We start from the raw sequence: 144,179 nt of genomic DNA, 5'->3' as shown, positions 1-144,179 counted from the left end.
CTCAATGTTTATATCCCCCAAAATTCATATGTTAAGACCCTAGTTCCAATGTCATGGTATTAGAAGTGGGGCCTCTGGGAGGTGCTTAGGTCATGAGGGTGGAGCCCTCATGAATAGGATTACTGCCCTTTAAAAGATATCCCAGAGAGCTCTCTCACCCTCCCTGTGCCATGTGAGGACACAACAAGCAGTCTGCAACCTGAAAGAGGGCTCACACCAGAACCCAAACATGCTGGCACCTGATCTTAGACTTATAGCCTCCAGAACCGTGAGAAACAAATTTCTGTTGTGTATAAACCACTCAATCTGTGTAACTTTGTTATAGCAACTCAAACTATGACACGGTTAAAAAAAAAAGAACAACTCACATGTTGGGTTTATGGATAAAACAAAGTATTTATGGCACCAATCGCTCACCCATCACATTTCCCCACCTGGGCTGCAAATAGAAGACAGGTGAGTCCAATCATACTCCCCATTCAGTGGGTGCTACCATATGTTAACCACGGTACTCCTACTGACCCACGACTTCTTCCTGCACCCTCATATTTCTCTTCCTGGGTGTCAGAGTATTACCCCAATAAGAGGGAAGCATCTCTAGCTACAGAGGTCCCAGCTTTTGTAGTCTGGTCCCAGCTTCTACCCATCAAAGCAAAGCTGAGTTTTCAAGACCATTACGTAAGAAGTATTGTAAAGGGGAAGACTTATTTTTCATTGACCTACTTCCTGTTACATTTTAGACAGAAGAAAGATTCTAACTACTTTTTCTTACTAGATTATATTTTTCAAACTTTTATCATGAATAATTTTAAGAACTGCAAATTTCGAGAGAAGATTATACTGAACCCTTTGGACCTATCGCTCATCTTCAACAATTAGCAAATCAAAGCTAATTTTTGTTTCATCCTACTTCCCTTCTCTCAACCCTGTAGAATTTTGAATCCAATCCCAGGTATCATAAAATTTCATCTACAAACATTTTTGTGTGTATCCTAAAAGATAATTTTCCTTTTACTTTTCTCTAATCTTTCTGTGCTGCAAGTTCACTGACATTTTTTCTCCATTATCTGTGACTTTAATGCCCAACCACTGAATTTTTCATTTCAAATATTATATTTTTCAACCCTTTAAGTTCCACTTGGTTCTCTTTTACATCTTTCATTTCCTTCCTCGTGATGTCTGTATTTTCCTTTAAATCCTTGAACATAATGTACATATTTATAGTAAGAACTGTTATAAAGTCCTTAACTCCTAATTTCATCATCTCTATCATTTCTGGGTTACTGACTAAATTTTCTCGTGACATGGATCATATTTTCCTACATCTTGGTGTGTTAGTAATTTTTGATTGAATGATGGGCACATTACATGTTATACTGGTGAGCATCTAGATTTTGTTGTCTTCCTTTAAAGATTTTTGCTTTATTCTGACAGGCTGTTAAATTCTTACAGATGAGTTTGGTCCTTTTCAAACTTTCTTAGAGTGGACCTGGAAAAACTTTACCATAAGGATTGATTATCCTTGTACTATAGAGACACACATCTGGGTCTCTACTAAATGCTCAGGGTAATCAACAAGGATTCTCAGCTGTGGATGGTCAGAGCTCAAACATCTTTCCACTCTGGGTGAGCTCTAGAAACTGTTCAGCTTGCAGCTCTCTTGCCGTTGTTTGTGGCGTTTTACTCTATGCATTCGTGACTTAGCATTCAGGGAACATTCAAAAGGACACCTGTGTACATTTCTGGACTATTTTTGTTTGTGTTTGGTTTTGGGTTTTGGTTCTATAGTACCTTTCTCTCTGGAACTCTGCCATATAACATCTAATCACTTCAGCCTTCCTGAACTCTAATCTCTGTGTCTTCAACTCATTGGGATCGCCTTCTGTGCTTCTGGAATCCTTCTCCATACCCTGCAGACTGAAATGTGCTTCCAGAAAAAAATAAAAGACAGGGCTATCATGTGGCTTACCTTGCTTGTTTCTCTTAAGGATCACAGTGCTCTGCTATTTCCAACGTCTGAAAATAGTTTCTTTTTTTTTTTTCCAGTTTACTGCTCCATCATGACTGGTAATAGAAATCAGGATTCTTTTCCTAAAACAGAACTACAAACATAAAAGAAAACTAATCATTTCTTTTCAAATACCCAGTCAGTATTCAAGTTTCTTTGACTGAGAAGACAAGTTGAATAAATATCCTAGCTTGCTTTCTCTCTTCCTTAAGGTCTCTGTTCACATTTTACCTTACCAGAGTAGTTGAGCAGGTAAGAGCAAGCTCTCTTACCTCCCTCCTCTGATAAGGTGAAATGTAAACAGAGACCTAAAGGAAAAGAGAAAGAGAGCTTTGCAGACATCTGGGTGAAAAGCATTCCAGAAAGACAGATCAGTGTGTGTTAAAGGCCTGCACTCAGGAGCAAGCTGGACAAGTTCGAGGAACAGCAAAGAAATTAGTGTGGCTGCAGCAGAATAAATAAGGGGGAGATGGCAGAGATGAGGTCACAGGATAGGCAGAGTCAATCATGCAAGGCATTGGAGGCCATGGTACCGAGTTTAGATTTTGCTCTGAGTATGACTGGAAACAACTGGACAGTTCTGAGCACGGAAGTGACATCCTACAACCTCATTTTCTAATGGATCACCGGCTGCTGTGTAGAGAACAGATGATTCTAGGACAAGAGCAGAAGCAGGGAGACCAGTTAGGAGGCCACTGCAGTAATTCAGACAGGAAATAGCTGGGTTTGAGGAGGTAGTTGACGGTTATTATATTTTGGAGGTAAAATCAATAATATTTACTACTGGATTGCCTGTGGGGTGTGAAAGAAAGAGAGCAGTCGAGGAAAATTCCAAGTTTTTTAGCTCAAGTAATGGTATAATAGAGAGTTCCTCTAAGGCAGGAAAGACCAGGGGAGGAGCAGTTTGGAGAGACAGTAGATATGGAAATCAAGAGTTCGGTTTGAGATTATCTATTAGATCTCCAAGTGGAAACATCAAGTAGCAACTGGATACAGATGCTGAAGGTCAGAGAGGATGGGGCTGGAAACATAAATTGGGGCGTGTCAGTCTACTTAAAGTAAACTGTATGCAATGCCTCAACTGTGAATGTGGACAGATGACCCGAGGACCAAGCCCTCGGGCACAGCAATATTTCAAGGATGGGAAAATGAGAAGTATCTTACCCAGCAAAGGAGACTGAGATAAGAGAGTGGTGTCCCAGAAGCCAACCAAAGTCACTGTGTCAAGACCCAGGCAGTGATCACTTATGTCGAGTGTTGCTGACAGATCAAGTAACATGCGGCCTGAGACTTGACCACTGACTTTGGATGCAAAGTTCCTGAGTAGCAAGAGGGGGTGGGATCCACCAGGCAAGCAGAGGACTTGCCCTTAGCAGGAGTGTGGACACTTCATCTACTCTAACAGGAGGAAGGTGGAGTTGAGGGCACAGAGCAGGTAGCTTGGTAAATGCAGTGCTGACTACAACGTGCAAGTTTTCTGATAGTCTTGTTTCTATTTTCTCAATTTTTTTCTCCATATTTTTTAGTTATTAAGCATTGTATTATGTACCAGGCACTGTGCCAGATACTGGGGAAGCAGCTATAAAATAAGACTAATACTATCTTGTCTCTATTTTCTGGAGCTCTTTAATTATAAAATACTGCTAATAATAATAACAACTTTTAAGAGGAAGACATTGAGCACTGTGTTCACTGTGTTCTTTGTGCTGGCACACCCTAAGGTCCACAACCTGATATATTCTGCTCAGACACGGAGAGGCTTGAAATGGTAAGAGGCCCTTACTGAACGAGTCCTCACATGCTACTCCCGGGCACTGCCAGGAAGGCCTTGGAGCAGCTAGAAACACAACACACAGTTCTCTTCCCCCATGACTCACGAATGCAGTCCTTTGGACAGACTGGCTATACAAACCATGACTGCCTTGCCACCAGGAGCAGCCCTAGAGCTGAACAGGACTTTAGGACCCTAACAAGTTCAAACTGGTCCCCCAGTGATGGACAGAGAGGTTGACCACTAAGAGATGAAGGGCCTTGTCCAGGTGTCCTTGCTTCTGCCCTTCCCACCCTGTGCCTCAGTAGATGCTCAGCATAGGAGCTAGAGATCCATTTAAAATGTAATCAGGTTTTGTCACTCTTTGCCTCAAAACTCTTCAGTGATATCACATTCTCCCTCAGCATGACAGTCAATGTCACTATAAAGGCCTACAAAGCCCTCCACCTCTCTACCCCACCTCTATGCCCTCATCTCCCATCACCTCCCACCTCATTCACTCTCTTTCAGCCCCACTGGCTTCCTTGCTTCAAACAGTTTCTGCCTCAGAAACTGAGCTTAGGCTGTCCCCTCTGCCTAAGATTTCTTCCCACAGGCAGCACCATGGCTCACTCCCTCACTTACTCAGGTCTATGTTCAAAAGTCTCCTTCTACCAATCACAAGCACTGGAACTGAAACTGTGATTAAAAATCTTTCAACAAACAAAAGACCAGGACCAGATGGCTTCACAGGCGAATTCTATCCAACATTTAGAGAAGAGCTAACACCTAACTTTCTCAAACTCTTCCAAAACATAGCAGAGGGAGGAACACTCCCAAACTCATTCTATAAGGCCACCGTCACCCTGATACCAAAACCAGGCAAAGATGTCACAAAGAAAGAAAACTACAAGGCAATATCACTGATGAACACAGATGCAAAAATCCTCAACAAAATACTAGCAAACAGAATCCAACAGCACATTAAAAGGATCACACACCACGATCAAGTGGGGTTTATCCCAGGAATGCAAGGATTCTTCAACATATGCAAACCAATCAATGTGATACACCATATTAACAAACTGAAGGATAAAAACATATGATCATCTCAATAGATGCAGAAAAAGCTTTTGACAAAATTCAACACAAATTTATGATAAAAACCCTCCAGAAAGTAGGCATAGAGGGAACTTACCTCAACATAATAAAGGCCATATATGACAAACCCACAGTTAACATCATTCTCAACGGTGAAAAACTGAAACCATTTCCTCTAAGATCAGGAACAAGACAAGGTTGCCCACACTCACCACTATTATTCAACATAGTTCTGGAAGTTTTAGCCACAGCAATCAGAGAAGAAAAAGAAATAAAAGGAATCCAATTCAGAAAAGAAGTAAAACTGTCACTGTTTGTAGATGACATGATACTATACATAGAAAATCCTAAAGATGCTACCAGAAAACTACAAGAGCTAATAAATGAATCTGGTAAAGTAGCAGGATACAAAATTAATGCACAGAAATCTCTTGCATTCCTATACACTAATGACAATAAATCTGAAAGAGAAATTAAGGAAACACTCCCATTTACCATTGCAACAAAAAGAATAAAATATCTAGGAATAAACCTACCTAAGGAGACAAAAGATGTGTATGCAGAAAACTATAAGACACTGATAAAAGAAATCAAAGATGATACAGACAGATGGAGAGATATACCATGTTCTTGGATTGGAAGAATTAACATTGTGAAAATGACTCTATCACCCAAAGCACTCTACAGATTCAATGCAATCCCTATCAAAATACCAATGGCATTTTTCACAGAACTGGAACAGAAAATTTCACAATTTGTATGGAAACACAAAAGACCCCAAATAGCCAAAGCCATCTTGAGAAAGAAAAATGGAGCTGGAGGTATCAGGCTCCCTGACTTCAGACTATACTACAAAGCTGCAGTAATCAAGACAGCATGACACAGGCACAAAAACAGAAATATAGATCAATGGAATAGGAGAGAAAGCCCAGAAATAAAACCACGCACATATGGTCACCTTATTTCTGATAAAGGATGCAAGAATATACAATGGAGAAAAGACAGTCTCTTCAATAAGTGGTGCTGGGAAAACTGGACAGGTACATGTAAAAGAATGAAATTAGAACACTCCTTAACACCATACACAAAAATAATCACAAAATGGATTAAAGACCTAAATGTAAGGCCAGACATTATAAAACATTTAGAGGAAAACATAGGCAGAACACTCTATGAAATAAATCACAGCAAGATCCTTTTTGATCCACCTCCTAGAGAAATGGAAATAAAAACAAAAATAAACAAATGGGACCTAATGAAACTTAAAAGCTTCTGCACAGCAAAGGAAACCATAAACAAGATGAAAAGACGACTCTCAGGATGGGAGAAAATATTTGCAAATGAAGCAACTGACAAAGGATTAATTTCCAAATTCTATAAGCAGCTCATACAGCTCAATATCCAAAAAACAAACAACCCAATCCAAAAATGGGCAGAAGACCTAAAGAGACATTTCTCCAAAGAAGATATACAGATTGCCAACAAACACATGAAAGGATGGTCAACATCACTAATCATTAGGGAAATGCAAATCAAAACTACAATGAGGTATCACCTCATTGGCAGAATGGCCATTATCAAAAAATCTACAAATAATAAATGCTGGTGAGGGTGTGGAGAAAAGGGAACACTCTTGCACTGTTGGTGGGAAAGTAAATTGATACAGCCACTATGCAGAACAGTATGGAAGTTCCTTAAAAAACTAAAAATAGAACTACCATACGACCCATCAATCCCACTACTGGGCATATACCCTGAGAAAACCATAATTCAAAAACAGTCATGTACCACAGGCTTCCCTGGTGGCGCAGTGGTTAAGAATCCACCTGCCAATGCAGGGGACACAAGTTTGAGCCCTGGTCCGGGAAGATCACACATGCCACAGAGCAACTAAGCCCGTGCGCCACAACTACTGAGCCCACGTGCCACAACTACTGACGCCCGAGCACCTAGAGCCCATGCTCCTCAACAAGAGAAGCCACCATAATGAGAATCCCACATACTGCAATGAAGAAAGGCCCCTGTTCACCACAACTAGAGAAAGCCCATGAGCAGCAACAAAGACACAACACAGCCAATAATAAATAAATATATATTTTTTTAATTCAAAAAAAAAGGAGTCATGTACCACAATGTTCACTGCAGCACTATTTACAATAGCCAGGACATGGAAGCAACCTAAGTGTCCATCAACAGATGAATGGATAAAGAAGATGTGGCACATATATACAATGGAATATTACTCAGCCATAAAAAGAAACAAAGTTATTTGTAGTGAGGTGGATGGACCTAGAGTCTGTCATACAGAGTGAAGTAAGTCAAAAAGAGAAAAACAAATACCATATGCTAACACATATATATGAAATCTAAAAAAAATTGGTTCTAAAGAACCTAGGGGCAGGACAAGAATAAAGATGCAGTCATAGAGAATGGACCTGAGGACACGGGGAGGGGGAAGGGTAAGCTGGGACGAAGTGAGAGAGTGGCATGGACATATATACACTACCAAATGTAAAACAGATAGCTAGTGGGAAGCAGCCGCATGGCACAGGGAGATCACCTCCATGCTTTGTGACCACCTAGAGGGGTGGGATAGGGAGGGTGGGAGGGAGGGGGACGCAAGAGAGAGTGGATATGGGGATATATGTATATGTATAGCTGATTCACTTTGTTATACAGCAGAAACTAACACAACATTATAAAGCAATTATACTCCAGTAAAGATGTTAAAAAATAAATTTAAAAAAAAGAAGAAACTGAGAATGAAAAAAAGAAAAAAGAAAAAAGTCTCCTCAAAGTGAAGACTTTTTTAAACAACCTGTTTAAAATTGCAAGTTTGTCCACCCTCACTGTCCTCCCATTCTCCCTTCTCTTTTTCTTCCTAACAGTTAATATCTCTGACAATAAATACTACACACTTTCCTTTGTTTCCAGCCTGTCTCAATTAATATTAATGTTTCTCTAATCATACAAATTGTAGTTGATTCTTTTCATCTTCTGGTAGCTCTTGCTCCATGTAGGTATCTGGTTTTCCCAAGGCCCTCTCTCAATGGCCACATAGTGTGACAATACTCTATTACTTCCCCAAACCCCTACTGGATATGTAGGTTGTTCCTCTTCTGCTGTACAATTCTGTGGAAGGGTCAAACCCAATCAGAAATATATTCTTCCTGAACTCCCGATGCTTTACTTGATTACTAGCAGAATTTTGAGAAGCTTCTAGATTGTAAATGCAGGAGATTTAAAGCAGGGGCAGAGGAGGTGGAAGCCACAAAGAGCCTAAGACCACATGCAAAGGTAGAAGCAAAACCAGGACACAGTATGAAGGAAGCCAAGAGGCACTTCCCCAGTGGCACAGTGGTTAAGACTCCATGCTCCCAATGCAGGGGGCCCGGGTTGGATCCCTGGTCAGGGAACTGGATCCCACATGCATGCCACAACTAAGAGTTCACGTGCCAGAACCAAGAAGCCAATGAGCCACAACTAAGGAGCCTGCCTGCCATAACTAAAGAGTCCACGAGCCACAACTAAGGAGAAGATGAGCCACAACTAAGACCTGGTGCAAACAAATAAATTTTTTAAAATTAATTAATTAATTTTTAAAAAACTTAAAAAAAAGGAAGCCAAGAGAAGAGCGTGACTGAGGAAGGAGGGGTGAATTTGCTAGCAGGCGTGTGTGTTCTCCAGAGCTGTAAGACAACTTGCTTTGGGGAGTACCAAATGAACCAGAGATCACAGATTCTTCTGCCTGGAGAATCTCCAACATCAGTTCATACCATAGGAATATATCTTTCTTGCCTGTATCATGAGCAGCCACTCTGGGGTAGAGGAAAGAGCTTATAATACAGCTTGTGACTTGGAGAGTGTGTCTATACAGACACTCACCAGAGGACTGTGACAACATTAGTGGTTCACACAAAGCCATGGAGCTTGGAGGGCAGGAAGCCTCTTCACCACGCATGTCATTTCTCCATCTAGGAAGAGAATTATGTCATGAAGACTCTCTCAACCCAACTCTTACAGAGAACCTGGCAGTGTTTTCTTAAACAGATGCCCCAGTTGAAAGCTCAATTGATGGAGTGAGATGCAAAGGCCTAGCACAGTAGGAAAATACACTTAAAGAGAGGGAGAGAAGGAAAGAGATTGGGACTGATTATCAAGAAGCCCAGTCCTGACTGTGTCCCTTCTGCCTTGGTGGCTCTGCCTCTCTGAATTTCAGCTTTCACATGTGTAACATGTGAGGATCAAGCTGCTCGTTCACGTCACCCACCAAGGATTACAGACTCTTCGATGGCAGTGCTAAGTCTTAGCTCCAGAATCACACATCTAGGTTTGACCAAGAATAAAACTGCAAAATCAAATGGGCTGTGTTCCTCACCTAAATCATTCTTTTGATGGTTTCCTCACTTATCTAGGTAAGATTTCCAAGTAGACTACTGCAGCCGACCTGCCAAAATTTCTCCCCGCAAGTCAGACCACGTTGCTCCTCCACTTATCACCTCTAGGAGCTAACTAGCTTAGGGTGACACATGGCCTGAAGGAGGGCCTTTCAGGATCTACTGGGCCTTCACTAAGCCTCCTGCTGCCGACCTCCAGCCCCAACCCGAACCCCCACCAACCCGAAACCATACTAAGCCTCTTGCAGTCCCCTACAACAGCCTGTTCTCCCTCACATCCACAGCCACTATGTGGAACACCTTTCAGCCTCTGCTACCTCCTGGTTCCTCACGCCAGGTGTCTCCTCCTTCATTCAGTCAACAGATATATGTTATGCCAGGCACTCTGCTGGGTCTCATGATTGTAATACTGACTGCTCTTATCACTGTGTATCCACAAACAGTCCCCTGGACGTTTTTATTACAGCATCTGTCACCCTATAGCACTACTGTTTGTGGACACATGTCTCTAGCACTAGACCGAGCTTGCTGGGGAAGGGATAGCATCTTCTTGGTTGTGGTATCCCCAGAATGGTGCCTGGCACAAAGTCAGAGCTCAACACTGTCCGTTAAGTGGTAAATGAGTTCCTGACCAGTGAGAGTAAGTCTGTGCCTAGTAGACGCCATGGTGAGCGACAGCGCAGTGGAAAGAAGGTCCTGAACCGCCTGTGTGACTTTGGATAATTTACTTGCCATCTTCATACACGAGCCTGTTCATCTGTGAAGTGGAGATAATGACAGTCGGTACCGATCAAGCTGGAAGGAAGCTTTAGTGTTGGAGAAGTGTTTAGCACAGGGCCTAGCACCTAGCAGGTCCTCAACGATGGTCAGCTACTAAAATTAGAGATGGGGATGAGCTTTCTTAGAAAATGTTTGCATCTATTAATATCCTCTCCTTGCCTGGAAAACAAATGAACCCTGAATGTGTGTGAGGCCCAGATTTGTTGCAAAGGACCTGCCACTGAGATGGTGTTTGGATGTTAGGGCCTGAGGATTGAGGGCTTCTAGGGAGATTCTCCCACCTGTGAGTTAACAGAACACCTATATCCTGACCCAGTGATCAGAAGTTGACCCAAAACAACAGACAAGCCTCCCAAGATGTGGTTAGGGGGCGTTGGGACAGTGTAGAGAAGCCCTATGTAGAGGAAGGGGCTATGACCATTTAAGGAATGCACACAGTTAAGTCTCACAGGACTTTGAAGGGGGATCCCTTCTGAATAGCATCTGAGGCAGGAATGGGAGTGAACCACCTTTGGAACTGTCAAGCCCCATCTCAGCAGCCTGCATGCCGTTACTTAGAACCTGCCTAAATAAAGCTACTCATTTCCCTCAAGGCCTCCCAGCATTTCCCAACCTGTTCCTCTGCTAGTCATCCTCATTAATTATCAGTGACCATGCTCTCTGCGCTCCAAGCATCCCTCAGTGAAGCGGAGTTTGCCTGAAGGAGGCTCCACTGCCCAACATCCTTACTCTCTAAGCCCCTGGGCTCTATATACTCGTCTGATTGACATGCTAGAGGCAAAAGTCCAGGGGGCTCAGGTTGGATATAAAATGCTGAACTACCCTCAGCACCCTGGAAGCAGGGGACCTAATTTCACTCACTGAAGTACTTAATTTCACACATTTCTTTTTTAATTAAGCATTCCTGCTGCTCAAACCCTTGGGCCCATGCTACTTTTACTCATGGACTTGGAATAATTTAAATTAGTCTGGGTAAGTTAATATGTAAATCTAGGAAGACTGATGTGGGCATTGGACCAGCGAGGAAGTGATTTGCAATGCCCAATGAGGAGCCTCTGTATTGGTCAGAAAAGTCAGTTTACTGTAAATAATTTGCATTTCAGATTCATAGAGCTTTTAGTGCTGGAAATTAGCCCAAAGCCTCAAGAAAATCAAGGGACTTATCCAAGGTCACATACCCAGTAAGAGTGACCAAGGTAGAACTGAACCCAGGGCTTCCTGAATTAAAATAATTGATAACCTGTAATTCTCCTAGTGCTCAGCAAAAAGCAGTTCCGCTAAGACATCAGGAATTTTAATGGGGGGGCAGGGGCATAGAGGAAAGTAACAACATTTTTTCCAGCCTGTAATGGTTTTTCCAATAACATATTTTAAATATCTATTTGAACAGGCACAGATGAAAGTACATTTCATTGTTAAGGAAATTTTACTTCACTGAATTACCACAAAAATTTTCAAAGTGTAAGCTTGGGAAGTATGGCTTTGTTAAAGAAAAAAAGGGGGGAGCAAGGTGTGTGTGGTGGGGGTAGTCTTGTAAACAGACCTGCGATGTTTGGGGACACTTCCTGCTGTCCCCCTCCAATGTGATACAGACATGCAGCTCTTAGAATCTGTTTCGTCAAACAAAGCCACAACTTCTCTAAACAGCTGTGGAAGAGGCAGGAGGAACCTGGGAAGCCAGGCCATGATGTCTGATGCACGTGAGCCAGGGGAGTGCCGAGGGGCTGGCAGTGTTAACCTTTAGGGGATATGTGGTCAAAGAGCTGGAATTGTTTCACTAACCAATCAGTTACTGATTCTTTTACCATATTAACCTTCTAAGTATGCAGGTGAAGTGTAGCACGGCGTAACACAGAATGGGCTAGTTCTGAATCAAATCTTTCCTATGTCTGAGTAGCTGTGAACTCTCTGATGTTAATTAGAAAACATTCAAGAGTCTTTTTTCTTCATTATCTGCTTTCAACTCAATTCTATTTCCTGGAGAAGCAAAGAGCATAGTGGTCAAGAGCATGGGACTCTAGGAGGAGACCTTCTGGACTCAAATTTCAGATCTCCTGCCTCCTAACTGGGCACATTACAATTCACTATGTCTAAGGAAATATTAGCTGTAAAACTGGGATAATAAGAGAATGTACTTCATAGGGTTACTGCAAAGATTTGAAGGAGTTAATATGTACACATACATGTACATAATGTGTATATATTATAACAGATATAATATGTACACATAGTAGGTGCTCAAAATGTTACCAACTAATTTTTAATAATCTAAACTAATTTAATAATCAATGAAGATAAAGGGAGAGAATAGCAATATTCAATAGAAATATAAGGCAAGCCACACCATAAGCCACATATTTAATTTAAAATTTTCTAATAGCCATATTATAAAAAGAAAGATGTGAAATTAGTAATAAGAGATTTTATTTGACTCAGTATATCTAAAATATCATTTCAGATTTTAAAATGCTGAGATATTTTACATTTTTTGTAAAAAGTCTTTGAAATCTGGTGTGTATTCTACTTATACGGCATCCCTCAATTTAACTGGCCACATTTCAATTGCTCAGTATCCACATGTGACTGGTGGCTACGATACTGGATAGTACAGGTATATAAGGATACACACCCAGTTGTTAGTCTCAGCTACCTCAGGAGGCTGGCTTAGAGGTGGGATGGGGGAAACAGCAACATCTCGTTGACTTCTACATCAACATGTAACAGTGAAGACATATGTCTTTAAAATCCAATAAGTTATAAAAGAGTAAGGAAAAGAAAAACTAATAACCCAAAACTAATGTTCACTGAAAAATTCGTAGAAATATAAAGGAAAGCATTCTAATCAGGGAGTTAGGAGAACTGGGTTCTAGGACATATGTGGGACCTTCAGAAAACCCTTTCCCATTCCTGGACCTCAGTTTCGTTATACCTAGTTTAGAACTGGATGATTCCTTATAACCTCCCAGTTCCTAAAATATATAAATGTCAGCCATTACATTTCTCCTATATTTCCTCTAAGAATCTATCAATGGATGAGAACTCTCTCCTCTCACCTGGAGATGGTTTAGCTGCAAGCAGAGAGACAGGTGACACGAATTCTTGCCGTCTGTGGGTTTCCTGACTATAAATCTGCCTTTGAAGGCATGTTTTTGTTTGCTGCTGGCTCTCAACGTTCCCAGCTCCAAAGAACCTACATTTACATCTGTACCCTGGTTCCCTTCGTGCCCCCTATGGTCACACACGCCCGGAAATGCAAAATGAGCCTCACCTTCTCACTCTCCCGCAGGAATGATTTGGTCCGAATGCAAGGAAATCTGGGAGGAGGGGCCGCGGGAGTACGTGCTGCACCTGTGGAACCTGCTGGATTTCGGAATGCTGTCCATCTTCGTGGCCTCCTTCACCGCAAGGTTCATGGCCTTCCTGAAGGCCAGCGAGGCCCAGGTGTACGTGGACCAGCACGTGCAGGACGACACGCTCCACAACGTCTCACTTCCACCAGAAGTGGCCTACTTCACCTACGGTGAGTCCAGTCGGCGGCTGTTCGGCTACGCCTTCCGCTCCGCGCGCTTCCGGGGCGTGGCCAGGGGCCGTCAGCGTGGCTTGTCCCGCAGCTGGCGGTTTGTAACATGGGTGTGGCCAACTTTGGTGGTTTCTACTGTCAAAGCAGACACCGCCCCGCCACCCTCCAAGAAAGCCCTAGTCCCTGCAATACAACCAGCTGAATAGAACGTGTAATTAGTGACTACGAGAAATGAATCGTTTTGTGTTGGAAAGGATGGATTTGTTTTGAGAAGGTTCTTGGAGCGTTTCGGGGGCGATCCTTTTATTTCTTTTCTTTTTTAAAGAAATCTCATTTCTGATGTGGATCCAGGAGCTTTTCCTTACATATTGGATCCCTGTATTTTCTGAAAAAATAAGTCTTGCTTTCCCAGTTCAAAAGTTATTTTCTCATGGCAAGATAGGTTCTTAGAAGATGCCTTAATTCTTTCAAACCACAAGGCCATACAGTGTGAGATGCTAGATTGAATTTTTAGTAATAAGAGTTAAAGCATCCATTTATCAAGGATCCTCTAGGTGTCAGGAACTGTATAGACATTTTACACCATAAACTCCAATCATTGCAACAGCCCCACAGAAAGGATTTTGTTGTTGTTGTTCCTATTTTATAGAGGAAGAAACAGGTTTTCGTGGCATGGCTTACAATGTTCCCAGAAATACATTACTGCCTTGGATAGCAAGGGATCCTGGTCCAACATGAAATGAAAACGATGCAGAATGGCATAGTGTTTATGTTCGCAGGCTTTGGAGTTAGAGAGACCTGGATTCAAATCCTATTTCTGTAGCTTACTGTAAGGACTTGTTTACTAAATTTTTCTGACCCTCTATTTTCCCATATGTAAAACTGGGATAATACATGTCAGAAAGTTTGTTTCGAGGGTTAAATAAGATAGTGCACATGAAGAATTTTGCACTGTGTTCTGAAATATTAAATGCTCACTAATAGTAACAAGTTATTATCACTACTACCTCTGGGGTCATTTTCTGGCTCAATCACTGTAGCTTCTGTACTAAAAGAAAGATGAGTGGGGAGAAGAAACAATAGATATTTGTTGTTACTGGTAAATTTGCTGGACATTTAATAGGCACTCACTAGTCGCAGGAAAGGTTTGAGTGTCAAATGTCCCTGTTAGATGGAAGATACGTGGTGTGTGTGACCACAGAATCTTCATGATCAGGTACAGCAATGATCTCCAGAAGCTTGGCCACTTAACACAAAACTTGAGTTGCTGCCCATATTCAATGTAGATTGTGTTACACAGATTATGTTACATGTAAATGTGGTAGGGAACCCCACACACACACTAAGAAATGGAGAGCCCTGTAGTATTACAAATCATCCACTCTTCATTTGTTGGTTTAGCAAATCCAGACATTTTAGAAGCATGCGTTTGCATAGTTTCCCCTCTATGCTGCTCAGGGTTCGTTAAGGAAAGATGAGAGAATCTTGATACTGCATTGAATACTTTTCTTAGGGCTGTGATTCAAACCACAGTATTGCTTCTATTCCTTTTCTGGAATAGAATAGGAATTTTCCTATTCCTATTGCTTCTAAAAGGACTTCTATTCCTTTTCTGGATTGTATTAAAGTCTCACCCATTAAAGTCTCACCCAACCCAAAGCTTTGCAGTTTATTGCCCTTGCACTGTGGTTCACCCGGTACCCTTGAAATCTTTTGCATCTCAAAGGGTTGGCTTGTGCCCCAGTTATGGAGGCAGAGCGCCCTCTAGTGGTCAGCCAGGCAATGGTTCCCTTCCAACCTCTACAGCACCAAGTAGGCAGGTGTTTTCCAGGTTATAATAGGGCAATTTTTCTCCTAGAAACAGCTCCAAGGGGAAGAAAATCCCTTTGTCTGAATCATCAAAGTGCTGTTTGCTTTTACACCCATCAAAATTCTTACAAGCCAATCAAAGTAGAGTACTTTTCACTAAAAGTCCTGACCGGGTCACCAGGGTTTGACAACAGCTAAATCTATCTTAATATATTGATTATAGGAATGGCTTTTATTATTACGACTGAGGTTTAAGATGATAAATTATAGGGAAGAGAAAAAAGGAATTCCTTTTGGCCTCTGTTTGAAGAATCTGAGTCCTATTTCATGTTATCCAAATGTGTTATTTATCCATGGAGGGCAACAGATATATTGGAAAAATACATTTGTTCCCCTTACTTGTCTTTCTGAGTTTTATGACCTTGATGAGAACATAAAGTCTATAACTTTATATATTTCTGCATATAATTTAGAATGCACTACATGAGAGTCTGTGTCAAATGGAGGCCTGGCTCCCCTTACTAAAGATCTCTCACTGCTCTTTATGATTATAATTGTTTAACAGAGTCTAGCTTTGAAAATAAAGAAGAAAATTATTCTCTTCCATCTCCCTTGGGGTGCCAAGAATCCCTATGTAATATCCTTGCTATCTGCATTTACCTGGCTCTGAAAAGGACCACATACCCCAAATCCAGTCTTTAGAATGGCAGCAATAATACCTCCTCTACAGGGCTGTTGTGAAAACTGCAGCTAATATAAGTGTAGGGGCTAATTTAGGTTTCTCTATGTTTCTCAGTTTAAGTTTCACTTAGTATTTCTCAACAGGGGCACAATTGACTTGTTCAGCTGGGCAGTTCTTATGGAGCAGGTCTGTCTGGAGCATTGCAGGATATTAGCATCCCAATAAGACTCCTACCCACTCATTGTGACAACCACAGATGCCCACACACACACTCTGCCCCAGGAGGAAGGTTCTACCCGCACTTGAAAATCACTGTATGTCTTGACACATAGAAGGCAGCTTATTAAAGAAAGCTGCTGCTCCTTGCACCATTAGAACTACAATAGAAACACTTTACAGGTTTGCTCTGCTGAAGGAATATACCCAGGGCAGCTCAGGCCCTCACCAGTGACCACAAGCAGAATCTCCCCAGCAAGAGACAGGTCCCAGGACTCTTGCCACCTGGAACAGGGATGTCATAGCAAACCTGGACGACTGGTCACCAGTTCTGGGGCCTTAGCTCAGTCAGGGAGCAACTCGCAGACACACACTGCCTGAGGAACCAAACCCAAGAGCATTTTCTCAGGCAAGAACCTTCAGATTCCTGGCCCCCGTGTGAGCTCATTTGTTCTGATTTATGGCTAAACTTGTGGTTAGGATTTCATTCAGCCATTTAACAAACATTTATCAGCACCTGCTGTGTGCCAGACCCTTGTCCCCAGGAACCCCTGAGTGGCCTGCAATTTGTTTTCCAGCTAAGCACTTTACATAAATGATTTCATTTCATCCTCACCACATTGATATTATCCCCAATTTGCAGATGGGGAAAATGAGGCTTAAAAAGTTAATTGGACAGTGGTGCTGGGAAAACTGGACAGCTACATGTAAAAGGATGAAATTAGAACATTCTCTAACACCACACACAAAAATAAACTCAAAATGGATTAAAGACTGAAATGTAAGGCCAGACACTATAAAACTCTTAGAGGAAAACATAGGCAGAACACTCTTTGACATAAATCGCAGCAGTATCTTTTGATACACCTCCTAGAGTAATGAAAATAAAAACAAAAATAAACACATTGGACCTAATTAAACTTAAAAGCTTCTGCACAGCAAAGGAAACCATCAACAAAACAAAAAGACAACCCACAGAATGGGAGAAAATATTTGCAAATGATGCAACCAACAAGGGATTAATCTCCAAAATATATAATACCAACAGCTCATGCAGCTCAATATCAAAAAAACAAACCACCCAATCAAAAAAATGGGCAGAAGATCTAAATAGACAGTTCTCCAAAAAAGACACACAGATGGCCAAAAAGCACATGAAAAGATGCTCAACATCACTAATTATAAGAGAAATGCAAATCAAAACTACGATGAGGTATCACCTCACATAGGTCGGAATGGCCATCATCAAAAAGTCTACAAATAATAAATGCTGGAGAGAGTATGGAGAAAAAGGAACCCTCCTGTTGGTGGGAATGTAAACTGATACAGCCACTATGGAGAACAGTATGGAGTTTCCTTAAAAAACTTAAAATAGAACTACTATATGATCCAGCAATCCCAATCCAAAATATATCCAGAGAAAACCATAATTTGAAATGATATATGCACCCAAATGTTCATTGCAGCACTATTTACAATAGCCAAGACATGGAAGCCACCTAAAAGTCCATGAACAGAGGAATGGATAAAGAAGTGTGGTATATATATATATATATATATATATATATATATATATATATATATATATATGTATATATATATATATATACATATATATATATAGAGAGAGAGAGAGAGAGAGAGACAATAGAATATTACTCAGCAATAAAAAAGAATGAAATAATGCCACTTGTAGCAACATGGATGGACCTAGAGATTATCATATTAAGTGAAGTAAGTCAGACAGAGAAAGACAAATATCATATAACACTTATATGTGGAATCTAATTTTTAAAAAAGATACAAATGAACTTATCTATGAAACAGAAGCAGACTTATAGATATCAAAAACAAACTTATGGTTTCCAAAGGGGAAATGTGGAGGGGAGGTATAAATCAGGAGCTTGGGATGAACATACACATACTACTATTTATAAGATAGATGACTGACGGGGACCTACAGTATAGCACAGGGAACTCTACCCTGTGATAACCTATATGAGAAAAGAACCTAAAACAGAATGAATATCTGTATATGTATAACTACATGAATCACTTGGCTATATACCTGAAACTAACACAACACTGTAAATCAACTATAGTCCAATAAAATTAAAATATTAAAAATTTTCTAAATGACAATAAAAGATTTTAAAAGCAAAACAAAAAGGTTAATTGACTTGCCGAGAGTCATATTTTACATACAGCCACTGCGTAGAAAGGCCACTTTCGACCTCAGGTCTGTCTGACTCTAAGTCTGTGTGCCTCCCCACCACCTCCTTGTGAATGGGACAGCCCCTGCTTGTGGAGCTCAGACACTGGGAAGGAAGATAGGATAGCAAGCAGCATGGCGAGTGCATGACAGGAGGGCACACGGGATACTGTGGGAGCAGCAACGGGTACAGGGAGGCTGCCCCAGCCTGTGGGGGGCACAGAAGGCTTCCTGAAAGAGATGACACCTGAGCAGAGTCTTGAAGGGTGACTGGGATTGAAGTGAGAGGAGAGTGTTCCAGGCAGATGGGCCAGCATGTTCCAAGAGGGAGGGTGGCACCTTCAATGTATTAGGATTAATGTAAAGACAAGGGCAGGAATGGCAAGGGATGAGGTTAGAGGCCTCTGAAGATGCCTAACTGGTTTCTCTTCCAGAGCAGATCCTGTTTCCCAGTGAGTAACCCGGATCATTTTCTTTTAGCCAGGGACAAGTGGTGGCCTTCAGACCCTCAGATCATATCGGAAGGGCTGTATGCGATAGCTGTCGTGCTGAGCTTCTCTCGAATCGCGTACATCCTGCCAGCCAACGAGAGCTTTGGGCCCCTGCAGATCTCCCTGGGGAGAACTGTGAAAGATATCTTCAAGTTCATGGTCATTTTCATCATGGTATTTGTGGCCTTCATGATTGGGATGTTCAATCTGTACTCCTACTACCGAGGTGCAAAGTACAACCCAGCGTTTACAACGTGAGTACCCCTTTGCTCTCTCCTGGGGGGCTCTGCGGGCTTCCCAGGGATCCTTGGCAGCCTCTTGCAAGTGTCTCCTCACAGAGGCTCGGGTTTCCTTGGCATTTCTAAAGCTTAAAGGCAACTTTATTCAAGGGTGGTTTCGAGTTCAGGTTCTGGAGTTGGAAAACCAGAAGAGCTGGGTTTAATCCTCACTTTGCCACTTACAATGCTGTGTGGCCATGAGCATGTTCCTTAACTTCTCTGAGTCTTAGTTTCCTCATCTTTAAAATGAGGCAACTAATAATACGTGCTTAATAGGGGCAGTGTGAGGATTCAATGAGCTGATTTAGCTGCCACACAGTAAATTAAATAAATGGAAGGAATTATTACTATTATGATTGTCTTAGCTATGTTACCTAGAAAACAAAGCCCTGGGCAGGTGTTGCATGCCAATATTTCACTGGAGAGAGGGAGTTGTAATCCAAATGAAATAAGATCAAAGGAAAAAAGGAAATGGCGTGTGTGGGGGGAGGGAAAGCACATAGAGGTTGCTGACCTGGCCACCGTCTACCAAGGCATACAACTTGGTCACCACAGACTTCTACGGTGAGACATATAGTACTACGTCTCAGAATAGCCCATCAGGATAGAATTAGATAATTTATCAGCCAGACCTTCTCCATCTGCTGTCTTTTGTCTTTCATTACTCAGATTCACTCCACAGAACGTTAGTGTACCTACACTTCTAGGTCCGCCCCCGGGGAAGCCATATCTGCACAGCATGGGAGGTAGGTCTGCCTGTGGGCACAGGTCAGCAGCTCTCCATGCCTGGCTGGGCAAACCAGTGCTGTGCACGGGCACCGAGCAAGTCCTGCAGGACCACGTGCCTCAGAAGCAGCAGGGAAGGCCCAGGCGAGGGAGGCTAGAGGCACGCGGTGTGACCGAGTGACAAGGCACTGTCAGGCCGACTGACTCCGGGGTCCCGAAGGAGCTGCCGCCTCCCTCACGGGGTGGCGTCGGAGCTCGCTGAGCCTACGTCCACAAAGACCCAGAGCTCCCCCCCTCTGGGGGATGCCAGGGGGTCTCCTGGAGGGCCATCGGGAGCCGTGAGCAGCGGTCCAGTAGAAGGATCTGGCAAATCTGAGTTTACTGGCACAGGCATTTCATAGCTAATGACCCTAAGCCAACAAGTCGCCTTGGCAACTCCTAAAATGGGAGGTGAAGCTGTGAATAGGATTTGATTGATCTGAGCCTCCGTGGCCTCACCGGCAAGATGGAAACAAGACTTCCCACCCTTGTGCATAAATACCTTCACACACAAACGAAGGGATTCTGGAAAGTGCCTGAAGCTCAGAAGCGTTTCCAGTCCAGGTCCTGCCCCAGGCTCACCTGGTCCCAGAACTGCTCCCTGCCTTCATCAGGCTCCGGCCCAGAGTCTCGAGGGAAGGACAGTCAGGTCTCCAGCCACAAGCATGGCAGCTGGAACCCACAGGGCTAAGCACTTGCGGACACTGGTCCCCAAGAACCCCTGAGCGGCCTGGAATTTATTTTCCAGCCAGTGACAGTGGCGGAGCCGTACCGTGCAGGCTCCTTGAGCAGGTCTCACCTTGCAAGGGGCCTCCACTTGACCCTTCTTCCAGAGAAATCACCCTTCAAGGGACGGTCCATGACTCGAAAAACCCAGACCAGGTGCGATGGACCCTGTGCCCCTCAGCTCAGAATCGTGGACAGCGCTGCCCTGCCCAAGGAGAACTGCCCAGAAGGGTGGGCCTCTGATGCTGCTGAAGCACAAAAGCTGTTACTCGCGGAGGCAAAGAAGTAGTTTGTGTTCACAGAGAACAGGTGCCTGGCCAGCGCTGAGAAACGCACGCGAGGGGTGCCTGGCTCTGTGTCTCAGCACACCACACACCCCTGGCTCAGACAGACTAGGTTTCAGTCTGAGCTCTCCTCTAACTGGCTGTGTGACCTTGGGCAAGTGTTTAAGCCCCCTGGGCATTCATGTCCCCAGCTCTGAAGTGAGAATACCAAGATGGCCAGCTTCACAGGATTGTCGTAAGGATGCAAAAGGAAGAAATCAGATTGAATATAGTGCTTGGCATATAATAAACCTTCAATGAATAATAGTGATCATAATGGAAATGATGAGTAATAAGGAGGAGGGGGCAGGATGAGCTGTAAGAAAGGACACCTGGGGACCGACTGGCTCTATAGGACCTTTCTGGACAGGGACCTAGCCTACCAACTGCCCACCAGATCAGGCCAAGTGCGTGAGTGGATCAGTTGGACTACTTTATAGCACTCCAACACTCAGTGATTAACTGTTGAAGGAATGAAATAAGCTTGACCCCAAAGCAAATTTGCTCTGGATCTGCTAGAGGCAAAGCTAACTGTACACACTCAGTGTGGGATGCATCGTTTATTGATGTCAAGATGTCAGTCAATACACAAAGACTCTCACCCTCCGTGGTAAGCCCTGATGTCCCTCCTGTGTTTCCAGTCTAGCACGATGTCTTGTACGTAGCATTGCTCACTAAATGCTTCGTAAACAAGAATGAGGGAATCAACAGGAGAAAGGAAGCCAGATTCGAGGCAGTAGGATAAGCAGTTGACTAGGAATCTGACCATGAGGACCTCTGTCCCCTTTCTCCTGCCCTGGGTGTTCTGTGCAATTCCCCTTTGCTCCCCCTACAAGGAGGCTGCACTGTCAGCCCACAGTCCCTCTGAAAGTTGGTAGCGCGACACATGAAAAATGAAAAAGGTCATGACTTAAGAGCAGGGCTCTCCAGGCCACAGATCTCAGCTGGACACAGCACAGCCAATCTATAAAGGGAGTCTCTGGGATCAGGAAAAGTCATGGGGAAAGGTAACAGCAGGAGGAAGGGCCAAAGCAATTGGCTTGTCCCATTGCTGGGAACTGAATGGAGCTTTCTAGATGTGAGAAACCCAACCAAAGAGGATTCAGGCTCTCCAGGATGGGCAAGGGAGAGAAAAAGGCGAAAGCAAGCACAGTAAAGAAAGGACAGGATATTTATCGCCTTGGCAACTCCTAAAATGGGATGTGAAGCTGTGAATAGGATTTGATTGAACAGGAAAACAGTCAACAGAGTGGTGAAGTGGAGAGGAAAGAATGGATTTTTGTAAATGTCATCTCTTACCTTTTGACTGCTCTCTGGAGCGTATCGCGCCCCACCCCCAGCCCCCAGAGATCTTCTCTGATAAGCAAAAAGCCACAGGAGGATAAAGGATGCTCGTGCTTGAGGGGGACGCAGAGCTATTCTGAGCGCCAGCAATGTTGATGATGAAGTCCAGTGACTCCCTTGGTGAATGCTTCATAACAGCCCACACCCGGGCCACCCTGCCCAGCTCCAGATCATCCCTTTGGCCCACCCCCAGGGCGCCCTCTGTCTGTGTGTGGAATTTAGAGCTCTAGGGTAAGATGGTCCTCTCAGCTGCTTCTATCGAGTCAGAAGACTCAACGCTGCAGAAAGGAAATTTGGGCTGGAGCACACTGTGGGTACTCTTCCCCTATCTTGGCCCCCCTCAACCCCACCCCAGCCATGTTCAAGGACAGCTTGGGTCCCTAAGGGAGTCCACTTTGAAAGTCAGCTGTTAGGAACCAACAGACAGCTAGCTGTCTCACAAGAGCCCTGTTCACCTAGGGGTGTGGGCCCAGGCCAGCTCACAAAAGCCAGTCCCACCCGAATCCCACTGAGTTATAGTCCTGTCCCAGATGGAAGGGGGAGAGACAACCTGGGACAAGAGGAAAGAGAAGAAGAAAGGTTTCTCCACCAGCAACAGACCCACAGCCCTCAGCCAGGCCCCGCCCTAACCTCCAGTGTGTTCCAGTTCCGGAATCACCATACTTCCCTCCCCACCCCCAAATTCCCATCCCGTCCATCTGGCAGACCTCAGTGAGGGGAGGTAGAGGAAAACAGACAGACTGAACTGATTCTGCCCAAGGTATGAATAAACACACAGTATGAACAGTCTTCACTGAGACCAGCGTTTCGCAGGCCACACCGGAATCATCTAGGGAGATGGCTAAACCTGAGTCTTCCCGGACCCCACCCCTGAGAGAGCCTAGTTACCTCCTTTCCAGGTAGGCCTAGAAGTCAGCACAAACAATCCACTGGGGATTCCGATATAGGTGGTCTTAGGACCACACAGGGAGAAATGCTGACCTGATTCTACCTCATCATTACTCAGATGGGGAGACAGACCACGCTCAGCTCTGCGCACTGAAAAACAAAAAGAGCTTGTTAACCTAAGTGAGTGTGTTATTGATAGGATTTCAAGCTCTGTGCAGTCAGAATACGTAGCCAGATTCCAGCGGAGAGCATGGTCTGCAGTCAAATCCTAGGAGCAGTTAGGAGGCAACTTTCCAGCCTCCTCTCCCTTCAGAACCAAAGGTCTGGTTATGTTTCACAGCTGCTTCAGTGTCGGGGGCTGGCGTGAAGGGAGGAGCAGGAAAAGGGGCATGTGTGCGCACGGGTTATTGGGTGGTGAGCTGGGCCTGCCTGCGCATGACAGATGGGCACCAGCTGGCAGCTCACTGTCTCTAAGTCACTTCTGTTAGAAACTGCAAAATGACCAGAGGTGAGGAGGAGAAGGTGTGCAGACCAGTTTTATGCTCCCAGAGTATAAAATCTAAGTGTCCTGAGACGGGGGTAAGGAAGTGGAGGTGAAATCGCCTGAAAATGCATTTTCTTTCAAAGAGTCTTAAAGTTCTCAATTCCAACTGTTAGAAATTTTGTTCTTATTGGGAACATACCTTTGATTTTTATCATGGAAGTCAGTAGACAAATAGGATTTGCTTTTTGCAGTTTTGTTGTGCAGCCACCTTTGCTGGAATGCACATGTTCCATAGGCAAAGGCTTTCTGCTTAGAGATCATATGGAAACCTTGGGGTCCAGCACTCTAGTTTCAGTGTTGGAAAAACAGAGACAAAAATCCTTGGCTCACTAATGAAATACAGCTGGGTGAGAATGTGTAGGAAAAGGGTGGCCTTCCCTATAGTCGGACTGGTGACCATAAGAGGACAGGTACACAAAGAAGAATGGGAGGGGCTGGGGGCAATGAAGGGACCCAGAGCAGGGAAGTGAAGGGCTCTCTAACATAACCCAGGATGGGCTACTGGTCTTCTCTTTGGGTGAACTTGGTCTCCCCCACTTAATTTTGACTGGAGATTAAATGTAGGCCCTGGGCTTCCCTGGTGGCTCAGTGGTTAAGAATCCGCCTGCCAATGCAGGGTACACGGGTTCAAGCCCTGGTCCGGGAAGATCCCACATGCCGCGGAGCAACTAAGCCCGTGCGCCACGACTACTGGGCCTGCGCTCTAGAGCCTGCCAGCCACAACTACTGAGCCCGCATGCTACAACTACTGAAGCCCGTGCACCTAGAGCCCGTGCTCCGCAACAAGAGAAGCCACCGCAATGAGAAGCCTGTGCACTGCAACGCTCGTCGCAACTAGAGAAAGCCGGCGTGCAGCAACGAAGACCCTACCCAGCCAAAAATAAATTAAAAAAAAAAAAATGTAGGCCCTGACCCTCAAAAGATGATCCCAGCCAATCTTTTCTAAAGGCTGTTGTGGAGTCAGCTTCATAGCATAGCCGGGTGGAGACACTGCTAATCAAAAAATACCTCTCTTAAGGTTATTCCGTTCCCCAGGGATCATTTTAATGGAAGGAACTTCAGCAGTGCTAGGCAAAATTAGAAGCTTCTATTTTCCATGACAGTCATGGAAAATTTCCATACCCTACAGAGAGACTCACATGCACACCAGGGGCAGAAGGCACTGACTCAGCTCCACCCACCTCAGTGGGGCTGCAGGAAAGCCAGTTCCTCCTTCCAGTGAACCTGGAGATGGGCACTGGGGCTGAGGCAGAGGCTCCTTGAGACTCTGCCCACACATACACCACCCCAGGACCACCGCACCACCCTGCTGTGGAACAACTCATGACAGACACATGATCTGCCCTCTCGTTTAATCCACACAACAACGGAATGACATAGATACTACTACCAAGAACCTGAAGCTCCGTGAGATATTGGACTTGCCCAAGACCACAGAGCCAAAAGAGGATTTGAACCCAGATCTGCATGGCTCCAAGCCTGTCGTCCACCTCTTTACCTGAAATTCCCCCACTCCCATACCAGGGCCTATGCTCTAAGGTAGAAGCTGAGTGCCTTTAAAAGTTGGGTCACTTTCCTGTGACACGAAATTCTAAAGAATAGCATACTAAATTCAGATTTTGATTATCATTGAGAACCTGATGATTCTGCATCTCAACTCTCAATAATCAGCCTGTGATTGTCCCCTGGGTAAAGCAGGTTTCTTTTCCAAAGTGTGCTCATTCATTTGACAAACATTATGAAGCAGCTACTCCATGCCAAGTTCTGTTTTGGCCCTGGCGTCATAGAGATTAATAAGACAATCTTCCCATCCCTGAGGAATGCACAGACAAGTAGGGAATTCCAAAAAAAAAGGGGGGGGTGCATCAGTTATTTTACACCATGTGATCATCATCAAAGGGTACTTGGGCAGCACGGTGAGGAGGAAGCACTGAACTCTGCCTGGCAGGGTCAGGGAAGGCTTCATGGAGGGGGTGACCCTAAACGGAGGGTCTTGGAGGAGGGCACTCCAGCCTGTTTAAGGTAAAGGAGAAGGGCATTTTTAAGTGAAGGAGAAAGCAGCTGCCTCATTGCCCAGATGTGGATTTGTTCAGATGTTTCAATGCCTCATAATACGTGAAAATTTTCTTAACAACAACAAAAGCCGCTTCCAGTGGCAGGGTCTGGGGAAGGGACAACAAACACCATGTCTGGCCACAAAGGTGGCAAGAAGAAGCCCCTAAAGCAGCCCAAGAAACAGACCAAGAAGATGGATGAGATAAGATATTCATGCAGAAACAGAAAGAGGAGCAGAAGAAACTCTAGGAGCTAAAAGCAAAGGCTGAGGGGAAAGCCCCATGGCCAAGGTGCAAGTAAGAAATCTGCCCAAAAGTAAGCTCTTCCTGGGCTTCCCTGGTGGTGCAGTGGTTGAGAATCCGCCTGCCGATGCAGGGGACACGGGTTCATGCCCCGGTCCGGGAGGATCCCACATGCCGCGGAGCGGCTGGGCCCGTGAGCCATGGCCGCTGAGCCTGCGCGTCCGGAGCCTGTGCTCCGCAACGGGAGAGGCCACACAGTGAGAGGCCCACGTACCGCAAAAAAAAAAAAAAAAAAGAGGAAGCATGGTCGGATCTGCCCTCAGTAAGTGTGCTGTGGCAACGGTGCAAAGGATGGGTTGGAATGGATGGGAGAGGATGGGAGGGGATGCCTGAGCTTGGTGCTGGGGGTTTTATGAGCAGAAGCATAAGAAGTCAGGATTCCTCCCCTCATGGAACTTGCAGACTGGTTGGGAAGACAGGTATTAATCAAATAGTCACAGGAATGAGGGCTCGTTTACAACTGAGCCAATGTTGTGAAGGAAATGCAGCCCCAAAGGGAGCTGATAGATCCATGAAGAGGCTGTGGACAGGGGATGGAGAAGGAGGCTGAGGTTAGAGTGGATGAACCACGGTGACTGCCTGCACGTGGCTGGGGCTGGGGAGGGGGGGAGAAGGAGGACGTTCTCCAGGTTTTGACATCGGTAAGGCCCTAAAAGGATGTGGGGAGGGAATCAAGGAGAGCATGATGGGTAAGAGGGCAAGGTCCTGGTGATTCAGGAAAGATATAGGGGCTTTGACCTTCCCCAGGACCCACACCCAGCAGAGCTGAAGTCAAACACTCAGATCTACCTCCCAAAAGCATGGCTGAAGTGGTCCATATCCTAAAGGACTGCAGGAGCAGTGGGGCCTTAAAGAGGGCCCATCCTCAGCACCAAGGGACAAGCAGAGACTTGCTGAAGGGGTGAATGGGGCCCTTAAGCTAAAAATGCCATGTTGTGTTTTACAAACAAAAGAGCCTGAGACTTCCCTGGCCCAAGGAAGGGAGAAAAGGGAGATGGTCAGGCGAGCCATACGGACCCAGAAACACCCAGAAGGGAGTGATGAGCCAGAGGGGCCTTCTGATAGCAAAGGGCCACAGCCCCAACAAGGATTCACCTGCAGAGGAGGTCCCACTAGGGCAGCCAAGGCTGGATTATACTGTCTGCCCTCATAAAACTCATCATAACCAATGGCCAGTTAAGAGAAATCAGCACAGCATCATGGGACCGTGGCCTCTGCATGCTGAATGTGTGTGCAGGTGCGAATGTGGAATGCAGTCAGCCTCCTGGGCTTTAACGAGGAGAGATTTTCCCAGGATCCTGGGCCCGTGTTGAAATATGGGCATCCCTGATACAGAAGCATTATCATCATACTTCATCATATTTGAAAGTTATAATCTCACCTTTCATCTTATGAATTCAAGTTAGGCATTGGGGGGAATGAGAGAACTCTTTATGCCCATTTTCATGTGGAGACACTAGCACAGAGAGGTCTGAGACTTGATGGAGGAGATGGCAGTGGTCAATGCTGTGGCCCAGGTCAGGCTCATACAGGCTGGGCATCTGGAAATGACCTTTAGGTGTCAAAAAGATAGTTTGGGTCTAATGTAATTTCTTATCTTCACATAATTCCCCAATAAGTGATAAAAATATAGATCTTTCCCTGAGCTACTTTAGAATGATTGTACCTATTACAGCAGACATTCTACTATCATATAATGTTTATTTATACCCTCTCCTCATGTTTATTCATGACATGAATTTTAAAAGCCTGGTAGCTTTGCGCTTCCGGAACGGGCTGAAAGCCCACAAAGTTTTGAGCAAAAAGACCTGATGGTCCATAGAAAATGTGCCCTTTTGGATGAGGCCTTCACAGCATATTTGCAGGCACTCCCCTCTATCTTATCCTCAAGGGACTCAAGTCCTCTATCTTATTCTAAGACTGAGTGTAGCATCTTCAACGGGGAAATTCTGACCCTTTATTCACTAAAATTCAATTCTAGGATGGGAATAAGGTTTAAACTGTCATTCTTCAAAGTGACAGGGACAGGAAACTGGACTGTCCAGGGTTCGCTCTAGAATATTAGCAGAAAAACATCTGTTAAGTGGGTCTGAGGCAAGCTAAGACCACATCACCCCATGCCTCAGTTTCCCAGCTTCAACCATTCATTGACAAAAGATGTTTCCTGAGCCCCCACTGTGAGCCACACATTGTTCTGGGCACTGATGGCAGAGACGTGAGCCAGTCGTGACCTTGTGGAGGTCACAATGCTCTGCGAATGGGAAAAGAGGCAAAATAATAACAATGATGATGATGATAAACAAATAGACAAATAACAACATCTTAGGTTAAGTGCTGACAGCTAGGAAGGAAATAAAAGTGTCATGCAAAAGAATAATGAGAAACGGACCTCCTTCAGACATGGTCGGAGAAGGTTGACCTGACCATGTGACAATTAAGTTTAAAGTCGGGGCACAGCACCCCGAGTGAGGGGAGAGCCAGAGTGAGGTCAGGGGAGCCTTGGCTGGGTGACTAGGTTTGACTGTTAGCCTGTGGAAAGCTGCTAAATGAGAGAGGCAGGATCTGATTCATATTTTTAAAGGATTATTCTGAGAATTGATTGTAGGGTATAAGAGTCTTTCAGGCCCTGTGCCAGGCAGTGTTCTATGCACCCCTCACAAACATTCTGTTAACTTATTTACAACAACCCTGTGAAGTAGAGATTATTGTTTTCCCATTCCGCAGCTAGAAAAAAAGAGGCACAGCGAGACAAAGTTATTTAGCAAAAAGCTCACAGTTAAACCCAGAACCTGTACTCCGCTTTACAACAGCCTCACCTCAACACTGGGATCAGGAACAGGGAATCAGAATATGCAACGGGGACTCATTCATTCAAAGAACAATGAATTTAGTTAGCACCTTCAGTGTGCCAGGTTCTGCACTAGGTTTGGGGTTTCAAGGAGGAAGAAAACATAACTCTGCCCTCAAGGAGCAACCGGGCTATCAGGGGGAGAGTTGGACCCTCAGTATGAATAAATCCGGGCTTTGTGCATCCCAGTTCCTCGGCCCTGATTCTGGGGCCAGACTCTTCTACTTCTGGACCGTCTAAATCACGCCTCATTTAGGGCCCAGGATAAACCAAGAGGTGATTCAGAGGACCATGGTGGGGGTGAGGTCCAGACTTCCTCAGGCATTGGACACTCTTGCCCTGACTGCCCTCAAGGCTGGTCCAACTGCTCTCAGTCTCCAGGTCTGGGCATTAGAGAAGCACAGCCCTGGTGCGGAGGTCTTTCTAGATTCCAAACACCTTCTAGCAGTCCCCACTGGGATGGCAAGTGAGCATTGCTTCTGCTTCAGCAGAACTCTAGCTCAAGGCCAGCTATTGTCTTCGAACTTGAGAAGACAGCCTTTCAGGAGCTGATTCCTCCTACTTAATTTGAGGCTGCTACTTGCAGATTTGGGTAGGTAACCCTGAACTGAACTGTTTGGGGTGGGGGGCAGAGTTCCATGACACTGAGGGGAGGGCCTCATGGCACCCCGAAGCAGCAGCAATTTCCATAACAATTGCCCCAAACCCTCGTCTTGTTAATCCGTTTGTTCTCTGAGGCCCATACACAACTGCCTCTTCAGACAACCCGTTATTAAAGTGCTGTTATCCAGGCGAGACAGACCTGGTAGAGAACGGATTACCTCGCTCCTGCCGTCTGCATGATAAGTCAGCCCCAACCTTCCCACACACACACACACACCCCCACCGGGTAAGAGGAGGGTGAATCACGATCTATTCAACGTCACTCTCAGGCACTTTTCCCCTTTGACTTCATTAGGAGCAGTTCTTAGGCTAGGGTGGCCTATTGATGAAACCTCAGCCCCTTCCACTGCAAGCCAGAAGTCAAACAATCAAAGACAGCACAGGCTGGAGAAATCAGAAAGAGGATTTGCATGAAATCAAGGGTTGGTGATGATCCTTGCAGATAGGAAGGAAAACGGGCCTTGTTCAGAAAAGTCACTATGCAGCTGAATTGTTAACTCCATTCAGCCCTGTGTGGAGGCACCCGAAGGTTGATGGGGTTGTATGTGTTCCTGGGTAGGGCAAGGCGACCAGAGCATCCTTGCCCACAGCCTTATAGCACTGGCTCACACCCGTGGGCTTGCTGTAGACGGGGACCTCCACAGAGATAAACAAGTTCTGTGCCCCCTGCATCCTGCTCTGTATGGTGCCTGGCACATAGCTGGAGTTCAGTGAATGTTTGGCAAATAAACACATGAATAAAAATAACAGGTACCATTTATTGGACTCTTACTATACACTTTAAATGGGTTGCTCCATTTAATCTTCACAGCAACTTAATAATAAGGTACTATTAGCCCTTTCATAGATAAGCAGACTGAGGCTCAAGCAGGTTTTGTAAGATGCCCAAGCTCACACAGCCGGTACATGATGGGGCTGGGATTTGAACCAGGTATGCACCTTTGCTTTCTTACTCCTCCGGCTATCTCTGTGAAGATTCCTGTGACTGATGCAATTGGAGGAATCTGTGGCAAACTTGGTAGAGAGCCAGAGTGGGTGGGAGGAGGATATGGAACGAGCAGCCAGCATCCCTATCAGTAAAGAACCTCAAATTTAGCCTAGAGACCAGCTATCTGACAATGGGGACTTTTTGTGAGACAAGTGGCTTCATGGTGAATATCATCTACGTCAACTGCAAGATACTTTCTTCTTGAAAGACAGTCCCAGACCTCTTCAGTGACTGGTCTTCTGCACCATGCCCTGTATCCCATAGCTCCTGAAAATTATGGGCGATGGCTGGTACATGACTCAGAGAGCATCATTACTTCACAAGACATTGGGGCTCGCTCCAGTGCCCAAGCTCTTGGGATGAGGAATGTACTACTCACTCCTCTCCAAGGCCAGCCTTCTCTCTAAGCATATATTATTATAGGTTTCCAAGGTCAACGTAACACAATGCAGTGAGGACACGTTTCACTTATTTCCCACTACATATTAAACCAGAAGACACCACAAACCTGACCTATCAAGTTACTTGTGGAGCTCTTGTCACCACAAAAAGCATCAAGTTTTCCTGAAAGATTTTGTCCTCCTTTTATTTTTCAACAAGGATGTCTATCATTTCATATTGATTTATAAGAGCTCTTTATGTAAGAAAGACATCATCCATTGTCATATGTGTTGCAAATACAAATCCTTTCCTCAGTCTTTTGCCTTATATGTTTACTTAATATGTTTTCAATATCTACAAGTAAAGTTTTACGTGAGCATATCTTTCAAACTTTCCCTCTGTAGTTTTGAAACGTCTCCCAGGCCAAGATTATATAACTACTAATATTTTACTCTGGCTTTGACTATGTAGTTTTTAAACATTAAATGCTTCAATTCCATTTAGAATTTATTTAGTTAGGTGGTTTGAGCTATGGATAAAATAGTGTATTGCTTACCACTTAGCCCAGCTAACTGGACATAAACTCAGCCCATAATATCCCCTCTGAGAAACAACAACAGCAAAAATAGTCTATTCAGTTAGTCCACTGAAAGTTCATGTCACGGGGCGTGAGTACAAATGAAAGTCCCAAGAGACCCCAAAAGTGAATCTAGCCGTTATGGATGATCCAAGACAATGAACCCAGCTTTTCCTTAAAGGAAGTCTTTGTTACTGCAACTCATTTTGCCCCATGATAAGAGGAAGCAAGGGCTATAGACACTCCCTAAAGAACATAGAAGAGTTTGTTAAAAAGGCATAGTTTGGCTAAGATCCCTTCCTGCCCAGCCTGATGCAGAGGATTATTGCTTTGGAGGGGGGTTACTTCCACTCAGGCAATCCCAGTGAGTCTGGGCCACTTGTAATTAGACTCTCTTGGAGGTCATGACCAAATACTAGTCCAGAGGTGAATCCTGAAGCTATAGAATAGAAATGAAACAGGTGTGAAGACTGTCTGACACCCAGACAACAAACTGAACAGATGAGCATTCCAAGCCTTGGGGGTGGAGGTGGGGTGTTAGAGGAGGGGCAAAGGCATAGGTTTAGGGATCGGTAAATATTCTTCTTTTACTGGAACACATACTGCTTAGTGGGCTGGCTCTGTCCCCTCCAGATTATTAACACAGAATGCCTAAGGGAAGGCACCAGGGATAAATCAGAGCTTAGTAACAAAATTCACAGCAAGAAGCAAATGAGAACAAAACGCATGCCGAATCTAGGCCATCTTCCCTCATCAAAATGCAGAAGGTTTTCCCTGGATGTGTTCTAGAACTGCTTAGAATTGCTTGCTTCATTTATGTCAGCCAAAGGTTTGTGGGGTTCTCCAAGTTAAGAAAGGGAAAATGAATTTCTGTCAAATGTCCCTCAGTTGGATGTATTATCCACTTCTTAAGTTGTTCCTGGTAAGTACATTATCCTGCACCAGTACCTGTTTGCCCAGCCCCTCCCTTGGACAGCGTGTCCTCTGGTTTTCACCTGACCCTGCTAGGAAGGGACCAAGTGTCAGAGAAATCATGTCTTGCCATCTCCTTTCAGTTTTGATTTGGGGCTCATTCAGTGGTTTTAGATTCTCTCTGCCACTGTCCCCTTCCACTAGGGTGATAAATGAAAGATTGCTTCTTAATGGAAGGCAATACCTGCAGTGAATCATGCCCACACGCTGAACGGCATCTTTTTCACACAAAATGGACGCTGCATCTCAAGTGAGGAAACAGTTTTGCCCCTTTCTCAGAATAGCATCAGGATCTGGAGCTCTAAAATAATAGCTCGATACCCAGTCTTTATTGCTAAACCCCTAACTAAATTCCTTCTTACTAAAACTAAGATAAATTAAATAGTCCAAACTCACAGATTTAAAAGAAAACAAAAACAAATAATGACAACAAAAACTCAGTTCAGTGTTCAGTTTTCAGACTCTGAGATGCACAGGGAATGAGCAAACAGCTGGCTAGACACACACACACACACACGTACACGCACACACTCACACACACATACACACACACATACTCTCACACACACAGGAGAGCTGAAAATTCATGCAAGTCAGTGTTGGACTTTTAGCCAAAGTGACAAGTACTAGTATTTTTGTACATCTTGTCAAATAAATACCAATCCTTAAAAAACGCTGATTTTTTTTCCCGAGATCTAGCTAATCCTGGCCATTTGTGGTAAGTGCTAAAAATCTGAAATGTTAAAGAGAAAAAAGAAAGTGCTTTCTCATAATAGGACCCAAACTCTGGATGCAAACTAAAAGACCTGCACTTAACCATTCAGATATTATCACACACAGGCATGTTCTAAACCACCCAACCAAAATCCAGCTTTCTAATTGAATTCTGTGTCACAAACCTGATATAGGGTCAGAGCCACAAAGTATAGACTGTGAGACGTGCTTGGGCCTTACTCTTAAAACCAGTGTATTTGGTGACTTGATAATCTCAAGTGTCAAAGAGCAGTGTCCTAAAAGCCAGCTCTTCCCTGGGCAGCCCTTACAGTACATGCAGTGTCTACCTTGAGTGAGCTGCAGGGTGAGGTTTGGGCAGTTACCTGGTGAATTTGATCAACATGGACACATCAGACTCATCACTCTCATTCCTGAAAATTCATCCCCAGTTTAGAGCACCCGATATATGTGGCTGGCCTCACTACCCAGAGCCAGGATGGTGGTAAAGCATAGTGGTTAGAAGGACCTGCTTTTGAAAACCTCTGACATGCCTGGATTTGCACCCACCTGCCAGCTGAGTGCTCCTGGGAAAGGCATGGAAGGCTCTGAGCGTCAGTACTTCCAGCTGTCAAATGGAGGGAATAAGCCAGCCCACCACAGAGGTGGTCACGGGGCTTAAGCGCGCTGTCCTGTGTCAAATGCCCAGCAAGCCCCAGTCGCCAATGATGCTGGCTCCATTAGCGAACACCATCCTCTTCCCTCTCCTGTGGGGCTGGGTAGTCTGAGAAGAGACACTCAAGAGACTACTGAAGGAAGAGTGTGCTTTCTGAAGCTAATAACCTACAAGGACAAACATTTGCCCTGGTGGTTAATTTTAAATGTTTAAGTAATTGCAACAAGATAAAAACTGATGCTGCAGCCAAGGGTCCCAATAAAAGGGTTGAATGGAAAAGAAAGAGTCTACCCTTTACCATGTTCTTTCAAAGTCTTCTTAGAAACCTGAATATCTCATGACTTCAGAGTACAGATACCAGCTAGCAGCCCCAGCCCTACTCCAGGGTAACCACGGATGTCTGGGTAGTGGCAACTCTCCTGTGAGAAGTGTCAGCAGATGCAAACCTCCTGAGAGGACTGTCTGTTTCCTTGCAGGGTTGAAGAAAGCTTCAAAACCTTATTTTGGTCCATCTTTGGCTTGTCTGAAGTGATCTCGGTGGTGCTGAAATATGACCACAAATTCATCGAGAACATTGGCTATGTTCTCTACGGTGTTTATAATGTCACCATGGTGGTCGTGCTGCTCAACATGCTAATAGCCATGATCAACAACTCGTATCAGGAAATTGAGGTAAGACCAGTTAATTGAAAATGCTCTCTCTCCCTCGGTTTAATTTGCATCACTGTTTTCAGCAATGGGGTAATGATGTCAGAAGCTCATGTGTTATTAAATGTGAAGCCAGAACAGCAAACAACAGACATTTTCCTTGGATCGCTCCAAGAAGCACTTCCAGTTAACCTGCCATGACACACGGCAGGCACCATGCATGCAATGGCCCAATGAGGGCAGAAAGAAACAGGGTCACGAATCTTTCCTCTTTTACATGTGTCCCCTCAGGACAGCATGCCAGGTGACCCATGGCAAATGGGAATGACTGTTTCTTCCACCCTACATTCACTTCTGCCTCTCCCGAGTTATTTATTAAGTACCTACTTAATAAAGCCAAGCCCGTGCTAGGCACTGGCGATACAGAGATAACCAAGACATGATCTCTGCCCTTGAAGAGATTCTCACTCAGTCCAGTGAGAGAAAACAGATACATCAATCAACAAATTACAGTGCAGTGGGGCCAGTGCACCCAGAGAAGTCCTAGAAGGTGTAGGCGGTGCAGAATAGAGAGAGTGCATGACGATGGGGGCGCCGAGGCTTGCAGAGGTGATACTTGAAGGCCGTTCAAAGCCTTGTTTTGCTAGACAGACAAAGGAGTCAAGACAGTATATCAGGAGGCAATTTACCAAAATCTAAAATGCACAAACCGTGAACTATTGATTACAGCCTTGTTTGGAACAGCAAGAAATGAAAAACAAACTACATGAGCATTACTAGGAATCTAGTTAAATAGATTATGATGGATCTGAACAGTGGGAAACTGTGCAGCTTTTAAAAAGGATGAGGACTTTCTCTATATTCTGATGTGGAAAGACCTCCAATTATAATGGTAAGTAGAGAAATGGCAAGTTGCAGAACAATGTATATATTGTACTCTATGTAGAGAGGAAGAAAAAGGAACACGTATTCCTTTTTGATCATATAATCATTTGAAAAAGAAAACTAACCTGGAAGGGTGCACAAGAAGGGCACAGCAAGGGGCGCCTGTTGAGAGGTAGGGGTTAGAGGTCATGGTGGGTTTACAGGCTTTCTCTTTATACGCTCTGATGCTTAGAAATCATGTCATTGTTCTACCTATTAAAAGTCAAATAAATAAATGCAACATTAAAACAAAATAAAATGCACTGACCCTTTGACTCAGCAAATCCGTGCAGACATATGATTTTACATAGATGTTCATTACAAGAAAAACTTGGAAATAGCCCATCAATATAGGAATATTTAAATAAACTGATATAGCACAGACTTTAAAATACTGTTTATAAACATTGAGAAAGACCTTTCTGTGCTGACAGAGCAAATCTCTATGATATTGTTAAGTGAAAAAATGCAAGCTGTAGAAAAATATCCATAGGCAAGTCTCATGTACGTAATAATACAAACGTGCAGACACAGAAAGCAAAGGTAGAAATAGGGTATCCTCTGGGGAGGGGAGTGAAACAAGAAAGGAGATTTGAAAGGACTTTCGCGTTTGCTTGGTATACCTCTGTACTTAAGTCTTTTATAAGAAACAATTATCTGTGTATAGAAAAAAATTAAGACTTCCATGTATTTGTTTGCTAGGGCTCCCACAACAAAATAGCACAGACTGGGTGGCTTAAATAACAAAAAGGTATTTTCTCACAGTTCTGGAGCCTAGAAGTCCAAGATCAAGGTGCTGGCAGGACTGGTTTCTTCTCAAGCCTCTCTCCTTGGCTTGCCGATGACTGTCTTCTTGCTGTGTCCTCACAGGGCCTCTCCTCTGTGTATCTCTTCCTGTCCTTATGATGACACCAGTCATATTGGATTAGGGCCCCACCCTTACAGCCTCGTTTAACTTTAATTACCTCTTTAAAGGCCCTCTCTCCAAATATAATCACACTCTAAGATACTTGTGGTCAGGGCTTCAACATATGAATTTTAGGGGAAAGCTTTGGTCCATAAAATCCCTCCAAAAGAGTATTCTAAACCGTAGGAACAGCATGTGCCAAGGCAGGGAGGGATAAAACAATGTGGTATACTCAGCACTGCGCTGCAAGAGTGTAGGCTGAGCAAGAAAAAGAGGTAAGAGGAGAAAGGAAGAGGTGAGCCAGCGTGCAGCCTTTGTCTTAGCCCTCAGCCTCACCACCCTGCCACCCCGCCACCTACAGGAGAACGCAGCACTGTGTCAGCAGACAAACAACATATATATATATATATATTTAAGTGTTTTACAGACTTGGTCACCTATGTGACTACTGAGCTGTTGCTAACTAACCCTCCCTGCCCTCCTGGGCCTCAGCTTCCCCACATGGAAGAGAAACCAGATGGTCCCTGGAATACATGGGTTTCTGGAGCACTCACCCCAGATGTTCTGCCCCATCCTATCGAGCACATTGTGCGTTGGTCCAAATGAACATAACATGGGAAGTCACGTGACTAGCATGAGTGATGCCCACTAGTTTGGGGCAGGAGTGAGCAAGCCCACGGCTTATGACATCAAGTTATCCACCACAGGGCGGTGACAGGTGACAGAGAGAGCCCACTGCAGCCCACTGGGCGCTGGGCTTCTCCTTGTCTGGGGAGAGCAAACGTCCCCACCGTCTTACGATTCGTGTACAAGGACCCTAAGGTCGGCTGCCGGGACGTGCCTAGTGTTCATGGTCATGATGAACCTTAATGAAGTATGTATTTGTAAGTTCTTACAGGAGAACACTTATTTATTCAACAGATCTTGAGCACCTACATCCGAATCCATGGACCTGCCTGCCTCTGTGCCTGCCACGCCCCCCCTCCCCCACCCCCCGCCATTGTCCTCCTGTAGGCAGACAGGCCTTCTCCCCTGAGCAGCCCCAGCCATGTACCCTGGCCCCCTACCCTCTCTCCTCCTCGGGATCAGCCAATGCACATTAGCCCTCCCCACCTACATCCTCACCCTCTCCCCCTCTCTAGCTAATCCTGCCTGTCAGCATTTAAATGCATCTCTTGATCTTTTTTTTTTAATAAATTTATTTATTTATTTATGGCTGCATTGGGTCTTCGTTGCCGTGTACGGGCTTTCTCTAGTTGCGGCGAGCAGGGGTGGGGCTACTCTGTTGCGGTGCGCAGGCTTCTCATTGCTGTGGCTTCTCTCGTTGCAGAGCACGAGCTCTAGGCACACGGGCTTCAGTAGTTATGGCATGGGGGCTCAGTAGTTGTGGCTCACGGGCCCTAGAGCACAGGCTCAGTAGTTGTGGCACATGGGCTTAGTTGCTCCACGGCATGTGGGATCTTCCCGGGCCAGGGCTCAAACCAGTGTCCCCTGCGTTGGCAGGTGGATTCTTGACCACTGTGCCACCAGGGAAGTCCCATCTCTTGATATTTAAAAAAAAAAAAAGTAACTACAAACAATCCTCCCTCCATTTCACTTTCCAGCTCTGAACCTCTTTGTCTCCTGCTCTTTACTGCCTAGGAAGAGTTGTTTACATTTCTCACTGCCTCTCCACTAATTAACTGCTACTCTTCTCCACCCCAGCCCACCCGCACTTGACCTGGTTGAGAACTACTCACCCCTTGGATCTCAGCTCAAATGCTAGCCCTCAGGGCAGCCTTCCCTGACCCCCAGGGGCAGGACCCCCAGCACCCAGCGCCTCCCCCAGCTCTTAGCCCAGCTCTAGATACAAAGAGCTGATGAGTTAACATACTCGTGTCATTGGCCAGGCTGCATGTCCCAGGAGGGCAGGATTGCCATCCCCAGTACCTACCTCGCACAGGCCAGGCACACAGTAGGTGAGCGCTAGGTGGGCACATAGTAGGAGGTTTGCTGAGTGACTGAAGGTTGAACATCAGGCAATGTATTAAGCTATGGAGATACAAATAATACTTACTGAGGGTTTACTAAGTATCTGACGTTGTTTTTCCCGCATTAACTTCTTTAACTCCCACAAGAGCCTATGAGGTAGGTTTTATTATCCTCATTTTACAGGTGAGGAAACTGAGGCTCAGAGCAGCTAAGTCACCTGCCATGGTTACACAGCTAGTAAGGAACAGAGTCAGGGTTTGAACCCAGCCAGGCTTCGGAGCCTGTGCTCTCTCCAGTGCATCACCCTTCCTCTCAGGTCGGCAGTCCCTCCCACACCTCTCTGCTGTACAGCCGAGACTAGGAACGACCCCTGTCCTCACAAAGCTTCCAGTCTAAACGACCTGTATAGCATGTCCCCATAGAGCAGGCCAGGTGCTGAGGGGGTCTCAGTAAAAACAAGCCTGCTGGTAATGACCTTATACTCTCCTGGCACATCCCAGCAGCCTCATGTGGGCCCCTGCTGGGCTCACAACCCCTTGAAGTGTAGCTCAGGCCCGTGTGGAGAAAAGCCCACTGCCCACAGCACACATATTCAGTGCCGACCTCAGGGCTGCGGGAAGCAGGCTATCACCATGAGCAGAGGAGCGAGCCCAAGACCACTGCCTACATCACACAGCTAGTAGGGGTCTAGCTGATTCCAAACCCCACGCCTCTTTCCTGGCCTCAGACTACCCTCCTGGGACAGGGGCCCAAGGCGCCTCCCTACAGAAAACACACACCTGCTACCTCTCAGGGGGGCCCACTCAGCGTTTCTGGCATTGCCCGCAACTCAGAAGTAACAGATCTGGGCTTTTAATCTACCACCACCACCACCAGGGAAGAGGGCATGGCCAGACGACCTGCTGCCAGCTCATCAGGTTTGCTCCCCTTGAATGACATACACTAGACCTCGTAACGTCGTTTGACAGCACTCTGACCCATGAGAAATACACTTTCTAATAGGAAACACATGATGGTGTCTGACATGGTAGCCACGAGCCACACGTACTGAGCACTCGAAATGTGGCCCCCCTTGAATGACATACACTAGACCTCGTAACGTCGTTTGACAGCACTCTGACCCATGAGAAATACACTTTCTAATAGGAAACACATGATGGTGTCTGACATGGTAGCCACGAGCCACACGTACTGGGCACTCGAAATGTGGCCAGTCCAAATTGAGATGTGCTATGAGGGTAGAATACATGCCAATCTCGAGGGCTTGGTATGCCAAGGACATCTGAGCTATCTCATAAATAATTTTTATAATGATTACATGTTGAAATGATAACATTTTGGATCTATCAGATTAAATAAAAAAACATCACTGATATTAATTTCACTTGTTTCATTTTACTTTTTATAATGTGGCTCTGAGAACATTTAAATGCCCTTGTGTGGGTCTCCTTTGCGGCTGACGTTATGTGCTGTCGGATAGCACTGCCTCTGATGGTGTGCTGTTATTTTCCTTGCCTCACAGGAGGATGCAGATGTGGAGTGGAAGTTTGCCCGAGCAAAGCTCTGGCTGTCTTATTTTGATGAAGGAAGAACTCTACCTGCTCCTTTTAATCTAGTGCCAAGTCCTAAATCATTTTATTATCTCATAATGAGAATCAAGATGTGCCTCATAAAACTCTGCAAATCTAAGGCCAAAAGCTGTGAAAATGACCTTGAAATGGGCATGCTGAATTCTAAATTCAGGGTAGGTAGCGTGGGACTTACGGGGCTAGAGAGGCAGCAGGAGGGGGAGGGGGAGCTGTGTGTTTGATTCAGATGGTGCCCCTGATACAAAGGAAGTCAGGAGCCCGGAGGGACCCCGTGCTTTCCAGAATCAGCCAGCGCGTCAGCAAAGCTGCAGCCCCAGCAGGGGCAGCCGGCAGGCCGTAGTGCCCCTCCTCCTGCGGGCCGAGCCGGAACCCCACTGAGGGACTCCTTAGTGGACTGGGAAGCAGATTAGCTCTTCCCAGAAAGTATCTGGATCATGATGACTGGGAAGAAAGGTTCCCTGCCCATTATCTCCTGCTCCTGGAGATTCTCAATTATTAGCATATTAAAATCTCTGGGGAGTCTTGGAGGAAGGACACCCACATCACTTTAACTGAGTGCTTTCCAAACAAAGCTGACCAAACAGTAATTTGTAACCCACTGACATCCTACAGAACTAGAGGCCCCAGGAACACGTTCTAGAAAGCCAAGCAGCAGTGGATATAGTGACCTCCTGAGGGTCCTCATTTTAGAGACAGCCCCGTATGCAGGTCCTGTTCGAGTCCTAGCATGTATGTATGTACAATCGTGTATCATGGATTATGTATTATATATTATGTATTTTCTATTTTTTTTTCCCAGAAGACTCGCTACCAGGCTGGCATGAGGAATTCTGAAAACCTGACAGCAAATAACACTTACAGCAAGCCCACCAGATATCAGGTAACCACCCCTTTCCCAGGTATGGGCAGAAGCGGACTCCGTTCAGACACCAATTAAGTCACATGGCTGTGTCACTCCCCCCAGAACACAGCTTCATTCCTTCCTTCATTCAACAAATATTTATTGAGTGCCTACTGTATGCCAGGCACCATGCTGCTTCCTGGGGATACAGACATGGTTCCTATCTTACTGGCACTTCCAGTCCATAGAGGGAGAGATACAATGAGCAAGTAAACGCACAAATAAATATGTAACTTCAAATTGATAAAAGTGCCAAGAAGAAAACAATCAGATGTTAAAATGGAGAAAAATAGGGAGCCCCTGCTTAGATATGGCTGTCAGAGGATGTATCTTCAAGGAGAGGACAGTTAGCTAAAACCTCAGAGATGAGAAGGAGGCAGCCACGTGGGGCCTTCCAGGCAGAGGAAGAGCAGGAGCAAAAGCTAGAGGGGAGAAGCTTGGTGGGTCCACAGCGGCTAGAGCTCTGAGTAGGGGAGAGGGGAGGGCAATGAGGTCAGAGTCCAAATCAGGGGCCTGGAGCAAGGTCAGGAGGTGGATTTCACTCTGATGTACCCAGGAAGGCAGTGGGAGGAGTTTAACTTGGGGGAGGGAGAAGATGATAAAATTGTATTTATGCTTTAAGAAGACTACCTAACTGCTATAATGAGAAGAGACCAGTGAGGACGAGAGTGGAAGCAGGGAGACCAGTGAGGAGGATGTGACAGTCACCCAGGTACAAGGAATGGCGACTTGGAGTGTGAGAAGGGTGAGGGAGAAAGACTGACTGACTCAATATACTGACTGACTCAATATATATTTATATATTTATAAATAAATATACGTTTGGGATGCATCGCCAAAGGGACATGATGCAAACCAGCGGGCACCGGGTAGGGAGAGGCAGGCACGCAGGATGGCTCCCAGGGATCTGTCTTAAGCAACCAGGTGGATATTGATGTTTCCGGTAAGCACCTGACCTTAGACTGCCCACAGGCAAAGTCTGTTGTTATAAAAATTAGGAGAACTTATGTGCGTACAGATCTTGCTTTGCTTTTGGAAATTAATGCAAAATCTCTGTATCCGTTTGCATCAGCCAGTGATAAATGGTTATTACTAGGTTATTGATTATAAAAGTGCAGACCATTCTTTTCTTGCTTGCCCACTCCCAATGACCAGCAGTTTTACCCATGTTGACCATCTCCTATCAGATGTAAATCTGAAGCTGTCCTGAGTGCTCCTTCAGGCCAAGGTGATATGACCCTGGTGCCACTATCGCCGAGGGAGCCATTACAGACTTAGCATCTTCCAGACACAGGTCACTAATTGAATCTCCATCCATATTTCAGAAGCCAGCTGTGCAGTTAGGAGGAGTTAAGTGTACAATTAAGAAACAGCTCATCCCTCATAGTACTTATAGTTTTAACAGATGACATGGGCTAAAAATTGGCAAAGGGCAAGTCTTGTCTTTAATTGTGCACAAAATTGGACCTGACCAGTTTGATCTGCTTTGATTTATTTTACAGGACCAAATCCTTTGGTCAGGGGAAGGATTTTTATTTCTTAGCTTCTCGGAGAGAAGTAGAGATTATCTGTGCCACAGAAAAGATAGAAAACCCTAGCAGGGGCTTCCCTGGTGGCGCAGTGGTTAAGAATCCGCCTGCCAATGCAGGGGACACAGGTTTGAGCCCTGGCCCGGGGAAGTTCCCACACGCCGCGGAGCAACTAAGCCCGTGCACCACAACTACTGAGCCTGTGCTCTAGAGCCCGCGAGCCACAACTACTGAGCCCATGTGCCACAACTACGGAAGCCCACGCGCCTAGAGCCCGTGCTCCCCAACAAGAGAAGCCACCGCAATGAGAAGCCTGCACGCCGCAACTAGAGAAAGCCCACGTGCCGCAATGAAGACCCAATGTAGCCAAAAATAAAATAAATAAAATAAATTATTTAAAAAAAAGAAAAGAAGAGAAAAGAAAACCCTAATGGATTAGGGCCAGATCTCTCCTGGGTTTTGAGCAGAATCAGCAGCTGATATCAAGGAAGGCAGCTGATGTGGTGAGTGTCTATACCCAGGATGAATCCCTTATGAACGAGGCCCTGTTCCACAGCAGTCTTGAGCAATCCCATTTCTGTCTTTCATCATCACTGGCTGAGTCCCTGCAGCCTTCAGTCTCCTGGAGAGCTTCCTGCTATGATTACACAGATTAGCCGGTTTGCAGCTTCAGGCTACTGATGGCCTGGGAAAGCAGGCTCACCCTGTATTTTGTGAATCCAGCAAGAAAAGCCTCGGGCGACTTATTCAAATCGTTATCACCAGAAAGAAGACAGAAAAACTGGGCCAGTGGGCGTCAGAGGGAGAGGGCTGAGAGGACAGTGGATGGAGCAGAAAGCATCTTGCATTTGTACATTGGCACCTTGCTCAGTCCTTCAAGGTCAAGTCTGGGCATCTTCCTGAGCTATCATCTGCTCAAATAGGAGTAAACGTTGAGTTGACACAGACAGGCAGCTGGATCAGAGTAGACACTAGGGCATGTGAGAGAGGCAGGGTCTGTAACCCCCACTGAACAGATGAGGGAATTCAGGCTTCGTGGCAAAGGTCACACGGATGGTTGAAGTGAGATCTGTCTGACTCAGAAGGGCACCCCTCTTGCACCCCATCACGCTGCCAGGGCACTGGCCCCTTACTCCTCTTCACAGTGTCAGAACCTGCCCTGTCTGTGTCTGACAGGCCCTGGGAGGAGCTCTATCTGAGCCTGGGGGGAGGAAGCTAGGAACGGAGGGTGCTTTTGCTATCACGGGGCAGCAACCGGTACAGAACGAAGGATTTGGGCAGGGATCTAAAAATGGCTCAACCGATTTCTTGGGCCCACTGGTGGCCTTCCACTCTGTACTGCTTTCCTCTCAAAGCAACTTCCAAAAGTGCCAAGAATGTGAGGAACCCAGTTCACGCCCTCTTTCTTACCATCCAGGCTGCACCCACAGCCTTCAACTCTCAGAGCCCGTATGCTGTCAGCCTCTCACTATCGAGGTTCTGAGACCTCGATAGTGCAGCAATCCCGATAAGATAAAAGCCCCGCCGTTGATATGTGTGTAGTTGTTAAGCTTGTTTCCTTTGTGTCTCTAGTGCATCTGCTTGACTGCTCACCCTTAGCAGGTTGGGTGTTTATTTTAAGCTTGTCATTCCTTCAACTTTTTAGGGCTCTCTGTTACAAGGGGAGGCAGTTCCTGCAAACTCCAGAGGCTCTCTGTGCTTTGCTTTTCTTAGGCTTCCAGGGGTCTGAATTGTCATTTTTCACAAAATTGCTTCCTTGCTTTTGTAATTTTTTTTTTCCAATCTGGGCTCTGTGGACATGAGACCAAACAATGGAACAAAACCATGATACCAGCAAAATGGCCAAAGTGTGCTTCCTATCAAAGCTACCCTTGACCTGTTCCAAGACATCTGGCATGTCCACCTGTTGGGGTGTGTACAGACTTCATATACTCAGTCTCTGAGGATACATTTCATTCATGGGCAAAGCAGACGAGCTGCATCACAAACGCATCGTAGGATCTAGGCACAGTCTACCACTGAAAAGAGCCCCAACTTTTATGATGCAATCCCTTCCCCAAAGCCCAGTGGGGAGTCCTCTTTTTTGCCTTCTAGATGCCCTTTTCTGTAGAGATTAAAGCCAACAGGATAGACAGCTTGCCAGTGCTGATTTCTTCCATTCTGGGGTCTGATAAACCCCAGTTTAACAGATGACTTGTCCTGTGATCCCTTTTGTCCATTCTCTTCCAAATGTTCCTCAATTTCTCTGTTCCTAGGTGGCAGCATTGCCTTCCTCGGGATGCTACTTTGTTTGCCATGTTCAGCATGTGTATTCTCTTCCTTGTCTCTGTCTTCAGCTGCCCTGGCTGCACAGAGCGGTCCCTTCCATTCCCTCCTCACCAGCAGCAGCCAGAGGCCACCTGGCTCTTGGAGTCTGGGCAGAGCAACTGTGTGCCTCCCTCCCTGGATGTGGGTCTCGGTGTCACAACCATTCTTACCCATCGGGTACCTCAGTATTAGTTATTTTTCCTGAGTAAGATCACTGATTATTCTCATCTCCAGTACTTGCTAAATGCCTCAGGGCAAAGTGGGCCAAGTTGGCACTGACGAGGGCGTGTTAATTTGGGAAAAGTTTATTATCTCCATGAAGTGAAAACTCTGTGGAAGATGGCCAGGAAGGGTCGCAAACTTATCACAAAGGACCATGCTCTTCCTCCACATAGTGAAGTAGGGGAGGCTTTTGATGTCCATCTTTTCTGCAAACAGAGATCCTCTGTAGCATCCATGTTAAGAGAACTTTGGTCACTTTCTAACCATTTCAGACTTGCTGGGGACGAGACTGGCATCTTGCTCCCACAGATCCCAAGTGGTCTAACATGCATATGCCAGAGGGGAGGCTAGGTCATCATCAGAGCATGAAGTCTCTAAGCAACCAACAGGTGGTCACACTGTTCTCGCTTAAGGTACATGTCACTCCTGGGGTGCGGAGGAAGGTTAGAGGGTCCCTGCATGTCTGCTGTGCTCACGCGATTCTGCTTCCACATTAAACCTCTAAAATCCTAATCTGTGGTGAGAGGCTTGAAAGCAAACCCTTGCTGCTCTCCCCTTGGAGCTGCAGATCTGCAGAAACCACAGCTCAGATCAAGCATGCCAGGGTTCAAGAGCAAGCCTCAGGCATTTAGGACAATGACATACCAGTGATCCTCTTCTGCGGGCTAGCAATCCATCCTCTGAAATCTAGCTGAGGCTTCTTCTTACATAAAAGACCTTGTGCTTTGTAAAGGACAGACTGGTACCCAGAAGTAGTCCAAGCCCCTGTGACCAACAGGAGCCAGTTTCCTGCATCTCATCTCCAAAACCATCGTGCACTTAACCTTTTTCTGAAGCTTGGACGAAGCCCCAGCTTTGGTTTCCATTTTGGTTAAATCCCAGATCTGCCACTTTCTGGCTGTGTGACCCTGGAGAAGTCACCTCGCTCTCTGAGCCTCAGGGACTTCATCTGTAAATGGAGACGACAACCCCCATCTCACCTGGTTTCTGGGAGGATTCCATGAGGTCATTTTGTCAAGGAGGATAACACAACTCCTGGGCTGCAGGAAGTACTCAACAAATTTGTCTTAATAATAAACACATACTATGAAATCTTTTAAAGTCATCAGTTTAATCATGTTGCACTAAAACACAATGTGTGCGTGAAGCCAGGAGGATGACAGCTGCTGCCGTAGCTATGAAAGGATTCTGCTCGGCTCCATCACAGAAAAGGGAGCTCTCCACTTCCATTCTCTGGTATATAATTTTATGTCGTAAATATACAGTCTGTTTAATTGATGGATCCAGAAATGGAAGGACCTCTAATTCTTGACGTTTTCCTTTAAAAAGGCAACAAACTTTAACTAGATCCCTTTGTCTTATGTCGGCCTGAAAGTTTGCAGTAGAATACTTCCAAATTTCTTATTCAGTAAGAATGTCAGATACTTGGGTATCTGGTTTGTTGGGGTTTTTCCCCCATGAGAACTGGTTCAGGACAAAGTTGATTTTGTTTTGTTCTTCCAATTCAAAGTGAAAAGAGCATCGAGTCCCACAAAAGGCACAGATTCTTAAAACTCAGGTGACCTGCCTTATTGACTACGAGACCATCGGTGAGAAATCTAGCGTTGCAGTTTAACCACCAACAGGACAAGACCCAGGCCTCTCAGAGAAGCAGCAGCATGAAGGCAACTCACTAATGAACTGTTCAGCTGAAATTAGAGCACGACACAAACCACAGAGCCAAGCGGACCACCAGCAGGGGCTGAGGAGGGGCAGAAGTGGCCCACATGAGCTGGCTCAGAGCTCAGTGTCCCGGGACACTGAATCATGGAATCACAGGGCTGGAGACGCCTCCTTGGCAAGGCTGTCACCATTAAAGGCCCTGAGGGGACCACCAGTTGGTGATAATGATGAGATCCATCCTCCAGCTCTCTGCATCCCGGCAGCTCACTTCTCTTCTACTTGCAAGAAGCTTTTCCTGAGCCCAGGTAGTCAGAGAGAACTTAGCCACCTGCTTGACCTCACACAGTAAAGCTGGGGACAGAATTCGGGGCCCTTCAACCTAGCAAATGCCACCTCTGTCCCCTCGGTCCTCAGAGTGAGCAGGCCAGTCGGTCACCAGAAGGGACGCCGAGGAGCAGGGAAGCCCCCCCTTCACGGTGCTGCTTGGCTCCTAACAGATTCGGAAGGCTCGGCCACCAGAACATTTTTAAATCCTGCGATATCGCAGGAACCCTGGACCGACCAGCTGGCAAAATCCAAAGTTCACCGCCTGCGGTCTTTCTTACACTTGGCTCTATTCTTGGTGGCTCTTAACTGTGTGTTCCTGCCTCCTTGGCTCATAGAATCTGCATAATAAGTGGGACCTCCAGCGTGACTGACAGTGTGACAGTGTTGGGCATGTGGTGAGACTTCAGGGAAGCGGTATCTTGGCCAACCCTCCCAAGGCTGTATCTGTCTCTGCCTCTGGTAGGAATTTTCCAAAGTACAGTGGACTGGTCCTCCGTGCCTGGTCCTGACTGTGGGCTAAGCGAACCTCCCCTCCTGCCCAGCAGCTTGACGGAGGCGGCTCCACCGGCACTGGCCTGCTAAGGTTTCCTTACTGCCCCGTGATCGCATCAGTTGTTGAAATACAAGAAAGTGTTTCGGAGCTCAGGCCCCGAGAAGAGGGCATGATGGGCTAAGGTCACAGAGGCCAGGGTACAGGCAGGCCTAAGGACCCTCAAGCAGTGCCCGTGGATCTCAGGTGATTCTGTCTCTCTCCGTGGCTGGGCCTTCTGCCACTGAGAGTACCCTGTTTTCACAACCCGGGCTCAGGTGGTATTGCATCCAGAGATACTGGAACCTTCCCCACTAGGCAGGGCACCCCTCGAAAGTGAGGCATCAGACAAGGGAGGACCCCCGTGCTGACAGGCGCCCTGCAGGAGGGAAGGCACTCACACCTACAGCACAGAAGCTGGGCTGGTTTGATCCCTTCCTTATGTTCACATTTCAGAAAATCATGAAACGGCTCATAAAAAGATATGTCCTGAAGGCCCAGGTGGATAGAGAAAATGACGAAGTCAATGAAGGTAAGCGATTGGATCCATCTGCTGCAGGGCGGAAGCCAGACGTGGTCTCACCAGGCTAAAGTCAAGGTGTTGGCGGTGGGGCTACGTCCCTGCCTGGAGGCCCTGGGGAGGCTCGTTGGGCTGGTGGCAGAATTCAGGTCCACGGAGTTGTAGGACTGGGGTCTCTGTCCCCTGGCTGACCATCAGCTGGGGCTGCCCTTAGCTCTGACCTTAAAGCCGCCCCCCAGTCTTGGCGTGTAGCGCCTCCACCTCAGCACCAGCAACAGGGCGTGGAGCCCCGCTCACAACAGCTCTTCTGCCTTGTGCAGTCACGGCTGCCGTGAGTCGGCCTCATGTCCCTGGAGCTCAGGATGGCCCCGAATTCTTCATCCCCTGAGCACACATACAGACAGCAGCAGACTGTACACCTCTTTCAGATTCTGCGGCAGCCCCGGTTCTAGCTAGCTCTGTCCTGTCTCACTTCCTGGCTCTAAGAAGCTACCAACCAGCAGTTTCTCAAAGAATCCCCCACCTCAGAAGCACTTGATAAAAATGCGGATCTAGAGCCCACCGAGACCTAATGCATCGGCGTGGCCTGGGGGTCTGCATCGTGATAAGGATGCCAGGTCATCCTGATGCGCACTGAAGTTTGCAAACTACATTATTTTCCCCGTGTGGGTTATCTTCCAGTCTATTTTAAGCAGTTACTCTTAAACGAAAAGCAAATTACCATACACCAGGTAATTAATCTTCATGAGACACCTGGGACAAGTATTTGCCACCTAGAAAGAGCCTCCCACAAGAGTGAAGTCATGAAGTCTCTCCCTTGCCAGGGCCCCAGGGGCCTCCGGAAGGAGCCTAGTCATTGAGTGACCCTCTGCTTCATCCTGGGACATCCACAGTGCGGCCTCAAGGTCAGCAATGACCGAATGGCCCCGGGGGCTGACACTGTCTAGGAGCCGAGCAGCAGCCCACCTACCCACCCCTACTGTTGGGTCTCAGATACAAAACTGCCGGGTGTCATGGCAGCCAGCTCCCCACAGCGTGTAACGTGATTGACAGGAAGGTACCTGATCATAGAAGGTGGGGCTGCCCAGGTTCACGCCACTAGAATCACACCATGAAACTGGGGCCCAAAGAAGCCCCCATGGAAAGAAAATAGGGGATGTATGCCTTTGTCAAAACTGGCCAAACTGTACCTTTAAGACCCCTGCATCTTCTGTGTATAAGGCATACTTAAAAAACACGCATGGCTAATGTGACACTTGAGCCAAGTCCAGTATCTCTCAAACCAGGAGAGAACCTTTCGACTCCCTTTGTGCTTAATAAGAAGATTCCCACAGCCCAGGCCCATGTGGATTTCTAACCACACGGTTCGCTGTGGAAAGAAGCGGAAGACCCTACCTGTGGTCCCTTGCTAGAGAAAGAGGAGAAGGCAGGCCTACCGTGGTGCACCGGTGAGGGATGCTGCTTGCGTGGTGCGGACAGACTCTGCCCCTGTGAGGAGGCCTGGCTCCACAGCCGCAGCCACTGTGCTGAGCTGATCCCCTCAGACACTTGGGAGTTTCTCCTCCCTGAGACGACAGAACAAAACATGGAGCATAATGAGAAAAAAATGTTTCAGTTAACAAGGGTGTTGCCTAGAGTCTTGAAATCTGCTTCTAATGGCTCCAAAACCAGCATTCTAACAACCGTGATAAATCGGTGTTAGCAGGTCACAACCTGATCTTGATTCTCCATCTACCCCAAACCCCTAAGGGAGAGCGTGACCAGGAATGGGAGAGGGGTCTTAAGCAGATGAATGAATGGTCCTTTGTCGGTAGAAGCTGAGTGGGATTTAGGTCAAAACAGAGCTCCCGTCCCCTCACCTCCACCCTTGGTGGGCTGGACCAGTAGCCTGACGTTCTGTGGGAAGGATGCACGCCCCAAATGCCTATGGGCTGAGCCCCTTCAGCAGGCTCATCTCACCAAAATCTCATCTGTCCTTGCAGGCGAACTGAAGGAAATCAAGCAAGATATCTCCAGCCTGCGCTATGAGCTTCTTGAAGAGAAATCTCAAGCCACCGGCGAGCTGGCAGACCTCATCCAACAGCTCAGCGAGAAGTTTGGAAAGAACTTAAACAAAGACCACCTGAGGGCGAACAAGGGCAAAGACATTTAACAGCCTGCATCGGCACCTGTGACTTCTACCAGCATTCCAAGGCCAGGCGGGAAGCCCTGGCCACCAGCCCTGGTTGGGAGGGCCCTGGGCCACTCCTCTAGGACTCTAAGGGGACCAACTGGCTCTGTCCTGATCAGCCTTGCTGACATCCGCAGCCCAGTGGCCTGCCTGGACCCAGAACTGTTGTGAATCTAGGCTGTTGGGTGAGAAACTAGACCACAGGAGGAGGGGAGGAAGTGCCCCCCCCATGCATGTGACACCTTCAGGCCAGTCACAGTGACATATGTCCCTGTGGCCAGTGCAGGAAAAGGCCATCTCGGATGCACACTCATGCCCTCCCACTGCACACGGACCGCAGCGCTGTCTGCATCCAGGAAGCCATCCTGGATGGCTCATGGCTCGTGAGGCCATCATGCCTCATCCCATGCAGCCCTGCTCACTCCCTCCCCGCCACCCACATACATCCAAAGGAACTGGGAGGTGACCTGTGATCTATTCTTAAGTGCCAGATGAGAACACAGATAGCCTAATAGCAAAATCGCTCTATTTGTTTATATAAAAAAAAGGTTTAAAAATCCTAAATCAAAAATTGTACTGTAGGTAGCACTGTTCAGAGAACAACGACAAAATCCAAATGATGTATTTTTACCTTTATTAAAATTATCTTGTATTTACTATTTTTACCTGAAATGGAAAGAAATAAAATTACCTCATAATAGCCTGGGAAGCCTCTGTGGATGCGCTGCCCTCCTGTTGTCCTGCGTCCTCTCTGGAGGTGGCCTTGGGCATCTGCTGCTCTGGGAGGAGAATGAGCAAGTGGGAGGGGGCAGGTACCACCCATGGGAGTCACGCAGCCAGGACCCCCACCTCCAAGCGTCTCCTCCTGTCTCCAGACCTAGTGACCCCAACCTCCCCAAGGTCAAGAAGGAGGCAAAGGAGATGGTGAGGGAAGCGGAACGTTTTCTCCCATCCCACCTCTCCCGCTCTCCCCTTGAGTGGCAGGGGAAGGGGAGCCTGATGAAAGGAGCCTAAAATCTTTCCGGCGGGGCCTAGGTGTGAGTAGGGAGAGCAGCCACAAGAGGGCGCCCCAGTCCCGAGCAACGCCCATTCTGAGCGGGCTAGAGGAGATGCCACTGGGCCCCAAGGGTCACTTACTAGTAACACCAGCTGGATGTGCTGAGTGAGCACTTGCTGTGTACCAGGCACTGTGCTGAGGGCTCTGCATGCATCAGTCCACTGAACCCTCACAGCAACCCTACGAGGAGGAAGAGGATCAGGTCACAAATTCAGATGCCTTGCAGACAACCTGGATGGGCCAAACAGGTATGTGCGTGTACACGTGCATATATGAGTGTTTTCTATATGCATATGTAGGAGACTTGTGTTTTGTGATACGCAGTATATCTTCAGAGATAAAACTGTTTGCTTAACTCTGCTCTAAGAAAAGTGCAGATCAACTGGGGTGATAAACAGAACTGAATTGGTCCCAGCATTGAGGTGGCGGGAAGAGGCCATGACAACCCAGACAGCCATGCCCTACCTAAAGCAGGCACAGACACCAAGCCCAGCTAATTGTTGCCCTAAGGAATGCAGGCCCAGTGTTGCCAAATCTTCCCCATTTCTAGGGGGAAAAAAGCCCACATTTGTTGGGCCTTGGCAGCCAAGATGGGTGACTGGAGAAGTGGCCCTGAAATGGGACTCCAACCCAGGCCTTCCTGGCACCAGTACCCAGTGCTCAGCAAGAAGGTAGCAGAGGCGTCCGACAGGGATCGGGGGCACATGTATGTGCAGGGGGCCTTACAGATGTAAACTCTGGTCCAGGAGTTTTTCACCTGGGGTCTATGTGCAGGTCCATGGATGGATTTCAAAGAACCTGCGAATCCTGAAGTGCCCATCAAATTGTGAGCTTGTCTTTGTGAGGATGCATTGTTATGGAGAGAATACCTGCAGCTTTTCTCAAAGGCTCATCCATGCTCCACCACCACCACCCCCAAAAGCCTGCAGATGATGACTGAATCCCTTCAGCAGAATCTCCCGGGTCCCTTGCTAAGTATCGGGGATGAGACACATATGTGTCCAGTGGGGGATAAATCAACTACTCTTCCCACAGAGCACACCAGCCTCCCTAACCAGGGGACAAATGACCAACACTTGTGGAAGATTTCCTTTCAGATCCCTCACTTATCACCATCAGAATGCTAACAAACATTTCTAAGATGCATTATTCAATTTCCCTATCTGCCTTTTCTATCAGAGGCAGCTGGCAACCCTATTTTTCAAGTCCTGGGGTGATCTTTTCCTATCAAACCCAAGTCTCCAATTTGCCCCTTAAGGAGATAAAGGAAAACAAGTCCCACTAAGTAACTGCAAACTGGGAACGAAAACTAGCAGCGCCCGTTAGGCCCTGGCTGCCACATCTGGGGGGGTGACGGTAGTCCAGGAACGGATTCATGGCTGCCAGAGGGAGGTGGAGGCGGGGAGGGACGTCTCTTTCATGGAAAGCTGCTGGAGAGGCCTTGGGACTGAGGGTTGGCAGAGCTGGCAGCCTGGAACCGGAGGCAGGGGCTTAGTGGTTTTCCAGGCACTGACAACCTCCCTTACTTTCCCCCATTTCCTTGGCTCCTGTGGAATTAGCCAGGCAGGAGAAGCAGTTCTTGGAGAGACGAAACAGGAGACAGAGGAACGGAGTCTGGGAAAGGCACAAGTACAGAGAGGGGGAGGAGAAAGGGCCCAGGCCCCCCCAGACTCACACTTCCCAAAGCATCCGATCCGTCCCCTCGCAGCCTTCTACACAACAGTCATTATTTAGTCTGTAACTTTAGCGTATGCTTGTAACCTGTCTCCCAGTGCTGTGGGGCTCCGGAGAGGCGGCCCTGTCCAGGTTTCTGGGTAACCAGTGGTTAAGCGTCAAGGTCTCCAGCGACTTGTCACCTTCCGATGGTTCCTAGTAGGACCTGACAGATCCTAGTAACACTTCCTGGGCAAAAACCCCCAATTAGTACCCAGAGCTATTTCTGAAGCAGGAGAGCTCACACACTTGAGAAAGCACAGCCGGCCTCCTCTGCCCATCACAGAGCACCTCCCTCCGTCCCAAGGAGGCCCAGGAGACAAAACACTGGCCAAAGCAGCCCAGGCCGAAGGAGATTCCCTAACCTGGGTGCGACTCTGCAAATGTTCCTCCCAGCGACTGCAGGCCTGGGAAGCCCGGGACAGACACCTCCAGGTCTGCTTGCCTCAGGGAGACTGAGACACCTTGTCCCACTCAGGAGCTCAGCCTCCGTTGTCTGGTTAAAAATAAGCAGCCTCACGGCCTGTCACTCCTGAAAGCATTCATTAATGCTTCTGTAAAGGGTAGAGCCTGAGGCTCTGGGGGGCTGACAGGAATTAGGAGTTTTGATCCCGCGGTGGCAGGCAGGCCACGCCCCATTCTATGTTTATCCCATCCCTTCCTCTTATCCCTTGAAGGGTGATCTACTATGGAGAAGGGACTCCAGGAGAAGCACGCGGACCTCAAGCAACCCAGGCTGGTTAACCAGGCAGCAAACCCCCTTCCGCCCTCTCTGCAGACACAGCAAGCTTCCGAGGGTCCCCAGCCTCGAAGCAGAGGCCGCCTGGCTGGCTCTTCCTAGGTAAAGGAGCCGGGTTTCTCCCTCTGCTTTCCTACCGCGGTCAAGCCACAGGGATGTCCCAGGCCCTTTACCTCCGCAGGGAAAAAAGAAAGGTGTCTAGGTCTTAGGTTCCCAAAGGCCTGAGTCTTTAAAGAAGAGAGAGGATTGAGGAAAGAATCAAAACGTTTGAGAGAAGCGCTGTTTGAGGAGCTAGGGCTCTCCCCTACCCAGCCCTGCTTCCCTCAGAGGGGGCAGGAGAGGGATGGAGGGGAGGGCCTGAGAGCTGAGAGGCCAAGGCAGCCTGGCCCTGCCTGTGGAGGAACAGTGCTCAGGGCCATAGAGTTGGGACCACAGCTGGAAGGCCAGGTCCTCACCCAGCCGCCCTCCGTAGGCATCCAGGGAGGCAAGAGCAGGAGGGGGAAGGATGGGGCTCCCCGGAGCAAGCGGGACAGGCGTGGAGGGCACTCTCATTACAGTACGATTAAAAAGTGCGGATTCCACGTCCTCAGAGTGTCTGCATCAGGAATAACTGGGCCCAACGAGCTCATCAGCTGTGCCCACTGACAGACGAGGCCGTGGGTCCCGTGGCACTGACCCCACACGCTCCCAGGCCAGCGGCCTGCCGTCCCAGCAGTGCGCTGGGGAAGCAGAAGGCCAGGGAAGGCCTCGTATATGCAAATAAAAGCATGCCAGGACCCGTTCAGGTGTCTGAGCGCAGACTCAACACTCACAGGGTAGATAGCGCTGCTAACTGTGCCGCTTCCACCCAACCACCTCGAGGGCCCTGTGTGCTCGTGGATAAAGCAGAGGAAGGCAGGGCAGGCAGGAGTGGAGTGGGGGAGGGCACGGGCGTGCAGGCTTTGTAGTGGCTGTGACCCCTCTTTGGCTGGAAACAGATCTCACCCCAACCGCAACACAACCTACCAGAGTACCCCATGCCCCTGAAACCAACACAGCCCCAAGCCGGGTGATCACATGCCTGCCCTGAGATATCTATGCGCACACTGAGAAAGAAAGATCTTTTTTTCCAGTAGGGTTGCTGCACAGGGGAATGTGAATCTGGGACACCAGTAGACCCCTCCCTGCCACACAGACAGGCTGTCTGCAAATGAGGTCACAGATGAGAAATTAAGGAGAGGGAAGAAGTAAAGGTTGGAGGGGAGTGGGCAGAGGAGAAAAAAAGGGAGAGGGAAGAGAGGAAAGGTGGAGAGGGGAGGTGTGCCACATTCTCACCCTTGATACCCTTCTTCCTGAAGCTCTTCCTACATCTGAGGAACTGTTCCAGAAGCCTTCTCAGCTTTGCTGCCAGATAAAGTCTCATGTTTGTTGATGCTAGTTTCTACTGGGTTTCTGGATGTCATTTACATCCTCAGAATCCTGATGAACACAGAAATGACTCCAGGACTTATTTGCCCCATCCTCCCCCTGGGGCTGTTTTGCATTTCTGTAGTTAGAGGAGCAAGGGCCAGAAACTGTCAGGGTTATTCTTCTTGAGACTCTAAAGAAGTGGTGGGTGATGGTATCAGTCTGGTTAAACTGTTCGAGAGTGAATCCACAAGACGCTGGACATACTGGCTGCTCTGGGGCCCAGGTGATGGTTGCAGCTCAGGACCGGGAGAGGATCCAGAACTGGCACCCTGGGCACTTCTGTGACGGACAGTGGCCCCAGTGAGGCACCTCTCAACAGCTTTGCCGGCAGTTAGTAGTGGGGAGACCAAGGGGGGCCAAAGCAGAAAGCGGGACGAGGCAGCGGGCATAGTGACTACAGTTATCACCCTTGTTTGGGGGGCTAACCACTCAGAAACCCCCAAAATAACCAGCAAAGAGTTTGAGGATAACCAGTTTCTGGCTGATGAGGTTCCTGCTCTAAGGAGGAAATGTAGCCTTACTTGCAGGTGCAGGCTGGTGAAGTGGACTATTCAGGTTACATAAGTAACAATACAACTCAATACTGGATTTGGGGGACTTGTGCTGCTATCGGTGAGCTTAGGTCGTTGAGAGTAGCATGAATCCCAGCAGCTGTACCAGTGACTCATAGGGTTTTCAGACTGGTGGTGCTGGGGGAGCAGTGACCACCCCAGACCGGAGCTGGGCCAGTCTCCTCGAGGGAGGAAGCAATTCCTGATCACTTCAAGGGTACAACAGAACAGAGCCCCAGGGTTTCACTCTCAGCTCCAATCAATCACAAGACAGACATCCCCGCAAACCACAGCCTCGGGTGGCTCCCCAGCCTGCAGAACTAAATTAGAAGCCCCCAAGGCCTGTGGAGCCCGGCTGAAGGTGAATGTTCTGAGAGCCTAGCTGCTTTTTCAGACATGTCTTCACGTAAAGATGCTCACAGCATCATCACTGTCTGTCACAAGAAGCATGAACAGAATGTGTATTCTGAGCCTCAGCAAAGGCCATGGGGCTGGGGGGCCAGAGTGTCTCATGATGTTCCCCTCCAAAGACACATGGACGTGGTTCCTGCGCCCTGGGACTTCCGAGCCTCCAGGTGAATGGCAGCGACTCAGAGGTGAGTGATTCCCATTGTGCTGAGGCTGCAGCGAGAGGCTGGTACAGATCAGTATTCTAGTCACTCTGGACACATCCTCAATTTTTCTCCCAAAGGGTAGAAATACCATTTTGCTGATTCTTAAAGACCCTCCAGTCTGTCCTCTCCCTGCATACATACATATGACATGAAAGATTCAGCCTGAGGTGAAACAGAAGGGACCTCTTCCAGAAAACGGAGCCGAAGGTTTGAGACAAAAGCCCAGATGTGTGAGGAAACCAAGGGAACTGTCACTCCCCACACAGCCCAGGTGCACATCTACCCACAGGGCCCCGGGCCAGGTGCCCGCAGCTCTGAAGAGACCCGAGGCCACGCCAAGACCCCGCTGGTCACCCCCGGTGCCCACCACTTGGTCAGAGACATGAGGAGAGGGGTTTGGAGGTGAGAATGAGCTCTGGCTCCCAGCACTCTCCAGCCAGAGGAGGCAGGGCCCCCCACACGCTGTCACACGGGTCCCCTGGCGGCAGAGACCTGAGGCAACCCAAGCAAACGTGAAGAGTGACAAGGTCTGTGGCACCATCTTCATGGAGCCTGTGCAGGGGCTCCCACAGGCCTCTGCGGAGGCCACCCCCTGAAAGAGAAGACCAGAACTGACATGCAAGAGGCAGCATGCGTGTGCAGCTGTGCTACTGCAGAAAGTAACAGAGAAACTGCTTACCTGTCAGGCCTCTGAGTCTCCTCTGTACAGGCTGTGGTCGCCCAGGGACAGAAGCCACCGTTGGCACAGAGCATAGGAGCGGGGGGTCTCTGGAACTTCCCCAAGTCACACCCCAGGCCTCCAAGCCCAGCAACACTGGTGCCAGTGGAAAGAGAGCAGGTAAACACAAGCCTGGCTGCTGCCCTCTTCTATGATGTACGGGGGTGACTTCCCAAGAAAGAAAGTGAGGTTGTGGGGAATTAGCACATCAGGGGCCCCCAGGACGCATGCCTCTGCGGCCGCCTGCCTTTGCTTCTTCTCCTCCCACGTGGACGCTAGGCTTGGTCCTGTGACTCGGGGGGTCCGGCTGAGCACCAGCAGCGGCTCCGTAAGCAGGGGCTCGTCCTCGTGGTAGGCGGCTGCTACGTCGTGGAGGAGCTCGGCTGCACAACTCACTGTGCAGACGCCGTGTGGAGAGAAACCTGGGAGGGTGAGAAGCCTCTGGTCCTTTCCAGTGGAGCCAAGCTCCCAACTGAGAGCAGGCTCGGCAGCGGGTCAGCCGCGGGGAGCAGAACCGCCCAGCTGAAGCCTGTCAACCACGGAATCACGGGAAACAATAGAGTGTTGTTTTAAGACTAAGTTTGGAGGTGGCGTCTCACCCAATCGGTAGATAACTCAAACAAAGGAACCAAAGCATGGTCCCCCCACCAGAGGAGAGGAATCTTACCCATTCACCCCAAGAGAATGACTTACTCCTGGGGCCTCAATCAACAGCCCAAGAACACAAGTCAGCAAGTGTTAATGAAGCCACAGTGTGGGCTCCCATCTACCCAGGTCAGCTTTGCTCCACCTGGGAAGAAATCCTGTTTCTGTCCACCAACAGAAACCAACAACACCGCTCTGGCCATCTTGTGGAAGGAGGCAGGTTTTGCTGAACAAGCTGAATGCAGCCAGTCAGCGAAGCCAAGCCCTCGGCTGGGAGTGGTTAAGTAGATTTGTGAGATTTTTAATAAGCGTGGTGGACAGTACAGAGGCGATGTCACAAGACAGTCAGTGAATCGTTGCCTAGCGGGCACAGATAACCTTCCCTTCGATTCCCAGCCTTACAGCTCTCAGAGCACTTTCACATCCCTTACCTCACTTAATTCAAACAACAACCCAGCCAGGTGGGCAGGGCAGGATTTGTTATCCTCTTTGCATAGAAAAGAGCTTATGCGATGCAACGGTCCCATTGAGTGGAAGTTCAACCCCCGGGGCCCCTGAGCCTGGTGAACGGGACTGGGTGCAGGGTGGGTGCCCATGAACACAGATGAATGGGAGGGGTGCCCTTCGGCTGGACAACATGTGTAGAAGCCCTGTCCTGGGAGGCAGCCTGGGGCAGGAGGGACAAGTCTTTCAGGGCATTTCTCAGTGCAGTCCTAGGACTCCCTGCCTCAGAATCCCTGGGGACACTTGCTGATACTGTAGATTGCCAGACAGGGAGTGAGCCTAGGAATCTATATTTTAAGATGCTCCTGAGGGTCGACTGTATTTGGACACCATTGCTACAGAAGCCCCGTTGCCAAACAGTATAGTTATCAAGTTGCTTGACTGATGGGCACTCGTGGTCTAGCGCTCTTGCTAGCTCTCTTGTCTTCACCAAGGTGAAGTTTTGGAAGGATGTGTAACATTTGGACATGTAGAAAAGATGGGGCATAAAGAATTGGAGGCACTAAGAAAAAAAGTAGGGATGGGCAGTTCAACCCCACTCTATCCTATGTTGCATAACCATTATCAAACAGCATCATTATGAAGTGAAAACACAGTAAAGGGACTGGAAACACTAACAGGGGCTGGGTAATAACATTCTCCAGGGATGGCCTTGTTTGGATTTGGTGTCCTGTTTCTTGGAGGTGAGGAAATGTCATGCCTGCACGGGGGCACAGGCAGAGAGATGCCTCTGTCCTGCGACCTTAGGGCTCACCTGGAGTCAGAGAGCAGATCCCTGAGCAGACAACCTGCCCCAGTGAGGACAGCAAGCTTCCTGGATGTCCTGGGAGGGACCCCTCATCCCTCCATCTCCTCCATCCCCATGCAGGCGGGTTCTGCCAACAGAAATGGCAGGGAGAACGCTCCAAGCTCCCACCAGGCTGAGCAAGTTGGTTGGGGGGTGGGGGGAGGTCCACTTCTCTTCCCACCACAACTAATTGGGGGAGGGAGGGAGAGCGGGGAAAGACACACGGCTGAGATCCGTTTTTTATTTTTATCACCCTTTCCGACTCTTTGTGATAGAATCTGAGCCACTTCTGTTGTGTATCAGGAAGAAATGTGCTGCTTAAGTGTGTTTGTAATTAGACCCAGGTAATTCGGTCTTTAATAATCAGCACGTTTCTCCCTCCAGCTCACTAAGCCCTGCTCCGGCCACCGCTCTATTTTCATCCCGGCCCCCCTCCCAGGCAGGGATGCCTTAAAGGGGCCCACTGGCTTAGCATCTTCTCCCTTTCTCTCCAAATGGCCTGACTGGCCCACATGGGCCTTCTCGAGCAAGGGCTCTGAGGGGCCCGAGCAGCAGATTCTGGGAAAGGGTGTCATTTGGGAGTCTGGACAGTGGAAAGGCCCAGCCCACTCACCCTCTGGCTCAGCAGAGCCCAGCCTAGACCCTCCTACCTGGGGGGGAGGAGAGACAATCTCCCCAACGCCAAAAATGATAAGAGTATCTCTTCCACCCTGGCTGTCCTCTCAAGTGGGTGCAGAGAGGACAGGAAAGTGTCCTTGGTGACGGTGTTGTCGGTGTCATCATGACTCCAGGACTCCTGACTAGGGCCGCTACCTTCCTGGGCTCCAGCCCCACCTTCAGCCAGTGCCTGCCAGGTTGGGGCAGGGAGGAGGCTCAGAGGGGCTGAAGGAAGCGTGACGGATGAGGCACTTAAGGAACGAGGACCCCAGAGAGGGGAGAGAGATAAAAAAGCAAATTACAGTTTTTAAAACATTATTATTCTCATTTAAATAAGCAAACATGGTCACTGGAAAAATTTTCAAAAACCTCAGCACTCAAAAAGGAGAAAAAGAAAATTGCCCTTAATCCTACCATGCAGAGATCATTATTAGGAGGTATTTACTTATGGTTTTCTTTGCATATTATATCAGTCTTAATCCACAACCTCAAGTGGGTAAGAAATGTCCCGCTACTTTTCCATGAGTCGATTTCTGCAAGGATCCTGCCCCTGAAGTGGTAGAAATCTCAGTTCCGAGTCCCCACACCTACTTTCCTGGCCCTGAGCTAAATTCTGCGGACTGAAGGTGGGTGGTCCTCCCTGCACCGGTGTCCACCACCGCTGTTCTCTCTGCTTCTGAAAGGTCAGCCCTGCAAGCCCCTGCCACACAGACCCTCATTCCCATCCCAAAGACGTCCTCAGGCACGTCCTGCCACTCTCATGGCCTCCTTGGAGCACTGGCACAGAAGCCCTCCTCTGTCTCCCAACCGCTGTAGAGCCGGAGGAAGCTAGCTGTGCCCCCTCCCCTGGCACTTCCACATATGCTAAGCTGAGCTTGCAGGAGTTATTCTGCCACCTCGCACCCGGTGGGGCTGGGGGAGCCATCCACACTCTGGGGCTTCTGCCTCCCTAGGACTCTACCCAAGAAAGCTATCTATTATCTCCCTCCGCACCCTGTTCCCCAAAACCCTCTGCGTTTCTGTTCTCTGTTCCAAGGCAGAGAGCCCCTGTGCTCCCTTCTCAGGGACCCACCAGCATCTAAGGTCGCCTCGTCTTCCCACCAGCTCTCTTCTCCTCACCTCCCTCCCGGCCCTGCCCCCAAATCAGGGAGATCTCTTCTAAGGGCTACCACATAAGGTTAAGCAGTGTGTGCACTGCACAAATGTGGCCTGCTGTGGGGTAGGGCACAACCAGAGGCTAAAATCTGCCCTTGCCCTGGCAAGCAGAAAGGCACCTTCTCACAATTCACCCACAGGTGCCATATGTGCCAGCCACGGCCCTGCCCTCACTCATCATGTCTTGTTCCAAACTTTATACCAAGGCCTAGACTTTTGGTACTCAAAAACCAGTAATTTGACTCCTTTGTTAAATCTGTCATCCCTTCCCTGAGGCAGTTAATGTTGGGCAGTCTGACTGCCGTCTGCCTGCAAGCAAGGATCACAGGTGTCAGGGCACGCAGGAGGACGCCTTGGTCAGTGCTTGAGGACATATCTCTCACACACACACACACACACACACACACACACACACACACAAACACGCATGTGCACTCCCAGCTCCAAATGCTAGATTCAAATCTTCAGGGTTGAGACAGAACCTGCATTTTAAAAGCTCCCAGGTGATTGTGAAGGGGTTTGGGGAGAACGGGTACCATAAGGGGACACAGACCCAGTCCCTGGAGAACACTACCCCACGGCTCAGCAACCCTTGTGGGGCAGTGTAGGACACTCCCTTACTTGCCCGGGCCGGTGAACTCAGGACCCCACCGGGCTGGATGGGGGACTGTCATTTCTCAAATGCCCTTAACACCCCCATGCATCTTCCTGTTTTCCCTCTTTGGTTGCAGTTGAGATGTTGAGAAAATCCACTCAACACTGTATCTGGGGGAGTGTCATTTTAAAGGCTTTCTCAAAGAAGGACCAGATGATTCCCAGTCATCCAGCCCACTTCTCCCATCCAGCAGAGACAGCCTGCAGGCAGCCTCCTTAGGGAGTGGTGGGAAAAGCCCCTTCCCCAGCAGTACTGAGGTGCAGGGACCACGCATGACTCTCCAGAAGAAACCTTCTCAGATGGAGGCCCCCTAACTTCTGACCTGGGAGCCTGAGCCCCAGGGGAGGAACAGGCCAAACTTCTTGTGCCTCAGCATCAAATGGCAATGCTAATGTAGTTTCTAATTTAGGTTTGAAAATGCCACTTAAAGGACAGCTTCAGTTCTCTCACTTAAAACTTTTTTTTAAATAATCACATTTCCTCATGAATCAGGCCATGGGCATATTTGTCCCTCCCTCCCTGTGAAGAACTGACAGAGCAAAAAGGACATTCTCTCAGGTTTCTTCATGTGAATCAGCACATTCTTTAACACCAATGTGCTGCTTCTTCAGTCAGGGGGTCTTTCTCCGGCCTGTCCCCACATCCATGGTCCCATCTGCTCATAGCCTCTGACCAGGATCCGGACCCTGTCACTCCCCGTGCTACATAACCAGCCAGGCTGAAAGGGGGAGCACAATGCGAGCCCACGTGCTGGCGTCTGGACATTCCAACCTGTCTCAATGTCCTGTCAAACCCCTAGCAGAGGATGGAAGACTGAAACTAAATTGTTACTGCTTGCCTGCAGGGTTTGCTCCAGGATGACGTTCATTGTCTCCTTTACCCTTGTTTATATTTTCTCAGTAATGACCAAATACTACTTTTACAACCAGAATAAAAATCAAGGGGAATGAGTTTCATTTTAGAAAGGTCAGTGGGAGCCACTGTAGGTCACTGACTCGGACAGTGACCTAAGGATAACAGGTTCCCTCTGGCAGAGGAACGTGTTCAGGATGGATCCAGCTGGGTTTACGGTGAGGCAATGAAGCTTAAGCTTCAGCTCCCCCCCCACCCCAGTTCACATTGACCTGTCATGTGTTTATAAAATTTGCAAAAGCAACAGCTAAGACTATTGTTTTCCACTACAAATTCCCCCATCACACTTTTCCTCAGGTTGGGTGGCACTGAAGGAAACGTGGAAACTCGGGCAATCCAGCTGAGAGGAGGCCAAGTTGGAGATACCTTTCCTCCAAGTGTTAGTGCATGTAACTAAGTGGTTTCCAGTTACTTTAGAGGTAAGGTACCGCCAGCCCTCCACTGGGGATCCCAGGAGAACTCCCACCACTTCAGCTCACAGGTGTCAGGACACGAAGGTGCAGGGTCAGAGGGGGGACCGGATATGGAGTTGTCACCAAGCACCGGGTACCGAGGAATGTGATGATGGAAGGGAACTGTGGTTTGAGTCGTATGGCCCCAGAAGCCAGTCTGGATTGTTTTCCTGGACGTTGGATCTTGGTCAGCTTTTTCGTTTATTTTGATTCTTTCTCATTCTAAATAATTATTTACTTTAAAACCTAATTTGGGGGCTTGCCTGGTGGCGCAGTGGTTGAGAGTCCGCCTGCCGATGCAGGGGACACGGGTTCGTGCCCCGGTCCGGGAAGATCCCACATGCCGCAGAGCGGCTGGGCCCATGAGCCATGGCCGCTGAGCCTGCGCGTCCGGAGCCTGTGCTCCGCAACGGGAGAGGCCACAACAGTGAGAGGCCCGCGTACTGCAAAAAAAACAAAAAAAAAACAAAAAAACCTAATATTGTGCTGTTGTTCTCAGAGAGGGCCCCTGAGATGCAGGAGCTGCAGGCTCCACAAAACCTGCATCTGCCCCTAAGGATGGACCACAGAGCACAGGGCAGGGCAGCGGGCTCAGCACCTGGGCCGTAGGAGCCCCCGCGGCAATGCCGACGGCAATGAGAGGACACACGTGAACTTTATACCACTGACCACAAAAACAAAGCACTGGCTTTGAGGGGGTCTGGCTGGGACCCAGGGCTCTGACCTTAGCCCAGACTCAGAACCCAAGGGTGCAACTCTCACACTTGGAAGACTCTGAATCTGAGGTACCCAGTCAAAGCCATCAGTAAATAGCTGGAGACTGTCGGGGGGCGAGGCCAGAGAGGAAAGGTTACCAGGGGCTAGGGGCGAGGAGGGGGGCTTCTGAGGAGAGGTGAGTCTGGCTAGGATTTCAACCCCTGGCAGCTGTCCCTTCCTTCAGGCCTCAAGAGCCCCATGTGAAAGGTCACCAGTCCCAGCAGGGGACAGATGATGCTACTCTTGACCACGCTCTGAGCCCAACTCCGCAAAGCTGCATACATCCTGCCTGACGGGGCTCTTCTGACAGGCCGCCCACTGGCCCGCATGAGACATTTTTAGCTTGTGGTGCTTCCTACCAAGTCCTTCCTACCCCTCTCCTCTTAGAGGTGTCAGACCCGCACTGTTACCTGGAGGCTCTCCCAGTGTACTCCAGCTCCCACACCTTTTATCCTCAACAGGCATTTCTACCAGTAAATCTCTTGCATGTGCTTCTCAGAGGATCCAGACTGACACAGGACCAAACTGGATTTTTCCTCTTGCCATCATCAGAATAATTAAAGCTGATTATGAGACATTAACTTTCGCATTGTGTGATTCGATGATGTTTAATGCCGTACCCACGTGCCATCTAAAATAATCTTGCATGCCACTTGATGTATGCGTACCAAACCTTAGGCAATTCAATCCAAAAAGAGCCAGCTCTTCCTGAGTGAGCTCCTTTGCCCTGGCCTCACCACCAAGCCCCAGACCTTTGCATGAAGTAGTTCTCCAACATGCCACAGATGGGGTGGGTTGGGGGGCCTCTTAATTGACTGAACGTACCCCCACCCTGCCTTGCTGCCGGTCACCACTTCTGGGCCCCAGGCATCCCCTCTGGCTCTCAGTGTCCCTCCAAGTGTAACCTCACAGGCCAGGTACCCCCTGCCTTGATACAGGGACCAGAGGGCCCCAGCCAGAAGGCCAGGTACCCCTGAGCCTGGCTACTAATCTCAAACAACAGTCCCATTCCTTTTGGCATGGGCTGGCTCCATGCCAGCTTCAGCCTACATCCCACTCTTGGCCAGAGCAGTGGCCTGTTCCTTAGTGTGCAATGACCCTACTCTGACTCCACCCAACACCCGGTCAGGCCCAGGCAGCAGCAGGAGTGCAGGTTCACCTTCACGCAAACCCCTGTCCTTCCCACAGGAGGCTAGGTGATGGCGCCCGGGGGTGGCAATATGTCTCAGCAGCCTGCAAGCCTTGTGTCACTGGAACCCACTTGGCTGGAGGCCACACAGCCAGAGGGACTCAGAAAGGCAGGCGAGGTCACATGTCACTGAAACCAAAGAGAAGGATGTTGAGGCACTAACCAGTGAGACTTTGTCCAAAAAATGTCCAGAGTCACCCCATCACCAGAGACAGAGCCAGCACCCACAGCCTGCACACCCAGGTCCCAGGCAGCCTGTGAATCATGTCACTGACCCTCCATCTCACCCCCTGACCTTAAGAGACCCACAGGCCCGTGGGATCAGAGGACAGAGGTGGAGATGCCCTTTCTGGGATTGGAGACCTTTTGTGAGCTCTTTCCTTCCAGAACCGTCTCTCCCTCATACCCCACCCTTTCTCCAGTTTTCCTGTTTCACAAACCAGACTGCAACCCCTCGAAAGCCCTGGCATGACCATTCTCCAAACCCACTGCTGTCTGCTTCCATTTGGAAAATCACTTCATTTCAGAGCCTGGGCTTGGCCTACTTGCTATTCAGTTCTTAAAATGGACATTCTAAAATGCAACCTTCAGTCACAAATCACTATGGTTGCCAAAGCCATCTGTATCAAACAAAAACGAAAACAAACAACACAAAACCAAAAACACACACAAACCCAAACAAACCAAAACAAAAACATTGCCAAGGGCGATGGTTAAAATAAAAGTCTGCAAGCAAGGGCACCACCAGCGTTCACAGAGGATGCGGAGACCACTCCACTCCAGCGGTTAAATACTCACAGTACACAGGGAAACCAACACCAGCAGCAATGAACTCCAACCTCAGACAGCAACACTTCACCCTTGATCTTCACCCCAGCCTCTTGGTGATGCTGAGTGCTTTAATAATAATTCCCCTAGTGAGCAGAAGAAATAAAAATAGCTTTACCAGGCACCAAGGACCGGTGCAGCAGTTTATGAAATCCTGGGGCTGTAATGCTTGCAGTCTCCCAAGTTTCCATTTAACAGCTAACGAATGGCCCCATCGCAGCAGGAAAGGCACCCTTGCCTCGCCTCTCTTGGTCTCTCCGCAGACAGGCCAGCAGGGAGGGAGCGTGTGTCACTCAGCGACCACGTAATGGGGAAGAGGTCCCGCAGGGATCCCAGCCCTGTGACCTCTGCCTGTCAAAGCCAACCTCCAAGGCCCTTTATAATCTTTCCCGAGACTTAAATGTATGGGTACACAAAGCTTCCTAATGGAAGGTCGCTCTGGCTTGTGTAAAGAGCTGTGTAAACTTCATCTCTGCATTTACTCAGCACCAACCTTGTTTAATTTCCTGCCTGGGGATGTTCAGGGAACGTGACCATCCTCTCTGAACATCTTTTGGAAAAGAAACAGTGCCCTCCCACTTTGGGACCAAAGGACCCCCTAAAAAGGGCAAGATACCTCCTCCAACTTTACCAACAGGAAAGACGGTTTGACCACACTCTCTGTTAAGTTTCTCACTAGCAAAAGCAGCTTAAGACTGAGTAGATGAGAACAGACTGCCAAGTCTGAGGCTCCAGGGCACCCTGACCCAGCCGTGTGACCTTGGCAGGTGACACCAGTCCTCGGGGCTGCAGCTTCCTCCTTGGGAAAATGGAGGTGCTAGCGTGTCTGTCTCACAGGTTGTGAGCAGCAAGTGCTTGGCCTATGGAAAGAGGTGTGAACCGTGGCTACTAGAACTGCTCTAAATTGGAGGTGGCCCACCACCTCCATTGCAGACTCTGGAACCCAATGCCCAGGTTCAAGTCCCAGTTCCTCCATTCACAGGCTGCAAGGCCTGCAAAATGCAAAATGATGATGAAAAGCAGCAGCTCTGACGAAGGAATGCACATTGCCAGGGACCCCAGGTGCAGAGATGTCCCTGCCCCACCAGGAGCAATGGAGCTGCAGTGACCCTCCATCCACACCAAGTCCTCTGCAGACACCCCCTACTCTTTGCCCACTTCCTGAATGATCACAGCACAATTTTGGAAACCAAAATCACTTACCATAAACCCTTACTTTATAGCCCAAAAGGCTGAGGCCTGGCCCAGATTCCACTTAGGACCTCCCAGCTGAGGCACCCAGCCTTCCTGCCACTGCCTGGTTGTCTTACCTGACCTCATGAGCAGGGTGGAGAGGAAGCCGGGGGTCGGCAGGGTCACCATGACTCCCCACACAAACATATGCAGGAAGTTCCAGGCCAAACCACAAACTAAGCTACAAACCAAAAATATTTTGATGTTTTTCTTCATTTTATATTTTTCAGATGGGCACAATCTTTAATGAAAAAGAAAATTTTAATTTTGTTGTACCTTAAAAAACAAACAAAAAACCCAAGACCCAGAGGGTTACTGACAGCAGGGGCTTCACCTGGATAAAATCCCCTCCATCCAATCCACATGCTGCCTCTCCCCTTGGCTGACGGTGTCCCTGAGGAAGCTTCTTCCGGTTTCACATAATGTCCCTGGGATCCTGCTGGCTGAGTAAAATGCTATCCCAAATAGCTCAGGCCTTCAGAGAAAGGGACTCTGCTCCCTGCCCGAGCAGCCCACATCCACGGCTGCTGCATCACTGTTACGTGGAGGCTGTCCTGTGCTAACATGGATAAACCTTGCCCCTCTCGGAGCCAGCTTTCCCATCTGGAAGATGAGAAGTTGGCCTAAGCAGCGGCCGGGCACAGGGGCTCAGGGCCCTATGCCCTTGGAGCACATTGGGCAGCACCCCAGGACCAAGGTGGGCAGATGGGGTCATGCTAAGTCCTGCCAGGTCCCACTCTCCACCTCACACCCACACCCACCCCCATGCTCAGGGAGGCTCCCCACTGGCCTTGTCCATGGAACTGCAGGAAAACACTGAGGAGGGTCTCCGGAGCATTTCTGCACCTCACTTAGCAAGCAGTCAAACCCTCTGTAGGGTCAGGACAGGCCCACAATTCAGTGTTATACAAAGAGCTCGCAGAGGCGTTTCTCCTGGGCTGAGCTGGGCTTTGTGGGAATGCGCTCTGGCCGAGGATGGCCTTGCACACCTTGCTTGCTCTTGTTAAGCCTGTGGGCAGCTGCGAGGTGCAGTGGGGAAGAGGTGAATAACGAACTCATCTTCCCACAGGTTCCTGCAGCCGGCGCTCACCAAGCTCTCCCACATCCTGTACCCCTTGATGGGGGAAGGAGGTGTGGGGGAGGGAGACAAGGCTGTGACCTTGGCTGACCCTGTAGGGGTCTCAGAGCTGGGACTAGGGTGAGGACTGAGGTGCCCAGGGTGCAAAATGGAAGGAGGCACACTCCCTCCTGACCCTGCACTTGCAGAACCTTGAGGGCGATTGCCTCCTTGAGCTTCGTGCCAGACCATGACAGTCCAGGGCAGTCAGTGCTTCTTGAAGAGTGCAGGGGCTGCGGTGGCCAGGCCACTGGTTCCCATTCTAATCTGGGGGGCTTGGAAAACTTCGCAAAGGAAGTGAAGAGTTTGGACTCCTGGAAAGGAAACACCCCTTGGTTCTGCTGACTGCTCACCCCTGTCCTGGCCACCAAGCCTTTGCCAGGGCTGCCAAGGGCAGGTGGGCCATTGCCAGCATCACGTCTTCCTCTTGCCCTCTGTGCCTGAGCAGAACAGGCCAAGGGCGCTGATAAAGTGAGCTCATGGTGGGGAAGCACATGTGTCCTCAGCTAGAGAGGAGCCTGGGCCCACGGAACCAGCCCCAGCTTGTCTGGGAGCCCTCTGCCCTTACCCAGGGCCTCCCTGCCCTCCCCAAACTACCCAGTCTTGGGACTTGGAGCCAACCAGGCTGTGCCTGGAAGGAGAATGTCCACAAGAACAAAAACAGGTATCCATGCCTATCTGAGTCTGGTCTCTGAACCGGTTGGCTGTCCATATTGTCTCTATTTTGCGTGTGTCTCTATTCTCAGGTCTGTAATCGTCTCTTTGTCTGTCTTTCCATGACCCTGTGTTTTTCCCTCCTCCCTCTCTGTGTGTCCTTCTGTCCGAGAGTGATGTGAGGCCAGGCGCGGGGGGGGGGGGGGGGGTGCATACCTGTCCTCTCTCGCTCTCATTGGTTCGCAGCCGCTCCCCGGGGACAGCCGCCGCCAGTCCCGCCCCCCTCCAACCCCCCCACCCCCCGCCCTGGACCTGAGCGCGCGCGGGCCGCCTCAGAGCTCAGTCTCCAGCTCGAGACAGGAGCGCAGCAGCCGAAGCCAGCGGGGACAGGTTCTCCGCACACCCGGCATCTCAACAGGGACTCGAGGCTGCAGAATTGCTCTGAGACTCAGCGGCGGCAGCGCGGGAGGACGCGGAGGACTCCCTGTCTGCGCCCTCTGTGCACTCGGCTTCTGGCGGCGCCCAGCAGGGATCCCGAGCTGCGGCCACACTCACCACTCAGCTTTCGCCGCCGCTGTAGCCCAGGGGCGCCCCGGAGCCCGGAGCTCACCGGAGCTGGGGTCCGAGCTGAGAGGGCGGCCGTAAACCCGGGTCGCTGATTCGGGACCGCGGGTTGCGACGGCGAGAAACCCGAAAAGTCCGGGGGTCGCGGGCGCCGAGCCGTCCAGCTCCGAACCGTGGGGTCCACCACCCCACGGGGAGGGCAGCTGAGCGCGTCTGGCTACGGAGCGGCGGCGGCCCGGGGGCTCCGCGGTTCCGGCGACCCCGCAGGCACCTGGCTCACGGTCAGTCACCCGTAGCGGGAAGAGCAGGGCACGCCATGGAAGCGCGGGGCGGCGCCGGGCGGCGCAAAGCGAAGTGAGGCGGTCGGGCCGGGGTCGGCGGCCCCGCGGGCCATGTACGGCGACGTGTTCAACGCCACGGGCGGCCCCGAAGCGGCGGTAGGCGGCGCGCTGGCCCTGGCAACCACGGTCAAGGCGGAGGGCGCTTTGCCGCTGGAGCTAGCTACCGCGCGCGGGATGCGGGACGGCGCGGCCGCCAAGCCCGACCTGCCTACCTACCTGCTGCTCTTTTTCCTGCTGCTGCTCTCCGTGGCGCTCGTCGTCCTCTTCATCGGCTGCCAGCTGCGCCACTCGGCCTTCGCCGCGCTGCCCCACGACCGCTCGCTGCGGGACGCCCGCGCGCCCTGGAAGATGCGGCCGGTGTAGCGGCGGAGCCAGCCACGCCGGCAGGCGCCCGGTGCCGGTCTCGCCACCAGCAGTCGGTGTGAGCCAGGCAGGGTGCATCTGACGCCCCTGGGAACACTGCGCCCTGACCCCAACACCCTTCCCGCCCTCGAGCAGCACCCTGGGCGTCAAGGGAGTAGGAGGCGTTAGGAGGCTGTAGAAGGTCCCGATCCTCGTGGCCGCAGGGAACTAAGGTTCTGCTTCCCTGGAGGACTCTGTCTTCCCTGGAGGACTCTCTCTTCCCTGGACAGCGGGCCCAGCTGAAGGGGTGGGGGGGCGGGCAGGGGGTGCCTTCCTGCAAGACGGCGCTCCTGCCCGTACAAGGGAGCCTTTCTCGCCGCCCGCTGACTTCCCTACTTTGCATACGCAAGGGGCAGGCGCTGTGAGCGCGCAACTACCCTAGCGCGCAGCCAGCCCGGAGCTGCCTGTCCGGAGTCCCCGGCCCTGCAGCCGTCTTCTTACGGCTATTACCACCTCTCCCACTCTTTGCACCGAGAGTCCCACTAGGATCTGAGTGTGAACTCAGCCGGACTTGGGAATGATGGCTCTCGGAAGCTTCGTCCCCTGGGGAAGGAGGGGACTCGAGTTTCAATGGGTCCCGCCCGGGTCTGAGGACCCAGTTTCTCTGCCCGCACGCGCAAAGGGGGAGCCGGTCTAGAGGCGCAGGGTCCCACCTGCAGCACCCTGTGGTCAGGAAATAGTGTCCTCCATCTCCAGAGGCCGCATTTCTACAATAAAACCTCACCGAATTAGACCCAGTGCTGAGGACGCTCTGGTCATTGGTTGCGCCACTTGGGAAAGGGGGATAAAGGGCAGGGCGATCCTGAGCTGAGGCTGAGACCCAAGCGCAGCGCGCCTCCCACCTCCCTGTGGCCCAGGTCAGTTTTAATGATGCTTGCTCCTCTCCAGCTCCACCTTTCCCCAGGGTCAGTTACTTGCTCTGGCAAGTGTCTTCCGAGTGGGTCTCAAAGAGGAATTGCTGCCTCATCTGCTGAAAAAAAAAAATTCCCTCTAATAGGGCTCCATGGAGACCTTCCCTGTGGGGTGGTTCCTCCCACCTGGCATCCACTCCGTCGCTCTCAGAGCCTCTCTGGGCCTGAGCCCTTCCAGGAGCCTTTTCTGGACCAGAACCACCTGGTGAAGGAAGGGCCTGAGGGTCAGGCAATGGGGGCAGCTGCTCAGCACTTCTGCCCAAGGTAGACAGGGAAGGCCAGCTCTGGAAAACACAGCAGGAAAGCAATGGATGAATAAGCCCAGCTTGGAGGAGCAGATTTCAAAGAACCTGAGAGGGAATAGAAAGAATTGTGATAACCTTGACCATTTTCAAAGTTAATCTAATTCTAGGGAGAATTCTTTACGGTGGTTTAAAAGTTTCAGGAATCACCTGGCTCATTAGGACACCGGAGCTTAGAGAATGTTTGACTTAAAGGAGATTTGGTAGATTATCTAATCGAGTAGTTTTAAACCATTTAGGGGTCACTCCGATTTTGAGAATCTGAAGAATACTAAGGACGCCTGTCAGGCAAAATGCATACAGGCACACAGTGCTACAAACTTTTTGTGAGGGTTGACACTGAAACCCATCTAAGGACCCCAGCTGAGGCTGGGAAAAGACTTGCTACGGCTCCAGTCTCAGGCTAGGGCTCCTCACCACCACTCCTCCTCAGCCAGTGCCCAAGATCCCCTCCTGCTCCTATCCCATGAAGCAGCAGAGATGAGCAGCTGACAGTTCATCTTGGGCTTGATTACCCATGTCTTGGAGAGCTAACACCAACCAAGCCCTAATGGAGCTAATTCTATGATAACCTCACAGAACAGTTTGGTTTTTGGAAATGTAGCTAAACCTTTCTAGCCTATAGTAATGGTAACTCAGCTAATCCATGTGACCCTTGGTTGCAGAGAAGACAAAATGGAATAAATTTTAAGGAGGTATGAGAGCCCTGGCTGGCATAATGAAATCACACACTGCTGATATGCGGGACCCTCCAGCTTTAGTCTGGGGTCTGTGAGGGGTAAGAGACTAATGTAGAGATAGCGTATTCCGCCTCCACATCTCCCCATGGATAGATCTCAAGGCAGTATGCAGAGTGGTCAGAAGCACAAGCTCTGGAGTCTGTCTGGCTTTAAACCCCAGCTCCACTGCTCACTGGTTGTGTGACCTGTGCAAATTACTTAATCTATCCTAGCCTGTTTCCTTATCTGTGAAATGAGTATTATATCACCTAGCTCTACAGGGTTGAATGTCAAATGATATAATCAGTGTAACATGCTAGCACTCAAATATTAGCTGTTATTGTAACTGAGCCTTAGGCTTGAGGCAGCACTGCCGAAGGGAGAAGCTGACCCACAAACAGGATGTGCTCTCACCACAGCTCTACTGTGACCACAAAAAAATGCGGGGGTGGGGGGGATTATCAGTGGACTTCTGGCTTAGAGGTCATCTGAAGTTCCTGGACCAGAACCAGTTGAAGCCAGAGTGATCCAGGAGGTTCTTGGGATCCCGTAATACAACACTGTCCCAAGGCAGCAAGAGGTTAAGGCTAAAAAATGCTAAGATGGAGATAACTTGGAAACCATCTTTCTGATGTCTCTACAGGGTTTCAGTGGTCTTAGCCACCTCAGCCAAAGGTTTGCCCACTTCAAATGAACAGGTACTTCTGGAAGAAATTCCTAAGGAATTGCGCCGTGTAGATCTGGAATCTAGAAACCAAGCAGGGTCAGTATGAAGAACTGGACTAGAGTTCTGCTTTTTGCCAGGGCTGTGACCCTAAATAATTTCATTCTCATCTCTAGGCTAGTGTTAGACTAGTTGAGCAGTAATGGGTCCTTTGTCATGTGGGACCTAGACCCAGATTCTCCTCTGGAAAGGATGTAGCTGAGTTCATGTCTGTCTTCTGCTGATATGCAGGGTAAGTGGACTATAACGTGGTAACTGGACATTTAGATGGGTATCAGGAAGGTCGATCTATGCACACACATCCTCCTGCCTTTTGTTCTTCCACCAAGCCCATGATGTCTTGGAATTACCTTGGAAGGGCTGGGCCTGCAAGCTAAATTGAGGAATAGGACCTATGACACACGTTTTTGGGCTGCTCTTCCATAACCAGTCACTGGGGCAGGAGAGAGGGTTGAGAAGACATTTCCGATGGGGAGTAAGAGGGTGGGTAGGGTGGAAATTAGGGAAGTGGTTAAAGATGCCAGGAACCAGGAGAAGCAGCATAATGTAGAGACCAAGAGCCAGAGTCCTGGAGCCCGGTAACCTGACCTTGGCCATCCACTCCATGCCACGCTCATGCTTCTCGATTTCCGAAAACCTGCTTCCTCATCTGTAAAATGGAGACAATAACAGTACCTGGCTCACGGGATTTTCACCATTGTGGGAGACATTGGAGGTAAGGCGTTCAGCTCATGTTTGACATGTGGTAAGTGCTCGAATGTGAGCTATCCTTATTATTCGCCATCAGGGTGACCATTTCAAAAGTGTTTGCAGCAGCAAAAATAGCAACTGCTTTCCCTCAGTGACTAAAATTCATCACCTTTCCATATACATTAGACCTTCCTCCAGTCTTCTCCATCTCAGTAAACTGAGCCATCATCTGGTTGCCCAAAGTAAAAAGCACATGGTGGTCATCCTGACCCTGAACTCTTCTTCATCTTCCCATGTGCAGTCCATCCTAGACACCACTCTGCTCCATCTACTCCCCTCCATCTCCACCAACGTGACCTGAATTCAAAGCCCAGCATTCACTTCTGCCTCTCTCCAAAGCACGCGTCCGATCCCAATATCTGCCTCCAGCCCCAGCTTACACTCCAGTGGCTTCTCCTTGTTCTCAGGATTTAAAACAAAACTCTAACCTTGGCCTACAAGATGCAGCATCCTCTGGCCCCCACCAACCTCTCCAGCCTCATCCCCTCACACTCCTCTTGCACTCCAGGCTCAAGACACAGTGGCCCGTTGATCCCTAAAGCCTCTCTGCCTAAGCTGCTTGTCCCCCCTCCTTCATCCAGCTAATGCCTCCTCATCCCTCAGGTCTCTATCTCTTCCTCAAAATGGATCTGCCCGAGTTCTCAGAGGAGGTCAGTTACATTCATTCACAGCCGCCGATCAGGTCCCTTACCGCAGCCATCAAGTAACTGTGTTGTAGTTCGTGGCCTAACGTCTCCCCTCTACTGCCGTGTAAGCTGTAGGAGGTCAGGGACAGCATGTGCCTGCTCTGCTCACTGCTGCTTTCCTAAGGCCCAGCATAGCGTTAAGCACAAAATAGACACTGAATAAGTATTTGTTGACTGGAATATAATGGAAAGACAGCTAGGCGTTAAGGTAAACTCTTGCCTGTGGGTTCTTCATCCCAACACTTCACCTTTGATTTGCTGCCTTAAACTAAACTTGCATCAGATGAAATATTGAGTTGAACACTCCTCATTGATCAGGCCTCCAACTGGCCTGTTTCCTGGAGGTAGTAATCCACCAAGTTGTTAGCAACTGACATTTCTTGTCTCCATCTATGTAACACTTCAGTTATTATTGTATCCTGCAGAGACTAAAGAATGTGCAATTTAAAAGTCTGTACCTTTAGCTATTTCTGCTTGAATTACTCCTTTTCCTGCAGGGAAGCTGAGTTCTTTACCATGTCATTCATATGCTTTCTGAATTGCCTTGACTAAGAATCAACTAAATCACTACTTCACATACTGACTCCCTCACCTCTTCTTGGACTTTGATCAGAGATTTCCTTCTCAATGAGACCGTCTCTGGTTTCTGGATCTAAACCTTCAACCACCTTCCTTCTCCCACCCCTGACATTTCAAATCTTCCTTCTCCCACCCCTGACATTTCAAATCTTCCTTTCCTACTTTTTCTCCTTAGAACTTACCACTACCCTATATATTTTTTGTCTTATTTTGTCTCCATCAACCGGATTGAAGATGCTTGAGAGAAAGTATTTTTGTTTTATTCAGTTTTTCCTCAGCCTGACATCTAATAGGCCCTCAAATATCAGTTAAACAAATGAACAAACAACCTGATACTGCTCACGTAGGACCAGAAAAAAATCAAGATATTCGGAAAAACAGGAGTAGAGCCTGTTTTTTAAAGTCTTCTTGATTCTCCATTTCTGCCCCTCCTCCACCCTCCAAAATTCATCAAATAACCCTAACTAGATAGAGACTGAAACCACTAAACTATGTTATAGTTTCCCTTTCCATGAGGGCAGGAATGACTCCCTGCGACAGCTCTGCGGCCGAGCCTGGAGCCTGACTTGCAGTAAGCACGCAATAAAGGTCTGGTGAGAGTAAGTGAAGAAGCAAGTAAGGACTCACCAGGTTACAGCCTGACTGTTACAACAAAGTGCACTCCCCACCTCCAAGTTTCTTTTCCACATAACCTTCCAAGAGTAGCACAACTCTGTCGCCCTCATCCCTTGGCTCCCGTGTCCACCTTGAGGTGGCTACTCTAGTTCCTGCCATGCTATCTGCATTCTAGCCACAGGGAAGGGGGGAAAAAGCAAGAGGGCTCCTCTGTGGAGCATTATGCCAAAATGACACGTATCATTTCTGCTATTATGCCAATGATCATAGCTTAGTCGCATGACTGGCCACAGCTGAAAGGGAGGCTGGGAAATGTGGTATGCAGCTGGACAGAGGTGTTCAACGATTAAGGAGAGAAAATGGGTATGGCAAACGTCTAGCAGTTTATTAAACAGACAGTAAAAGGACAGCACCTTTCTTTTCATATGAAGATCATCTTTGCAGGCTCCCTGTTCATACATAACGAGTTTGTGCTTGCATTCATCATCTTCACCTTCACTGCCATCATTAACTTGGCCTAAACAAATTCTGTAAAATTCACAGAATTTTATGTAAAGAAAAGACAACCAAGGGATGTTTACCATTAATCTTAACTAATGTCTGCATAGCCCTTCAAACCCTCCTCTGCTTTCTCTCCCACCACAATCACACACGCACTCTCTTTAGCAAAATTAATCTTTTATTCTGAAGTACAAACACAGGTCACTGTTCTGTTTCTCAAAGGCACTGCATAGGGTGCCCCACCTGAATGCAATTAAAGGCCTGACCCTCAGGCACAACAGTTGGGGGTGATATTATGGAATCTAAACCAGGGCACTAAAATCTAACTACAGGGTTCTTAACACTGCCGCCCCTGCCCCTGTAAGCCATGAACTAAAAAGCACACTTTTTTTGTTGTTGTTGTTATTTTCTCTTGTCAAATACATCAAGGAAACTGTGCCCTTTCGATTCTCTGGGAAAATATTAAATGTCAACAGGTTAAAGCTCCAAGTTGCCTGTTAATTTTGTAGGTTCTCTAAGCAACAATCCAGGAGCCTGATAACTTTGGGGCAAAGGTCCAAAAGCTCAAAGAGAAAGAATAAATATGAACGTTCTTAGTTGAGTTTCCCCCTTTCTTCTCCTATGAGGTGGGTAATAAAGAGATCTAATAAAGTACTGAGCTCCAATCCATTCAATTAAGTATTGTCTTATTACATAGTTTAAAGCTAAATTCTAGTATAAAAAAATCATATCTGGTTTCAGTACTCTCATTCATTCAACAAATATTCGACTGCTTACAATATATCAAAAACTGTTCTAGCAGTGGGAACACATATCTGGCCACAGCTTACATTCCCATGAGATGACACAGTCTATAAACAGGGTAGAGAAATAAAACATGTAGGATGTTGGACGGTGATAAATGCTACGGAGAATGAAAAACTTTTTTTTCTTTCTCCTTCTTTTCCAAAGTCTTATTTTCCTTCTTTCTGAAAGCCTTCCCAGATTAATCCCAATTGGCTTCTTCTGTCACTTCAGCAGTCTCATTAAAATATCTGGAGAGCTAAGCTTGATGTAATATGTTTTGGAAAGGTCTGCCATTCAACAAAACAAGAGACAGCTCAGAGGACAATGCTCTCTTGGGGATACAGAATTCAAGAAACACTTTGGAACCAAACCAATTTCTCTTAGAACCCTTTCAAAAAAGGAGCTATAGCTTCACCCATAATCAGCTAAATTCTTGTCAAAGAAAGGAAAGGACTGATGTAGAATGACTACCTGAATAGTTTAGAAGGATACATGCACAGATGTTTAGTGGTTCACTATTGGTTTGGGATTTTTAGTTCATACTTTTCTGTACTATTAAAATTCTCAGCATTTATCTCAGATAAAACTATTATTTAAAATGAAATAAAAGGTGACAGGAAAGGGATAAGAGATTAAGAAAAAGTGTAAGAAGGCTTTCAAAATCCATCCCAAACATCAAAAAACTGCCTCAAGAAACACCCCTCACAGCAACTATAACACATGTCCACTTGAAACAATATTGATAATAATCTTAACCACCAACCTGAATTCTCCTTCCACCCCCATGCAACATACTTTAAGATGGAGATAGTTAAGCAAGTTGCCAAAAACTCTTCCTTATATTTTCCCTATAGCCCCTTTAAAATACAACCACAAAAAGTGATTTAGACGGAAAGAACACAGGACTTTTTTTTTTACAAAAGTCAGTTTATTAAGATAGGCTTACAAATTCAACAACAAAAAACACAGTAATATTTAAAATGTTAAATGGGAGGGGGAAATACTTTCTTATAGCCCGCTGATAGCCTTCTTATAAATATTTATAAAATATGAATTGCATCAAAACTGCTGTAATATGGAATAGCATTAGCCATTGAGTTCTCGCGTCTAAAAGAAAATTGAAGCCAATGTCACAATTGATCCCTGTCACCTGAACTGTTTTGGCTATTGCAATTTGAAAACTAATTATCTTAAATCTGAGAGAAGCCAACACCACCTCTCACTGTTCACTGAAATCTTTTGCCAGAACAAATGTTTTTAAAGTATGCTTCTAAAACAGTGAACTTGCTACTAAACGCCTTACACTTGAAATAAAAAAAAAGAAAAAAAAAGCATAAGAAGAAACTGATTTGCAATTTGCAGATATGGATTCTTTTGATGAAGCCTTTTCTCTAAAGAGAATAATAAGAGCTTTTATATTTATTCTTTCAGGTTAAAATATTTAGTTTGGGTTTTTCTAGTGGGGACACATGGATTTTCACCATCCCCTTCTAATTAGAATAAGTTTGTACTTCTTGTATATACAACACAGAAGGTAGTAAAAGTAGGCAGGCATTTGGTGGGGATGACAAAACTAATCTGTGATTTTGAACTTCTTTTAAAAGGAGAAAATTAAGAAAAACAAGGCTAATTCGCAAAGTGGGTAATCAAGGATTAATCTACTAAGGTCAAGTAGCATCAGAAATAATTCCTCTGATTCAAAGAAGTAGCAGAAATGTAAGAGATGATGGTTATGATAATAATAATAACAAAAGAGTTCTGATGTGGCGGGCACTAAGTACTATATTTGTATTACTTTATTTAAACTTCCCCCAAATCCTACGAGTAGACTTTTACTTTACAGATCAGGAAACTGAGGCACAGAGTGGTTAAGCCTAAGGGCACAGAGTTAAGGAAGCTCTGAGGTCCAGGACTCAAATGCAGGCAAGCAGACTCCAAAGCCAGCTCTGCTAACAACTATTCTGTCTCTCAATCATCTGGTCAAGACCTCTAATTTTAGATAGAGCTAGGGAAGGGAAATTAGTGGTTAAACTAAAAAACCCCAGACTCTAGATTCAAATCCTTTTTCAAAACAAAACTAAACTAACAAAGAAAAACACATCAACTCTCTTATAAACAGAATAGAAACATACTGATCCTTCTGAGGAAACCTCATGCTGGGTGGAAAGGCCTAGTATATCCAATTTCTATCGCTAGTGCACAAACAGATAACACAGCCGGTCACAGCAACTGATAATCTCATCCTTTTTTATAACTTCACTCAATGAAACATGTTAAATCAAAAAAGAATAGCCCCCAAAACAAACAAAAACACACATTAAGCAGATTTTGAGATTTATTAAAATAAAGTATTAGCAAACAATATCCAAAAACAAAGTTCTTAAGAGTTATGGCTTTGAAAAGCACAATATAGTAAAACCTAATACATTTTTATAAGTATCAAAAAGATAACAGAATTGAAGCATGTTGCTAGAATTTCATTTTCTACAACATAAACAGAAGGAGAACAAGTACAAGTAAGAAGCAGACCTAGAGTGCAGCCAGTGATTTGGTCTTTATCATCTGCATATGAAATATCTTTTTAAGAGAACATGGGCAGGATTACACACAAATACCCAGTTTTCATGATTACAGTCCTACCCAATTTTAGCATAAGTGATTTTCAAAATGCAACTTTAACCAACCACGTTGAAAAGAAAAGCACTTGCCCAACTATTATCTCCAAGAGTCCCTACAGTTAAAATACTTTATGAATAAATCAAAGCAACATCATCTCCAATGGTATTAGAAGGGAAAATCTGACTCTAAAAGACTTCTTCTTTACTTGGGATTGTTTGGCCTCACTGGAGTTCTGTTATAGCTAACACCAGCTAGTATTAAGAAGGTACTACCTATCAACGGGGTAAAACAAAATCTACCTCTACACAAAATTTCAAACTTTTAAAAAACAGTTATCTTCAAATAAATCCTTAAAGGACAATGGTTTATGACGAATTTAGGAATTTTAAGAACTGAATTCTTTGGACACAAACCTTTTTCACTCTGTCATAAATAACAGAAGAATCCTGCTCCGAGACTAGATCTTTTCAACAAAACAACTCACCACATGTTTTACAGCAATTGCTACAGCAAATATTACAGCGTAAGCTCTTATTTTTTAAAAAATTTGATATGTAAAATCCTTCTCATTGGTTTTTGTAAATCATCCAATTTTAGGGTAACACCTCAATCATAATAACTGCATTTTAGAAGAGAAGTTTCTATTATGAAAAATCCAATATAACAAAGGCTTGACAAATACTCTTACCTCTTGTAATTAGGACATGCTAAACTTCAATCCAGTGAATTACAAAGAACTAAGTTTCTGTTTAGCAGGTTTTGACTAGAATTGTTTACGTAGAAGAAATGCCTCAAATTCTCTCTCCATACATGCATCTTCTGTGAGAAGTAAACCTCCCCAGTCCCACCTGTTTTAATGAGGAAACTGCTACTCTCCAGGGGTTGAAACAGGCATCAAACCTGAGATTACCACCCAAAAAGCTGCGCTACTGAATATCTGAGGAGATGCCCATAAACCAATACTTAGGAAAACTCCTGCCAATGAAAATCACCAAACACTTCTAAAACCAGCAGGCTATCTACTACCTTAAAAGATTCTTGCTTATCTAGCTGATGGGTATAATGAGGACACACATTCATAATTCCTACCAGAGAGATTAAGTGAGGATTTAACTAATAAGACAAGGAAGAGCTCTGAGCCTCTTAAGAGTTAATAGGTCCAAAATTTAAATCATCATCGGAAGCTGAATTTAATAATTATCAAAAGATTTTTCCTTCTTCAGAAAGTATAAAAGATATTAATATATTTTAAGTAGGAGAATGATAATGATCCAAAGTAATATTAAGCAAGCAACTAGAAAAAGTATAAAGAAATGGAACTAAAATGGTATATTAGATGCTCTCTGTAATAGAAATACAACACTTAAACAGGTACTATCAAAGTTGAATTTAGAGTTTCTCTGCTACTGGCATGATTTCATTTTTGTATAAACTTTCTCCTTTAAAAGAACATTATTACAGGGGAACTGTTTCCCACAGGTACTCTAAGATAATACTGAAGGTTATATAATGTGAGCCCCAGTCCTTATCTTAACAATAGATTCCAAATCTGAATACTTACTGATCATTTTACATCCTAAAAGAATGTGTTACTCTCAAATGTTATGAAAAGTATAAAATAGCTACACCCTCTTTCCATACTATTAAGTATAACTTATTGAACTACCTATTGACAGTAATCTTACTGTGGATTTCACCTCAGAAACCCAGACAATTCTATTATCATACTGATAGTTTACTTACATAACAAGAAAATGTAAAAAGTGATTTATAGTCTGATATATATATTTGACATTTAGATTGATGTCTTCCTTAAATTTTCTCTAAAGAAAAAACGTTCACTTCAGTAGATCAGTAACATGCCTACTAGTTTATATTCCATAACGTAAGCCAGGTAATTATGTAGAGATGTTAGTCAAATGCACCTCTTAAATTATTTTTTCCAGTCAGCATCTTTTTGTTGCTTTAATACATTACTGAGATTAATTTCGATTCTATTCCTCTTTTTGCATTTACCAAACTGGCTGTAGTTTTATTATTCCCAGACTCTGTCTTTTCAGCTGGCATGTATTTATTTCAATGTTGTACATGCTATAAAATGTGATTTTTCTGGTTGTGATGATGTTTTCATAAATTTGACTATAAACCATTCTGGAGATTAAATGAAAGCTTAAAACTGTAATTTTATGAAATGGTTTCTTTCAGAGGTGCTTTTTTCATTGGTAGAATTTTACTTAGTTTTTTTAATCTCACTGGCTAATTTTTATTTCCCATCCATTCCTGTACTGAGCAGCCTCAGGAATTATAGGACCAGCTGGATTGAATGAAGTTTTCATATAAAACTCAGGGATGTGGAGTTAACAACTTTTAGGAAATACAACAGGCTTAATTATACTTCTATATGAAACTCTTACCAGTTAATTGCTTCAGTACTGTCATTCGAGACACAGCTCCTTAGAGAAAACACAGAGAAAGCCAATCACATAAAATCTTGCTAACTCTAAAGGCTGTTACATGAATAAAAACAATTTTTAATTAACTCAGTTGTAAGCATCAATAAAACAATTCAATAGTTTCCACCAGCTCAAGCCCACTGAAGTTGATTACATGTATCTGCCAGTCAACCTAGGTAGTTATTCTACAAATTTGTTCCAAAGATTGTGCCATGAGCCTGTTAAGTAGAAGAATGATGTAAGTAGCTAAGTTCTATCACTAAGCAAACAAACCTCTTTCGTGTGGCTGACACAATTCTGGAAGATTGCGAATGCATGTCATGTAAAACTTACGTTTAAGGCTCAGGTGACTGTCAGAAAGTTTCCTTTTACTTAGCAAAGGACTGTGAGCTGGAACACATATGGCACTTCATCTGAGAGAACTAAAACCATCCATTGGCTGCACTTTATAAAAGCAATAAATAATGTTATGGAAAACAAAAGGAACTGCATTCTCCTTTACTCAAAAAATGCATTTTTTTCCTCATAAGAGCACAAAGGGCAAAGTAGAAAGTCAAATGAAACTAACATTTTAAACAGAAGACTGACATGGCTCCACATATTTTTAAAAGGCACTGGAAAATAAGCTTCTTCTAATAGGTAAGTTAGGTGATTTTTTTTTTCCAAAATAGTGTATTTGTTCTTCATGCCATAACTAAGTGTCCATCTGACTGCTCCCTAGAAAAAGAGGTTAAGAGTCCTTTACTCAAAGCCCTTAAGCATGACTGATTAAATGAATATTTTAGAGTTTTCATGTCTTTCCTCTCTGAGGATTGTGGAGACTGGTATCCACATAGGTGCTAAAAAAAATGGAAAAAGAGCACCCATGGTAACTGAGAGAATAGTCTGTATTCTTTGATATGTGAATGTTTTCAAATCAGCTAGCTCAATTCATTTAAGCATCAGACAGGTGGCCTCATCCTTGGGGCCAGACTGAAGAGGCTCCTATGGCTACAGGACACAGGTCCTTGCATGGGGAAACAGACACAAGTAAGAGCAATGGGATGAAGTACATGATTTTCCAACATTAATATCATCCTGCAGGGAATTAAAAAGGCACCTTCAATTGGAGCTACAGAATAACAGTCTTACAATCTAGGTTGAAAATACAACAAAAGCTAGAAAAAGCATAACTTCCTATAACTGTAATCTATAAATTGCAGTGTTTAATACAAAAGGGGTACCAAGGAAGCAAGGATGAACATGTAAGTCCAAGTCACTTGAGTGTGTTTCACAAAAGGTTACTCTAAAAACTATCACCCATCAAAGTGCAAAATAAAAGATTAATGCATGTCAAAATTAGAGTTCTTGCAACATTGGCCAAAAGCAGCAAACACAACTGAACAAGGCCGTGCATGCACTGTCACTAGCTATAAAGTAGTACTTATGACAGATTTGAGTAAATGACATATACTGGAGATCCGTTGTTTGCAGTAAGTTTTTTTAAAAAAAGGAAATATTTTACAAAAGATAATATTGAGTGAAGTCACAATACACTGACAAACATTTAGCTGTATTAAATGTAAATTTTATGTCACTTAGAAAACTATCACTTGGCTTTTACTGAACACTACCTGTTAGAGCAGTGCATAGTGTTCCTTCAAATAAACGACTTTTTTTTTATAGTTTCCTTTAAGCCCCTACCATATGCTTTTATAAAACAATGAATTACACTTTTTTAAAGCTGGTAGGACTAAGAAACTGGTAAAAGTACAGCTTCTGGAGAATCAAGAATAGAACGGAAGACTCTCATTGAACACCTTCTTATACTGTTATAATTTTCATCATGTGATCTATTACTTTTCCAAAAAAATTTAACAAATAAAAAAACTGCTGGGACAATAAGGCAAAAGTATGTTCCAGTTTAAGATCAATGCCAAACTTCTGAACTGGGGCACAATACTCACTTTGCATCTTTCACAACACTTTTGAGAGTTAATCACATGAACATGAATACAAACAGATGTTGATTCATCACAAAAACAAATGTATTGGTCACAATTATGTAGAAAAAAAATAAGCTGTAATATCTGTTTTCCATGTAAGCTCACAGTATCTGTACTGAAATTTTCCCTAAAATTAAAACAAGTCCACTAATAATATAACTGAAAAAGAATACTTCTACACTATGAAACAGAAGAAATGGGGTTTAGAGGGGAGCCCATCTGAGTGAGGACTTTATCCAGCCACTGAAGAGGCCCATGAAGATGAATCTCAATCCAACATGGGGTGCTGGTAACATCTTGCCGGTGATATTCTGCTCCCCAGCCCTATGAAAATGAACAGATAACATGGCAAGTCACGTTTTAAATTGTCAACCAGTCGAAACCAATTTCAACACACTAACAAAAATAAACTTTAACAGTAGAGATATACAGACATACCTAAAGGAAAAACTATCACAAAACCAATCTTAGCATTCACCATGAAATTAAAAGCAACACAATAGCTGCATCATTATAATAACATATAATCCCTTAATAGAAACCCTTGGAACAAGATATGTTTCAGAATTCTTTTTTTTATTACTTTTAGGAAGTTAATAATGGTAAAATACCTCATAATTAAAATATTAATATTCCTGCAGTGAGCTAGATTCTCTCTTAATGGGATAAATAAAACTCAAATATAACCTCATGTAAGTTCACATCAGATTTTGTAAACAAAAAGCTTTCGATTTTCAGGGTTTTTTTTAAACATCAGATAAGGCGTTGTAAATCTGATCAATGCATACAAATGTAATTAAAGTGGCAGTCACATATCATTATCCTTTAAGATGGGAAATTACTGGGATGAATTGAGCTGGACCACTTTAGCCTAAAACTCCAAAGAGTAAAACAGAATTTTTCCACTTCTATTTGCCTGAATTTAACTAGCTCTCTGCTTTACTGCTTACAGTAGTCCTGGCCCAGGAAAAGTAAGCAGCTGTGATGAGGGTGGATTGGGAGACTAAATTGAATATGCAAAAGCCATGTTTCTATAGAAGGCAAGGGAAATGCCTTCAGGGCTATTGATAAACTGCTGCATAAACAGGCCTATAACAAAGCCTATAGCAAGAAAACACTGGGCTGTGGGGCTGTGGGCCAAAAAGAAAAAAAACGTACACAGAGCATTTGACAATTGCTCTTCTTTGGCTAAATCCTTAAGGAACAAGCAGGTACAGGACAGGTTGCTGAAATATAACACCAAAATTCTTTCTAAATTTTGCTTATGCACCATCATTTGGAATACCAATAAAATTAGGCCAAGAGCAAATGATAAATTTGAAAAGTTCTTTGAACTTTTCAAATCCTTAATAACAGAGCTTAAAACAAGGAAAATAATTTTAGTATGGTAAAGAATTCTTTACATCAACCTAATGGGATCCAATAATGATTGAAACTGCTGAAGCTAAGAAACTTAAAAAGCAATTTTAATATTAAATGCTTTCTAGCAATTTAGCCTTTAACTGAAATTCTTTTATAAACTCAGCCCCTATTCAATATCAATATCAATACTGAGCACTTTATAATGTCTGGATTATAAAATAAAATCTTAGACCAATCATGTGGTTTAAGTTATAAATTCAAGAATTTTATTTAAAAACCTATTAAATCAGGTAAAAAATAGTTACTACCTTTCATTTAACAAAGACTTTTTAAAATTATAACCTACAGACATATAATATACATATTTACAGTGACTCAAATTAAACTACAGGTCACAACCCACTCACCTTGACAAAACTCATTCGAATGGTACACATTTTGGTAAGCTCATATACTGCCTCAAATCCATGGTTGACAGACTGAGCCAGAAGCTGGGCAAACTCCTGATTGTTAAAAATTTTGAGGCTGCAGCTGCTGGGAATCTTACAGACAGTGGTAGGATGAAAGCCATGATGAAAGTTGCAGTTCCTACTCTGTACAAATATGCTGCTGTCACTGAGGCACTCTGCATACACCTCTCCACCAACATAGTACAGATGAACACCTTAAAAAGACAGGCATTACAAGAGTAAACTTAACAAAGCAGTATAATGAAATCGAGGAAGTTGTATGAGGTGCAACCAAGAATAACCACTTCACTATAGCAAGTCTTCAGACAGGAGCTACCACTAGATGGCCTTATGCTGCCAAAGATAATCAAGAGGTTAATGTGCCTAAATCTAAAATGATCCTCAAATAACTAAGACTTAAGCCTCAAGTTGGCAGCATATTAGGTTATCAGTTCTCAGGTTTTTTTTTTCCTTTTCCAACAATCATTTATCATCTCTATGACAGAAAGCAATGGCAAAAAAAAAAATCCCCAAAAAGCACCTTATGATGAGTCCTTTCAAAGGAATTCTTAGTGCTATCAAGTAGCATGAATAGCTGTTTGGCAAAAAGTTTTGCACTCTTTTTGCTAATGGAAAGGTCTGCAGCATTTAAAAAAAAAGAAGCTAAGTCACATATGTAATTTCAGGTCATAGGAAAAGCCTTTAAATGGCAGATGTATTTTACTTTCCTTTAAAAAAATGTTTTGGGTATTTAAAATATATATAAATAATATATGAATGTTCAATATTTAAAAATTCAAATTATATAGCTAGAGCTGAAGTTGTTCCCAACTTTTCTCTACTGCAAATAGTACTAAAAAGACCATCATAGTACACACATGTGAGTCACAGACTAGTTTCAGGCTATGACATTAAAAACTAGTTTTGCTTCTGGGCAAATAAAAATGAGCCATGGAAGAAAGGATCCTAGAACTGTATACTGGGAAAAAAGAGGAAAATGATTCTAGAATTTAAGAATTCACCAAGTAGATTTCTCTTAAATTATTCTACTGCAGAATGAAAAATCAATGCATAGAAGTGAGGCATTTTACCTAAAAAAATCATGGCAAGTTGACAGTTCTGTCAAAAAAGAATGGAAACTTTCTTTCCAACTTATTTTTGGACATAGTATTTTTCTGAATCTCTTCTATAAGAAATCATTTTACAATTAAAGTTATTTACCTTTTGTTCCTAATTTGGACCAAGACTTCCTCAAGTCAAAGAAGCAAAAAGTAGCAAGTGGTAAAAACAAAACTTCTTAAAAGAGAGGCAAACAGCTCTACCTGGGATAGGTTTCCTTTCTGACCACTTGATGCATGAGACATTTCACTGCAATGTGAAAAGTTCCTTGTTTGCTGTGGCAACTATCTTGCAGGATGAATTATAAATAAAACCCTGTTACCTGAATTTAAAAGGTGGGAGAAGTGGCAGTGAAGCCATTGAAGACTTACGTCATTCAAACTGGATATCCTACCAGTAACCCTGTTCCTCTAACATAATGGAAATTCTTTCAAGTCTTCAACCCAAAATATTCCACAAATACCATAATTTAAAAATTTTAATCCTTCACTAGCATTCATATATTCTACAAATATTTCTTGTGTATGTACTATGAGCCAGGCAGCATTCTAGTTGCTGAAGATATTGTTGTGAACAATGCAAATTTCTGTACAGCTTGTATTTCAGTCAAAAAGACTGAAAATTAAAAAAATAAACACAGAATAGTATGATTTCAGACCCTAAGTACCATGAAGAAAAAATAGGTAGGATAAAGAAAAGAAGTCTGTCTTTACTTAATACATTCTTCAACATCTCCAACTTGAGGGCAGGACCATGCCTTAAGCTTCTTTGTATGCCCCAGAACCTTACACAATGCAGACTACACAGCAAGCACAACAAATGACTGAATTCAACTGAATGTAGGAAAATGACAAAAGTACCTTTTCCAATATGTCGTCTGGTGTTTTCAATTGTTGAATTACGATTAACATTTGACAACAATCCCAAGCAGAATCTACTTTTGTTATTTGAAGGGTCTGTGAATCCATCTACTAACACACTAGTAGAAGATGCATGAAAAGCTTCCCCAACACGATTGTTTAATTCATAGTAGACAATTGAACACCAATGTTTGGGCTCTTCATAGGCAACAGGCTGAACATCTGTGAACAAACCAGACAGAAAAAATGTTTAATGATTATCAGAAACTCCAGGCTCTGTGTTTCCTTTAACCCAACCCAAGCACTATATGAAAAAGAAAATTTTCAGATATTTCACTTAAGTCTCACTTGTCCTTCCTGACTTTCAGTCTGTTTGTATGTTTGTTTTCAAAAAAACAAACATCAGAAATGCCTTGATCATAACAATTTTCAAAATTATACATATACACGGATAGGCAACATCACATTTTAAGTTATTTTTCTAGCAGAATCTAATCCAGGTTTAAATTTGAGATGACAAACCTCTGTTTCAGCAAACTGAAAGACTTAACTCTACCAGTATCTGTAAAATTATTTTAAACAAAAATTTGAACTAAAAAACTAAGTAAGGCTCTTAGCAAACTAGGAATAGAGGGGAACTTCTTCAACTTGAGATAAAGAACATTTACAAAAAACTTACAGCTAACGTCATACTTAATGGTGAAAAACTAGAAGCTTTTCTGCTAAGATCAGTAACAAGACAAGGATGTGCTCACCACTCCTTTACAACAACACACTGGAAATCCTAGCTGAGGCACTAAGACAAGAAAAGGAAATAAAAGGTATACAGATTGAGAAGGAAGACATAAAACTGTCTGTTCTCAAACGACAAGATTGTCTATGCAGAAAATCTGAAATGACTGACAAAAAAACTCCCAGAACTGATAAGCACTTATAGCAAGGCTGCAAGTTGTAAGGCTAATATACTAAAGTCAATCACTTTCCTATACCAGCAATGAACAAGTAGAATTTGAAATGAAAAATTCATTACCATTTATATCAGCACTCAAAAAATTAAATATTTAGGTAAAAACCAAACAAAATAGATATAAAATCTATATGAGGAAACTATGAAACTCTAAAGAAAGAATTCAAAGAAAAACTAAACAGAGATATATAGTCCATGTTCATGTGTAGGAAGCCTCTATATTCTTAAGATGTCAGTTCTTCCCAACATGATCTACAGAGTCAATGAAATCCCAATAAAAATCCCAACAAATCATCTTGTGGATATTGATAAACTGATCCTAAAGTTTACATGAGGAGGCAAAAGACCCAGAACAACCAACACAATATTGAAAAACAAAACTGCAAGACTAACACTATCCAACTTAAAGACTCACTATAAAGCTATAGGAATCAAGACAGTGTGGTATTGGCAAAAGAACAGAGATCAAAGGAACAGAATAGAGAGCCCAGAAATAGATCCACATAAATATAGTTAACTGATCTTTGATGAAGGATCTTGGTTACTTCCCCAATAATAGATACAAGATAGTCTTTCCAACAAATAGTATAAGAACAACTGACATTCACAGCCAAAAAAATGAATCTAGACACAACATCTTACACTATTCATGAAAATTACCTCAAAAATGGATCACAGACCTATGATACAAAACTATAAAACTCTAGAAGATAGCAGAGGAGAATATCTAGATGACCTTGGATAGGGTGATGGCTTTTTAGATACAACACCAAGGCACCATCAAAAGAATGAGAAGACAAGCCACAGAATGGGAAAATATATTTGCAAAAGACACATTTGGTTAAAGGACTGTTACACAAAATATACAAAGAACTCTTAAAACTCAACAAGAAAATGAACAAGGTAATGAGAAAAACTTGTCAAAGACATGAACAGACACCTCACTGAAGAAGATATACACATGGCAAATAAACATATAAAAAAACGCTCCACATTACATGTCATCAGGAAAATGCAAATTAAAATTGCAAAGAGACACTACTACACAACCATTAGAATGACCAAAATCCAAAGCACTGACAACACCAAATGCTGGTGAAGAAGAGGAGCAACAGAAACTCTCATTCACTGCCGGTGAGAATGTAAAATGGTACAGCCACTTTGGAAGACAGTCTGTTGACCTCTTACAAAACTAAACAAACTTTTACCATACAATCCAGCACATGTGTTCCTCGGTATTTACCTAAAGGAGTCAAAAACTTATGTCCACACAAAAACTGCAGAGAGATGTTTATAGAAGCTTTATTCATAACTGCTAAAACTTGAAAGCAACCAAGATATCCTTCAAGAGGTGAATGGATAAATAAACTGTGGTACACCAGACAATGGAATATTATTCAACACTAAAAAGAAATGAGCTATCAAGCCATGAAAAGACATGGTTGGTGGGGGACTTAAATGTATATTACTAAGTGAAGAAGCCAATCTGAAAAGGCTACATACTGTAAGATTCCGATTACAAGACATCTGGAAAAGGCAAAACTATGGAGACAATAAAAAGATCAGTGGTTGCCAGGGGTTAGGAGAGAGGGAGGGATGAACAGGCAGAGCACAGAGGATTTTTAGGGAAGTGAAACTATTCTATATGGTAATATAATGATGGCTACATGTCATTATTCATTTGTTACAACCCAAAGAATGTTAGTACAAAAAATGAATCCTAATGTAAATTACAGAATGGTAGTTACCAAGGGGGTAAGGTGAGGGGGAATGGGGAGTCATTATTTAATAGGTACAGAGTTCTATTTGAAATGATGAAAAAGTTCTGAAAATGGATAGGAGTGATGGTTTGCTGAATACTGTGGATGTACTCAATGCTACTGAATTGTACACAACAGAGCCCCCAAAGTACAAGAAGCAAAAACTAACAGAACTAGAAGTGGAAATAAATATTCAACGGTAGTAGCTGGGGACTTCAATCTCCCACTCTCAATAATTGATAGAACAATTAGAAAGAAAATAAGCAAGGATACAGATGATCTGAACACTACTGACCAGCTTCATCTAACTGAAATCCAGAGATCCTATGACACCCTACGACATCAGAATATACAATTTTTTCAAAGGCACATGGAGTATTGTCTAAAAGAGACTATATGTTTTGCCAAGGGTTGGCAAACCTTTTCTACCCACCCAAATGGGCAAATCCAGCAACATATAAAAAGGATTATACACCATGACCAAGTGGGATGCAATACCTTAGGTTTTGCAGGCCACGTACTATCTGTCATATATTCTTCTTCTTCTTAACAATTCTTTAATAATCTAGAAACCATTCTTAGGTCAGAGGCTATACAAAAACAAGCATAAAACAAGTCTCAACAAATTTAAAGAACTGAAATCATACTAAATATGTTCAAAGCACACAACAGAATTAAATTAGGAATCAACAACAAAAAGAAATTTGGGAAATCTTGAAATATTTGGAACTTGATAAACATGCTACTAAATAATCCATGGGTCAAAGAAGAAACCACAATGGAAATTTTAAAATATTTTCAACTGAATAAAAATAAAGACAAACAAAAATAAAAATTCATGGGATGCAGTTAAAAGTGTGATTAGAGGGAAAGAAATAGTTTTTAACACCCATATTAGAAAAGAAACAACTCAAATTAATAATGTAAGATTCAGAAACTACAAAAAGAAAAGTAAACTAAAAGTAAACTTGCATTCTTCAAAGCAAGAAAAATGAAGGAAATAAAGATTAGAGTGGAATTCAATGGAAGAGGGAAAAGTTGTCATTCAAAAGATAAACAAAGGGCTTCCCTGGTGGCGCAGTGGTTGACAGTGTGCCTGCCGATGCAGGGAACACGGGTTCGTGCCCCGGTCCGGGAAGAACCCACATGCCGCGGAGCGGCTGAGCCCGTGAGCCGTGGCCACTGAGCCTGCACATCCGGAGCCTGTGCTCCGCAACAGGAGAGGCCACAACAGTGAGGCCTGCGTACCGCAAAAAAAAATAAATAAATAAGGTAAACAAAATTGACAATCCCTTAACTAAACCAACGAGAAAAAAATAACATGACACAAACTACCAAAATCAGGAATTAATACATCACTACCAACTCCTACAGAAATTAGAGAGATTATAAAGGATACTACCAAAAACTTTATGTCAAATTAGATAATTTAGATGAAATGGACAAATTCCCAGAAAGACACAAATTACCAAAATTGACTCAAGAAAAAACAAACTCTGAATAGACCAATATAATAACTAAAGAAACTGAATCGATTATTTAAAATCTTCCCACAAATAGAAGTCCAAGCCGAAATGGCTTCACTGGTAAATTCTACCACATATTTAAAGAAGAAATAATACTAATACTTCAAAAACTCTTCCAAAAATTGGAGGGAACACTTCCCAACTCATTCCGTGAGGCCATTATTACCTGACAGCAATACCAAACAAAGACATCACAAGAAAATTACAGACCAATATCCTTCATGAATATACAAGCAAAAATACTCAACAAGATATTAGTAAACCTGGCCAAGCAATATATAAAAAAGGATTATACACCATGACCACATGGGTTTTATCCTAGGAATACAAGGTTGGTTTAACATCAGAAAATCAATTCATGTAATACACCTTATTACTAGAAAAAAAGAACAAAAAACTCACATGATCATCTCAGTAGATACAGAAAAAGCTTTTGACAAAATCCAACATTCATTCATGATAAAAATTCTCAATCTAGGAATAGAAGAGAACTAACAATTTGCTGGCTAGACTCTGTAGAACAATACTGAACAGAAGTAATAAAAGCCGACATCATTGTCTTACTCCCAATTATAGGTGGAAAGTAATTCAGTTTTCTATCATTAATTATGATAGCTATAGGTTTTTCATATATGCCCTTTAATAATAAGAGAGAAGGAGACGTTAAACGCATTCAGATTGCATAGGAAAAAAAATACTATTTTTTATTCATGGATGACATGCTCCTATATTTAAAAGACCTTAAGGAATCCACATATGCACACACAAAAAACCTACCACTAGAACTAATAAATGAATTCAGAAGATTTCAGGTTACAAGATTAATATACAAAAATCAACTGTATGTTTTTAATTAAAAAAAATTTTTTTTATAGTGACCAATAGAAATTTATTTCATTAGTTAGACCTGAAACCACTGCATTAATGCCATTTTGAAACTAACCTTTCAGGGATTTAATACAGTTGTTCTTTAACAACAGACCTTGGTTCATTCACTACTTAAGACATGATTATTTAAATTAAAGTTAATTGGTTTCCTTACTCTCCTTTAGGGCTTTAGGCTCAGAATATTTCTATTAGAAAAATCTAATTTGTCTCAAGTTCCTATTTCTAAACTTTAGAGTGGTTAAAATGCTCTTATATTTTAAATCTTTGTAGCAAAAATTATGTCTAAAATTACAGCTCAAACTGGCAAAGCAATCAAAGATGCAGGTGACGCAAGTCTTTTTTTAAGTCTTTTTCATACAGTTTTACTGAGATACAATTGACATATGGCACTGTACAAGTTTAAGGTATACAGCATAATGATCTGTCTTACATACATCATGAAACGATTATCACAATCAATTTAGTGAACACCCATCATCTCATATAGACACAAAATTAAAGAAACAGAAAAAAACTTTTTCCTAGTGATGAGAACTCTTAGGATTTACTCTCTTAACAGCTTCGTATATAACATACAGCAGTGTTAACTACATTTATCATGTTGTACGTTATATCCCTAGTACTTCTTTATCTTATAACTGGAAGTATGTGCCTTTTGACTGCCTTCATCCAATCAATTTTATTTCTATCTACCAATGAAGAATCCAAACTCGAAATTAAAAAATTCTTCCACACACCTAGCAATAAATTTAAAAAGAAAAGAGAAACATTCCATGTCTGTGTACTAGAAGGGGACAGCAAATCTCCCCAAGTTGATTTAAAGAGTCAATGTGACCTCTATCAAAGTCCAAGGAAGAGTTTTGGTGGGGGACAGAAATTGACAAACTGATACTAAAATGATATGAAAATATGCAAAGAATGCAGAATTGCCAAACAATTTTTAAAAAGAAGAACAAAGTTGGAGGACTAACACTTCTTGTTTTCAAAACTTACTATAAAACTTTAGTAATCAAGATGGTGAGTACAGACATACAGATCAATTTTTTGAGCAACAAAAAATTAAGAGTCCTGAAATAAACTCTTAACAAAATTGAGAGTCCTGAAATAAACTCTTAAATTTATAGTCAACTGATTTCTGAAAAAGATGCCAAGACAATTCAGTAAAGAAATGATACTCTTTTCAACAAATAGTGCTAGAACCAACTGGATGTCTACTTGCGCAAAGATGAATTTAGACCGTTAACATACAAAAACCTTAACTCAAAATGAATCATAGACATAAATATAAGAGCTAAAGAACTTCTAGGAGAACACACAGGAGAATAATTTTTATGACCTTGGGATAGACATAGATTTTTTAGATGTAACACCAAAAGCATAATCCAGAAAAAAAATGATAACTTCATCAAAATTAAAAACTTTTGTGCTTCAAAAGACACCATTAAGAAAATGAAAAGACAATCCAGAGATTGAGAGAAAATATTTGCATATCACATATCTGAAAAAGGACTTCTATTCAAAATATATACAGAACTCTTAAAACTCAATAATAAGACAAACAAAGGACTTCTATCTAAAATATACACAGCACTCTTACAACTCAACAATAAGACAAACAACCCAATTAAAAAAATAAGGCAAAAGATTTAAATAAGCCAAAGAAGATACATGAATGGCTAGGTACATTAAAAATGTTCAAAATCATTACTCATTAGGGAAATACAATTAAAACAAACGAGACACCACTTCACACCCATCAGAATAACTATAATCAAAAAGATAAATAATAACAAGTCTTAGGAGGATATGGAGAAACTAGAACCCTTATATGGTACTGGTAAAAATGTAAAATGGTGCTTTCACTTTACAGTAATTTTGTAGTTTCTCGTAAATACTTAAATTTACCCTGTGACGCAGAAAAATAAAAAAAAGATCTATCTGCAAATGTTGATTACAGCATTGTTCATGCTAGCCAAAAACTAGAAACAATTCAAATGTCCATCGACAGACAAATGGGTAAACAAAATGTGGTATATCCATAAAATAAAATACTGTTCAGCAATAAGAACATTATTGATACATGGTGCGACATGGATGAATCTTGAAAACAACACAATTTGTGATTCTATTTTTATGAAAAGTTTGGAAAAGGCAAATCTACAGGTACAGAAAACAGATTAGAAGGTTCCTGGAGCTGGGGACAGGATAGACTGCAAATAGGCACAAGGGATATTTTTAAAGGGTTATGAAAATGTTCCAAAACTAGATTGCGGTGATGGTGTAAAATTTTACACATTTACTAAAAATCATCGAATCATACAGTTAAAATGGATAAATTTTATGGTATATAAATTATTACTGGTTCAAGATGGCAGAGTAGAAGGACGTGCTCTCACTCCCTCTTGCGAGAGCACCGGAATCACAACTAACTGCTGAACAATCATTGACAGGAAGACACTGGAATTCACCAAAAAAGATACCCCACATCCAAAGACAAAGGAGAAGCCACGATGAGAAGGTAGGAGGGGCGCAATCACAGTAAAATCAAATCCCATAACTCCTGGGTGGGTGACTCACAAACTGGAAAACATTTATACCACAGAAGTCCACCCACTGGAGTGAAGGTTCTGAGCCCCATATCAGGCTTCCCAACCTGGGGGTCCGACAACGGGAGGAGGAATTCCTAGAGAATCAGACTTTGATGGCTAGTGGGATTTGATTGCAGGACTTTGACAGGACTGGGGGAAACAGAGACTCCACTCTTGGAGGGCACACACAAAGTAGTGTGCGCATCGGGACCCAGGGGAAGGAGCAGTGACCCCAGAGGAGACTGAACCAGACCTGCCTGCTAGTGTTGGAGGGTCTCCTGCAGAGGCGGGGGGGTGGCTGTGGTTCACCATGGGGACAAGGACACTGGTAGCAGAAGTTCTGGGAAGTACTCGTTGGTGTGAGCCCTCCTAGAGTCCGCCATTAGCCCCACCAAAGACCCAGGTAGGCTACAGTGCTGGGTCACCTCAGGCTAAATAACCAACGGAGGGAACCCAGCCCCACCCATCAGTAGACAAGCAGATTAAAGTGTTACTGAGCTCTGCCCACCAGAGCAACAACCAGCTCTACCCACCACCAGTCCCTCCCATCAGGAAACTTGCACAAGCCTCTTTGATAGCCTCATCCACCAGAAGGCAGACAGCAGAAGCAAGAAGAACTACAATTCTTCAGCCTGTGAAAGGAAAACCACACTCACCGAAATACAGACAAAATGAAAAGGTAAAGACTTTGTACCAGATGAAGGAACAAGATAAAACCTCAGAAAAACAACTAAATGAAGTGGAGATAGGCAACCTTCCAGAGAAAGAAATCAGAATAATGATAGTGAAGATGATCCAGGACCTGGGAAAAAGAATGGAGGCAAAGATCGAGAAGATGCAAGAAATGTTTAACAAAGACCTAGAAGAATTAAAGAACAAACAAACATAGATGAACAATACAATAACTGAAATGAAAAATACACTAGAAGGAATCAATAAGACACTGATGAAAGATATTAAAGATGATATAAACAGATGGAGAGATACACCATGTTCTTGGATTGGAAGAATCAACATTGTGAAAATGACTCTACCACCCAAAGCAATCAACAGATTCAATGCAATCCCTATCAAAATACCAATGGCATTTTTCACAGAACTAGAACAAAAAATTCCACAATTTGTATGGAAACACAAAAGACCCCGAATAGCCAAAGCAATCTTGAGAAAGAAAAACGGAGCTGGAGGAATAAGGCTCCCTGACTTCAGACTATACTACAAAGCCACAGTAATCAAGAGAGTATGGTACTGGCACAAAAACAGAAATATAGATCAATGGAACAGGAAAGAAAGCCCAGAGATAAACCCACATACATATGGTCACCTTATTTCTGATAAAGGAGGCAAGAATATACAATGGAGAAAAGACAGCCTCTTCAGTAAGTGGTGCTAGGAAAACTGGACAGCTACATGTAAAAGAAGGAAATTAGAACACTCCCTAACACAATACACAAAAATAAATTCAAAATGGATTAAAGACCTAAATGTAAGACCAGACACTAAAACTCTTAGAGGAAAACATCGGCAGAACACTCTATGACATAAATCACAGCAAGATCTTTTTTGACTCACCTCCTAGAGGAATGGAAATAAAAACAAAAATAAACAAATGGGACCTAATGAAACTTAAAAGGTTTTGCACAGCAAAGGAAACCATAAACAAGATGAAAAGACAACCCTCAGAATGGGAGAAAATATTTGCAAATGAAGCAACTGACAAAGGATTAATCTCCAAAATTACAAGCAGCTCATGCAGCTCAATATCAAAAAAACAAACAACCCAATCCAAAAATGGGCAGAAGACCTAAATAGACATTTCTCCAAAGAAGATATACAGACTGCCAACAAACACATGAAAGAATGTTCAACATCACTAATTATTAGAGAAATGCAAATCAAAACTACAATGAGATATCATCTCACACCAGTCAGAATGGCCATCATCAGAAAATCTACAAACAGTAAATGCTGGGGAGGGTGTGGAGAAAAGGGAACCCTCTTGCACTGTTGGTGGGAATGTAAATTGATACAACCACTATGGAGAACAGTATGGAGGTTCCTTAAGAAACTAAAAATACAACTACCATATGACCCAGCAATCCCACTACTGGGCATATACACTGAGAAAACCATAATTCAAAGAGTCATGTACCACAATGTTCACTGCAGCTCTATTTACAACAGCCAGGACATGGAAGTGTCCATCGACAGATAAATGGATAAAGAAGAGTGCCACATATATACAATGGAATATTACTCAGCCAAAAAAAGAAACAAAATTGAATTACTTGTAGTGAGGTGGATGGACCTAGAGTCTGTCATGCAGAGTGAAGTAAGTCAGAAAGAGAAAAACAAATATAGTATGATAACACATATATCTGGAATTTTTAAAAAAATGGTTCTGAAGAACCTAGGGGCAGGACAGGAATAAAGACGCAGACATAAAGAATGGACTTGAGGACAAGCGGAGGGGGAAGGGTAAGCTGGGACAGAGTGAGAGAGTGGCATGGACGTATATATACTACCAAATGTAAGATAGATAGCTAGTGGGAAGCAGCCACATAGCACAGGGAGATCAGCTCGGTGCTTTGTGACCACCTAGAGGGGTGGGATAGGGAGAGAGGGAGGGAGGGAGACACAAGAGGAGGGGATATGGGGATATATGTATATGTATAGCTGATTCACTTTGTTATAAAGCAGAAACTAACACACCATTGTAAAGCAATTATACTGCAATAAAGATGTTAAAAAATTTTTTTAATTTAAAAAATAAAAGAAAAACAAAGAAGACATACAGCCAAGAAGCACATGAAAAGCTGCTCAACATCACTTATTATCAGAGAAATGCAAATCAAAACTACAGTGAGGTATCACCTCACACCAGTTAGAATGGGCATCATCAGAAAATCTACAAACAACAAATGCTGGAGAGGGTATGGAGAAAAGGGAACACTCTTGCACTGCTGGTGGGAATATAAATTGGTACAGCCACTATGGAGAACAGTATGGAGATTCCTTAAAAAACTAAAAATAGAATTACCATATGATGCAGCAATCCCATTACTGGGCACATACCCAGAGAAAACCATAATTCAAAAAGACACATGAGTGCTTCCCTGGTGGCGCAGTGGTTGAGAGTCCGCCTGCTGATGCAGGGGACACGGGTTCGTGCCCCGGTCCGGGAAGATCCCACATGCCACGGAGCAGCTGGGCCCATGAGCCATGGCCGCTGAGCGTGCGCATCCGGAGCCTGTGCTCCACAACGGGAGAGGCCACAACAGTGACAGGCCCGCATACCACAAAAAAAAAAAAAAAAAGACACATGAACCCCAATGTTCAATGCAGCACTATTTACAATAGCCAGGTCATGGAAGCAACCTAAATCCCCATCGACAGACGAATGAATAAAGAAGAAGTGGTACATATATACAATGGAATATTACTCAGCCATGAAAAGGAACGAAATTGGGTAATTTGTAGAGACGTGGATGGATCTAGAGACTGTCATACAGAGTGAAGTAAGTCAGAAAGAGAAAAACAAATATCGTATATTATTGCATGTATGTGGAACCTAGAAAAATGGTACTGATGAACCAGTTTGCAGGGCAGAAATTGAGACACAGATGTAGAGAACAAACGTATGGACACCAAGGGAGGAAAGCGGTGGGGGTGTGTGTGGGGGGGTGGTGGGATGAACTGGGAGACTGGGATTGACATGTATACACTAATATGTATAAAATAGATAACTTATAAGAACCTGCTGTATAAAAAATAAATTTAAAAAATAAATTACTGCACCTCAATAAAGCTGGTTGTTAAAAGTGGCTAAGAAGTTAAAAAAAAAGAGCAACAACGAAGTATTGTATTTCTCTTACCTCTGCTGGATATACTGGGCATAATCTGAGGAATCAAATTATTGCTTGTATCCATGGGCTGGGAATTATCTTGACCCATCTGATCATCTGGTGGCATATATGCAGGAGGAGGAGTATCAGCTAAGAGGAAGAAAATGAGACAAGTTAAGTCCCAAAAGAATAGTTAAAATCTTCATCCTGCTCAAAGTTAATCTAAACGCATCTGTAAATTCTTAAGATTACCAGCAGGATTCATTACTAAACATCAGAGACACACAAAAATGTAGGATGCTACCTTAGGGCAAGGGAAAAGGAGAAAAGACAGCACACCCATTAGCTACCAGAAACCTACTGCAGGTCCACATGAATTTGTTTCAATCCAGGATAGTAAGATCAGTGCTAAAATTCACTAAAATAGAATTCAGGGTCAAGAATTTTGCCTCCATTTGCTTAGAATCATATGCTCAGAGAAACTGCAACTACTGCAGGTCAATCTGAAGGCCACAGATTATCCTTGTTTAGATAGATATCTACAGAGACATTTCTGAATTATCAAGATCATCACATACTGTATGGTTATTTAAAACTGGAAAATAAAACCATGCTCTTTCAAAATTTGCCAACACTAACAGCAGCTGTCTAATTCTTCTGCAATGTCTTAAAATGGTTGCTCTGTCCTATTAAATGGCTAAATCCTATTAAGTGGCTCTTAGGAAACTGAAAGTTAACTAGAATATCTTTTGAGTTCCAACATTTGTGGTTGAAAACCTTTATAAAAGCTACAGCTATACTTATTTGTCTCATACTGTAAATACTGAATATAACTTGTTTTTCACCTCAACGTTTGTATAAGATGTATTTTGAGACAGAGCTACACTCAGCACTGAATCTAGGACAAAGGATGAAAATTAGTTTTTGAACAAACACCTAACAGCAAGTTAAACAGTTGGAACTGAAATCCTCTTCAAAGAAACACAACACAACAAAATACAACTTCATCAATTGCTACTTCACTGCAGTAAAGAAACTACAAAGTATATATTTACATATGACCCTACTTACAACAGTAGGCATCCCAATATTTCTTGACACAGTGACCTCACGATTTACTCACATAAGACAGGCATGCCATTAACAAAATTTAGCAACTTTAAAAATCCACTTATGATCCTTCTTCAGGCAAATCGGTGCATCAGTTACCTAATTAAAGATAACTGGGGTTCATTTTAACCTACCGAAGTACAAAATGATTTGACAAGCAATGTAGCAAAGTTAAAAAAGCACACACTTTAGAGTCAGAGAAACGTGGGCCTGAACCCCACTTACTAGCTGTGCGCCCTTACGCAAGGTATTTAAGCTCTTGGGGTTAATACCAGTTTCGTTTTCCATCCATAAAACAAAAAAAAATCTATCTCACTTGGTTGTTCTGAAGATTAAATTTAATGTGGTATCTTTCATCACAGTATTAGTTACATAAAAGGCACCTGATAAATGGTACTTGGTATTATAAATTATACGAAAATATTTAACTTTACGTCAAATATAGCTACTTCCTTTGTTGTTGCTCTTGTTTTGGCAGAACTTAATTTTAATGCCTGATGGTATATATGGATTTAGTAATTTGGTCCAATAAATGGTCAGTTGACATCTAACAACATTTTGTTTCCAGATTAGCTACTTTACTTCACATTCATCAGTCATTTTGTCTTTATGTTTTTGATAAGCTTTTACTACACGCTGCCTTTACTGTATATAGGACTCCTCTCTATGAAACCTTTCATATTAACACCATTTGGCTTCAATCTCTCAAGCTGCACTGGCAACCACTTGACACATGGTTATATCTATAGTTAGCAGTAAATGTATTTATGTGTTGCTATAACTTTGTCTATTCATTTAACAAATATTTATTGAGGATCTACTGCATACTAGATTCTGATATAGGTACTGGGTATGTAGCAATAAACAAAAGATGCTATAAAATCCCTGTTTTCATGGAGTTTATAGTCAAGACGGGGGAGGCTGGGGAAAGGCAGACTGTAAATAAAGACAATATATACTATGCTGGATTGTAATACATGCTATAGAGAAAGATCAAGCAATGAGAGAGGGAAGGTGGGTTGGGAGGAGGGAGTGCAATTTTTAAATTCTATCTTATTTTATTGTCATTATTTTTAAAGGGTAATCTCTGATCTCCCCCAAATTGTGTTTGCTTTTTTAAAAAATTCAATTTATTTAAACTAAAAAAAATAAAAACAGTTCATCCACTTCCCCCACCACCTCTGGCAACCACCAATCTGTCCTCTGTATCTGTGAGCTTAGTTTCTTATTTATTTTTTAAGATTCCACATATCTTATTTGAGAGAGACCATATAGTATTTGTCTTTCTCAGTCTTATTTCATCTAGCATAATGCTGTCAAGGTTCACCCATGTTGTCACAAATGGCAAGATTTCATTATTTTTTTATGGCTGGATAATATTCCACTGCGTGGGTATGTGTGTTATCATATCTTCTTTATCCATTCATCTATCAGTGAACACTTAGGTTGCTTCCAAATCATGTCTACTGTAAATAATGCTGCAATGAACATGGCGGGGGTAGATATCTTTCTGAGTTAGTGTTTTTGTTTTCTTTGGATAAATATCCAGAAGTAGAACTGCAGAATCACATGGTAGTTCTATTTCTGATTTTTTGAGGAAACTCCATACTGTTTTCAAAAGTGGCTGTACTAATTTACATTCCCACCAACAGTGCACAAGAGTTCCCATATCTCCAGATCCTCACCAACACTTGTTACTTCCAACACGTTGCAGTTGCATTTCTACCTATCTCAAAATAATAAAGCATAATATGCTGAAAATGTTGCTTTTTTCCTTCCATCTTCAATATTAAAATGACTGCACAAAAACTGACCAATTTTGATAAGTCTCTTTTTAAATGAATGCTGATATGACGGCTGTCAAATACAATCTAACAAAACTCTTCCAACTGAAGTTAAAGACAACTAAGTGCTACTAGAGCCATCTTATGGAAAAAACTGAACAAACCTTTTGGCCCACCCAATAATTGACCATTTTTGCATGAGTTTATTTCTGGACTCTCTATTCTGTTCCAATGATCTATGTGTCTGTTTTTATGCCAATATTATATTATTTTGATTATTACAGCTTTGTAATGCAGTTTGAAATCAGGGATTGTGATGCCATCTGCTTTGTCCTTCTTTCTGAAAACTGCTTTGGCTGTTCGGGGTCTTTTATGGTTCTATACAAATTTCAGGATTGTTTCTATATTTTGTGAAAAATATGTCTACTTACATTTTTTTAAACTTATGGTACTTGGCAAAATAAAATTCCAAACTCTTCTGGAAGTCAAACAATTACCAAAGAATAGTCAAAAATAGTTGCCTCTTGGCATATTAACAGTTCACCCAGAGGATCAGCAGTATTAGAACAACTGCTAACTCTTAGGAATTATTTTTTTGTATCAATAAAATAAATAATCTTACCTGGGAGCTGAAATGGACTTCCTGGTCCAGAACTTGCTGGGGAGTTGGGATATGTGCTGCTAGCAGGGGAAGGAGGGTAGGGACTATTTGGAGATAAGGGAAAAGGAGTGTTGTTGGGCTGATGGAAAGAATCTGGAAACGTTGCATTTTGTGGCATGTGAGGTTCATTGTGGCTTAAGTTTCTAAACTGAACCAGAAGGCTGTGTTGTGGGTTGAATTCATTATGACGAGGCACTAATACTGGAGGTAAGACTGAAAGACAAAAATCAAAAGTCATCTGTCAGCAACGACTAAAACATCTCATACACATGAAGGGAAAGACAGAAAGTCTTCAGGGAAGACTGTAAACCTTTTAAAACAATTTATTTTTAGGAAGGGCTGCTTTGTAGAACCTTGAATCTATATTTACAAAATAACTAAACCAAAAATTCTCTAAGCACTCAGCCTATATAAAATACTCTAGAAGACAGAACATCCAAAGCAGAGAAGATATCACTCCTATTCTATAAGAAATCAAGCACATTTAAGAACAACCATAATTACAACACAGGGAATATAGCCAATATTTTATAAAAACTATAAATGGAGTATAACCTTTAAAAATTGTGAATCACCATGTTGTACACCTGAAACTTATATAATACTGTACATCAACTATACCTATAAAAAAAAGGGGGGCTTCCCTGGTGGCGCAGTGGTTGAGAGTCCGCCTGCCAATGCAGGGGACACGGGTCATGCCCCGGCCCAGGAAGATCCCACATGCCGCAGAGCGGCTAGGCCCGTGAGCCATGGCCGCTGAGCCTGCGCGTCCGGAACCTGTGCTCCGCAACGGGAGAGGCCACAACAGTGAGAGGCCCGCATACCGCCAAAAAAAAAAAAAAAAGGTAAATATGCCATCATCTCCTTAGATGTTACTGCTGTTGGTCTTGCTTTGTCTACATGCAACAGGGAACACATCCTGAACCGTGTGCACAAAAGTATCATCCCTTAGTTTGCAACCAAGGTAGCTATTTCCATGACATTACTGCTTTGCATGTTTGCTCTTTACCATTCAAGACTGTGGATGCTTTTAATGAAATAAGAAGCTAATATTAATTTGAAATAAAATAATGGATTAATATAACCTAAAATTTTTTTTAAATTAAAAAATAGATAAAAACAACAATAATACAGAGAACTTAATGCACTGGGAGTTGAACAGAGGTAAGTATTCCCAGCTAGCAAGGAATCAAACAAAATACCATGGAAAAGACAACATCTGATTGGACCTTAAAGACCTGGAAGCATTTCACACGGAAGTGCTAGGGGTGGAGAGTGTAAAGAATGTAAAGGAGGAGATGGATAAAGATAAGAAAGAACAGTCAGGTGGCCTAAGCACTGAACTGGGAGGTAAGACTAGAGAATAAAGTTGAGATTAGCTATGCACATGCCCTGAAAGCCTCCATGTTTCCAATTTTGGACATTTTACCTTTCTTTCTTTGAGAGATCTTGCATTTTATGTTCTTCAGTAAAGTTTTCCCAACTGAAAACAGTTAACAATTCCTAGGTAGAGGTCTTCCATTCAAAATAATTTTTCTAAACACGACCATAATGAAAATATAACCATATTTTCTAAACACGACCATAATGAAAATAATGAAAATATATACAAGAAAGCCTAAACATTTTAAGAGATATACTTTTTCTTAGCACATTCACTTTATTCAAATATTCAATTTCTCTAAAGACCCAAGTGTCAACCACATACAAATATCTGATCACCTTTCCCTACAGGAAATTGAAACAAACCTGATTTCTCTAAACTCTTACGGTACTAATTCATCTCTTTTATAACTTTCCTATATTTGTCAGTGTAATTTCACTTCCGAAAATCTCACTTTGACTCTGACATCAGTCAGCAGGAACAAAATCAATCTGTTTTTAAGTTAACTGGGTCACACTTCCCCTCCCTGAAGTAAGAATGAACCTGAGGAATCAGAAGCTCTGTAATTTGTACTGTTTTTTTATCTCTTTTCATTTTACTGAATTAGTGTTGTGATTATGTAGTTAACATCTGATTACAATCGCTTTGTTCTACAGTGTATTACTAACTGCTGTTCCCCTTACAAAATGATGGGACAGATGCCACTGGACAGTAGGGCATGAGACAGTAAGAATGTCTATGTGTAGCTGGCTAGTAATCTGAAAGACTTAGTGAAATAACTACTTAGGAGTTCAATCCAGTAAGGATTTCTTTACTTTTTTTTTTTTGAGGCAGAACTAAAATCACTGATTTCTCTCTTACTTGTATATTATCTATACACATCTTTTTTTTAGAAATTATTTAATTTTCATTCAAAAATAATACATGGATAGTTTAAAAAAATAGATGCTACAAGAGATTATAAACAAAAAGAACAATTTCTAAGCCTCCTCCTATACTGCTTCCAGAGACAACAAATTTAAACTCTTAGCCATTTCTTCTAACATTCACTTTGTGCACTACTAAGTAATATGCTTATACTGTTGTTATTGGTTGGTCAAGACATTATTCGTAGACTTGCTTTTGTGGCAAATGAAGTAGCTTTCTTAAACCATTCTATCCCACTCCCCTTGCCCTTCCCCACAATAAAGTCACATAAAAAATTTTGGTTAAATCAATATCCAGGGTTTATATTTTATATGTTATACAAATTATATAAATACAATTCACTGCTGAATTGTATTTATTATGTATAAATAATAAATACAAGTATATATTATGATTATATTTTTCCTTGAACAATGTTTTTATTAATTATTGCCCTGGTCCTTCATTTGCTTAATCTCAAGTCTGTACCACTAATTTCCAGAAGTCCAACAGATCTATCAAATTCCCATCAATATTATTTTCCAGATCCCACAAATATACAAATAATCTATTGATTCCACTTTCTCCCCTGATCCTCCATCCTTTGCTATAATCTAGACTGGCTGCTACTTAAGTCTCCTACAAATCTGAGGTCCTTGGACTTCCCCTTCTCTTCTCTCCTGTTGGATCCCATTTCCTGGACCTCATTCTCTATTAGCTTCCTACGGAAGGATGTAAGCAAGAGAAATTTTGAGCCCTGGCCTATATGAAAATATCTTGTCTTATGTTTATCTGCAGACAGATTCCAGAATAGATAACTTTTTCTCTCTGAATTTGGGGGGCACTGCTTCATTTTCTTCTAGAATCTAAAACTGCATTGAGAAATCCAGTATTCTCATTCCCAGTCTTTTCTATGTGCCCTGACTTTTCTCTCTGAGAGCTTTCAAAATCTTCTTTTTATCCATGATATGCTAAAATTTCATGTGTGGGTCTTTTTTCTGCCCCTTGTTCTGGTTACTCAGTCACTGGGCCGTTTCGATTTTCAGTTCTGGGAACTGTTCTAGTATGATTTCTTTGATAATTTTCTCCTTCCCATTTTCTCCAATGCTTGATTTCTAGAATGTATTATTTTATTGGAATATTTAATTTGAAACTTATTCTGAGCCAGTTAATGTTTTATCTAAGCACTTTTCATGCATTAACTCATCTAATTCTCGTAACTAACCTGAAGTACATATTATTATTCCCACTTTACAGATGAGGAAACGAAGTCACAGAAAGGCTAATTAATTTGCCTGTGGTCACACTGATAGCATTGGTAAAGTCAGGATTCAAATCCAGAAAGTCTGGTTCCAGAACATAGTCTTAACCAGTAGACAATACTGCCTATTAAACACTGGATCACTTGGGTTGGCCCTCTATTTTTCTTTTAGCACTTTCCAACTATTTTCCATCCTTTTTTTTTTTTTTACCATTCTGCAATACTTTCTGGCTCCACTATATGTGATCTTATATAAGTTACTTCCCTATAAGTAACTATGTGATCTTATATAAGGTACTTCCCTATTAAGTTTTGGTTTCCTTGTCTGTAAACTTACTGGTAAACTTAGAGTGCTGTAAAATGTTAGTACCATTTTCTAACCCTATGAAGGAATAACCTCATAGTATTAGGAAAGTGTCTCGTCCTTAAGTGCTCAATAAATGTTCATTACTATTACTATTACTGTTACTGTTATTATGACTTTATTAATACTGATACTATAAAGTGATCCATCCTGTGCCACAGCTGCTTAACTTGCTTAAGCATACCAGGCCTAAGCCCCAGTCTTTTCTACAGAATGAATCACAGCTGAGAAAAACATATTACAAAAATAAGACATTTCTATTGACTGATTATTGGACACACCCTAGCTATGGGGGAATACACTAAATTCCTTGACTTTCTTTCCAACAACTTCTAGCAAATATCAAGCCTGGGAATTTTTCAAACTACACTTCTCTACTAAATCCTCACATCTTCCTTTCCTCATCAATTCCTCAGGCTACAGCTCTCCTTGGATTCAACAAGAAACTGAGAATCACCTCAAATACCACCTGGCAGCTCTAAAGCCCTTAAAATGAACTTTCCCTGACAGCACCATTACTACTATTTTTGTGTTTTTTTTGCTAGTCTCCACAATCAATGTTATTTTTATAGCTTTTTTACCATACTGGGCTCTTATATTATCTTCAGTGAAATCCAGCGAGGCCCGCAGACTAAGGTTGCTACCCTGATTCCTGCCTCTGGGTATTTACCCCTGGAGTAATCCCCCACCCTCTGAGTATATTATCTGTGACTTGCTTCTAACCAAGAGCATATGGCAAAAGTGACAGGATGTACGCGATAACATTCCACAAGAATACAATGTTCCTTCTGGCAAGAAGACACTTTCTTACTGGCTCTGAAGAAGTAAGTGGCCATGAATGTGAGCTACTTATGAAGAAGGTCCCATGGCAAGCAAATGAAGGCAGCCTCCAGTCAACAACCAGACAGAGTCCAACAGCCTGCAAGGAACTGAATCCTGATAATAATCACATGAGCTGGGAAGGAGATCCTTTCTCAGGTGAGCCTCTGGTAAGACCCAAGCCCTGACCAATACCTAGAGTACAGCCTTGCAAAGGACCCAGTTAAGCCATGCCTGGACTCCTGACTGACAGAAACTGTGAGATAATTAACATGTATTAAGCCACTTACCTTGTGGTACTTTGTTATGCAGCAATAGATAACTAATGTACCCAGCTAGTATCTCAGCTTATATAATTCAGTCAATACAAAAAAATATTTACTGAGCACTCCCTACTAAGTTCAAGTTAATAATACTATTCTAGGCACTGCGAATGCAGTACAGAATGAGCCAGAGGAAGGTACTTCTCACATCAGTCAATAAAAAAAATAAATACCTAATAGAGTCAAGAAGTGATGGGGGCATTTGAGCAAGGACTAAATGAAATGAGAAAATGTGACACGAAAAGATCCTGGGGGGAGAGTACTCTAAGTAGAGGAAACAGCATTGGAAAAAAGCCTGGATGCAGGAATATGGCAAGTCCAAGGAACAGAGGAAGTTTGAGGATAGTTTATGTAAGCCCTTGTAGAAATCTGCTCTAAATGTGACAGAAAGCCTTTAAAGTGTTTTGGGCAGGGACTGACATGATTTGATATATATTTTCTAAAGATCACTCTGGATGCTATAATAGAAAACAGAATGGGTTGAGGGAAAGAAAAAAGACAGAGAGACCAATTAGGAGACTACTTAAGGTGAAAGATGATGATGGTCTGTACTAGAGTAGTGGTGTTAGAGATGGTGAGATGATATGCTCAAGATATATTTTGAAGGTACAGCAAACAGCATTTGCTCATAGCTCAAACACAGAACCTAAGAGAGAAATAAAAGATGACTTCTAGGGAGCAATTACATGAATGCTAGTGCCATGTACTTCAACTGGGAAAACTGGAGGAAATAAAAGACTTAGTGGGAAAAACAAATCCAAAGTCCTATCTAGACATATTAAATCTGATGTTTATTAGACATTCGGGTGGAGATGTTAAGTAGGCAACTGGATACAGAGTCAGGAGAAGCTGACTCTGGAGTTCAAAATGTGCACATAAGCTTATAGATAGTTTTAGGACATGTGATAACATAAAAGTACACAGAGGAAAAATATAGATGGAGAAAAAGTCCAGGGACTGACTCCGGTAAAAACAGGAAAACAGCCAACAAAGAGACTAAGCAAAAACAGCCAGTGAGGTAGGAGAACTAGGAGAGTGTAATGTTTCAGAAGCCAATATAAAAAAGTTTTGAGCGGGAGGGAAAAAGAGCAACTGTATCAAATGACGTTGATGGGGCAGGTAAGATGAGGACTGAGAATGAATGACCCCTCTATCTGTAACAAGGCAGTCATTAGTGAATTTGACAAGTCAAATGGTAGGGAAGGAAGACTAACTAGAGGGGTATCAAGAAAGAACAGGAAGAAAGTAATGTGGAGATAATAAACATGGAGACTACTATAAAAGGTAGACTGAAGGTGGGGGCATATTCTTGAGGTCAAGACAGAAATTCTTTCTTAACTTTTATTTGAAGTTGGGCTGTATCATGACATGCTTGTATGCTTTCAGAAAAAGTCTAGCAGAGAGGGAAAATACAATGCTGGAATAAATAAAAAATAAACAAAAAGGAGTGGGATGTAGTACACACATAGAACTTAGACTTCAGATAAAATAGAGGAATGGCAGAGTGTATATACGACTGGCTGCTTACAGCGAACAATGAATTAGAACAAGCCACTTGGGAGCTGTATCATCCATATATTAAGCTCAATTTAAAATCCAGTACTCCTCCCAAGATTAAAATCTTTAAGAAGGAAACATAAAGCTAAAACAACCTTCTTAATTACTAAATTCAGTCAAATGCAAATCAGAAAGAGAAAAGTTTTTATAATTTTTCCCAGAGGAGTTAAAACCTACCTGGACTCTCCACTCTCTTATAGTGGTATGGGTTGATACAAACTTCCTTTTGTTTAGATCCAAAAGGAAATTCACAAATATCCAATGGCTTTAGCTCGTGATGACTCTGCAAATCAGGCCAGCGCCAAACACGACAATATATAACATGGGGCAAGCCTTTTCTGTGAGAAACCTGCAGGCGTCCATCTAAAGATCTGGGAATAGTGACACATTTGCTTGGCTGTCCTGGACTGCTCAAGGCTTTCTCCAGTTCCTCCATGGCACCCTTTTTCTTTTTTAGCTTTTTTACCAAAGCATCGACTGCCTTCTCTGCCCATTTCTCCTCTTCATCACCTTGCTTCCAGCCCAACAATCGCTTTACTGCTGGACTAGTAAAAGAAAACAAGCTGGCCATTGACGTCATTTGATTTAAATCTTCAGAAACCTTCCTGCAACTCAAAGTCAGATCACAAGTGAAAAGTCATATACAAGTCCTAAAGAAAAGTTCCAATTAAAAAGGGAGGAGTGACATTTATCTTCATAAGTGCCATAAGCTTCTTTCATTGGTTCAAGTCCTGAAAGAGAAAGGGGGAAAATTTAAATGAATGCAATTAACATACATTTAAATCAATATAATTTGAAAAGCATATTACTTTTAAATAACAGCAGAAAAGGATTACAAAGTAAAACAAAAAACCTACGTCTAGAAAGAGAAATTTTCTTAGTCCTGTGACCACTCACTTCCTTCTTCATAATATGAACAAGTAATTCACTGGCAATGCCAAATGATAACCAAAAGCAAAGTAGGGTGCTCTACTTTCTATGTATTATCCCCCAACCAAAAAAAAAAACAGCCTCTAGACCTTTATTTCTTTCGGTCAGAAGCCCCCAAATCTAAGGTTTGATTCTAATGTACTTTTCTTCATTGATATCCAGGTTATGTGCTGTGTCAGTTTTGAACATGATATTATCCTGATTTGAACAAAAGTCTTAAGAGAAATCTAGCTCTTCCCTAGGGTCATTATTCTCTTTAAAATGTTCCACAGACTTGTAAGATTTGGGCAAAAGTCATAGTAGTACTCAAGTCACATTATTATTATAGATGCAAATTTTATTAGAAGTTGTCGTAAGATGTACCAAACCCTCAACTAAATTATAACATACTTAACTGCCAGAAAAATGGGAGGTATCTACTTTTAAAATGAAGAATGCTAGATTTAAAGAGAATAAATTCAAAGTTTAATCCCAAAAAAGATAGTTTATAATTTCATAATTCCTATTGCCTTCTCTGATATTTTAAGCATGTTAAGTTAATGAACCTGCTCCAGACAGACCACCATTCTACACCCTGAAGAAGCCCTTGGTGATGGTGACAAGAGGAAGCAATATGCAGTGGTACTCCACCAATAAGAGTGGTACAATCCCCTGTGGTCACTATACAGCCAACCACAGACAATGAGTAGCTAGTGAAATAGCAGGAGTAATGTTTGGAAAAAGGATGTCAGTAACAAAAGATGCTTCCTTTCATGCCTAAAATTGCCAAATAATGCTGACGCTCTGTCTTTGACAAATACTAGCAAATTCTAGCATCAAGCCTATTCTGGATTGGGGTGCATCTTCCCAGGAAAGAACACATGTGCTCAGTTAAAACTCAGGTAAACATAAAGTAAAATAAAACAGTTAAATTCAACAAATATGTATTGATTGCTTGTCGCCATGTACTGTGAACAGCCATGATGGTACTTTAAAAAAAAAAAAGAAGTCATATACCAAATAATTTCATCTTAAGAGCCAACTGATTCATTCTTTCAATATGTGCTTAGTAAGAGCCTACTAAGTGCCAGGCACTGTTCTAGGTGCTGATCCAGAAAAGGAAAAGTATAGGAGCACTGACTGACTCCTCTTTAGGAGAAAAGGGTTACATGTAGAGCTATGGAACATTACGGTTCCTCCTTTAAAAAGTGCTTAATTGATCAAAAAGGGCTAAGAGCTGCAAGCATTTATTCACACTGTACACCACACCCAAGAAACCTGTATCATAACCTCTTGGCACCTGTCACTAGGAACTGCACAATCTTCAATTAGACTGACTTCTCCCTACTTGCAAGGCCAGACTATACAGAGTGCAGAGAACAACTTACACCCTGTTTCACTAAACTCAAATTCCACTCAACCTGCTGCCACTGGGAAGTCACATGTGCTCAGATGCTCAGTACTGGCTATCCAGACTGCCATGCTGGAACCATGGGAGGAAGGGTACAGGGAAGTGAAGGTATACTCCTTATGTATGGATGGATATGCCTAACCCTATGCAGGACATCTTTCCCAATGCTACACAGGATAATTTTCATCAGGTAAGCAAAACTGCCTACCTTAAACCAAAGAAATACAACAAAAAGATGAAAGCACGTTTTTCAGTAACAGGTCACAGAGTATAAAGTGTTATGAGTTAAACAAACTGTAAGAAAGGCTTATTTCAGTTGTAGCAACATTAAGGATATAAGATAAGCCATCTGGGTCCGAAAGTAAAGGCATGGTTTGGTTGTCTGAGATGAGAAGGAAAATTTCAAAGGAAAAGGGGCACAAGTAAAAAAATCCATAGGCAGATATGAAGAGAGCATTTCCTAGGATAGAGAGCAGATAGGCCTGGCTGACTGAGACCTTATTCTGTAATACTAGAATATAACAGAAGCTAAACAGAGTAGTGCATGTGTATGAGAGAGAGATGTATGAGCAATGATATGTTGAAGAACGGAGAGACAAAAGCAGAGGAGCTTTAAGACCAGATACTAGATTAGTAGTTAACCACCAGAAAGTGCTTAATAAATGTTAATTACTAACCTAGTATCACTATTACTATTAAATACTAACCATATTATGTACTAACAAGAAAAAAGGGGAAAGTTATTTGTGTATATAAACCCAAAACAAGGACTAAAAGGCTACATACTAAATTATTCATTGCAGTTACCTCTGGGGAGAGGCATGGAATGGAAGACAAGCAAAATAGAAAGGGGTCCTGCATGATTTGTTCTATATGCTTCTGTATTTTTTTAACCTTTTAACAAAGGCATAATTCTAAGATAAAAATAGTAGAAGGACTTCCCTGGTGGTCCAGGGGTTAAGAATCCGCCTTCCAATGCAGGAGACGCGGGTTCGATCCCTGGTCAGGGAACTAAGATCCCACATGCAGCGGGGCAACTAAGCCCACACGCTCTAGAGCCCGTGAGCCACAACTACTGAGCCTGCGTGCTCTGGAGCCCACGTGCCACAACTAGAGAGCCTGTGCCCCGCAGGGAAAGATCCCACGTGCCGCAACAAATATCCCAAGTGCCACAGCTAAGACCCGATGCAGCCAAATAAATTAAAGAAATAAATAAAATAGGAGAGAATCTATTATCTACTATAGAACAGAATGGAGTTAAGAGTGCTAGTACAAAAAAACCGGTGAAACTCATGCATGCTACTAGAACTCAGGATGGTGGTTACCCTTTAAAGGGAAGAGTGGGGGTATTGACTGGAAGGGAGCTTGAGGATTTCTGCCATCCTGGTAAAGTTCATCTTGCTCTGGGTGATTTTATGAGAGAGTCACTTTGTGAAAATTTGGCTGGCTGAATACTGAAGATGTACACACTTTCTGTTAACAATTTAAAAATATTTTCCTGTTATGTAAAGTGCAGAGTGGTCAGCTTCCTTCCTATGTTTTGCCCATCTTCAGGTCCCCTTCTCACAGGCAATCCCTCTTGTATTGTCTTTTATGTCTTTCCAGAGAAATTTTACACAAATACAGATATATAAATAATCATAACCTTTTTTGCACACAAATAGTGGTATATTGAAAAGAAAAAAAGCAAGGTACAGAAAAATGTATAAACGTTATCTTCAAGATCTTTCCATATCTATATAGAAACAGCTTCCATATTCTTTTCTAATACACAGAATTCCAGTGTAAAAGTAATCTTTTAAGAGTATATCAAACTACGTCATTTCTCTGCTCAAAGATCATCCAGCAGTTTCCCATTACACTCAATATCCAAATTCTTTAACATTACTTTATAGGACCTACATGATCCAGCCTCTGGCTTCTCCTCCAAACTCATTTTTAGCATTCTCCTAGCTAACTTTGCACACAACCACACTTGAAGGCTTTCCATTTCTCAAATGCTCCGAAGTCATTTCTACCTCAAGGCCTTTGCACTTGATGTTCCCTCCCATGGAATTCTCCACTCCCAGATCTTAACATGGCTTTCTCTCTCAATTAATTCAGCTGCTCAAAAGTCACCTTCTGAAAAAGGACTTCCCTGACCACTTTATCTAAAATAGCATACATCCCACTCCTGCATCATTCTCTATCCCCTGGTCCTGTTCAATTTTCTTTCATGACATTTATAATAATCTGATATCATATCAATTTTATTTATTAACTACATGCCTTCCCCACAGAAATGTTAGAAGGCAGGTAGTCTTGTCTTCTTTATCCATCATCATATTCCCTTGGACCTAGAATAGTGCTTATTTATTAAATAAGTGAGTGAGTAGAGAGTTGAAAAAAAGCAATTTGTAAAAACATATATACCTTTATAAGAGCAACTGTGTAAAATTTAAAACAAAAAAAAGGAGTTCTTTATGGACATGCACAGATATAGTAAGAGAATAAAAGTATGCATGGAAATGATACATACCAACCTCAGGATACTGAATACTGACTATCTCTGGTGAAAGAAGAAAGAAGGTGGAAGAACACATGGAAAAGCTTTAGCTGTGTTTCTTTTAAAACTAGATTTGAAGAAAATCTGACAAATCATCACATATAGTATTTTCTCTACTTTTCTACATTTAAATATTTTATAACTCAAAAATGCACTATTTTTAATTTAAGTATTATCAATGTAATGAAAACAGAAGAGGATCAGATTCTGTCCTTTACTAGGCATATGACCATGACCAGGTATCACTCTTTCTAAGCCTATTAATTTTTCTATAAAATAGGGATGATGGTTCCCAAGTCATTAAAATGATGAAGTAATAAAATAATGTGTGCCTGAAGTATTGAAAACACACATATACATACATGTAATAGATGCTTTATAAACTCAAACATGCTATTCACACATGAACTTCTAGCACTGGGAAAGGGGAAGGGACAAACTTTGCACTCACTTCTTTAAATATGGAATGATTAAAAATTTTAAACATGTTTAATTGAATTCTTTCTAAAAATGTTTTATAACTTTCCAAACTGCATAACTGGTATGCGCAAGTAATCCAAGTACTTGTTATCTAAAGTTAAAAAAGGGAGCAAAATTGATCATAAAAATTCACTAATGAATAAGTAAAAGACCTGATCAGGCACTTCACAAAAGATATCAAAATTGCCATTAGATGGTAAAATGGACTCAACAGCATTAGTTATCAAAGAAATTTTAAAAATTTTAAAAAAAGACAGTGAGATATCACACATCTACCAGAATAGCTAGACTTAAAAAAAAAAAAAGAGAGAGAGAGAGAGAAGGTGTTCATGACAATCAGAACAATTCTTACATATTGCTAGCAAAAATATAAACTAGCCCAACCACTTTGGAAAATTGTTTGACAACATCTACTAATGCTAAACATAGGTCCCTATGACCCAGCAATTCCATTCCTAGGTATATCCAACAGAAACAAGTGCTATGTCAACCCGAAGGCAAGTACATGTTCATAACAACTTTATTTGTAATAGTCCCAAATTGGAAATAACCCAAATATTCATCAACAGTAGAGTGGGTAGATAAACCACAGTAATAAATTCATACAACAGAATACTTCAAAGCAATGAAAAAGAACACACACATGTAAAACATGCATGAATCTCACTGATATACTGAAGAAGTCAGATACAAAAGATTACACATTTTATCATTCCAACTACATGACATTCAAAAACAGGCAAAACTAACCTATGGCATCAGAGGCAAGACTATTACTAAGAGGGGACAAGACAGCCTTCTGGGGAGCTAGAAAATTTCTATATCTTGATCTGGGTGATGGTGGTATAGATGTACACATACATAAAAGTTCACTGAGCTATACACGTAAGATTTGTATACTTTAAGATATACTTCAATTTAAAAAATCTTTTAAAAATTTACTAGTGTACTGATCACTTATAATTAGTTCACTAGCATCTCCCTTACTGTAACAGCTTCTAAACCACAAATGAAACTGCAAATTCTGCAAAAATTGTAACATTTCATAAAGTTTATTAAAATGAGAGCAAAAGATGCAAGGTCTGGGATTTAATTTTACCTTACTATCCTATAAACAAATAAGTCTATTGTTGTTTCATGCATACTGTCAAAGAACATGAGACTCCTTTATTAATCATGGCCCATCAAGCAACGTAAGCGTCAGATGTACGGTTCCCTTTGCCGCTGAGACCCACAGGAATATTGCAATATGACCCAGATGGACGGTACTCCTGCAGTGGTTTGCACTTATGATGAACAGTGAGTTTGGAAAATTCACCACTTTTATAGTTATCAGTAAGCAATAATAACTTCACTGTCAACGGATTAACAGAAGTCCATGGGAAAATCCATAAATATTTTAATGAATATTTTCACAAAAATAAAAATGCTCTTAATATTAGTACCACAAATGTCAAACATGAAGGATGTCATATCATGCTACTAAATTGTTTTGTGAGAAAAATTAAGCCTATCCATACTCAATTCAGTCTTTGTTCGTTATAAAACTTAATGCATGTTTACAATTATAACCTAATGATTTTCCAAAATTTTAAGTTTTTAAGATAAAGTCCGAATCAGACCTTTTATTCACAATTCAGTATGAAATACTGGTCTGCATTTTAAGTGGTTTCATTTTGAATGGGTGTTTTCCTGAACCAATTATCATTGGCTCATGAAGACCTAAATATAGCATAAGCTTTTCTTTTTTTTTTTAATTTTAAATTTTATTTATTTATTTATGGCTGCACTGAGTCTTCATTGCTGCACATGGGCTTTCTCTAGTTGCGACGAGCGGGGGCTGCTCTTTGTTGCGATGCGTGGGCTTCTCACTGTGGTGGCTTCTCTTGTTGTGGAGCACGGGCTCTAGGTGCATGGTCTTCAGCAGTTGTGGCACGCAGGCTCAGTAGTTGTGGCGCACGGGCTTACTTGCTCCGCGGCATGTGGGATCTTCCCGGACCAGGGCTCGAACCCATGTACCCTGCATTGGCAGGCGGATTCTTAACCACTGTGCCACCAGGGAAGTCCCGGTAAAACTGTTTTATGGTACCCATGTGATAGATCAATTTTCTCCTGTCATCTTTTCTGTAAAATATATATTTAAAATCAGATATTGGTCCACAAATTGAAATAAAAGTATCAGAGTGCTTGGGATAGAGCAATAGATTTATTTTACTACCCTCACAAAAGTCCTCCATTACGATAGAATTTTTTCATTACGTATACAAAAAATAGAGTAAAATAATAATTTTTTTGATTTGCAAATACTAGCATATGTAATATGAGTCCCAAGTGAACTTGCAATACCTTTGAAAATAAGAGTATGATTAGGTTTTCGAGTAACCAAAAGGTTTAATTTTAAATCTCTTATTGAAAAGTTGGTTCAATTTTTCGCACCCCCTTTGCCTTTCACTAAATAAAATGAATTTAGAAACATGGAGAACACCCACCCTCAATTCAAACAGCTGATTGTGTTCACAACCAACAACAATACTCTTCTATATTATCTCTAAACTTATCCCAGTAATAGAGAAGTCCAAAAAGGCTATATTCACTAACTTCAGCCGTTAGAGGTTACAGATTGCTGGGTAGTTAAATTTGGTCCTCTGTACTCCCTTTCTACAATGCTTTCAGGGTCTACTGAGGCACAAGTATATACCACCCATGCTAAACTCAAGAGCAGACTTATACTCTTATTTATACAACACACACTTACTGAGTGTACCTAAAAAGGGCAAGCCACTCAACTAGATGCTAAAGGGTTAAAAGATAAATCAGGTCCAGACCTTAACTGTAAGAATTACGAATTAATAATCAACTAAGATGTGCCCATTCCTATATGCAATACACCATGGAGAATGGCAGATCCCCTAGGGTGTATAGGATGCTAAAAGAAATTCAGGGGATGGCCCTTGGGGGAAGGGAGTGGAGGGAGACAAAAAGCATGAAGTAGCTATATCTTAGGCATAAATGCTATTCTGATAAAGACATAAAATCAGAGTTTTTATCTACCAGGACGGGGAAAAACTACAGTTCAGTTTGCTGGAACATAGGTGGTAGAACAAGAAAACTGACTAGATACATACAATAAGGCTAATCTACACAGGGATATTAATATACGTATTGTAACAAACAGAACACCAGATTTGAAGTCTAATGAACTAGGGTTCAAATTCTGAATCTAACACACCTAAATATCCATTTTTCCTATTTTGTATAATGAGTATCAGTTCTGAGAATTAAATGAGATACACACTTAATGCCTGGCATAGTACATATTGAGCAAAGGGAAACTGCAGTCATTATTATTGCAATAATCATGAAATTTTTTGACATCAGGCTCAGGATTTTAAATACACAGCTGGGCTACTTTTTTTTTTTTTTTTTTTTCTTTTTCGGTACGCGGGCCTCTCACTGTTGTGGCCTCTCCCGTTGCGGAGCACAGGCTCCGGACGTGCAGGCTCAGCTGCCATGGCTCACGGGCCCAGCCACTCCGCGGCATGCAGGATCTTCCCGGACCAGGGCACGAATCCGCGTCCCCAGCATCAGCAGGCGGACTCTCAACCACTGCGCCACCAGGGAAGCCCTGGGCTACTTTACTTCATCAAATATACAAAGCCATCTACTTAAGAGGTTCCATTATTTTATGAACCTTGAAGGAAGAAAAGGCTGCAAATTAAACTATCACACCATGCTTTCTCATCGCTTAGATTTTTTTCTTCATAATATCATCCTTCTGCCATCAAGACTGTAGGTCTGAAGAGTGTTCCAATATTACTCCAGGATTGTTGTTCAAGCCACTGACACCCATCCTGCAAGTTTTGATACTGCTGCTTCCTTGATCTTCCCAGAGGGTGTAAATGAAAGAAATGACAGCAATGAAAACAGCAAAGGCAGACATCATGCACGGGCAATGACAACATCAAAACTGCCACCTAGCCGAAACCAATATTCAGATGCCATCGGCTATAAGACACATACCAATTTCAGAGATATTATGAGCTGGGAAAAATGCATATCTAGAAGAAATAAGGCAGCTTTTTCTTTCCTCCTGTCCCAAAGTCTTTTCTGATGTTCCCCATCACTTCCCACCAGTACTACTGCTCTCCCTTCTTTCTTATTCTCATTCTCCTTTCTTGCCTCCCCTTTCTCCATTCCTCACAGCTTCTCCCACATTCCTGAGTGTTGATTTTGGAGAAGCTTGGCTACTACCTAATGATGTATAAACTACCTAAGGAAAATGAACTTTTCTTCTAACTCCAAAAGGACCTACTTAGCACAGGGTACGTATTTTGTACCTCTGGTACTTTCAAGTGCTCCAGGGCTTGCTTACCTCCGAGTTTTCTTCTAAGTAGAAGAGAAGATGCATTTAACAGCCCAGATATGTAAGACAATACCCTACATGAAAATCTGGCTTCTGAGCAAATTCTATTTGTGCCTCTGTCATCCTCATCCTGGGCCACCTAATACATTGAAGCTTTCCTAAAGTACACCATTGGGAGTAAAATATTTGTTATTACTCTTTAAAGGTGACTTATTTCGTTCCTACAAAAACCAAAATATCAGTAGGCTTCAAGGAACTTAAATCATGGAATTATTTTCTTTTGCAATAAACCTCCACGAGAAGCTCTTTCAAAATAGTTATTATTTATAAATGTTAAAGCCATATTTCAATAGCATAATTGGGCACAGAAGACAAATTCTGTTTTCTTTTTGCTCTTCTGGAGTCATACTAACCCAACCTTTTTGAATGCTAAATATTAACTGAGCCTTCTTAAAAGCCAAGTCTTCTTAAAACAATGCACAGGAGGCTAACAAAGAAGTCAATAAAACAAACAAACAAATTTCACAAACTAAATTGAACAATGCCCAAGATATCTTTCAGAGAATTTCTATTTCTAGCTTAAAACCCAGAGAATCCCCCAAAATCTAATATCCCATTAGGAAATACACAGGATAATCTGTGTAAAGTAAGTCAATTCTCATCAGTATTGCAGTTTGAGTGAATATAATGATATCTAGTGATCACTTTCAAACTTCTACCTATTTAGGGGAACCATAAAAACAGAAAGGAAGAGGAATTACGCCAATATAACTGGAAAACAAGGGAGGAAAAGGTGAAAAGATTACACACTTATGAATACGATTGCTTAAGAAGGAATTAACTGTGCTTCAAATGGCTGGTGACAGCAAAAAGGGGAGGGCTCAGCAAATGTACAATAACCTAGCTCTGACAGGCTCCCTGTTCCCCCCACCCAAACACACACACACACACACACACACACACACACACACGCACACACACACACCACTTAAGTGAATAAAAGCCTTAATGTGCTTCCCTAGTGGCGCAGTGGTTGAGAGTCAGCCTGCCGATGCAGGGGACGCGGGTTCGTGCCCCGGTCCGGGAGGATCCCACATGCCGTGGAGCGGCTGGGCCCGTGAGCCATGGCCCTGAGCCTGCACATCCGGAGCCTGTGCTCCACAACGGGAGAGGCCACAACAGTGAGAGGCCCGCGTATCGCAAAAAAAAAAAAAAAAAAGCCTTAATGATTAGGTGTGGATAATTGCTCATGATATTAGCACAGATTTTAGGAATGACTATCACAAGATCCAAAAAGGAATATGACAATCTGTAATTCATGATCCAGTTGGTAATAAAGGAAAAGAATAAGGAAAACCAAGTATCATTAAGCCAAATGAGGCAAGAAAGACTAGGAGGAGACAATCAGCTAGATCGTGAAGCTAAAGGGAAAGATACTACCACAGAATGAGAGCCAAACAAAGACAGACAATATAAGGCAAAGGAGTCAGGCTGCTAGAAGTAATCCTATATGCAGTACAGAGTTCTATCTAAGCAGAAAGACATATTCAAAGAGCCATTTTGAGAAGACAAAAATGGCAATAGCACATAGCCAAGTAAAGACTTAACCAAAAGGGGCAGAGAGGGTAAATGGAAAACATGTAATCCAACTATGAGAGGAAGCCGCACCAGGGTGGTGGTACACAGACCAGGTAGTGACGGTAGTAGAGATAGAAAAGGAAGAGTTATGAGGGACATTACAGATAAACAATCCATAGGACTTGCTGACCACCAAGAAGCGAAACGGGGCAGTCAAGAAAGGTAAAGGTTGAGGACTTTCCTGGCAGTCCAGCGGTAAGACTCTGCGCTTCCAATGTAAGGGGCGCGGATTCGATCCCTGGTCGGGGAACTAAGACTCCACATACACAGCCAAAAAAAGAAAAGCAAGTAAAGGTTTAAAAGCTGAAAGAATTAGACACCGCTCACCCAAAAAGGGGAATTCTAGTTATTGCCAAGATGAAGCAAAAAGGTGATGGTGGAGGGGTATAAGGAAGCAAGTACTGATCCAAGTCCAAGCAGATGTGACACTTAAAGCTCAAGACAGGAGGAATGAATATAAAAATTTGGAGGATGATACAAAGAGAAGAGTTGAATTTGATTTATTCAAATCTATTGGGTGCCTAGTAAGCCAGGAATACTCTGTGCTAGGAACTGAGGCTTAAAAGATACTATCTGTAATCTCAATGATCATAAAGAATAATGGGAAAAAGAGAAGATGTTATGAAGAGCTTCACATGCTGTTTAGCACATCACTTAGTTTTACTATAGATTTCCATACGATACTCAATAGAGATGGGGTATTAAAACAGAGTAAAAAATACATACAGCAAGCACAGAAGGCCAGTAACTGAGTAGATAGGAATGTGTGCTACTTCGTACATCAGAACTTGGAGGGACTTAAGAAAACTGTGAACACATACATTATCTGCTATTACCTTGGCTTTTTTTTTTTTTTGCGGTACGCGGGCCTCTCTCACTGTTGTGGCCTCTCCCGTTGCGGAGCACAGGCTCCCGACGCGCAGGCTCAGTGGCCATGGCTCACGGGCCCAGCCGCTCCGCGGCACGTGGGATCTTCCTGGACCGGGGCACGAACCCGCGTCGCCTGCATCGGCAGGTGGACTCTCAACCACTGCGCCACCAGGGAAGCCCTACCTTGGCTTTTTATAGTTCACCTCTGGTTTACGAAGACCTAACTAGATGACTCTTTCACTAATGTGTTTTGTCATTTCAGACAGCTAGAAAGAAAACTGGGATTTAATTATGAGCTTCAGAAATCCCTGTGTGTATTAGGTTCCCTGAAATTCTTCTGAAAAACTGCAACTATCAACTGGACAATAACAATACAGAGCAGTACCTTGGAAATCCAAAGAAAAAGACTGGCATCTCAACCATAAATGAAAATCTTATAAAATTAAGAGATATCATTCATTACAAAAGAATCTATCACATTACAAAACATACACACACACACACACACACACACACACTTTACTTCTATTTCAGCTCAAGCATCCCTTCTTCAGGGAAGCCTTCCCAGACTACCTTGCCTAGGTGAAATTCCCCTATTATACACACTTACTCCTTCACATACCTCTATTTCGTAGCACTTAACATATCTATGTTTTTACATTTACCTGTACAACCTGGCAAGAATGTAAATGAGAAGAGCCATATCTGTCTCACTCATCACTGTAAGCCTAGTGATACATATGCTCAATAAATATTTGTCTAATGAATGAAAGAGAACGTGAATACAAAGCATTTGAAAAGATATTAGCCATGGGGGTAGGGTGGGGTTCAGGGTACTTTTTACTTTCTGCTTCATGCGATTCTGTACATCTTAAAATAAACATGAATTAAATTTGGAGGCTGAAATTTAAGAGTCAATCAAAAACTAGGGGCAAATACTTTCTGCTTCCAATAAATAATAGTAAGAATTCATTTTTCAAAAGCATTTACCTTCCTGTACTGGAATCTGTATGGCATTTGTACCATACAGATTCCTCACAGATTTTACAAATGCCATTCTCTGCCTGGACCACTTTCCTCAAGCTCCAACCACTAATTTCTAGCTCTCTCATCGCTGAGGCTTCAGCTTTAGCTATCATCCCAGAGACCTTCCCTGATCATCTAACTCTATATAAAGTAGGTTTTCCCTAATCTCTAATCCAATACTATATTCATTTCCTTCACTGTACTACCAATTTGTAATTATTCGTTGGTTTACTTGATTTTTGTCTCTCCCACTAGAATGTAATTTTTAAAAAACAGTACTAAGCATATTCAGAGAACTTGTTAAATTGATTCAAGTTATTCATTCAAAAGTCTATTTATTGAATTAGAATTCTAGGAGCTTGGAATATACAAGTGAATAAAGGGGGCCAAAATCCTTGTCCTCATGTAGCTTACATTCCAGTGGAGGGAGACAGACAAAAGACAATAAATAAGTGATACAGTATAGTTTGTTAGGTGAAAAATGGTATGGAGAAAAATAAATTAGAGGAAGGTGGATGGGCAGCACTGTGGGGGAGGTGTAATTTTAAGGTGGCTGGGCTGAGCCTCTCTGAGAAGGTACCAACTGAGTCAATACTTTAAGGAAATAAGAGTAAGCCAGGCAGATACCTAGGGGAAAACTAGTACAGGCAAAGGCAACAGGCAATGTGAAAAACCCAAGGAGGGAGCATGCCTGGCACACTCAAGTTAACTGCAAGACCATGAAGCCTGAGAATAAGTAAACAAGAAGCGGAAAACAAGGAATGGGATCAAATAGGTAAGAGAGCCATGCTGGATATGATAAGAGCTTTGGTTTTTATGGTAAGTGAAATGTGGACCCATTTGAGAACTCTGAGTGAAGACATGACATTTTCAGACTTTTATTATTTTAAAGAATCACTCTGGTCCACATGTTAAGAATAATGGGGGCGGGGTGGGCAGCAGGGCTAAAAAGCGGGGAGATCAGTTCAGAGTTGAAGCAATTTAGGTAAGAGATGATCATGGCTCAGAACAGGGTGACAGCAGTGGGGTGGTAAGAAATGGACAATTTCACATGTTTTGGGAGACAAAAGGTTTCCTGATGGAAGAGAACGGGGAATGTGAGAACAGAGGAGTCAATAATGATTACAAGGCGTCAGCCTGGGCTACCCAAAGAATAGGATTTGTCATCAAATGGTCTGGGAAAGGCTAATAGGGAAGCTAAAGGATGATCTGGAGTTACATTTTACATACATTAAGTGCATGAATAAAATGTTGTTAAACTTTACCAGGCTTCCATTCAAATGAATTTTTATTAAAGTCAAAAAACCAAAAGTCTTGTTCTTACTTCAAACTACCTGAGTAGAACCTCCGACCTGCCATAAACACACACACAAACTTCCCTCAACAGTCTCCCCCAAACAGACAGACAGACACATAGACACACACTGCTCATGCCCAGACTTCAGTGGTAAATTCATAGAAACAGCTCCTTCACTTTCTGTTCCGACATCTCTCTAATTGCTTCAATCCAAAATAAAAGGCAAGCAAACCAATCCAAAAATTTCACCCAACACTGTTAGCCAAAAGGCAATCTCCTGAACACATCAACCCATGCAAATAAATGTGCATATGGGTCACAAGCCACCATCGTCTCAGGCAAACCTACACAGAAGAATTACAGGTGCGGGCTTTAAAGAAGCAAATTCCTCATAACCATTCCACAGAATTCAGATTCATTAGGTTTGAGAGTAGGGCCCTACCTCCCATATTTTTAACAAGCGTCCCAGGTTCTGCAGTAGGTTTGAGAACCAAGGCCCTTAGGACCATCTGCAATGGGAGAAAGTCACTTGCCTATATACATTCAAAGATAACATTTTGTGGTTGGCAGGGGTAAAGCTTTAAAAATGTCTTACCCCTGTGGTTCTAACATCCTTAGTCACCAAGTATCAGCAAAAGTAGACACCCCACCACCACTGTCAAACCAATCCTAGATCTAGGTATACAATTACTATAAAGCACGTAAGCCACATCCATGACTACACTCAAGTAACAGAAAGAAACCAAGAGCACGTTGGCTCCAAAACTCTCCTGGATTCAGAAATCCTATTCTTTATTGGAACATCTACAAAGAGGAGGAAATACACTCACAATCGTAAAATCAAAATCATTTTCCTAGAGAAACACTTAAATCACCACTTTTCCCAATTGTGGCTCCCAATTTCCAAAGACATCCAAAGTTCTCACAGTGGATTTCAAAGCCATTCAGGAGCTGAACTCATGATCCCTGACACTTCTCACACCATAATACTCTCGCCTAGTCTCTCTCTGTGACTACACAAGTCTCTACTTTTTTATCTCCTACATCCAGACTTTTGTTTCCCAGTTTTTAATCACTCCTTAAACCTCGCCTGCTCCTCTAAGTCCTCTAATTAAGCAGAGCCTGATCTAGATGTATCACTCACCGCCAGAGCCTGCAAGATTTCTGACATTGCTGCCAGATGTGTCTGAGTATACCTGTAGAGGCTTGTAGGCACAGGAATAGACACAGAGCTGGTCAATCTTTATAGTGCTTTCCTTTAAATTATAAAATCATCAAGGGCAGATACCAAATCATTACATTATAAAATGTGTCTCTGGAGTACAAAGTGCTAACTTGTGTACATAACATATATTCCAATGCTTTATGAAGATGTTTTCCAGATACCTCATGTGTACCCCAGAGGTCAAGTCACCTACTCACCTAAGTGGGCAGAATGATGTGAAGAAGGGGAAAGACAACAAAAGACTAGCTTTGAAAAAGTTCTGCAGCACCTCCCTTTTCCTGGAAATACACAAACCAGAATAACTAGATCTCAAGTTATACAGCCTACCAGATAGGATGCTAGGCAAATCCTAACACATCATGAAAACAGAAGTGAACAGAACAAAACTTGCCTTGAAAGTACCAGCCATATTCTGAGATCATAGTTAAATTTGAAAAGTGTAAGACTGTTCACAGGACTCCAGCTGCTATGCTCAAAGAAAGGTGGGAAGGTGACACTAGTTTTTTTCTGACTATTATTTTCAGTAATAACGAAACAACATAAACGGAAACCAAAAAGAAAAATCCAGTTAAATCTCACAACAGATAAGGCCATTTTCAAATTTCCAAAGTATAACGGTCTGTAAATTTTATATATATATATACGTATATATATGAATATATATATGTATATACATATGTATATATATACGTATATATATATAAAATAAGCAGAGACTGGTGTACCAAAGAATTCAAGAGCAAACCCTATTTACAAAATATGTACTTTAACAACCATCTTCCAATAGTGAATTACAACTATAGTATTGCACACACAGAACCATCTAATAAAGAATTCCTTCTTCTAAAATACTATCATAACCAAGTTAGGGATACAATAAGAAAAGTCACTAAAACCACCTCTCTACTAGAAAAGGAACAAAAATCTCCCACCTAGCTGCCCAAGGCAAAAAAGTATCAAAACTACAGAGCCTAGAACTAGCTGATTATTTATGAAAAACCTAGTAACTCTGTAATTATGCCATCTTTTCAAAGTTGTGAAACAATAAAAGCTGTTAGAATATGAGACTAAAAAACTAGCTGGTCCTAACAACAATCTAGTTTTTAACAATTCTTCAAAGAGAATTTTATATCTTAACCTTCCAAGTAGTAAATGTACCTCTCAGATTCAGAGATCTAGGTAATGGCAATGAACTGGATAATCCAGCACTAAGAATTTCAATTACTTTTATTCTATTAACTTTGGAAGTAGAAAAACAAGGTGTAAAAAAACATGGAGAGACTTTGTGAGGTCATTCATCATCATCTTTGGTGGAGAATGCGTACTATCTCTGTACAGTCTTCTTGGGTCCTATCCTCCCAGATGTTCTTTTCTCCAAAATATCCAGACCGGTAGAAATAAGAATCATCCCCCAGGCTGTTTATAAGATTTCCTTTAATAAGACTGTCCCTAACAAAAGGAAATCTTCTCCAATGTCTTTGACCTTATCAATACACTGGCAAACCCATAGGGTATACAGCACCTGTAACATTTGAAGTAAAGAAACTATTTCAGTCTCTTTTTTGTGCTTAGTATGAAGCACAAAAAAAGAGAGACAAAGAACATAGACCCTCTAGAAGTAAAGCGAACAGGGAAGACTGATAAACCAGGGGAATAAAGGCAGCTATATCCTGAAGAGTACTCAAGTCAGCTATGAAATTCACCCAAATGCGTGGCTCACTGCCTGAATCAACATATACATCTGGTTAATAATAAACACTGGTAAGTCATAAACAAAAAGGGCTTTCTTACTCAAAGACTCTACAAACTACTGGTAACATTAAAATTTACAGTTAAACAATATGTGTGAAACAGATTTTTTAAGATAGCATTTCAAGTTACAAAGAAATTAAAAACTTTGATATTTTACTGCCTAGTCTTCAAAACACTAAGAAGCCAGTATCTTTGATTTGACCAAGTTACAAATCTGTTTTCAGGAGCAGGCGAAAACATACTGCCTCTGCTTAATGCAAGGGACAAAAAAGATCATCACTGCAAATCATGTTTGGGTTCATGATGAAAACAGGAAACAGACAGGCTGCCCAGGTACAATTATGGTTATAGTCTAATGCGCCTTCAGGTTCAGCCAAGAATTAAAACCCAGTGAAGAGGGTAAGCAGAATTTACTTGCCTCTACCTTGCTACAGAAGGCAACTTTTAATAATACTCCCAGCAACATGTTACATAACCAGTCAATCTGATTCAAACCTCATTAGTAACAACATTCTGCCACTGTCTCCCTCTGAAATTAATAACTGACTTTGCCAGAGGGGAAAGAAATGCAACACACATCAACAAACCCATTTTTGTGGAGCCTATCGCAGTGAACCAGACAAGTAGATAATTCCATCAAATCTGCACAGAACCTACAAAAATATTTTATTCTTTTCTCTTCCCGTTCACTGTTCTCTTCTTTTAACTAGACCATATCATATGGATGCATTTAAAAATCTAAGAGGAAAGTTAGTTGGGAAGGTTCATCAAACTTTTATTGCCTATTTCAGCTGTGATTGGAAAAGAATGGAAGCACAAATGACAAATCGATTTTATTAACAAAAATAAAGGGGTAAAGTGTATGCGATAACAGCAGCTATGTGAAAAGGAAAGGCACACTGACTAAGGGAGCAGCAAGGTAGAGAGGGAAGAACGGAGGATGCTATAGAGACAATTATGCAAAGGTTAAATTTAAAAAATCTAAATATAATAAATACAACCTTTATGAAGGTTACACTTTGTTAACTTGTTTCTTAAGAACTGTTTCATATTCTTGTAACCTCTGATTCATCTTAGAGGAAAAAAGTTACCAAAGTAGCGGTAAAAGGAAGAATATAAAATAATTTGTTCAGATCTATAAATAATTCCTATTTACTGAATCTGGAACACACTAATTGCATAAAAATATTCAGATCAATAAATGTTCACATCATGTCTAGGTACTGTCTTCCGCACAAAACTGGCATCTAGCAGCAACTTTAAACTGCTTGGAAAGTTACTAATCTATTGGGATTAAGGTTTTCAACCTTTCAGCTTTCGAATTAAAGTTAAAAACTAATTCATTCTGGGCAATTCAGGTACTCTAAGGAAATTTAACTACTCCCGTTTAAAAACAGAATTTAAAAAAGAATTTATAACAACTCACCTGCCAAATCAACAAATAAATAAATAAATAAGAATTTAAAAAACAGCAACTCAAGTATCCCTTCCCCTCAACTTCTGTGAGGCCAACCCACAACCTTCCACCTATCCAGTCTTCGTTGTTAGATAAGAACACTTTTGGTGGTGCTAGGCAACAGGCATGATGTGACAAACCCAACCAGACTTCAAAACTTTTTCCACAGAAAGATAAGGTAAACAAGATACAGGGAGTGCCACACCCATATAAACTCACAGGCAGCCAGGAATGCTTCCCCCGGCCCCCCAGTCTCTCTCTAAACCTCCAGCTGGTCAGGAAACAATGTCTCTACAATCAAGATAGAGATCTGGCCCAGGGTGTTCAGGCATTCCTCACCTCTAGGCTGGCCTACAGCTCCACTCTCCAATGCCATCCAAACCAGAATTGGAACATTTTGTTAGGAAGCGGGCAAACGTCCAAATAACCGACTATCCTCGCCCCAGTTCTTTTTGCAACCAAAATCTGTTTTGGCTACTGAGCATGCTCCGACTTAAGACAGGCGCCACATGGGAGTTTTCAAAGCTTAGGCTCCAAACTCCACGTAATAACAGCAGCTGAAAGGGGAAGGCAGGAAAGAGGGAGGGGGAGGGGGACAGACCGGAATATGAGTACAGACACTGAAGTAAAGGACCCCGGTAGGGGGTGAATATGGTGAAGGCAAACAGACCTCGCTAGTCGTTTTCCTTGCAGCTAAAGTTTACATAAAGTAGAAGAAATCTTTGCAATAATGAAAACTGGCATGGCAAGTGGCAGAAACCGGGTCTAACTACCAGCTGAGCGCAGCAGCAGGTCACAACTGCCCAGAGTGTAATTTCCACCGATAAGCGTAGATCCTTATCTTTGAAACACAAAGCGACGGCGGCACGGATTCATCAAGCCACTGGACGGCTTTGCAATGTAGCCGACCAGGCTGCTCCGCCGAGCTCGGCAATTCTACCAGGGGTGTGTACTGAGGGTGGCGCTTGGATGAGGGAGAACAAACCGCTTCTCCGGACAGAAGGGGGGCCGGGGATCCCCGCGAGGGCGTCCCGAACGCCTCCCGCCACAGTCCGGGGACGCCCCGGGGCAGGCGAGGCCTTCGCAGCCAGACGGGCCGCACCACCGCCGCCCGCCTGGACCCCGGCAGGCCGGGACTCGGCCTACCTCCCGCCCCTCAGGCGGGTGGTTTCCGCTCCGCCCGCGGCCGCACGCCCCCGCCTCGGCCCGAGTCCGGCCGCTAGGGCAGAGCCGCGTCCGGGTACAGCCTGCAACCCCGGTCCCCCTCGCCCGCCCCTCCCGGGACCCCACGTTCACTCACGGGCCGGCGACGCGCGCTCTCCCGGCGCCGTAGCTGCGCTTGCCCACAGCGCAACTTTATTAGCAGCTCGGCCGCGGGACACGCGCACGGCGCCCGCTCGCCCAGGACCCGGATGAAGGAGGGAAGGAGCCGGGGAGGACGCCGCGGGGTCGGCGCATGCGCGCAAGCCGCCGAGTGACCGCTGTGGGACCCACCGAGGGAAGGGCCTCCTAGCTACAGCGGCTGAAGGAAGCCACCGCGCTTGGCTCGGTGCCCGCAAACTCTGGCTTCCGATCTGCCGGAGGCTTCTCTCGTCCATGGCCAGCCCCAGAAATGGCAGTCGGCTAGTTCCCACCGTCCTGATAGCCACTAGTAGTCTCCACTAACCAAATCAACCCACATTATAAAATAATTGTCCTCGACATGGACAGTTGGAGATTTTCCCAGTCACGTATAAAGTGTAAATAAAAACATCTTCGGATGCAACTTTGCTACTCTTAATGATTTGTAATATAAATCTGAGAGAAGAGAGTCCTCTTTTTGTGAAAAAGTAGCTTCAAAACAAGCTTCTGAACATCTTGCAGCTTCTTACTGGATGCCCTAAGCCCCCTCCCACGTGGAAATCTTGGAGCCTCTACCATCCCCCACTGCTCCCTGAAGTAGGCCTGCCCACGTACTGACACCCCAGTAGTTCAAGATACACCGTCCTGGACAGGTGGGGACACTGAGGTGCACAGAGGCCATCCATAGACTGATGTCCGTCTACTCCGTCTCTGGGGGCAAGAGCCGAATTCTCTTTTTGTAGTTACTGGGGCTCTTCCCCAAAGTGTCAGCATTTCCCAGAAAAGGGTAATAGTACCATCTAGGGCACCCAATTCGGAGAGTACTAGTGAAGAAAAACTTTTAAATAATTTTGTTTTCATTTTAAAAGTTCAATCCTGGTTTTCCAATATTCCACTGTAGGTTTGCTTTTGAAATAAATTAATCTAAATAAAAATCAAAATTGGAGTCATTTTCAAATCCTCTCTCTCATTCCCTAAACCAAACTATCACGAAATCTTACCAATGCCATGTTCAAAATATATCCCAAATCTGACCGCTGCTCACTGCCTCTAGTGCCACCAAGGTGGCCTGAGCCAGGGTCATCTCTCCTGAAACAAATGGGAATCTGCTATTTTGCTCCAGGCTTTAGCAGTTTGTTTCCACAGTGAAGAGGCGTGGTGAATGTTGTCCGAGTCTCTGCATTAATGGTAGTCATCTCAGATAGGGACAGAGGCCTGGTGAGGGAATGTAGTGCGCCAGGGTGGGGAACTAGAGAGAGCAGCTGCTATCTCACTCCAGCCAAATGTCACCATGGGGAAATGTGGGAATAAGGACCCAGTGTTGGCAGATCTTCTGATTTTTCAAAAACAGCTGGAAATCCAGATTTTAATACAAAAATCTCAGTTTAGCAACTTCTTTTACTCTTTTTTCTTTCTTAGACATTCAAGAGGCCAACCCTGTACAAGCCAAGTAAAACAAATCCATGGTCCCAATTTAGCCTGCTGGCCATCAGTTTGCAATCTCAGGTCTACGTCTTAAAACTCTTTACTACATCATAAACTTTGTGAAAGTAAAGTCTGTGTACTTTAACTCTTTGTCACATTCACTGATTACTTGTTGTTAATTCAGAAGTTTCCAGCCCTTGGAAAGCACATATTTCTGGAGCCTGCATGGCTTTACAACTCCCAAAAGTGCCCACAACCCTGCCTTGGAGGATGCCTTTTTTATTTTTTTCCCAGAACTGATGTTTGCAGAGAGCTTTGTTGAACATTATAAGACATAAAAATTTGGTTTAAATATTTTGTATGTTTCAGCCACTCCTGCCTTCAAACAGCCAGTAAAATCCTTCCCAAAACAAACTGTTTGCTGTCTTGCAGTCACTGCACCCACATATGGAGAGAACAATTTGTGATTACGGGATTCCTTCTGACAATCACATGTTGATCTCAAAGCCAACAGTTTTGCTTCCTGAACTATGTGTCCAAATACTGATCAAATCAACCAGAGACACCAACTTCTCCAAGTTGCTGTGTAGGCTCAGCTTAGGTCTTAAATCGGAACAGATGATAACATAGAAGACAGGAAGGCAAACTCCTTCCAAAGAACTGAGACATTACCCAGACCTCAAAGGGCATAAAAAAATCAGACAGCTCATTAAAGATCTGTATAGTGAAAAAGATTATCAAACAGCAAATGAACAGGCCTGTCAGAGCCATAGGAAAGGAGTAAGGAAGTCCCTGTTTTGGGCAATCAAATGGGATCTAAAAGCAAATACAGAACAGGATGACCTGAACAGATACATATAGTTAGTGCGGCATCAAAATAGACAATCTGCTTTTTCAGTTTAGCATTCACCTGATCAGAAAGATCAAACAGAAGCAGCTTCAGTACTCAATTTTATATTACTTACAGAGAAACCTAATTCTGGATAATTTAGGCCAATGCTTCTCAAGCAGGGGTGACTGTGGCCCCCAAGGAACATATGACGATATTTGAAAACAATCTTGGTTGTCACATCTAGGAGGGTGGTGCTAGTGACATCTACTGGGTAGAGGCCAGGGATGCTGCTAAACGTTCTACGATACACAGGACAGCCTCCTTCTACCAAGAGTTATCCAGTCCAGAATATCAATCGTGCTGAGGTTCACAAACCCTGATTTAAGCCCAAAACAGTTTCCCTCTAGTTGAGTTGATGTTTAGGGAGAAAATGAGCCCTTTCTTTGAATTTTTCCAATAACTGTGTTATTTATTCATTTGATGTAAAGAACCAGCCTAAATGTTTGGTCAATGACCTACTCCCACCCTGAATTTTGCAGATCCAATATGGAGATAATTTTCAGGAAATGTGGGAGTATATATGGAAAAAGAAGAACTGGAATAATTAACTCAGTCTTTCCATATTTTTAAACTTTTATTTTTAAATGTAGGGTAATTGAGGCGAATTGGGTTTGGTTTCCATATATTTAATATAGATCTCACTCCGACCCTTTGCTATAGCTCAGAAGATTCTCCCTAAATGACCAGTGCACACCCAGTAGAAGTGGAAGGACGTGGTGATGTTCAGAGGGGTCACCCAGTGTGGAAGTATCGGTGAATGACATCACAGAGATCCATAAAGGGTCCTGGTAGCCACCTAAGAAACCTCTCACTTCCTCACACAGTCGTGGCAAGTGGACATCAAAAGAAGAAATGTCTAAGTTTGTGTGACTCCTCTGGACATTGTCCAGGAAACAATAAAGCCACCTTTCCAAGTTCTGAAAATTCTGTGCTCTTCAACTGACAAACTAGCCCCACCCCACATCCTTAATATTGGAAACGGTGTAGAAGGCAGAGCTAAACTGAGAAAAGTTCTGAGAAGAGTGAAGTCCCAAAGAAATGATCTGCAAAGACATACCCCACGATCCCAGAGAGAAAAAAATCATGTTACAATTTTCAAAAGAAACTTCATTAGTTTTTAACAGAATGAGCCAAGGTTCTGTGCCAACCAGAGAATACACTGAAGTGACTTTATCCAATACTTGACAAGATTTTTTTCCAGTAAAATGTGAGTGTCCTGGTGTGAAATGATCCCTTAATAGTCCACAGGTCCTTTATTTTCACAACACAGAACTTGAGAATCTTAATGTATCGAAAAAAGGAAAAGTAAAGTAAAAGAGTAACAGCTGTCTCCCCTGGAAGCACAGGAATCTTGGGGCCAGAGACTCCCTGAAGCTTCAGGGATAGACATCAGAGCCTCCAGGAGCCCCCCTGGAATGAACATGCACGTTTCTGTATATATACCTATGTACAAAGTTTCTGCAGAAAAGGTCTGTAGCTTTCATCAGATTTTCAAAAGTTTTCCTGACCTCCAAATGTCTGCAGATGCCTAAAGCAGTGATTACTTTACGTGTGGTGTAAATTTAATGTGTCCATTTTAATCTTTTCTTCTCCTCTCTTTTGCAGAGCAACATAATTGCGAGATTCCTCTCTAGGGAAGGTTGCTTCATGTAGAGAGTAGGAACCCGCTTGCCCGTCTCCAGCCATCTGTTACATTAAAGAAGGCCTGCTATGGCTGGAATCCAAAACACAAAATTAAAAGGGTTGCATGCACCCAGAGTCATAAAACAAAGAGGCTTTCTAAAGCAAGACTTGGAGTGAACGCTCATTTCTTCCTGACTTAAACAGCATCTGTCCCTCCTGATGGCAAACACCCTCTGAGTTAACTCAACTGACCTCCCCGCTTCTACATTCTCAGTTTTCATCCTCAGACACATAGTCTCTGATGAGCCAAACCACATGTGCACTCCGTTGCAAATCCAGAGCAGCAGGTGAAAATCTGGAAGTGTTGTGGAACTGGGGAGAGGGGAAGGAGACAGAAACTTCTCGTTCTCCAGGATGCCCTTAAACTAGATAAAACCGTAGTGGTGAGCATTCCAAAGCTAGACTTCCTGGTTTGAACATAGACTCTCTTGCTTACTACGTGTGTGACCTTGAACAGGTTTCTTACCCAATCTTTGCCTCGGTCTTGGCATCTGTAAAATGAGGTAACAGTAAAATTAACTTAATAGGATTATTATTTGGATTAAATGAATAGAGACTTGTTAGGGACTTAGAACAGTGCCTGGCACGTAGTAAGTGATATTTAAGCACTTATTTTAAAAACATATATTTTCATACAGATGGCCAAAACACAGGAAAAGAGGCTCAACATCATTAATCATTAGAGAAATGCAAATCAAAACTACAATGAAGTATCACCTCACACCGGTCAGAATGGCCATGATCAAAAAGTCTACAAACAATAAATGCTGGAGAGGGTGTGGAGAAAAGGGGACCCTCTTGCACTTTTGGTGGGAACGTAAAATGATACAGCCACTATGCAGAACAGTATGGAGGTTCCTTAAAAAACTAAAAATAGAATTACCATATGACCCAGCAATCCCACTACTGGGCATATACCCAGAGAAAACCATAATTCAAAAAGACACATGCACCCCAATGTTCACTGCAGCACTATTTAAAATAGCCAGGTCACGGAAGCAACCTAAATGCCCTTAAACCTAAATGCTCTTAACGTCTCTGCTGAGCTACGGTAGTTGTGGATTTTGTCTGCCTGCCATACTCTCCAATCCAGTTTCTCCTGCTTCCTCTGTGGTACCATTTCCTTTCTATTTTAACCACAGGACCAGACACCCTACCGCAGAGGTGGGTACATGGCCCAGGAGGGTTACCATAGTTCCCCGCTAGCCAGGCCACTGTGATTGGTTCATAGAAGAACATATGACTCAAGCAAAGTAACAAGTGTCATCTCTTAGACTGATGTATGGATATTGAGAGAGAGAAGCCTTCCTTCTTATTGTCACCCTTGCTAAGCTAAGGGTGACCCTGAGGCTACTAGGGGCCATCCTGCCACCATGTAGAGGGAGTTTGCTTGAAAATGAGGCCAAAAGAGAGAATCAGAGCCGAGATAGAGAGGAGAAGACAAAGCCCTGATAAAGCCCCTTCATCTGGCTGTTCCTGAAGCTCAACAGATCTCCCTTACACTTCCCAATCACATTACCCTATACATTCTGCTTTAGTTTAAGCTAGTTATGTGTCTGCCACTTGTAACGTCTGCCCTTGGCAGTATAACTGGATTTATCAGGTCCAGATGTAACTCCTGATGTTTTTCATTCTTCCTCCCCAACCTGGTCCTTCTCCAATCTTTGCCATATCAATGAATAGCTCTATCCACATAGTTGCTCATACCTGGCAGTCATCTGTGATAGACTGGATTATTGTTCTAAAACGTCACTCCCTCCCTGTTGTGGAAGGAGTACACACTATACATCCATACCATTTGCCATGTGACTTTGCCGTAACTTCCTCTAGAAAAGGTGGCGCATACTTCTTTGCCTCTTTGATGTTGACTTTGGCCATGTTGACTTTGGACAGTAGACATGACATGAACATAAATCTTTAGACGTGCTTGGTAATTTGGTTTGGTCTTTTGTGCTTTTGCCATCTACCTTTAGGAGAATAGACCTGAGGTAGGCATTGGTCCAAGGAGGATGAAAATACACAAATACCCAACCCACAGCCTGGAGCCTAGCTCGACAGACCTGCAGCCTGAAGCTCAGCTACCTAAGCTGATTCACAGACCCGTAAGTGGGAAAAAAAATGTCTGTTATGGTATACAACTGATATTCTGGGGTTGTTTGGTATGCTGTAATAACCGACTAAAACATTCTTTGCTTATCCCTATCTCTCATCCTCATTTATTTATTCATTTGTTAACTCCCTCTTTTAAGAATGTGACAGATGTGTATTGAATGCCCGTTAGGCATCAAGCATAATTTTGGGCACCAGGAAAAAGACATTAAACAAAACAGACAAAAATCCCGGCTCTCAGAGAGTAAACAGATAATTTTAAAAAATATGAAAACAAGTAAAATTTGGCATATCACGTGGTAATGAGCACTCGGTAGAAAAATAAAACCACGAATGGGAGTCGGGGGCCGGAGTGCTGGGATAAGGAAGAACAACGGCTGCTGTTTGGATGGAGTAGTCAGGGTTCAATCAGGTCATACTTCTACTTCCAATCCAGCATCAGGCCTCGTCAGTTCTACCTTCAAGCCATACCTTAAATCTAACCACTTCTTTCCACATCTACCGGCCACCAATAGTCAGGTCCACGTCCTCGTCCAGGTCACTATAATTTCTCACCTGGACCATCATCTGCTTCTACTCAGCCTTGCTCCAATCCCTTGACCACCCAATAGATACCACATGCTGAAAATGTAAATGAGGTTATGGTCATTCTCAAAGCAAAGTTCTTCAAGGTCTTCCCATTGCATTTAGGATAAACCTTCTACCATGGCCCCGCCCCGAGTGATGTGGTCCCTGCCATTGCCAACACTCTCACATGTACCTTGCCCACACTGGCCTTCTTTCTGTTCCTCACATGCAACGAGCTACTCCCCAACTTAAGGCTTTATACCTGTGCTTCCCTCTGCTTGTTCTCTCCCTCTACCTTGGTAACTTCTGAAATGCCCTGCCCACCACTCCTCACCTGTCTCACTCCTTCTCACCAACCCAAGTCTCAGCTTAAAGGTCCCTTCCTTACAAAAGCTTTCCCTGCCACTCCACTCCACCTGCCCCTCCACCCCTGTGTACACGTCCAGAGTATCCAGCTCTTTCCTTCATGGGACTCTCTTCTCACATGTCATGACTTGATCAAAGTTTACGTTCCCCACTGGAGTTAAGCTCCTCTTCACAACTGAATCCTCAACACTTAGATCAGGGCCTGGAGTGCCATAGGCCCTCAATAAACAGTCATTGGATTTTCTCCTTCAATTTTGGTTTTACATTTACTCCTAGTAAAATCACTTTGCTTGCATTTAACTTTTTAAAATTTCCTAATCAAATTTTAATATGTAATAGGGTGTCATTCCCCCCACCTCCCAAGCAAAAACTCGGCCCTTAGATTTAGGTTTCATTCATGCATTTATTCATTCAACTTAAATATTTATGTAGTAACAACTATGTCTCTGGCACTGGGCCAAGTACTGGGACTACAAAGGTCTGCCCTGGTGAAGTGAAGTTCATAGTCTCCAGGGGGAATGTTTGGTTGTCTTCTATCTTCACAATCCTTGAACACTTGATGGAAAAGTCAGAAACTAGAAAATCAAAATCTGTCATTTCAAAGCTGTAAGCCCAAGTATTTACAATGGAGGAGATTTTTCATACTTTAAGGATCTCTTCTTTTGTAAAAACCTCCCCACATATCATAGACCATTCAATCAGGAAAATGAAAAACCAAGACCCTTTTCTGAAATGGAGTTTTTAGTGCTAAAGGGTTAAACTATTCAGTTTGATCATTTGAAAGGCTGTTACAGAGTTGCATCCTTCTAGACTACATCTCCTGAAATGTTTCATTGCTAAGTAAGGATTTTTAAAATCCTTTTTTAAAATATTGCATGTTTTTTAGAAAAATTCAAATTTTAGAGAAAAGACCAAAAAAAGTAAAAGTTACTTGAAATCACGCAAACAGAAATAACCATGGTTAATCAGTTGACGGAAAATCTTGCCAGACATCTCTTCATGTGCACAATAGTTAATATTGATCAAACTCATACTTTATGCTAAGTACAGAACAGTGTGCTTTATATATTTTATTAAATACCACAGAAAATTTACAATGTAGTTGCTGTTGCTAACACCGTCATCCTCCTTTTTCTCAATGAAGTAACTAAGGCACAAGCCATTAAGTAACTAGCTGTTGTGAATGCACATCTTTCTACAGCCTGCTAGGGGTTATAACTCCCAGAAATGTTTCTGACTCCATCTCGGCGGAGGGTGTCTTTTTTAAGCACTGATGTTTGCAAAAATGCTTTGCTGATCATTGAAAGATATAACAGAATCTGGCTGAAATATTCTGTACCTAGGCCCCAATCCTCACTCTGTGCATTTTATAAAGTCTTGCACTCTCTGCTTTCCATGACCCTGTGTCTTCTGACTCCTCCCACCATGACCCTGTACCACCCACCTTTCCTGTCACTAAGCTGGTCTCTGCTGTCCCCACTCCCTCCAACATGCCATCACATTCCCATCAACACACTCCTGCTTTCACAGTAACCTCTGTAGGGAATGGCCCCTCCGACACCCTGTCCTACCTTTCCTTCCCAGGGCAACTTAATTGCTTCCTTCAGGAGGCCTGCTTGGTCCTCCTGATCTCTCAGGGATCTTCATGTGATTCTTTTTTTTTTTTTTCTTTTAACATCTTTATTGGAGTATAATTGCTTTACAATGGTGTGTTAGTTTCTGCTTTATAACAAAGCGAATCAGCTATATATATACATATATCCCCATATCTCCTCCGTCTGGCATCTCCCTCCCACCCTCCCCATCCCAAAGACGCAGACATAGAGAATGGACTTCACATGATTCTTGACCCTATGAGAGGTGCATAAGAAGGAAGAGATATACAATGTAGAGATGGTGGGAGGTGAGATGTTTCACAGCCACTTCACAATAAGGAAATGGAGACTCAGAGAAGTGAAGTCAACGTCTGAGTTCATACAGATTGTTAGTAATGATACTAGAATTCAAATCCAGGCCTGTCTGACACCCAAACTCCTGCTCTAACTACTACGCACGCTGCCTGCTCTCTTGACTCACCGGCACTGAAGTATTCTTAACTTTTGCACTCCAACAAAATGGTTCCTGTGACTCATGAGAACAGTCAGGGAACCACAATACTCTCTGAACTGAGCTGGAAAACAATCTCAGTTACTAAATAAAAGAATGAATGAACAAATAAATAAACGTGTGGATGAACACAAATGCAATTTCTAAACTGAATGTGTGTCATTTGGTGACGGTGAAGTCACACAGAGCAAGTAGGCCATAAAACTCTGTGTTTATTCTAACAGTCAGGTAAGGACCCTGAAGGAACAAGCTCAAAAGGCCCTGAGTGAATGGAGTCACTGTTCCAACATGTTTATCTTAAAGTGTAGTGAAACCTATTAATTCTATTTGTATAGTGACTAATGCCTCTGTGGATGTATCGTTTACAATATGGTGGCATTACTAATGTGCCACATTAAAGGTGATTTGAACTGATGAATCAAATCAGTTAAGCTCCTCTAAGCCCACTCTGGCTACCCGAAGTCATGCGGTGTAATGTTTCCATTGCAGAGAGGCGCTGTGCTAAGCGGTCCAGGGGGGTTGATCTCATCTGTGTTGCTTCCACAAACCTGTTTTGTTAAGAGTGCTATCGCACTGCGTGCTAAAAACCAGAGTTCAAACGATTGAAAAATGAGGTAAGAAGTCAACAAAGTCGCCTGCCTTGAATGTGTCATGGATGGAGTAGTGGGAGCCCCTGCCGGGTCATTCTGCCAAAAATGCCATGTCTGAGCTCCAATGTGGTCCTGGCTATGATGTCTCTGGGGTCTGAGCAAAAACCATCTGGGAATGCTTCCGGTTTTCAGGACCACAGGAAAGGAGTCCACTTGTCATACAGGTTAAAATATTTATCTTCTTTGCTTATGATTTGCTGGATGAGTTTCTATTATATGCCAGGCACTATAATGGTAAGGAAAAGGTCCCAAACATTCCTCTATTTTTTTCATGAAAAATAAGGCTATTTGGAGATAAAGATATCAGTGGAAAAGAATACTCGTCTCTCTCCTTGACCCTCCCTCCCTATCTCTTCCTTCAGTCAGTTGTCTATTCTGATCTCTGGCTTCAGGATTGAAACCTACTTTCTGATCCATTTATTCACTCAACAAACAGTTGTGGAGGGCTCGCTATGTACCAGGCCTTGGGCCAGACGCTGGGAATGCCTTAGAGATCAAAACCAGGCAGGGCCCCTGCTCACATGGACTGCAAACAAGCCAGGACAACAGGTGTAAATGGCTCCCTTTCCAGTCTGCCTAACTAAGATGGACCCAAAACACCCTTTTATTCTTCTGATCAGCACTGCCTGAGCTAAACTTTTTATTTATTTTTCATTTTTGGCTGCATTGAGTCTTTGTTGATGCACGCAGGCTTTCTCTAGCTGGAGCAAGTGGGGGCTACTCTTCGTTGCGGTGCACGGGCTTCTCATTGCAGTGGCTTCTCTTGCTGCAGAGCATGGACCCCAGGCGCGTGGGCTTTAGTAGTTGAAGCACGCGGGCTCAGTAGTTGTGGCTTGCGGGCTCTAGAGCACAGGCTCAGTAGTTGTGGCCTGCGGGCTCAGTTGCTCTGCGGCATGTGGGATCTTCCCAGACCAGGGATCGAACCCATGTCCCCTGCATTGGCAGGTGGATTCTTAACCACTGCATCACCAGGGAAGTCCCACCTGAGCTAAACTTTTAAACTGCAAATTTTTTTCCTCCCTCTACCATCTCATCATCACACATCTGGAATTCATTTTTTAGGTCTATAAGCAACCTCATGGACATAGATACACTCACATCTTGCTTGCTTTTTTTGGTTTTTGTAACATTGACATAACCACAAACAAATTGGAGTAACGAAGGCACCCAGACACCCACACCTGCATTGACTCCTGAAAGCTTCAGCACCTGGGGGGCTGGCGATTACCACTGACTCACAAACAGGCCATGTCTTCACCGGGCTGTGATATGTCACCTTAAGGACCCCAACAGTTCTGGAACTACTAGGATGCCATGAACAATTGGAGCAGCATGCTAACGTGCCACAGCTACGTGAGCATATCAGGAAGAAAAGACACTAGACACAGGTCTTTGTGCTGTGTGGTCCCTAGCTGCTTGCTGTAGAGACTCCGAACAGCCTTAAGAAGTAACTAAAGAAGTCCTTTTTTTTTTTTTTTTCTACTCAGCACACTCTGAGGACAAACACACAGAGAAACCCACCCCTCATCCTCACACTAGGATTGTTCTTACTCCTTAAAATGGAAAGGAAGGGACGGACATGAATCACCAGTGGTAAAGGAGGCGTATTGCAAGGCTATGGGGCAGCGCAGTGTGGCAGGGGATGTGGTTTCCTCAGCCACAGAGTCGCTTTGTTCCCAGGGCTACCAAGGCTGGGTTATCCAGCAGTCTTCTAGAACAATAACTCAGGGCATGGCTGGGGATTGAGCCAGCCCTAGAGCGATCCTCCTTTACTTTTTTCACTTTTCCAGAATTTCTGGTAGTTAGACTTCTCAAGAGAAACTCCCAAGTCTGCCGTCACCCAAAATGAATTCTACTGGGTAGAATTTCATGCCAATCCTCCTCAAAAAGTATTGCCTTCTCCGCATCCAGTGCATTTGCCACTTGGCAGGGGCGTCAGACCTCATCTGGGCAACCGTAGCCAGAGCTATAAGGTTGCTTCCACTCAAACCACAGGGCACAAGTCACAACGACCTCTCCAGGAATGGAGTGGCTCGGGCCACTTTCCTGACAAGGTTGCTGTGGGCATGGCAGACACCCTGGGCTCCCTGGACTCCATCACTGCCAACCCAGCACACAAAGTAAGCGTCAGGGGATCAGCTTGGTACAGACAGCTTCCTCCATAAAAGACATTCCTTGATCCATTTATCCATCCAAGCATTCATCAGACTTTTACTGACAGCCTACTATGCAACAGGCTTTGTGACAGATGCCACACACAGTGACCAAAAACAGACCAGTCCCTGCCCACACAGATTGTATGAACTAGTAGGAGAGACAGGTATCGATCAAATAACCATGCTGTATAAAAAGGAACCAGGGCCAAGGAGCACACAGAACCAGGGGGCAGGGAAGGCTGCTCTGACAAAATGGTGCTTGAGCTGAGATCTGAAGGATGAACAAGAGGCAGTTAAGTGAGGGTGAAGGTTGGGTGGGGATGAGTCAGGGGAAAGCCTTCTAGGCAGAGGAGGGAACAGCGTGTGAAGACCCCACGGACAGAAGGAGCGTGGTGGTAACAATTAGAAACTGAGAGAAGACCAACGTTGGACACAGACAGCCAGTGGGGCTGGGCCTGGAGAGGTGGGCAGGATGACCCAGGGCTTTGTAGGCCGTGGCTGGGATGCGGCATTATCCTAACGTGCTCCACATGTCAGAGCTGTGCCTTAGGTGGTTGCCTTCCCCGAGAAGAGACAGGGCTGCTGAGGGGGAGGAGAAGGGAAGATGGGGTTACTCGAAGGACAAGCTCTCTACCAACATTTCAGGACTGTGACTTCTGTCCTACTTGTGGCTTCTACCCAAGGCCAGCCCAGACCCACCCCAGCTGGCACTCCTGGGGCTTTGTACCATCTTCCTGTTGTGGCCCCATAACTGTGTGGACTGTGTCACACCCCCCTGCACACCTACTGATGGGAAGGGCAGGAGTGAGATGGAACATTGGAGAGCTGGGAAAGTATGTCTGGGGCAAACAGGCCCCATGGAAGACTGAGCCCCACGTGCTTCTTTCACCCTTCCAGGAGGTGTTAAATGTCACTTCCTCCCAAGGTGGTGGTGGGGACTCCTCCATGACTCCTAGATGACAAGACTTCCAGGAGCGCCTGTGGGAAGACTTACTGCACCTGGACTTATTTCTGTGGTGTAGGGAAGGGGTAGGGACACATCTGTCCAATTCATTGCTGTGATGCCTGGTGTATAGTGGTACATTGCAGACCCGCAGCAAATGTTTGTTAATTGAATCCTGATGCAAAACATACAAAAGGCAATTTTTTCGCTTATTACCTTGAGGGAAAAATGTGGGAGGAACGCCCCAAATTGACAGGGAAAACAATTTCATTTCTTATCCTCTGGGTTGGGGCAGGGTAAGTTCATTATAAATTGAAATGGGTTTGCAGCAACATGGATGGGCCTAGAGAGTATCATACTAAGTAAGTCAGAAAGAGAAAGACAAATACCATATAATGTCACTTATATGTGGAATCTAAAATACGACACAAATGAACATATCAACGAAACAGAAACAAACACACAGACATAGAGAACAGACTTGTGGTTGCCAAGGGGGAGGGGGCGGGGGAGGGAAGAATGGGCAGTTTGGGATGAGCAGATGCAAACTATTATATATAGGATGGATAAACAACAAGGTGCTACTGTGTAGCGTAGGGAACTATATTCAATACCCTGTGAAAAAGCATAATGGAAAAGAATATGAAAAAGAATATTATATAACTGAATCACTTTGCTATACGGAGGAAATTAACACAAAATTGTAAATCAACTATACTTCAATAAAATTGTTTTAAAAATTCAAATGGATAGAGAAGTCTTAGACTAAGCCAGGGCTCCTGTAGACTTTGCTCTCATTCCCTTACGAGACATGGTTTTTTTGTTTGTTTGCTTGTTTATTTGAATTGCAGAGACCTCATTTATTTTGCCCTGGTCAGCATTCCAGCAAAGGTTGGAGCCCGGACAAGTTTCTACTGTAGAGACTGGTCTCTCGACCCCTGTGTGTGTCTAGGAGTGTACTTTCCTCTCAGAGTGACCTAGGAAGGCCCTAGATCTGGCTGGCTGGTCAGGAGTCAGAAGACTGTTTCAAGGCCATAGGGTGAATTCTGTAGACTTTTCCCTTATGAAAGCATTGGAAATAGCATTTCACTCACCTCTCAACCTGGAGGAAAATTCTTGCCGCAGTGAAATGTTGGTAGAGAGCAAGGGCCCCTATGTGATGGCACTGTCCCCAAAGAGAAAAGAAAGGTGCTCATTCACTCACTCCTTCCCTGCAGCCAGGACTTGGGCACCGGACCCAGGATGAGACTAGGTCACCCTTGCCCTCTCTGGCCTGGGGAAAGGGACTCGGGTGCCTGCCCGCCCACTGGCACACGGCTTATCTGGAGGCCCGGGCTCTCCCTGGCCCTCTGCAGGGTGGACCCCTTGCTGTGTGCAGAGCTTTGGGCACTTTTGCCCATGGACATCTTCCTGGCGAGAGGACCCTTCATCCATTCTAAGGGTTTGTGATCGCCAAGAGGCTAAGAACCTCTTATCTTTATAAAAGACATTCTTTATATTTTATTTCGTCTTGCAGAAACCCAGATGACCGTGGCCTCATTCTGGTCTGACCATCTCAGACCATCTCCTCATAAGGAGAGCCGGCCCACGGTGGCCCACCGAATCCATGAATGAAGCTTCCTATGGGGCTGGAAGGCGTTCTCCCTGGGAGATACCTGCTCCTTCGAAGCAGAACTCACAGAGAGGTGCTTTCTAGCCCCAGACCAGGCCTTCTACCTGTGCCACTCCTCAGGCCAAACAGCTCCAAGATTCCAGTTCTAAGAAGGCATCTTCAGATACTCACAGCACTTTTGCTTTCCCAGGTGGCACTGTGGATCTGATGGACAGCTGGCTACCGAGGAAATGGCAGAGAGAAAGGGGCAGGATGTGGGTGGGTAGTTGAGGCCCAGGGATCCTGAGAG

General features: G+C 43.8%; 2 protein-coding genes and 1 long non-coding RNA gene across 7 annotated transcripts; 1 reads left to right on the top strand and 2 right to left on the bottom strand.

The window, feature by feature from the left end:
- Positions 1 to 36,072: 36,072 nt before the first annotated feature.
- LOC117311610 (uncharacterized) lies at positions 36,073 to 68,781 on the bottom strand. 2 transcript variants are annotated; one of them, XR_004525891.2, is made up of 5 exons: positions 51,351 to 68,781; positions 50,905 to 50,992; positions 50,003 to 50,165; positions 49,480 to 49,608; positions 36,073 to 36,478 (listed from the first exon to the last, which is right to left on the bottom strand). It is a non-coding gene; the product is annotated as an uncharacterized lncRNA (long non-coding RNA). The 2 variants fall into 2 exon arrangements; XR_004525888.2 differs by lacking the exon at positions 36,073 to 36,478 and adding an exon at positions 37,640 to 38,517.
- A 137-nt stretch (positions 68,782 to 68,918) lies between these two features.
- SMIM32 (small integral membrane protein 32) lies at positions 68,919 to 70,662 on the top strand. Its single transcript, XM_033853200.2, has one exon. The coding sequence runs from the start codon at positions 69,555 to 69,557 to the stop codon at positions 69,864 to 69,866; it is 312 nt and encodes a 103-aa protein (XP_033709091.1). The 5' UTR covers positions 68,919 to 69,554; the 3' UTR covers positions 69,867 to 70,662.
- An 8,138-nt stretch (positions 70,663 to 78,800) lies between these two features.
- SMAD5 (SMAD family member 5) lies at positions 78,801 to 129,498 on the bottom strand. Of its 4 annotated transcripts, XR_002174185.3 has the most exons (9): positions 129,341 to 129,498; positions 109,246 to 109,799; positions 102,416 to 102,667; positions 98,930 to 99,049; positions 87,326 to 87,547; positions 85,305 to 85,561; positions 81,884 to 83,859; positions 81,512 to 81,550; positions 78,801 to 78,962 (listed from the first exon to the last, which is right to left on the bottom strand). XR_002174185.3 is itself a non-coding variant. In XM_004321876.4 (7 exons), the coding sequence occupies exons 2-7, from the start codon at positions 109,646 to 109,648 to the stop codon at positions 83,716 to 83,718; spliced, it is 1,398 nt and encodes a 465-aa protein (XP_004321924.2). In that variant the 5' UTR covers positions 109,649 to 109,799; positions 129,341 to 129,498; the 3' UTR covers positions 78,801 to 83,715. The 4 variants fall into 4 exon arrangements, 1 of the variants encoding a protein (XP_004321924.2); XR_002174183.3 differs by having other exon boundaries at positions 81,512 to 83,859; XR_002174184.3 differs by having other exon boundaries at positions 78,801 to 81,550.
- Between the last annotated feature and the right edge of the window lie 14,681 nt (positions 129,499 to 144,179).

This window comes from Tursiops truncatus, chromosome 3 (assembly GCF_011762595.2).
Source record: "Tursiops truncatus isolate mTurTru1 chromosome 3, mTurTru1.mat.Y, whole genome shotgun sequence".
Classification (NCBI taxonomy): Eukaryota; Metazoa; Chordata; class Mammalia; order Artiodactyla; family Delphinidae; genus Tursiops; species Tursiops truncatus.
This window is presented reverse-complemented; position numbering and strand designations above follow the sequence as displayed.

Excerpts from the sequence above, each read along its gene's own strand:
- SMIM32 (XM_033853200.2), top strand. The coding sequence starts at position 69,555 with ATGTACGGCGACGTGTTCAACGCCACGGGCGGCCCCGAAGCGGCGGTA.
- SMAD5 (XM_004321876.4), bottom strand. The coding sequence starts at position 109,648 with ATGACGTCAATGGCCAGCTTGTTTTCTTTTACTAGTCCAGCAGTAAAG. Across the intron at positions 102,668-109,245 it reads TAAGAGAGTGGAGAGTCCAG|TCTTACCTCCAGTATTAGTG; the intron begins GTAGGTTTTAAC and ends TTTGTCTTTCAG. Across the intron at positions 83,860-85,304 it reads TTCGAATGAGTTTTGTCAAG|GGCTGGGGAGCAGAATATCA; the intron begins GTGAGTGGGTTG and ends TCATTTTCATAG.